Source organism: Triticum aestivum, chromosome 2A, assembly GCF_018294505.1.
Source record: "Triticum aestivum cultivar Chinese Spring chromosome 2A, IWGSC CS RefSeq v2.1, whole genome shotgun sequence".
Lineage (NCBI taxonomy): Eukaryota > Viridiplantae > Streptophyta > Magnoliopsida > Poales > Poaceae > Triticum > Triticum aestivum.
Genome location: NC_057797.1, coordinates 529,412,805 through 529,556,983, shown reverse-complemented (window position 1 = coordinate 529,556,983; position 144,179 = coordinate 529,412,805). Strand labels below are relative to the sequence as shown.

Below are 144,179 nucleotides of genomic sequence, written 5' to 3'. Positions count from 1 at the left end.
CTGAGTGGAGAGCGATCCTCCCACTCGGGGGCTTAGTTGCGAACCAGATTCACTTAAGTTACAAAACTACTCTGAGTGGAGAGCCATCCTCCCACTCGGGGGCTTAGCTATGAACCAGATTCGCCTAAGTTTCAAAAACTACTCTGAGTGGAGAGCAATCCTCCCATTCGGGGGCTTAGTTGTGATCTCGTACTCACCTAAGTTACAAAACTACTCCAAATGGAGAGCAATCCTCCCACTCAGGGGCTTAGCCACGATCCGCACTCGCCTGAGTTATAAAAACTACTCCGAGTGGAGAGCAATCCTCCCTCTCGGGGGCTTAGCCGTGAACCAGCTTCGCCAATGTTAAAAAATCCAAGCACATTAGAGACAAGAAAACTGCATTCGGATAAAACCACCAAGTTCGGATAAATCCATCAAGTTTCAAAACCACAAGCAAAAGTACTCGGGCATCAAGCCCGAAGGAGTTTAACGGTTACACAATCACTCGACATTCTGAGGCAAATGAATTCAAATCATCAAGTTTTTCATTCAGCAGGAGGAGGACTAGCTGGCTCGACGAAGGTGTCCAAGTCAATGTCGTCTGCAATGTGAGTGGCTGCGTCGATGAATGTCTCCATGAAAGATTGAAACTGAAGCTTCTTGGTGTTTGCCACCTGAAGAGCTTTTAGATTTTCTTCCTTGGTGTCCTTGCAATGAACACAAACGAGTGATAAAGCCATGTCGGTACCACAATGAGCAACTGATTTTTCCATGCTTGCACTCGGTCAGGGATTTCATTGAACCGAGTCATCAGTGACTCGAGGTCATTTTGAAGTACATTTTTTGGCCATAGCTCCTTGTCTATCCGCGACAGTGCAACCTTCATCCGCACAATATAGTCCAAGACACTAGCAGGGCAAGATTCCAGTCGCAGCACATTCATTGCAGCTTCATCTTTGACAGGAGAGTTGATGGGGTCCAATCCCGTTTCAATTCACCCGGTTTCCTCCTCGAAAATTTTGATAGAACTCTGCATGAGGAGGAAAGAAATGAATTAGCGACAACGTTGTGAAGAAGCTTGTTGGTTCAGTCGGATGAGGAAAAGTACATTCGAGCATGATGAACATCTTCTTCACGAGGTCACTGATACGTCTCCAACGTATCTATAATTTTTGATTGTTCCATGCTATTATATTATCAACCTTGGATGTTTTATATGCATTTATATGCTATTTTATATGATTTTGGGGACTAACCTATTAACCTAGAGCCCAGTGCCAGTTTCTGTTTTTTCCTTGTTTTGGAGTATCGCAGAAAAGGAAAATCAAACGGAGTCCAATTGACCTGAAACTTCATGGAACTTATTTTTGGACCAGAAGAAGCCCACGGAGTATCGGAGTTGGACCAGGAGAGTCCCGGGCTGCCCATGAGGGTTGGGGTGCGCCCACCCCCCTGGGCGCTCCCCCTGCCTCATGGAGAGCCCGGAGGTCCACCGACGTACTTCTTCCTCCCATATATACCCATATACCCTAAAAACTTCGGGAAGCACAATAGATCAGGAGTTCCGCCTCCAAAAGCCTCCGTAGCCACCAAAAACTAATCTAGACCCGTTCCGGCACCCTTTCGGAGGGGGAATACTTCTCCGGTGGCCATCTTCATCACCCTGGCGCTCTCCATGACAAGGAGGTAGAAGTTCTCCCTTGGGGCTGAGGGTATGTATTAGTAGCTATGTGTTTGATCTCTCTCTCTCTCGTGTTCTTGATTTGGCACGATCTTGATGTATCGCGAGCTTTGCTATTATAGTTGGATCTTATGTTTCTTATCCCCCTCTACTCTCTTGTAATGGATTAAGTTTCCCCTTCAAAGTTATCTTATCGGATTGAGTCTTTAAAGATTTGAGAACACTTGATGTATGTCTTGCCGTGCGTATCTGTGGTGACAATGGGATATCACTGTTGGGGAACGTTGCAGAAAACAAAATTTTTCCTACGGTTTCACCAAGATCCATCTAGGAGTTCATCTAGCAACGAGTGATTAGATGCATCTACGTACCTTGTAGATCGCGAGCGGAAGCGTTCAAAGAACGGGGATGAGGGAGTCGTACTCGATGTGATTCGAATCACCGAAGATCCTAGCACCGAACGGACGGCACCTCCGCGTTCAACACACATACGGTCAGTGTAACGTCTCCTTCTTCTTGATCCAGCAAAGGGAAGAAGAGGTTGAGGAAGATGGCACCAGCAGCAGCATGACGGCGTGGTGGTGATGGAGCTGCAGTACTCCGTCAGGGCTTCGCCAAGCGCTATGGAGGAGGAGGAGGTGTTGGAGAGGGAGAAGGAGGCAACCAAAGGGGTGGATCAAAAAGCCCTCCTTCCCCCTTTATATATAGGAGGGCCAAGGGGGGGGGGCTCCGGCCTAGGAGATCCAATCTCCTAGGGGGCGGCGGCCAAGGGAGGTTTCCCTCCCCCCCCCCCCAAGGCACCTAGGGGTGCCTTCCACTAGTGGGACTCCTCCCCTTTGGAAACCCTAGGCGCATGGGCCTATTGGGGCTGGTGCCCTTGGCCCATGTAGGCCAAGGTGCACCCCCTACAGTCCATGTGGCCCCCCGGGGCAGGTGGCCCCACCCGGTGGGCCCCCGGGACCCTTCCGGTGGTCCCGGTACAATACCGATAACCCCGAAACTTGTCCCGATGGCCGAAACAGCACTTCCTATATATAATTCTTTACCTCTGGACCATTCTGGAACTCCTAGTGACGTCCGGGATCTCATCCGGGACTCCAAACAACATTCGGGTTACTGCATATACATATCCCTACAACCCTAGGGTCACCAAACCTTAAGTGTGTAGACCCTACGGGTTCGGGAGATATGTAGACATGACCGAGACGACTCTCCGGTCAATAACCAACAGCGGGATCTGGATACCCATGTTGGCTCCCACATACTCCATGATGATCTCATCGGATGAACCACGATGTCAAGGATTCAAGCAACCCCGTATACAATTCCCTTTGTCAATCGATATGTTACTTGCCCGAGATTTGATCGTCGGTATCCCAATACCTCGTTCAATCTCGTTACCGGCAAGTCACTTTACTCGTACCGTAATGCATGATCCCGTGACCAGACACTTGGTCACTTTGAGCTCATAATGATGATGCATTACCGAGTTGGCCCAGTGATACCTCTCCGTCATACGGAGTGACAAATCCCAGTCTTGATCCGTGTCAACCCAACAGACACTTTCGGAGATACCCGTAGTATACCTTTATAGTCACCCAGTTATGTTGTGACGTTTGGCACACCTAAAGCACTCCTACGGTATCCGGGAGTTACACGATCTCATGGTCTAAGGAAAAGATACTTGACATTGGAAAACTCTAGCAAACGAACTATACGATCTTGTGCTATGTTTAGGATTGGGTCTTGTCCATCACATCATTCTCCTAATGATGTGATCCCGTCATCAATGACATCCAATGTCCATAGTCAGGAAACCATGACTATCTGTTGATCAACGAGCTAGTCAACTAGAGGCTTACTAGGGACATGTTGGTGTCTATTATTCACACATGTATTACGATTTCCAGATAACACAATTATAGCATGAATAAAGACAATTATCATGAACAAAGAAATATAATAATAATGCTTTTATTATTGCCTCTAGGGCATATTTCCAACAGTCTCCCACTTGCACTAGAGTCAATAATCTAGTTACATTGTGATGAATCGAACACCCATGGAATTCTGGTGTTGATCATGTTTTGCCCTAGGGAGAGGTTTAGTCAACGGATCTGCTACATTCAGGTCCGTATTCACTTTACAAATATCTATGTCTCCATCTTGAACATTTTCACGAATGGAGTTGAAGCGACGCTTGATGTGCCTTGTCTTCTTGTGAAACCTGGACTCCTTGGCAAGTGCAATAACTCCAGTGTTGTCACAAAAGAGTTTGATTGGCCCCGACGCATTGGGTATGACTCCTAGGTCGGTGATGAACTCCTTCACCCATATTGCTTCATGTGCTGCCTCCGAGGCTGCCATGTACTCCGCTTCACATGTAGATCCCGCCACGACGCTCTGCTTGCAACTGCACCAGCTTACTGCCCCACCATTCAAAATATACACGTATCCGGTTTGAGACTTAGAGTCATCCAGATCTGTGTCGAAGCTAGCATTGACGTAACCCCTTACGACGAGCTCTTCGTCACCTCCATAAACGAGAAACATTTCCTTAGTCCTTTTCAGGTACTTCAGGATATTCTTGACCGCTGTCCAGTGTTCCTTGCCGGGATTACTTTGGTACCTTCCTACCAAACTTACGGCAAGGTTTACATCAGGTCTGGTACACAGCATGGCATACATAATAGAACCTATGGCTGAGGCATAGGGGATGACACTCATCTCTTCTATATCTTCTGCCGTGGTCAGACATTGAGCTGAGCTCAATTTCATGCCTTGTAACACAGGCAAGAACCCCTTCTTAGATTGATCCATATTGAACTTCTTCAATATCTTATCAAGGTATGTGCTTTGTGAAAGACCTATGAGGCGTCTTGATCTATCTCTATAGATCTTGATGCCTAATATATAAGCAGCTTCACCAAGGTCCTTCATTGAAAAACTCTTATTCAAGTAGGCCTTGATGTTGTCCAAGAGTTCTATATCATTTCCCATCAAAAGTATGTCATCTACATATAATATGAGAAATGCTACAGAGCTCCCACTCACTTTCTTGTAAACGCAGGCTTCTCCATAAGTCTGCGTAAACCCAAACGCTTTGATCATCTCATCAAAGCGAATGTTCCAACTCCGAGATGCTTGCACCAGCCCATAAATCGAGCATTGGAGCTTGCACACCTTGTCAGCATTCTTAGGATTGACAAAACCTTCCGGCTGCATCATATACAATTCTTCCTTAAGGAAACCATTAAGGAATGCCGTTTTGACGTCCATTTGCCATACCTCATAATCGTAGAATGCGGCAATTGCTAACATGATTCGGACGGACTTTAGCTTCGCTACCGGTGAGAAAGTCTCATCGTAGTCAACCCCTTGAACTTGTCGATAACCCTTAGCGACAAGCCGAGCTTTATAGATGGTCACATTACCATCCGCGTCTGTCTTCTTCTTAAAGATCCATTTATTTTCTATGGCTCGCCGTTCAACGGGCAAGTCAGTCAAAGTCCATACTTCGTTTTCATACATGGATCCTATCTCGGATTTCATGGCTTCTAGCCATTTGTCAGAATCCGGGCCCGCCATCGCTTCTTCATAGTTCGAAGGTTCACCGTTGTCTAACAACATGATTTCCAAGACAGGGTTGCCGTACCACTCTGGTGCGGAACGTGTCCTTGTGGACCTTCGAATTTCAGTAGGAGCTTGATCAGAAGTATCTTGATCATCATCAATAACTTCCTCTCTAGTTGGTGCAGGCACCTCAAGAACATTTTCTTGAGTTGTGCCATTTTCCGGTTCAAGAGGTAACACTTCATCAAGTTCTACTTTCCTCCCACTTACTTCTTTCGAGAGAAACTCTTTCTATAGAAAGAATCCATTCTTGGCAACAAAAATCTTGCCTTCGGATCTGAGGTAGAAGGTATACCCAACAGTTTCTTTAGGGTATCCTATGAAGACGCATTTTTCCGACTTGGGTTCGAGCTTTTCAAGTTGAAGTTTCTTGACATAAGCATCGCATCCATAAACTTTTAGAAACGACAACTTAGGTTTCTTACCAAACCATAATTCAAACGGTGTCGTCTCAACGGATTTCGATGGAGCCCTATTTAAAGTGAATGCGGCAGTCTCTAAAGCATAGCCCCAAAAAGATAGCGGTAAATCGGTAAGAGACATCATAGATCGTACCATATCTAATAGAGTGCGATTATGATGTTCGGACACACCATTACGCTGAGGTGTTCCAGGCGGCGTGAGTTGTGAAACTATTCCACATTTTCTTAAGTGTGTGCCAAATTCGTGACTCAAGTATTCTCCTCCACGATCTGATCGTAGAAACTTGATTTTCCTGTCACGTTGATTCTCAACCTCACTCTGAAATTCCTTGAACTTTTCAAAGGTTTCAGACTTGTGTTTCATTAAGTAGATGTACCCATATCTACTCAAATCATCAGTGAGGGTGAGAACATAACGATAGCCACCACGAGCCTCAACACTCATTGGACCGCACACATCAGTATGTATGATTTCCAATAAGTTGGTTGCTCGCTCCATTGTTCCTGAGAACGGAGTCTTGGTCATCTTACCCATGAGGCATGGTTCGCACGTGTAAAATGATTCGTAATCAAGAGACTCTAAAAGTCCATCTGCATGGATCTTCTTCATGCGTTTGACACCTATGTGACCAAGGCGGCAGTGCCACAAGTATGTGGGACTATCTTTATCAACTTTACATCTTTTGGTACTCACATTATGAATATGTGTAGCATTACGCTCGAGATTCATTAAGAATAAACCATTCACCATAGGAGCATGACCATAAAACATATCTCTCATATAAATAGAACAACCATTATTCCCAGATTTAAATGAGTAGCCATCTTGAATTAAACGAGATCCCGATACAATGTTCATGCTCAAAGCTGGCACTAAATAGCAATTATTAAGGTTTAATACTAATCCCGAAGGTAAATGTAGAGGTAGCGAGCCGACGGCGATCACATCAACCTTGGAACCATTCCCGACGCGCATCGTCACCTCGTCCTTCGCCAGTCTCCGCTTATTCCGCAGCTCCTGCTTTGAGTTACAAATGCGAGCAACTGCACCGGTATCAAATACCCAGGAGCTACTACGCGTACTGGTAAGGTACACATCAATTACATGTATATCACATATACCTTTTGTTTTGCCGGCCTTCTTGTCCGCTAAGTATTTGGGGCAGTTCCGCTTCCAGTGACCACTTCCCTTGCAATAAAAGCACTCAGTCTCGGGCTTGGGTCCATTCTTTGGCTTCTTCCCAGTAGCTTGCTTGCCGGGCGCGGCAACTCCCTTGCTGTCCTTCTTGAAGTTCTTCTTCCCCTTGCCTTTCTTGAACTTAGTGGTTTTATTCACCATCAACACTTGATGTTCCTTTTTGACTTCTACCTCTGCTGATTTCAGCATTGCAAATACTTCAGGAATGGTCTTTTCCATCCCCTGCATATTGAAGTTCATCACAAAGCTCTTGTAGCTCGGTGGAAGCGACTGAAGGATTCTGTCAATGACCGCGTCATCCGGGAGATTAACTCCCAGCTAAGTCAAGCGGTTATGTAACCCAGACATAGTGAGTATGTGCTCACTGACAGAACTGTTTTCCTCCATCTTACAGCTGAAGAACTTGTCAGAGACCTCATATCTCTCGATTCGGGCATGAGCTTGAAAAACCATTTTCAGCTCTTCGAACATCTCATATGCTCCATGTCTCTCAAAACGCTTTTGGAGCCCCGGCTCTAAGCTGTAAAGCATGCCGCACTGAACGAGGGAGTAGTCATCAACACGTGTCTGCCAAGCTTTCATAACGTCTTGGTTCTGTGGGACGGGTGGATCACCTAGCGGTGCTTGTAGGACATAATCTTTCTTGGCAGCTATGAGAATGATCCTCAGGTTCCAGACCCAGTCCGTATAGTTGCTGCCATCGTCTTTCAGCTTGGTTTTCTCTAGGAACGCGTTGAAGTTGAGGACTACGTTGGCCATTTGATCTACAAGACATATTGCAAAGATTTTTAGACTAAGTTCATGATAATAAAGTTCATCTAATCAAATTAATCAATGAACTCCCACTTAGATAGACATCCCTCTGCTAGTCATCTAAGTATAACATGATCCGAGTCAACTAGGCCGTGTCCGATCATCACGTGAGACGGACTAGTCAACGTCGGTGAACATCTTCATGTTGATCGTATCTTCTATATGACTCATGCTCGACCTTTCGGTCTTCTGTGTTCCGAGGCCATGTCTATACACATCCTAGGCTCGTCAAGTCAACCTAAGTGTTTTGCATGTGTAAATCTGTCTTACACCCGTTGTATGTGAACGTAAGAATCAAACACCCGATCATCACGTGGTGCATTGAAACAACGAACTATCGCAACGGTGCACAGTTAGGGGGAACACTTTCTTGAAATTATTATGAGGGATCATCTTATTTACTACCGTCGTTCTAAGCAAACAAGATGCAAAAACATGATAAACATCACATGCAATCAAATAATAATAGTGACATGATATGGCCAATATCACATAGCTCCTTTGATCTCCATCTTGGGGCTCCATGATCATCCTGTCACCGGCATGACACCATGATCTCCATCATCATGATCTCCATCATCGTGTCTCCATGAAGTTGCTCGCCAACTATTACTTCTACTACTATGGCTAACGCGTTTAGCAATAAAGTAAAGTAATTTACATGGCGTTTCTCAATGACACGCGGGTCATACAAAAAATAAAGACAACTCCTATGGCTCCTGCCGGTTGTCATACTCATCGACATGCAAGTCGTGATTCCTATTACAATAGCATGAACATCTCATACATTACATATAGATCATTCATCATTCATCACAACTTTGGCCATATCATATCACAAAGCACTTGCTGCAAAAACAAGTTAGACGTCCTCTAATTGTTGTTGCAAGTTTTACGTGGCTGAAGTAGGGTTCTAGCAAGAACGTATTCTTACCTACGTGAAAACCACAACGTGATTTGTCAACTTCTATTTACCCTTCATAAGGACCCTTTTCATCGAATCCGCTCCAACTAAAGTGGGAGAGACAGACACCCGCCAGCCACCTTATGAAACTTGTGCATGTTAGTCAGTGGAACCGGTCTCGCGTAAGCGTACGTGTAAGGTTGGTCCGGGCCGCTTCATCCCACAATACCGTTGAAGCAAGAAAAGACTAGTAGTGGCAAGAAAGTTGACAATATCAACGCCCACAACAAATTGTGTTCTACTCGTGCAAGAGAACTACGCATAGACCTAGCTCATGATGCCACTGTTGGGTAACGTTGCAGGAAAAAAAATTCCTAGCAAACGAACTATACGATCTTGTGCTATGTTTAGGATTGGGTCTTGTCCATCACATCATTCTCCTAATGATGTGATCCCGTCATCAATGACATCCAATATCCATAGTCAGGAAACCATGACTATTTGTTGATCAACGAGCTAGTCAACTAGAGGCTTACTAGGGACATGTTGGTGTCTATTATTCACACATGTATTACGATTTCCAGATAACACAATTATAGCATGAATAAAGACAATTATCATGAACAAAGAAATATAATAATAATGCTTTTATTATTGCCTCTAGGGCATATTTCCAACAATCACGTGATTCACTTGATGTATGTTTTGGTGATCAACTTGCGAGTTCCGCCCATGAACCTATGCATAGGGGTTGGCACACGTTTTTGTCGTGATTCTCCGGTAGGAACTTTGGGGCACTCTTTGAGGTTCTATGTGTTGGTCTAATAGATGAATCTGAGATTGTGTGATGCATATCATATAATCATACCCGCGGATACTTGAGGTGACATAGGAGTATCTAGGTGACATTAGGGTTTTGGTTGATTTGTGTCTTAAGGTGTAATTCTAGTACGAACTCTAGGGTTGTTTGTCACTAATAACCCACAAGTATAGGGGATCGCAACAGCTTCCGAGGGTAGAGTATTCAACCCAAATTTATTGATTCGACACAAGGGGAGCCAAAGAATATTCTCAAGTATTAGCAGCTGAGTTGTCAATTCAACCACACCTGGAAACTTAGTATCTGTAGCAACGTGTTTAGTAGCAAAGTAATATGATAGTGGTGGTAGCGGCAACAAAAGTAAAGACAACAAAAGTAATGTTTTTGGTATTTTGTAGTGATTGTAACAGTAGCAGTGGGAAAGTAAATAAGCATAAACCAGTATATGGAAAACTCGTAGGCACCGGGTCAGTGATGGATAATTATGCCGGATGTGGTTCATCATGTAACAGTCATAACATAGGGTGACACGGAACTAGCTCCAATTCATCAATGTAATGTAGGCATGTATTCCGTATATAGTCATACGTGCTTCTGGAAAAGAACTTGCATGACATCTTTTGTCCTACCCTCCCGTGGCAGCGGGGTCCTATTGGAAACTAAGGGATATTAAGGCCTCCTTTTAATAGAGAACCGGAACAAAGCATTAGCACATGGTGAATACATGAACTCCTCAAACTATGGTCATCACCGGGAGTGGTCCCGGTTATTGTCACTTCGGGGTTGCCGGATCATAACACATAGTAGGTGACTATAGACTTGCAAGATAGGATCAAGAACTCACATATATTCATGAAAACATAATAGGTTCATATCTGAAATCATGGCACTCGGGCCCTGGTGACAAGCATTAAGCATAGCAAAGTCATAGCAACATCAATCTTAGAACATAATGGATACTAGGGATCAAACCCTAACAAAACTAACTCGATTACATGATAAATCTCATCCAACCCATCACCGTCCAGCAAGCCTACGATGGAATTACTCACGCACGACGGTGAGCATCATGAAATTGGTGATGGAGGATGGTTGATGATGACGACGACGACGAATCCCCCTCTCTGAAGCCTTGAACAGACTCCTAATCAGCCCTCCCGAGAGGTTTTAGGGCTTGGCGGCGGCTCCGTATTGTAAAACGCAATGATTTCTTCTCTCTGATTTTTTTCTCTCCGAAAGCAAATATATAGAGTTGGAGTTGGCGTCGGAGGGTTTCCAGGGGGGGGCCACAAGATAGGGGGCGTGCCCTAGGAGGGGCGCGCCCCCCACCCTTGTGAGAAGGGTGTGGGCCCCCTGGTCTTCATCTTTGGCGAGGATTTTTTATTGTTTTTTCTAAGATGTTCCGTGGAGTTTCAGGTCATTCCAAGAATATTTGTTTTCTGCTGAAAACAGCGTCAGTCTGGGTTAGTTCCATTCAAATCATACAAGTTAGAGTCCAAAACAAGGGCAAAAGTGTTTGGAAAAGTAGATACGACGGAGACGTATCAACTCCCCCAAGCTTAAACCCTTGCTTGTCCTCAAGCAATTCAGTTGAAAAACTGAAAGAAAGAAAGAAAAACTTTTACAAACTATGTTTGCTCTTGTTGTTGTAACTATGTCAAGCCAGCATTCAAGTTTTTAGCATAGATCATAACTAACCACATTTGCAATAATTCTCATGTCTCACAATTACTCATATCAATAGCATAATCAACTAGCAAGTCATAATAATAAATCTCGGATGACAACACTTTCTCAAAACAATCATAATATGATATAACAAGATGGTATCTCGCTAGCCCTTTCTGAGACCGCAAAACATAAATGCAGAGCACCCCTTAAAGATCAAGGACTGACTAGACATTGTAATTCATGGTAAAAGAGATCCAATCATAGTCATACCCAATATAAATTAACAGTGATGAATGCAAATGACGACTGTGCTCTCCAGCTAGTGCTTTTTAATAAGAGCGTGATGACTCAACATAAAAGTAAATGGATAGGCGCTTCGCAGAGGGAAGCAGGGATTTGTAGAGGTGTCAGAGCTCAGTTTTGAAATAAAGATAAATTGTATTTTGAGCGGTATACTTTCATTGTCAACGTAACAACTAAGAGATGGCGATATCTTCCATGCTAAACACATTATAGGTGGTTCCCAAACAGAATGGTAAAGTTTATACTCCCCCTCCACCAACAAGCATCAATCCATGGCTTGCTCGAAACAACAAGTGCCTCCAACATATATCAGGTCCCAGGGGGAGTTTTGTTTGCAGTTAATTTTGATTTAGTTTGCATAAAGCATGGGACTGGGCATCCCGGTGACCAGCCATTTTCTCGTGAGTGAGGAGCGGAGTCCACTCCTCTTGAGAATAACCCGCCTAACACGGAAGATAAGGACAGCCTTTGTTGATACATGAGCTATTCGAGCATACAAAACAGAATGTTTATTTGAAGGTTTAGAGTTTGGCACATACAAATTTACTTGGAATGGCAGGTAGATACCGCATATAGGAAGGTATGGTGGACTCATCTGGAATAACTTTGGGGTTTAAGGGATTGGATGCACAAGCAGTATTCCCGCTTAGTACAGGTGAAGGCTAGCAAAAGACTGGGAAGCGACCAACTAGAGAGCAACAACAGCCATGTACATGCATTAAAATTAATAAACATTGGATGCAAGCATGAGTAGGATATAATATCGTGAAGGCTATGTTGATTTTGTTTCAACTACATGCATGAACATCTGCCAAGTCAAGTCACTTAAATCATTCAAAGGAGTATACCACCCCATCATACCACATCATAATCATCTCAATAGCATGTTGGCACACAAGGTAAATCATTATAACTCATAGCTAATCAAGCATGGCACAAGCAACTATGATCTCTAATTGTCATTGCAAACATGTTTATTCATAATAAGGTGAATCAAGAACGAGGGACTCATCATATTTACAAAAACAAAAGAGGTCGAGTTCATACCAGCTTTTCTCATCTCAGTCAGTCCATCATATATCATCATAATTGCCTTTCACTTGCACGACCGAACGGTTGTGAATAATAATAAGAGTGCACGTGCATTGGACTAAGCTGGAATCTGCGAGCATTCAATAAATAGGAGAAGACAAGGCAATATGGGCTCTTGGTTAAATCAACAATAATGCATATAAGAGCCACTTCAACAATTTAATTATGGTATTCTCCTACTGACCCCCAAATAAAAGAAAAGAAATAAAACTATTTACACGGGAAAGCTCCCAACAATCAAAAGAAGAACGGGAAATATTTTTGGGTTTTCTTTTTAATTATTACTACTACAGCAGAAAAATAAACTACTACTAATTTTTTTGTTTTTTCTTAAGGTTTAACAGACACACAAGAAGAAAGCAGGAAAAAGAAAATAAACTAGCATGGATATTACGGTGAAAAAGTATGAGCACCGACATCTAGCAATGAGTGTGTGTGTGTGAGCATAAATGTAATGTCGGTGAGAAATACGTACTCCCCCAAGCTTAGGCTTTTGGCCTAAGTTGGTCTATGCCCACAGCTGGCCTGGCGGATATCCATAATAATAGTTGTTGGGGTCGTATTGTGATGAGAAAGGATAGTTGGGATCATACTGATGTGCAACGATTATCGCCTGCTGAGCTGCAGCGTGGAGTCGGGCTGCCTCTGCTCTCCTCTCGTACTCTTCTGCCTCCTCTCTGGTAATGACATATCTTCCTTTTGTCTGTGAATCAAAGAAGGCAGGAGCAGGGAGAGTAATACGGAAAACACGTCGTTTATCAAAAATTAAGCGATATAAGAGAGGTGATCCAGGCCTCTCGACAAACTGGTGTGAAGTCATAGAGTTATAATCTAAATATGCAGGAGGCAACTCCATATCACCCTCATGAATGTATATTTCAAGAAAATGAGCTAAGCGGGTTGCATAAATTCCTCCAAAGAAATCTCCATTATGTCTATTATGATGCAACCTACGAGCTACAATGGCTCCCATATGATAAGATTGGTCTCCTAACACAGCACTCCTAAGAATGCTAAGATCGGGGACACACATGTGACATGCTTCATCCTTAGCATTTATGCATCTACCGATGAAGAGAGCAAAATAATGTATAGCAGGAAAGTGAATGCTCCCTATGGTAGCCTGCGTTATGTCTCTGGATTCCCCCACAGTTATACTAGCAAGAAAGTTTCTAAATTCAGATTTAGGGGGATCCCTAATACTGCCCCATGATGGAAGTTTGCAAGCAGAAGTGAAATCCTCTAGGTCCATGGTATAAGATTGGTCATAAAGATCAAACATGACTGAAGGAGAATTACGCGAAGATGAATACTCAAACCTCCTCATAAATGAACTTGTGAGATCATGATACTGGGGGCATTTGTTAGCCTCAAAATCCTCAAGACCGGCATTGCGCAAATATGCTTTGAATTCTTCTTTAATTCCCGCACGGTCCATAAAATTTTCCGACAGCCATTCGCAAGGCCGTACTAGAGCGTCTCTTGGTGGATCCTCGTCAGCATCGCGCATAGCAATCCTGGGTCCTTGCTTCTTAGAGGAACCACCTTGGAACATCTTCCTAAACATATTGTTTTTCTCTGAAAAATTCTGAAATTTTTAGTAACTTCAAACAAAAGTGAACCAACTTCAATAATATTGATAGCAACTACTCCTACAAGTGCCTAGAGCCTGTATCAAGCATTAGAACTACTTAGAACCATACAAATTTGACATGCAAGCTCAAGAACATGGTCACCTATGCAGCACAAATTTGTAAAGAATAAAGCACTAGAACAAAAACTAATTGGACCAATGGAGGAGTCACATACCAAGGAACAATCTCCCCAAGCAGTTTTGCGAGAGGTGCTTTGAGCAAGGAGATAAAAAATCGCAGCAAAAGTGGCTGGAACTCGTGCTTGAGTTGGTTTTTCGGGTTTGTGTGAGATAGAGGAAGAAGATGGGTGCTGGGATAAGTGGAGGAGGGCCACCATGGGCCCATGAGGCAGGGGGCGCGCCCTATAGGGGGGCGCGCCCACCACCCTCGTGGCCAGGTGGCAGCTCCTCCTGCGGTAATTTTTGCATAGTAAATCCTCAAATATTCCCGAAAAAATCATATTAAATTGGTATGGCATTCTGAGGACTTTTATTTTCGGGATATTTTTATATTGCACCGATAAGTCAGGAAACAGACAAAAAAAATACTATTTTTACTTTATTTAATATAAATAACAGAAAGTATAGAGAGGGTATAGAAGGTTGTGCTTCTAGTTACATCCATCTCATGCTCATCAAAAAGAATCCACTAATAAGGTTGATCAAGTCTTGTTGACAAACTCATTCCGATAAACATGAAACCGGAGAAATTTCGAATAACACTAAGTTACCTCAATGGGGATATGCACATCCCCAATAATAATAATATCATATTTCTTTTTGACAGTTGGTAGAGGAAATTCAAAACCTCCAAATATAATCGATGGAATTTTTCCAATAGAGTTGATACTATGAACTTGAGGTTGTTTCCTTGCAAAGTGTACCGTATGCTCATTACCATTAACATGAAAAGTGACATTGCCTTTGTTGCAATCAATAACAGCCCCTGCAGTATTAAGAAAAGGTCTTCCAAGAATAATAGACATACTATCATCCTCGGCAATATCAAGAATAAAGAAGTCAGTTAAAATAGTAACGTTTGCAACCACAACAGGCACATCCTCACAAATACCGACAGGTATAGTAGTTGATTTATCAGCCTGTAACATCCCAAATTTTCAATTTGGAATGTTTTACAATTATTAGCTAAGCATCTATGCATTTTGTTTGATTTGAGTGACATTTGGAAATTTTTAGAGGCTTTTGAGTTTTGGTTGAATTTGGATTCAACTTGGCATTTGAAAATCTACCTCAATATCCCTGACAAATACTTGAGAAAAAGTATGAGAGGAGCTAACATGACACTCCAAAAATGTCAGAATAAAATATTGCCAAAAGGTTTGAATTCAAATTTGAATTTTATTTGGAGTTTGCAGAAAATGTTTTTTTAGTTTCTGTTTTGCCTCTAGAAAAATGTCCACGTTATAGGATTAATTCCCCTGAGAATTTTGATATATATATATGTCCTATATAAAAATAGTATAATTTTCTCTTAGTTTAGTTTCTTCTCTCTGTCCGATTCAAAAAAAATGGGGAAAGACCCACGCGCGAGCCAGGCCAACCGGCCCAGCCCACACTCGAGTCGCAGCCCACCAACGCCCAAGCTGGCCTACCTCAGCGCCCTACCGAACCCCCTCTCCCTCTCTCACCGACGCGCCGACCCCACCTCATCTCTTTCCCCCTCGCCGCGCTATGCCACGCCAGAGCGCGTTCAACGTCGCCGCCGCGTCCGAATTCAACAGGATCACGATCCCGAGTCGCCCCCTGCTCCAAGTTGATGCCCTATAAATAGCCCTACCCCTCCTCTTCCGAATCCCCCTAAAACCCTAGCCCAAAACACACCGCAGCTCACGCCCTCCTCCTTTGGATCTCGCCGTCGACCGTCGCAGTCCGCCATCTGTTCCGACTCCGGTGAGGATCCCGCAGCCCTCAAATCTTGTCAGCCGAAACCCCTCAATCGCGCGCACCTCCCTGACATCCTCTCTTCGTCCAGGGATCACCGGAGCCGCCGCCTTGAGCATCACCGCCCGTCGCCGAAGCTGCAGAGCACCGGGCTCTATTTTCGCCACGCCTCGACGTCCGCGCCGTCCCCGAGCTCCAACCACTCCACCACCGCCTCTGCCTCGCTCCGCCGCATCACCCTGACCTCGCCACCGCCGCCCCGGACCACCGTAACACCACCGCCACCAATGCCCGAGCCCTCCTCGCCGTCGACCGTCGCGGTAAGCCACCGGACCCCAACCCACCGTTCGATCGGCAACCTACGGTGTAGATTAGAGTTAGCGAATGGGTAGGGTTTTTTATTAGACCAGTTTTATTTCATGGTTTGTATCCGGTTTATTTACTAGGTTTAGTTAGACCAAACCGATCATTTTTTTTCCTGTTAGCCCATGGACACAGTGACCTATTGATCACCCGCTCGTTAGATAATTTTAGAGCGCTCACTGTTTCGGCCCGTTAGCACCCTAGTTGTTTTAGTTTTATTCTTTGTTTCTGTTTTTAAAACCGAATAGTTCTGTTCTTGTAAAATCTGTATCTTTTAGGATATTTATTATTTTTAGTTGATTCTTTTTTTGTTAGTTTACAAATTTCTTGTAGCTTCTGCAGAAATTAGATTCGGACATGTTTAAGTCTATAAAAATACTTTTATATTAGTTTTAGTCAGATTAGTAATTCTGCTATAAATTGAGCTAGGATTATTATTTTTAGGTGATTCTTTTTGCCACTGCTTAGTTTTGACCTAGCCTAGCAGTAAGAACTTGTTGGGTATTTGTAGAATTATATTAGAATTAGTTTTAGTCAAATCAAGCTTTTCTAGTTTTTTTTAGCTTGCTGCCACTTCCTGTTGTTCTAGTTATTATAGAATTTTAATTTACCCCTGCTATATTTTATTTTAGATTAGTTTCTGTAGTTACAGAGGGTGAACATTTATTTACAGCAAAATAAAAAGTTTTATTTTATTTTCTTATTAGTTTTGTTTTAGGCATAATAGGAGTTCTATAACAGATATTGATTTGATTCTTTTTGCACCTAGTTTGTATGTTGTTTTCCTTTATGTTAGTTAGCAAATTCATTGTTTTGGATCTGTTAAGAAAAGTGTTAGTAGGTTAAAACTATTTCTTTGTTGTTGCTTGATGTGATGGAAACCTTGATTTTGTTTTCCTCGAGTTTTCTTTGATTTTGGTTTGAGTGCTTGTGTGTTTTCCTTCAGCTTGCTGATATGTTATTAGTGAAATACTTATTTGTGCTATTGTTTGACTCGATAGAATTTCCGGAGTGCGAAGCTTGCTATCTCGAGTCACTAGCGTTTGAAGACCGTCAGCCAGGCAAGTCATTTGATCATGTTTTACAATACCTATGATTTTGTTGCATTAGAATTGTTCCTCCCCACCATGCATGCAGTAGGAGAATTTGAAGTTATGTCTTGAGTAGTATCATGAGGTAGGATGAACCCAACTCCCCTTGCTACTATTGCCCGGGACGATGTCGTTTACCTTGCTATGCTCGTAGACGGGGTTGGTTAAGAGATTCATAAGGGAGATGTGAGAGTCAAGATGATGACAACCCCATGACTTCATGATCAAGATGGACTTCTAATTCACTACTGGGTGGAGGACGGTTGACGGGCACCCTGGAGAAACCAGCGGATGGCCGGGATGCATGGAGAAGCGCCATGACATCTTGCGGAAAGCTTCACCCAGCCACGAAGAGACGGATGGATACCCCTTGACCGGAAGCTTACCTGTGCAGCCGCAAGCCATTATGGGCTCTGGCTGGGTTGACCTTAGGCGTGACTCTAGATGGACGGTGCCAGCAGATGTAGAAGAACGGTAGGACATGGATGGGTACCGGTAGTGCTCAGAGAAACTCTACGGAAGACCCTGTTTCGTTCATCCCGTCTTCAAACACCAGGCAGTGCGAGGACATAAAGGAGGGAATGATTCTTGCGGGTAAAGTGCACAAGACTCTGCAGAGTAACAACCTAATCGATTAGCCGTGTCCCCAGTTACGGACAAATGAGCCTCTGGAAACTGGAGTATTTCAGAAATCTCAACACTGAACTTAATAAATTAATTGAGGGGTTATTTAATAATTGGGAATGAGACATTGGTTGGCGGAACCATCTCAATAACAACCAACATTTTGAGTAATTGCAAGCAAGTCCTTTGTTGTAGGGAAAAACTGGCTTTTTCGCAAAAACATAAAACTTAGAGCCCCACAACCAAATTGCATATAGTGTTAGCTTATTATTGTTGTTTTCTCTATGACTTGCCGGCATATTCTAAATGCTGACCTACACGGCTGCAACATCTCATGTTGCAGAGGAGTTTTCCGACCAGGAGTGAGGCTACGATCTACGCTTGGCGATTGCCCTATGGAGTCGGATGGACTCGCTATTCGTCTACGCTTCCACAGCTTATTTAGTTTATTTCTCATGAGTTGGCCTTCGGCCGAATTTATTATGATGTAATAAAGACTCGATATGAGAATCGTGTAATAAATTCAGGTGTGATTGAACTTGAATCTTTTCATCAATGTATTGTGTGTGCCAGCATGACCTTGGGATGGTACAACTACACAGAGACTTGACCGATTTGGGGTCGGGTCGTTACAGAGATGGTATTCAGAGCACACGCTGACCGTAGGACGTAACCCCTGGAAAGCCATAGGAAGAAACTATTTTTTTATGTCCTTATCATTCTGTAATACCCCCCTGTTCATTTCTAACTTCTCTCCGATTTCAACATTCTAGATGGCCGTCAAGTTCATCCCAGTTCTGCTCCCGGAGTTTTGCCAGACAGATGAGACAATGCTTTTCGGCAGGAGGCTGGTCCAGATCACCAAGGAATTGAAGATTGCTCTACCGTCTATCACCGGGACCCCTATCATGGCATTTCCAGAAGATCATCGTTATAGGATTCAGGTGCACATACCAGGGAGGACTTTCGGAAGTCTCTCAGCGCCCGTTGACTTCAAGTTCACTGCTCCCACTTGGATACTCGGGAGAGACATAGCAGTTCATAGTGCACTTGGACACATCCAGGAGGAATGCAGGACCGAGCTTGTTGGATCAGACCACACCATGATTTCTCGCAGGACTGCAGATGGAGAGATTATCCGCACCATAGATGACGACTCCGTTCGCTCATATGTCCAAGACTTGGAGGCTCACATCAAGGCTCTAGAGATTCAGATGCGCAGGAGCTTGAAGACGGTCCAAAAGTTGCATCTTCGTGATATTGAACTGGAGGATGCAGCACGTGAAGCCCACTACGAGCATGAGGATGAAGTCAAGGATTTTATGGAAAGACTCGAGGACCGGAAGAAATATATTGCCACACTGGAGGAGAAGATGGATCTGGGAGAAGACTTTTTCCCGAGTGGAGATGATGGACCTCTCGTGAGCAATGACCAGGATTATGAAGAGAGCTCCACCGAAGGAAGCCGCAAGAGGAGGCGCCGCACCAGAGGACGCAGGGATAATTGATGAAGACATTTAGTCGACCGCCATGTTATTTTATTTTTGTCGATCAGTTAGGCCGTTATTTTTGATTAGTCATGAGATCTTGTATTCCGAGTTTGAACCTTGCTTGAGATGAATGAATAAATGATTGGTGTGATTGTGTTTGTGCATTCATTTGGGTAGTGCTATTTTCTCATTAGACCCTTGTTCTATTCTAATTTCTCATCCACTCCATAACACCAGATGCCTCTGAGACGTGACCCCGGTTTCACTTTCCTGCCGGAGCTCACCCAGCTGATTCAACAGCAGACTGCCTTAATGCAAATGCTCATCCAAAACCAAGGTAACAACAACAACAACAATCCACCGCCACCACCCCCTGTCGATAACCTGGCCTGGTTCCTAAGGCTGAATCTGCCGGTGTTCTCTAGTAGCACCGAGCCGATTGTAGCTGATGATTGGCTCCGCAAGATCGGAAGGGATCTAACAACTGCAGGATGCACAGATGCTGAGAAGGTGCGTTTTGCCGCACATCAACTGAATGGACCCGCAGCCTCTTGGTGGGAAAACTACACCGCTACTTACCCGGTCACCACCATGACATGGGATCAGTTCCAGCGGGCTTTCCGCACCGCGCATGTCTTAGCTGGAGCCATGAGTCTGAAGAAGCGTGGGTTCCGCAACTTACGCCAGGGGAACCGTACTGTGGGGCAGTATGTGGATGAGTTCAACAAATTATCTCTATATGCCCCAGATGATGTGGCCATAGATGTCGTAAAACAGGAGAAGTTTCTTGAGGGACTCAATGATGAGCTGGGAATGCAGCTAATGGTGGCTACCTTCAACAACTACCAGGAGCTGGTAGACAAGGCCACTATACTTGAAGGCAAGCAGCAGCAGATTGAAAGCCGCAAGCGGAAATATGGCTAGGGAAAGTACAACTCCAGAGCTCAGCAGAAGCCCCGCTATGCCCCATACTCGGGAGGACATAACCATCACACCCATGGAGGACACAATCATGGAGGACATAACCATGGAGGGAATGGGAACAATCGCAACCACGACAACAACCCCAAGTCAGGCAATGGAGGCAACGGCAACCAGCACCGTCCTACTCCGACTCAGAAGGATCTGAGTCATATCACATGTTTCAAGTGCCAGAAGACATGACACTACGCCACCGATTGTCTGGAGGCCAAGCAGAGGAATGGGAACGGCAACGGCAATGGAAGCTCAGCAAAGAAGCCCAACCCTTTTCCTCGTGCTCAGGTGAATCACATTGACGTGGAGGACGTCTATGATCAGCCAGACACTATGGTTGGTAAGTTTTTATTAAACTCACGTGCAGTATTGGTACTCTTTGATTCCGGTGCAACGCATTCATTCATATCAAGGGTAGTTATGGAAAAGTATGGGTTGCCCACTAGGACCCTTAGAACCCCGATCCAAGTCACTTCTCCAGGAGGAGAGATGATGGCAGGCTTAGGCTGTCATTCAACCCTCAGCATCGAAAATCATGATTTTCCCGTAGACCTCATAGTCTTAGAATCCCAGGGATTGGACGTGATTCTAGGCATGGACTGGTTGACGAAGTTTGAAGGGAACATCGACTGTGCCTGCAAGACGATTTTGCTCACCACCCCGGAGCAGAAAAGGATCAAGTATGTATCCAGACGCACACCGATAAAGAAGCAGGTGAATTTCCTCACGGGAGTGGTTCAGGAGGAAGTGCCTGTAGTACAAGATTTTCCGGATGTATTTCCGGAGGAATTACCAGGAATGCCACCGAATAGAGAAATAGAATTTTTGATCGAGTTATTACCTGGCACAGCCCCAATATCCAAGAGACCTTATCGGATGCCCCTGAATGATTTGGAAGAGATCAAGCAGCAGATCAAGGAATTATTGGAGAAAGGATATATTCGCCCAAGTTCATCACCTTGGGGAGCCCCAGTTCTTTTGGTAGAGAAGAAGGATGGAACCCTGAGAATGGTTGTAGATTATCGTTCATTAAACGACGTGACCATCAAGAATAAGTACCCTCTACCGATGATTAATGATTTATTTGATCAGCTAGTCGGAGCCAAAGTATTTTCCAAGATCGATCTTCGATCAGGGTATCATCAGCTAAAGATTCGTGAACAGGATATACCCAAAACAGCCTTCACCACCAGGTATGGTTTATATGAGTATATCATCATGTCATTCGGATTGACTAATGCCCTTGCGTATTTCATGAGCATGATGAACAAGGTATTTATGGAATATCTGGACAAGTTTGTCGTGGTGTTCATCGATGACATATTGGTTTTCTCCAAGAGCGAGGAAGAGCACAAGGAACATCTGCCTCTAGTCCTGGAGAAACTCCGAGAACATCAGTTATATGCCAAGTTCAGCAAATGTGAATTTTGGTTGAAGGAAGTCGGATTCCTCGGACATGTTATTTTAGGAGAAGGAATAGCGGTCGACCCCACCAAAGTTGAATCGGTCACCAACTGGCAATCCCCCATCTCAGTCAAGGAGATCCGCAGTTTTCTCGGACTCGCAGGATATTATCAGAGATTTATTGAGAATTTCTCCAAGATTGCTAAACCCATGACCGAGCTGTTGAAGAAGGAAACCAAGTACATTTGGAACGAGAATTGTGAAGCCAGTTTTCAGGAGTTGAAGAAACGTCTGGTTACAGCCCCAGTACTCATTTTGCCGGACATACACAAGGATTACCAGGTGTATTGTGACGCTTCTCGTCAAGGACTTGGAGGAGTGCTCATGCAGGAAGGAAAAGTTGTAGCTTATACCTCCAGATAGCTACGACCTCACGAGATGAATTATGCCACACACGATTTGGAGTTAGCAGCCGTAGTGCACGCACTCAAGACGTGGAGACATTTCCTTGTCGGAAATAGTTGTGATGTTTACACGGATCATAAGAGCTTGAAGTACATTTTCACGCAGAAGGAGTTGAACCTCAGACAAAGGAGATGGCTTGAATTGATCAAGGACTATGATATGAGATTGCATTATCACCTAGGGAAAGCAAATGTTGTAGCAGATGCCCTGAGCCGTAAAAGCCATGTGAACACCCTCATAGCTGGAGGATTACCTCAGAATTTAGCCGACGATCTCAGAGATCTCTGATTGGAGATAGTACCAAGAGGAGTTGTCGCCACCTTGGATATTCAGTCCACTCTGACCGAAAAGATCCGTGAAGCGCAGAAGACGGACAAGGAAATTGCAGAGATAAAGGAAAAGATGAGTAACGGAAAGGCTAAAGGTTTCCGTGAGGATGAACACGGAACTTTATGGTTTGAGGATCGTATCTATGTGCCTAATGACCCAGAGGTCAGGAAGTTAATTCTTCAGGAGGCCCATGACTCACCGTACTCGATTCACCCAGGCAACACCAAGATGTATCTGGACTTGAAGGAAAGTTTCTGGTGGACAGGTATGAAGAAGGATATTGCCGAGTACGTAGCAGTATGCGATGTTTGTCAGCGAGTAAAGGCGGAACATCAGAAGCCGGCAGGGTTACTTCAACCACTGCTGATTCCTGAGTGGAAATGGGAAAAACCTGGAATGGATTTTATCACAGGATTACCCAGGACCCGTTCAGGTCATGACTCTATCTGGGTAGTGGTTGATCGCTTGACAAAGGTAGCCCATTTCATTCCCGTGAAGACCACATATACCAGTGCTAAGTTAGCCAAGATATACATGACCAGGATCGTATGTCTGCATGGAGTTCCGAGGAGTATCGTGTCAGATAGAGGAACACGGTTCACCTCAAAGTTTTGGAATCAGTTGCATGAAACCTTCGGTACGAGGCTGGAGTTCAGTATAGATTTTCATCCGCAGACAGATGGACAGACCGAAAGAGTCAACCAGATTCTGGAGGACATGTTGAGAGCCTGTGCGCTAGACTACGGGTCTAGCTGGGATGACAATTTGCCATACGCAGAGTTCTCGTACAACAACAGCTATCAGACCAGTCTGAAGATGGCCCCTTTCGAAGCTCTATATGGAAGGAGGTGCAGAACCCCATTGTTGTGGGATGGTGTCGGAGACCGAAAACTTTTCGGTCCCGATCTTATCAGAGACTTCGAAGAGAAAGTCAAGCTAATTCGAGATAGACTCAAGATAGCCCAGTCGAGACAGAAAAATTATGCCGACAGTAAACGCAAGGAGATAACGTATGAAGTTGGAGACCGAGCATATCTTCATGTGTCCCCACTTCGTGGAATCAAGAGATTTGGGGTTAAAGGAAAATTAGCACCCAGGTTCATTGGCCCCTACAAAATCCTCGAACACAGAGGAGAAGTTGTGTATAAGCTGGAATTGCCAGAAGGATTGTCAGGAGTTCACGATGTCTTTCACGTATCCCAGCTGAAGAAATGCCATGCCGAGATGGCCGATATTCCTTTGAGAGACACAGTGCCCCTAGAGGCCATACAGCTGGATAGTGATCTGACTTATGAGGAGAAACCCGTCAGAATTCTTGAGCCTGCGAACAGAGTTACCCGCAGCAAGATCATCAAATTTTGCAAGGTTCTGTGGAGCCACCACTCTAAGGAGGAATCCACCTGGGAGCGAGAAGAAGATCTCCGCCGAGACCACCCACACCTATTTGCTAACCAACCTGAATCTCGAGGGCGAGATTCATCTTAAGGTGGGTAGGTTTGTAACATCCCAAATTTTCAATTTGGAACGTTTTACAATTATTAGCTAAGCATCTATGCATTTTGTTTGATTTGAGTGACATTTGGAAATTTTCAGAGGCTTTTGAGTTTTGGTTGAATTTGGATTCAACTTGGGATTTGAAAATGTACCTCAATATCCCTGACAAATACTTGAGAAAAAGTATGAGAGGAGCTAACATGACACTCCAAAAATGTCAGAAGAAAATATTGCCAAAAGGTTTGAATTCAAATTTGAATTTTATTTGGAGTTTGCAGAAAATATTTTTTTTAGTTTCTGTTTTGCCTCTAGAAAAAAGTCCACGTTATAGGATTAATTCCCCTGAGAATTTTGATATATATATATATATGTCCTATATAAAAATAGTATAATTTTCTCTTAGTTTAGTTTCTTCTCTCTGTCCTATTCAAAAAAAGGGGAAAGACCCAGGCGCGAGCCAGGCCAACCGGCCCAGCCCACACCCAGCCGCAGCCCACCAACGCCCGAGCCGGCCTACCTCAGTGCCCGACCAAACCCCCTCTCCCTCTCTCACCGACGAGCCGGCCCACCTCATCTCTTTCCCCCTCGCCACGCTATGCCGCGCCAGAGCGTGTTCGACGCCGCCACCGCGTCCGAATTCAATGGGATCACGATCGCGAGTCGCCCCCTACTCCAAGTTGATGCCCTATAAATAGCCCTACCCTCCTCTTCCGAATCCCCCTAAAACCCTAGCCCAAACCACACCGCAGCTCACGCCCTCCTCCTTTGGATCTCGCCGTCGACCTCCGCAGTCCGCCGTCTGTTCCGACTCCGGTGAGGATCCCCCTGCCCTCAAATCTTGTCAGCCAAAACCCCTTAACCGCGCGCACCTCCTTGACATCCTCTCTCTGTCCAAGGATCGCCGGAGCCGCCGCCTTGAGCATCACCGCCCGTCGCCGGAGCTGTAGAGCACCGGGCTCTGTTTTCACCACGCCTCGACGTCCGCGCCGTCCCCGAGCTCCAACCACTCCACCCCCGCCTCCGCCTCGCTCTGCCGCATCACCCCGACCTCGCCACCGCCGCCCTGGACCATCGGAACACCACCGCCACCAACGCCCGAGCCCTCCTCGCCGTCGACCGTCGCGGTAAGCCACCGGACCCCAACCCACCGTTCGATCGGCAACCTACGGTGTAGATTTGAGTTAGCGAATGGGTAGTTTTTTTATTAGACCGGTTTTATTTCACTGTTTGTTTCCGGTTTATTTACTAGGTTTAGTTAGACCAAACCAATCGGGTTTTTTTCTGTTAGCCCATGGACACAGTGACCTATTGATCGCCCGTGTTTTAGATAATTTTAGAGCGCTCACTGTTTCGGCCCGTTAGCACCCTAGTTGTTTTAGTTTTATTCTTTGTTTCTGTTTTTAAAACCGAATAGTTCTGTTCTTGTAAAATCTATATCTTTTAGGATATTTATTATTTTTAGTTGATTCTTTTATGTTAGTTTACAAATTTCTTGTAGCTTCTGTAGAAATTAGATTCGGCCATGTTTAAGTTTATAAAAATAGTTTTATATTAGTTTTAGTGGGATTAGTAATTCTGCTATAAATTGAGCTAGGATTATTATTTTTAGGTGATTCTTTTTGCCACTGCTTAGTTTTGACCTATCCTAGCAGTAGGAACTTGTTGGGTATTTGTAGAATTATATTAGAAGTAGTTTTAGTCAAATCAAGCTTTTCTAGTTTTTTTAGCTTGCTGCCACTTCCTGCTGTTCTAGTTATTATAGAATTTTAATTTACCCCTGCTATATTTTATTTTAGATTAGTTTCTGTAGTTACAGAGGGTGAACATTTATTTACAGCAAAATAAAAAGTTTTATTTTATTTTCTTATTAGTTTTGTTTTAGGCATAACAGGAGTTCTATAACAGATATTGATTTGATTCTTTTTGCACCTAGTGTGTATGCTGTTTTCCTTTATGTTAGTTAGCAAAACCCTTGTTTTGGATCTGTTAAGAAAAGTGTTAGTAGGTTAAAACTATTTCTTTGTTGTTGCTTGAAGTGATGAAAACCTTGATTTTGTTTTCCTCGAGTTTTCTTTGGTTTTGGTTTGAGTGCTTGTGTGTTTTCCTTTAGCTTGCTGTTATGTTATTTAGTGAATACTTATTTGTGCTATTGTTTGACTCGATAGAATTTCTGGAGTGCGAAGCTTGCTATCTCGAGTCACTAGCGTTTGAAGACCGTCAGCCAGGCAAGTCATTTGATCATGTTTTACAATACCTATGATTTTGTTGCATTAGAATTATTCCTCCCCACCATGCATGCAGTAGGAGAACTTTAAGTTATGTCTTGAGTAGTATCATGAGGTAGGATGAACCCAATTCCCCTTGCTACTATTGCCCAGAACGATGTAGTTTACCTTGCTATGCTCGTAGACGGGGTTGGTTGAGAGATTCATAAGGGAGATGTGAGAGTCAAGATGATGACAACCCCATGACTTCAAGCTCAAGATGGACTTCAAATTCACTACTGGGTGGAGGACGGTTGACGGGCACCCTGGAGAAACCAGCGGATGGCCGGGATGCATGGAGAAGCGCCATGACATCTTGCGGAAAGCTTCACCCAGCCACGAAGAGACGGATGGATACCCCTTGACCAGAAGCTTACCTGTGCAGCCGCAAGCCATTATGGGCTCTGGCTGGGTTGACCTTAGGCGTGACTCTGGATGGACGGTGCCAGCAGATGTAGAAGAACGGTAGGACATGGATGGGTACCGGCAGTGCTCAGAGAAACTCTACGGAAGACCCTGTTTCGTTCATCCCGTCTTCAAACACCAGGCAGTGCGAGGACATAAAGGAGGGAATGATTCTTGCGGGTAAAGTGCACAAGACTCTGCAGAGTAACAACCTAATCGATTAGCCGTGTCCCCGGTTACGGACAAATGAGCCTCTGGAAAGTGGAGTATTTCAGAAATCTCAACACCGAACATAATAAATTAATTGAGGGGTTATTTAATAATTGGGAATGAGACATTGGTTGGCGGAACCATCTCAATAACAACCAACATTTTGAAGTAATTGCAAGCAAGTCCTTGTTGTAGGGAAAAACTGGCTTTTTCGCAAAAACATAAAACTTAGAGCCCCACAACCAAATTGCATATAGTGTTAGCTTTATTATTGTTGTTTTCTCTATGACTTGCCGGCATATTCTAGATGTTGACCTACACGGCTGCAACGTCTCATGTTGTAGAGGAGTTTTCCGACCAGGAGTGAGGCTACGATCTATGCTTGGCGATTGCCCTATGGAGTCGGATGGACTCGCTATTCGTCTATGCTTCCGCAGCTTATTTAGTTTATTTCTCATGAGTTGGCCTTCGGCCGAATTTATTATGATGTAATAAAGACTCGATATGAGAATCGTGTAATAAATTCAGGTGTGATTGAACTTGAATCTTTTCATCAATGTACTGTGTGTGCCAGCATGACCTTGGGATGGTACAGCTACACAGAGACTTGACCGATTTTGGGTCGGGTCGTTACATCAGCCATTTGCAAAGATATTTCAGTAGGTGTCAGCTTATTCAAGTCAAGTCTACGATATAAAGAGAGAGGCATAACACTAACACCGGCTCCAAGATCACATAAAGCAGTTTTAATATAAATTCTTTTAATGGAGCAAGGTATAGTAGGTACTCCGGGGTCTCCAAGTTTCTTTGGTATTCCACCCTTAAAAGTATAATTAGCAAGCATGGTGGGAATTTCAACTTCCGGTATCTTTCTTTTATTAGTAATGATATCCTTCATATATTTAGCATAAGGATTTGTTTTAAGCACATCAGTTAATCTCATACGCAAAAAGATAGGCCTCATCATTTCAGCAAAGCGCTCAAAATCCTCATCATCCTTTTTCTTGGATGGTTTCGGAGGAAAAGGCATAGGTTTCTGAACCCAAGGTTCCCTTTCTTTACCATGTTTCCTAGCAACAAAGTCTCTTTTATCATAACGTTGATTCTTTGATTGTGGGTTATCAAGATCAACAACAGGTTCAATTTCTACATCATTGTCATTACTAGGTTGAGCATCATCATGAACATCATCATTAATATTTTTACCAGGTTCATGTTCATTATCAGATTGTGTTTCAGCATCAGACATGGAAATATCATTTGGATTATCAGGTGGTTCAGCAATAGGTTCACTAGAAGTTTGCACAGTTCTATCATTTTTCTTCTTCTTCTTTTTAGAAGAACTAGGAACATCAATATTATTTCTTTGAGAATCTTGCTCGATTCTCTTAGGGTGGCCTTCGGGATACAAAGGTTCCCGGGTCATTCTACCAGTTCTAGTAGCCACTCTAATAGCATAATCATTTTCCTTATTATTCATTTCATCAATCACTTCTTTTTGAGCCTTAAGTACTTGTTCTACTTGAGTGGTAACCATAGAATCATGTTTGCTAACAAGTTTAAGTTCACCTTTAATATTAGCCATATAATCACCCAAGCATCTAATCATATAAGAATTTTCTTTTAATTGTCTACCAAAATAAGCATTGAAGTCATCTTGCTTATACATAAAGTTATCAAACTCATCCAAGCATTGACTAGCAATTTTAGTGGGAGGGACTTCAGCTTTATCATATCTATAGAGAGAATTTACCTTTACTACCTGTGTCGGGATATCGGGATCAGGAGGTTCTTCAGTGAATAAATAATTGAGATCATATGTTTCTTCAACAGGCGGTATATTAAGACCATGTATTTCTTCAATAGGAGGTAAATTCTTAACGTCTTCAACTTTAATACCTTCTTCTTTCATAGATTTCTTTGCCTCTTGCATATCTTCGGGACTGAGAAATAAAACACCTCTCTTCTTCGGAGTTGGTTTAGGAATAGGCTCAGTAATTGGAGCAGGAGTTGGCTCAGGAGCTGGCTCAGGAGGTGGCCAATTATTTTCATTTGTCAACACATTATTCAATAGAATTTTAGCTTCATCGGTGTTCTTTCCCTAAAAAGAGAACCAGCACAACTATCTAGGTAATCTCTGGAAGCATCGGTTAGTCCATTATAAAAGATATCAAGTATTTCAGGTTTCTTAAGAGGATGATCAGGCAAAGCATTAAGTAACTTGAGAAGCCTCCCCCAAGCTTGTGGGAGACTCTCTTCTTTAATTTGCACGAGGTTGTATATTTCCCTCAAAGCAGCTTGTTTCTTATGAGCAGGGAAATATTTAGCAGAGAAGTAATAAATCATATCCTGGGGACTACGCACACAACCAGGATCAAGAGAATTAAACCATATCTTAGCATCACCCTTTAAATGAGAACGGGAATATTTTGAGTATATAAAAGTAACGCGATCTCTCATCATTAGTGAACAGGGCAGCTATATCATTTAACTTAGTAAGATGTGCCACAACAGTTTCAGATTCATAGCCATAAAACGGATCAGATTCAACTAAAGTAATTATATCAGGATCAACAGAGAATTCATAATCCTTATCAGGAACATAAATAGGTGAAGTAGCAAAAGCAGGGTCAGGTCTCATTTTATCTCTAAGTGATACTTTGTTCCATTTAATTAATAACCTCTTAAGCTCATATCTATCTTTGCAAGCAAAAATAGCGGCAGAAGATTCCATATCAAAAAGATAACCCTCAGGAATAACAGGCATATTTTCATCATCACTATCATCATCGTATTCAGATTCAATAATTTCTTTTTCTGTAGCCCTAGCAATTTGTTCATCAAGAAATTCACCAAGGGGCATAGTAGTATTAGGCATAGAAGCAGTTTCATCATAAGTATCATGCATAGCAGAAATGGCATCATCAATAACATGCGACATATCAAAACGAATAGCAGAAGCAGGTGTAGGTGTCGCTAACTTACTCATAACAGAAGGTGAATCAAGTGCAGAGCTAGATGGCAGTTCCTTACCTCCCCTCGTAGTTGAGGGATAGATCTTGATTTTTGGATCTCTCAAGTTCTTCATAGTGTCCAGCAGATATAAATCACAAGTGACTCAAAGAATAGAGCTATGCTCCCCGGCAACGGCACCAGAAATTAGTCTTGATAACCCACAAGTATAGGGGATCGCAACAGCTTTCGAGGGTAGAGTATTCAACCCAAATTTATTGATTCGACACAAGGGGAGCCAAAGAATATTCTCAAGTATTAGAAGCTGAGTTGTCAATTCAACCACACATGGAAACTTAGTATCTGCAGCAAAGTGTTTAGTAGCAAAGTAATATGATAGTGGTGGTAGCGGCAACAAAAGTAATGTTTTTGGTATTTTGTAGTGATTGTAACAGTAGCAGCGGGAAAGTAAATAAGCGTAAACCAGTATATGGAAAACTCGTAGGCACCGGATCAGTGATGGATAATTATGCCGGATGCGGTTCATCATGTAACAGTCATAACATAGGGTGACACAGAACTAGCTCCAATTCATCAATGTAATGTAGGCATGTATTCCGTATATAGTCATACATGCTTATGGAAAAGAACTTGCATGACATCTTTTGTCCTACCCTCCCGTGGCAGCGGGGTCCTATTGGAAACTAAGGGATATTAAGGCCTCCTTTTAATAGAGAACCGGAACAAAGCATTAGCACATGGTGAATACATGAACTCCTCAAACTATGGTCATCACCGGGAGTGGTCCCGATTATTGTCACTTCGGGGTTGCCGGATCATAACACATAGTAGGTGACTATAGACTTGCAAGATAGGATCAAGAACTCACATATATACATGAAAACATAATAGGTTCAGATCTAAAATCATGGCACTTGGGCCCTAGTGACAAGCATTAAGCATAGCAAAGTCATAGCAACATCAATCTCAGAACATAATGGATACTAGGGATCAAACCCTAACAAAACTAACTCGATTACATGATAAATCTCATCCAACCCATCACTGTCCAGCAAGCCTACGATGGAATTACTCATGCACGGCAGTGAGCATCATGAAATTGGTGATGGAGGATGGTTGATGATGACGACAGCGACGAATCCCCCTCTCCGGAGCTCCGAACGGACTCCAGATCAGCACTCCCGAGAGGTTTTAGGGCTTGGCGGCGGCTATGTATCGTAAAATGTGATGATTTCTTCTCTCTGATTTTTTCTCTCCGAAAGCAAATATATAGAGTTGGAGTTGGCGTCGGAGGGTTTCCAGGGGGGCCACGAGGTAGGGGGCGCGCCCCCCACCCTCATGAGAAGGGTGTGGGCCCACTGGTCTTCATCTTTGGCGAGGATTTTTTATTGTTTTTTCTAAGATGTTCCGTGGAGTTTCAGGTCATTCCGAGAATATTTGTTTTCTGCACATAAAACAACACCATGGTAATTCTGCTGAAAACAGCGTCAGTCCGGGTTAGTTCCATTCAAATCATACAAGTTAGAGTCCAAAACAAGGGCAGAAGTGTTTGGAAAAGTAGATACGACGGAGACATATCAGTCACACTTAAAGTAATAGCCCAACGGATTGATTGGAAAGAATAACTTTGAGCTGGTTTCGTACCCTACCATAATCTCTTCGTTTGTTCTCCGCTATTAGTGACTTTGGAGTGACTCTTTGTTGCATGTTGAGGGATAGTTATGTGATCCAATTATGTTATTATTATTGAGAGAACTTGCACTAGTGAAAGTATGAACCCTAGGCCTTGTTTCCTAGCATTACAATACTGTTTACGCTCACTTTTACCATTAGTTACCTTGCTGTTTTTATATTTTCATATTACAAAAACTATTATCTACTATCCATATTGCACTTGTATCACCATCTCTTCGCCGAACTAGTGCACCTATACAATTTACCATTGTATTGGGTGTGTTGGGGACACAAGAGACTCTTTGTTATTTGGTTGCAGGGTTGCTTGAGAGAGACCATCTTCATCCTACGCCTCCTATGGATTGATAAACCTTAGGTCATCCACTTGAGGGATATTTGCTATTGTCCTACAAACCTCTGTACTTGGAGGCCCAACAACGTCTACAAGCAGAAGGTTGTGTAGTAGACATCAAGCTCTTTTCTGGCGCCATTTCCGGGGAGGTTAGTGCTTGAAGGTACATCTTTAGATCTTGAAATCGAGTCTTTCAGTTTCTTGTTTTATCACTAGTTTAGTTTATAAAAGAAAATTACAAAAAATGGAATTAAGTTTGCCTCATACGCTTCATCTTTTTAATATCTTTCATGAGTATGATGGAAAGGAAAATTGTGCCAAAGTGTTAGAAGAAGAATGCATTAGAATGGTTGGCACTAAATATTTGAATGATGAGCATGATTGCAATGTTGTTAGTATGAATTCCTTGAATATCCATGGTGCTAATGATATGCAAAGCCACAAGCTTGGGGAAGCTATGTTTGATGAAGATGCTATTTTTTGTCCCCCAAGCTTTGATGAACAATTTTACTATGATGAAAGCATGCCTACTATATATGATGATTATTGTGATGACACGTATGCTTTAAAGAATAATGATAACAATGAAACTTGTCATCTTGATTTCAATTTTCAATCCCATGATAGTTACTTTGTTGAGTTTGCTCCCACTACTATTCATGAGAAGAAATTTGCTTATGTGGAGAGTAATAAAAATTCTAGGCTTGTAGATCATGAAAATAATGCTTTGTGTGATAGTTATATTGTTGAATTCATTCATGATGCTACTGAAAATTATTATGAGGGAGGAATATATGCTTGTAGGAATTGCAATAATATCAAGTTTCCTCTCTATGTGCTTAAAGTTTTAAAGCTATGCTTGTTTTGCCTTCCTATGCTAGTTGATTATTGTTCCCATAAGTTCTTTTCTGACAAAATCCCTATGCATAGGAAGTGGGTTAGACTTAAATGTGTTAGTCATATTCTTCATGATGCTCCGTTTATGTTTCAATCCTTATCTTTTATGTGAGCATCATTGAAATCATCATGCCTAGCTAGGGGCGTTAAACGATAGCGCTTATTCCTGTTTAGTAATAAATTAATCATCTAGCCTCTGTTATGATTGAGTTTATATGCTTTTAATTAGTGTTTGTGCCAAGTAGAACCTTTGGGAAGACTTGGGGAAAGTCTTGTTGATCATGCTGTAAAAAACAGAAACTTTAGCGCTCACGAGAATTGCTGCCATTTTTTATTGGAGAGTGATATTTAGTTAATTATTTTTGCAGATGATTAATATACAAATTCCTCACGTCCAGAAATTTATTTTAGAATTTTTTAGGTTCCAGAAGTTTGCGTTAATTACAGATTACTACAGAATGTTCTGTTTTTGACAGATTCTGTTTTTCGTGTGTTGTTTGCTTATTTTGATGAATCTATGGCTACTAAAATAGTTTATAAACCATAGAGAAGTTGGAATACAGTAGGTTTAACACCAATATAAATAAAGAATTAGTTCATTACAGTACCTTGAAGTGGTCTTTTGTTTTCTTTCGCTAATGGAGCTCACGAGATTTTCTACTTTAAGTTTTGTGTTGTGAAGTTTTCAAGTTTTGGGTACAGATTTGATGGATTATGGAACAAGGAGTGGCAAGAGCCGAAGCTTGGGGATGCCCAAGGCACCCCAAGGTAATATTCAAGGACAACCAAAAGCCTAAGCTTGGGGATGCCCCGGAAGGCATCCCCACTTTTGTCTTCGTTCATCGGTAACTTTACTTGGAGCTATATTTTTATTCGCCACATGATATGTGTTTTGCTTGGAGCGTCATGTTATTTTCTTTTGTTTTGCTTGCTGTTTGAATAAAATACCAAGATCTGAAATTATTAAATGTTAGAGAGTCTTCACATAGTTGCATAATTATTTGACTACTCATTGATCTTCACTTATATCTTCCGGAGTAGTTTGTCATTTGCTCTAGTGCTTCACTTATATCCTTTTAGAGCACGGTGGTGGTTTTATTTTATAGAAATTAATGAACTCTCATGCTTCACTTATATCATTTTGAGAGTCTTTAGAACAGCATGGTAGTTTGCTTTAGTTATGAAACTAGTCCTAATATGATGGGCATCCAAGAGGGATATAATAAAAACTTTCATATAAAGTGCATTGAATACTATGAGAAGTTTGATACTTGATGATTGTTTTGAGATATGGGGATGGTAATATTAGAGTCATGCTAGTGAGTAGTTGTGAATTTGAGAGATACTTGTGTTAAAGTTTGTGATTCCCATAGCATGCACGTATGGTGAACCGTTATGTGATGAAGTCGGAGCATGATTTATTTATTGATTGTCTTCCTTATGAGTGGCGGTCGGGGATGAGCGATGGTCTTTTCCGACCAATCTATCCCCCCTAGGAGCATGCACGTAGTACTTTGTTTCGATAACTAATAGATTTTTGCAATAAGTATGTGAGTTCTTTATGACTAATGTTGAGTCCATGGATTATACGCACTCTCACCCTTCCACCATTGCTAGCCTCTCTAGTACCGCGCAACTTTCGCTGGTACCATAAACCCACCATATAACTTCCTCAAAACAGCCACCATACCTACCTATCATGGCATTTCCATAGCCATTCCGAGATATATTGCCATGCAACTTTCCACCGTTCCGTTATTATGACACGTTTCATCATTGTCATATTGCTATGGATGATCATGTAGTTGACATTGTATTTGTGGCAAAGCTACCGTTCATAATTCTTTCATACATGTCACTCATTAGTCATTGCACATCCCAGTACACCGCCAGAGGCATTCATATAGAGTCATATTTTGTTCTAAGTATCGAGTTGTAATTCTTGAGTTGTAAGTAAATAAAAGTGTGATGATCATCATTATTAGAGCATTGTCCCAGTGAGGAAAGGATGATGGAGACTATGATTCCCCCACAAGTCGAGATGAGACTCCGGACGAAAAGAAAAGAAAAGAAAAGGAGGCCAAAGAAGCCCAAATAAAAAAATAAAAAAAGTGGCCATAAAAAGAGAAGGCCCAAATAAAAAAAATAAAAAATAAAAAATGAGAGAAAAAGAGAGAAGGGACAATGCTACTATCCTTTTACCACACTTGTGCTTCAAAGTAGCACCATAATCTTCATGATAGAGAGTCTCCTATGTTGTCACTTTCATATACTAGTGGGAATCTTTCATTATAGAACTTGGCTTGTATATTCCAATGATGGGCTTCCTCAAAATGCCCTAGGTCTTCGTGAGCAAGCGAGTTGGATGCACACCCACTAGTTTCTTTTGTTGAGCTTTCATACATTTATAGCTCTAGTGCATCCGTTGCATGGCAATCCCTACTCACTCACATTGATATCTATTGATGGGCATCTCCATACCCGTTGATACGCCTAGTTGATGTGAGACTATATTCTCCTTTTTGTCTTCTCCATAACCACCATTCTATTCCACCTATAGTGCTATGTCCATGGCTCAAGCTCATGTATTGCGTGAAGATTGAAAAAGTTTGAGAACATCAAAAGTATGAAACAATTGCTTGGCTTGTCAACGGGGTTGTGCATGATTTAAATACTTTGTGTGGTGAAGATGGAGCATAGCCAGACTATATGATTTTGTAGGGATAGCTTTCTTTGGCCATGTTATTTTGAGAAGACATGATTGCTTTGTTAGTATGCTTGAAGTGTTATTATTTTTATGTAAATATTAAACGTTTGTCTTGAATCTTATGGATATGAATATTCTTGCCACAATAAAGAGAACTACATGGATAAATATGTTAGGTAGCATTCCACATCAAAAATTCTGTTTTTATCATTTACCTACTCGAGGACGAGCAGGAACTAAGCTTGGGGATGCTGATACGTCTCCAATGTATCTATAATTTTTGATTGTTCCATGCTATTATATTATCAACCTTGGATGTTTTATATGCATTTATATGCTATTTTATATGATTTTTGGGACTAACCTGTTAACCTAGAGCCCAGTGCCAGTTTGTTTTTTCCTTGTTTTAGAGTATCGCAGAAAAGGAAAATCAAACGGAGTCCAATTGACCTGAAACTTCACGGAACTTATTTTGGACCAGAAGAAGCCCACAGAGTATCGGAGTTGGACCAGGAGAGTCCCAGGCTGCCCACGAGGGTGGGGGGCGCGCCCCCTGCCTCGTGGACAGCCCGGAGGTCCACCGACGTACTTCTTCCTCCCATATATACCCATATACACTAAAAACTTCGGGAAGCACAATAGATCGGGAGTTCCGTCGCCAGAAGCCTCCGTAGCCACCAAAAATCAATCTAGACCCGTTCCGGCACCCTTCCGGAGGGGGAATCCTTCTCCGGTGGCCATCTTCATCATCCTGGCGCTCTCCATGATGAGGAGGGAGTAGTTCTCCCTCGGGGCTGAGGGTATGTACAAGTAGCTATGTGTTTGATCTCTCTCTCGTGTTCTTGATTTGGCACAATCTTGATGTATCGCGAGCTTTGCTATTATAGTTGGATCTTATGTTTCTTCTCCCCCTCTACTCTCTTGTAATGGATTGAGTTTCCCCTTCGAAGTTATCTTATCGGATTGAGTCTTTAAAGATTTGAGAACACTTGATGTATGTCTTGCCGTGCGTATCTGTGGTGACAATGGGATATCACGTGATTCACTTGATGTATGTTTTGGTGATCAACTTGCGGGTTCCGCCCATGAACCTATGCATAGGGGTTGGCACACGTTTTCATCATGATTCTCCAGTAGGAACTTTGGGGCACTCTTTGAGGTTCTATGTGTTGGTTGAATAGATGAATCTGAGATTGTGTGATGCATATCATATAATTATACCCGCGGATACTTGAGCTGACATTGGAGTATCTAGGTGACATTAGGGTTTTGGTTGATTTGTGTCTTAAGGTGTTATTCTAGTACGAACTCTAGGGCTGTTTGTGACACTTATAGTAATAGCCCAATGGATTGATTGGAAAGAATAACTTTGAGGTGGTTTCGTACCCTACCATAATCTCTTCATTTGTTCTCCGCTATTAGTGACTTTGGAGTGACTCTTTGTTGCATGTTGAGGGATATTTATGTGATCCAATTATGTTATTATTGTTGAGAGAACTTGCACTAGTGAAAGTATGAACCCTAGGCCTTGTTTCCTAGCATTGCAATACCGTTTACGCTCACTTTTACCATTAGTTATCTTGCTGTTTTTATATTTTCAGATTACAAAAACTATTATCTACTATCCATATTGCACTTGTATCACCATCTCTTCGCCGAACTAGTGCACCTATACAATTTACCATTGTATTGGGTGTGTTGGGGACACAAGAGATTCTTTGTTATTTGGTTGCAGGGTTGCTTGAGAGAGACCATCTTCATCCTCCGCCTCCTACAGATTGATAAACCTTAGGTCATCCACTTGAGGGAAATTTGCTACTGTCCTACAAACCTCTGCACTTGGAGGCCCAACAACGTCTACAAGAAGAAGGTTGTGTAGTAGACATCAGTCACCCAAGTAAACCTCTAGCTCATCCCTATTCCGAGTGAGCGCATCCACCTTGTCAGCCAAGGCCACCTTCTCTTCCTTCAGTTGTGCAGCTTCTTTCTTTGCCTCATCGACAATAGTCTTCAGATTGGCATTTTCTTCCTCCAGCTTACTGACTGAGGCCAGCTTCCTCTCAGCCTATTCGGTCTTCTCATGTGCCACCTTCCGTGCCCCCACAAGATCAGTGTCCTTTTGCTCCAATGCCTGCTTCATTTTGTCTAAAGAAATAACATTCCTCAGTCAAGCTTGGAGTTGATGGTTTTCACTACGCACATCTATTCGAGTGGAGTCACTCACTCGTTTCAAAGGATGATGAAGAAGAAATATCAGAACATACAGTCGGCGAAGTTATTACCTCTTATGGCCGCCACCTCATCATGCGCAGTCTTCAGATTCTTCCTGGCAAGCTCCAAGTCAAGCGTGAGTTGGATCTTTTCCTTCTCTAGGGTAGCATACTGAGTACCAAGCTCACAAGATTTTTTGCAATCAACAAAAAGACAATTCAGTTGATGACTAGAAAGCTCCTTTACTTCTGAGTGAAGAAGAGACATATTAGATTGCTGGTGTTAAAGATGTTCTAAGAGCATCGCTGAATCAAACATTCAACAGCGGTCTCGGGGAATACACCCAGTGGGTGCACTCAGCATGCCCCCACTGGTTCGATTCCCCACTCCGTACGGCCTGTCCGGACCGAGTATAAAAAACCTTGTTCTTAGACCCCCCTCCTACTTCAAGCAGTCGACGACGGTCTCGGGGACTACACCCAGTGGGTGCACTCAGCATGCCCCCACTAGACTCGGAGCTCACTCGACACGGCCTGACCGACTCGAGCAACAGACAACAAACCAACATATTCTACAGACCCCCGCCGAATCAAACATTCTCGGGGACTACACCTAGTGGGTGCACTCAGCGTGCCCCCACTAGTTCCACTCTACATGACCTATTTGACTCGAGTGGAAAAACTACACAGAAGAAGAAACACCCAGTGGGTGTACAGACGCGAGGCACAGACCCATGATAGATGCACATTAAAGGTTCCAAAACGCTCATCCACGAACATCTTACGAATAATAAAGCAGCAGTTTTCAGGTAGCATATCCTAGCAAGAGCAAGGTTCAAGTTGAAGCAAAACTAATCAGAAATCAACTTACAATCCCACTTACTCGGACATTGGTCTGGAGGGCGGAGCTGGCATCATAAGCGGCCTTGTTGTTCTCAAACACCACTTTCAGTCGGCATCATCAGACCAGCTTGGATGATGGCTTCCTTGGCAGCTCCTGTTTGGTCTCGGGACGTGGTGCAGAGTAGCGAACTGAGATGATACCGTAGCCATCCTCATGGCCTTTTCACTCTATAGTTGTTGCACTTTTTTTATTAAATGAAATAGTTCGTTTTCTCGCTCTTAACTCGAAAGTACTAACTAAATAGGGGATGGAGTCGATGATGCAGCTGGAGGGATCAGAGTTTGGGGCTGCCCAGTCGGACCTAACGTCTGAACAGTCGACACTGGAGGCTAATCAGTCGGCAAAGGAACGGCAAAAGAAATAGTGGCTCGAGACGGGTCACCAAGCTCTTGAACAACAGGCTCGGACAATGGGCGAGGCGCTATACTGGAAGGTGCCCTCTTGCTCAAAGCTCTGCCCCTTCTCCCTACACTCCTCTGGGGCTCATCCTCGTTGTCGTCGTCTGGAAGCTGGATAACATTTGTTGGCGCTGCAAACACTCGACAGTGATATTTCAGTCAGCTGCCAAAACAGTTGACAGAGTGTAAACACGGCTGCAATATCATACTTGCTCGAGAGGTGGCCATGTCCGCGATCTCCCCATCGGCCCACTCCTCGTCGGTATCCATGGACGTTGCAGAAGTAGCAGCCCTGGAGACCCAAAAATCTCACTTGGTCAGATAAATAAAGAAGTTCACAATGACAATGAAAGATAAGGAAAAGAAACACTTACATCGAAGCAACGAGCACAACCACCTTGATCCTGGCCAGGGCCTTCCGAGGCTTGGGCGGAGCGGCTTTGGCCTGCTTCGCGGCCTTCTCCGTTGGCTCTGGGGTTGTCGTCCGAGTGCGCTTCAGAATCTTTGCACTCGACGCAACTGCGTTGCCATGGACACCCGCAGGGTCTTGTGACTGCTTGGAGAGTCGCTCAGAGCAGGGCTGTTAATCGACTTCCTCACTGCTGTCAGAGTCTTCACTGTCATCCTCGTTGTCATCTGCATATTCAATATCAGTGCTCCCACCTTCACTCTCTACTCCTCCTTGGTGTTGCTCTCCGTTCGGCATTGAGTACATATTGGTGAAAACCTACAAGACACAAGTTTCAGGTATTAGCCGGATTCCAAGATTGCTGCACATTGAACAAGATGTAAACACTCGACAAAACACGCTCGACCTCTCCTGGAGCATTCTAGGCGTCGAATGGCAAGATCCTCTTGGCTCCGCGAGGGTTGTCCTTGTTACCCGTGATGCTCCGAAGCCACTGAGCCACCGTTTCCTTGTTGACCTCCTACGGATGGGTCCGAGTGGTGTCTTCTGGGCCCGAGTACATCTACATGGGGTGGTCACGAGCTTGCAAGGGTTGGATGCGCCGGCTGAGGAACACCTCAAGCAGATCCATGCCTGTCACTCCACCCTGGACCAAAGCAACGACCGCGTCGACCAAAATTGCTACCTCACCCTTCTCCTCGGCAGAAACAATCAATGAAGGAGGATTGTGGAGTCTCTCCAGAGTGAAAGAAGGAAGACCAGTCGACTGACCATGAGACGGGATATCTTTGTAGTAGTACCAAATCGACTGCCGCCCTCTGACTGATTCAGGAAAGGTCATGGGAGGAAAGGTGCTCCTACCTCTCATCTGGATCCCTAACCCCCCCCCCCCCCACACACACATCTAGATCACATGCGTCCTCTCATCAGTCGGATGAGCTTTCTTCATCGTCTGAGATCGGCAAGTGAAGATGTGCTTAAACAAACTCCAGTGTGGATGACACCCCAGGAAGTTTTCGCACATTGAAACGAAGGCGACAAGATAAGAGATGGTGTGGGAGGGAAATGATGGATCTGGGCGCCGAAGAAGTTCACGAAAGCTCAGAAAAATGGGTGAGGAGGCAGAGAGAAACCTCGATCGACTTGTGTCATGAGAAGAACGCGCTCGCCCTCGCGTGGCTCGGGCTCGGTCTCCCCCTCGATCTGGAAGCCTCCAAGATCCCTCCGCAATCAGGCCATCGGCGGCGAGATTCCCCAAGTCTTCCTCCGTGATGATGGAGGGGATCCAATCCCCCTAGATCCAACCGGGCAGAAGGGCGGACCACGATGTCGACCCCTTGTCCGCTTTATTGCCCTTTGTCATGGCCTTCTTCACGCGCTCCAGAGCCACGGTGTTGTCCTTCACCATGGTTGCGGAGCTTGAGAGGAATGGGTGGAAGAGTGAGGCGCTGGGGGAGACGAGGCGGAGAAGCAGAGAGAAAGGGGGATGAATGAAGAGCACAGTACCACGCATCGGCAGCCGCGCCTTTTATGGCCTCACTTTCGAGTGACTGGCCTGTGGGCCCGTGCAATCCTGGCGCATCCCGTAACAGACACTGGCTCAATACGTGGCGAAAAAGGGGCGCAAGGATCAAGGAGTCCATATCTACCTGCCCCGCTTACCGCGCCGCGTCCCGTCCCGCGCGCTTCTCCAAATTTCAAATCCCATTAGATCCGAAAACCGCAGAGCAGTCGATCGCACCAGATATATGCAAATCCAGTCTGCTAGAAGACATACATAGCATAATTCACTCGGCAACTCAAGAAGCCAGAATCAATCAAGGCGACTTACGAAGGGTTAAAGCACCAGTATGCTTTACAGACCCTGAGGAAATGCCTCCAAAGCATAGAATTAGGTCGGGATCAATTTCAACCCTTCTTCACTCGATCCTCAATCCATTCGGAGGCTAATGACGATGACATGTACCTAGGGTAGGGTCTTAGGCCTGACTTAGACACCCTACCCAAGGACGCTACCCTAGAGTCCAAGGCCTACAAGGTCCAACAGAAGATACCGACTGAAATCCTCATGAAGTGCAATCCACTTGACAGAAGATTCCACTCGGATATCCCAATTCCACTCGACCATGATTAAACTGCTCGACCATACAAGACCTCACTCGGAGTACAGAAGGCCTAGAGTCACCCCAGGAGGATAACGGTCAGGCATTCACTCCGACGTCATAAAGACCATTTATTGCAGGCGTTACCAGTAACATTCAAGACATAACTCTCATTGAACCCCTGTGTAACTAAGGGCTATGTGAGGCCAGGCCTACTCTATATAAGCCACCCCTCTCCTCTGGCACAAGGGTTCGCACCCCTGTAACTATCACATACTTCAATCGAAAAGCCTCCACGGCACCGAGGCGTAGGGCTGTTACCTCCTCCGAGAGGGGTCTAAACTCGTAAACCCGTGCATACAATCTCACCATAGCTAGGGCTCTGCCCTCTCCTATGTACCCCCTACTCTTACTGTTAGACTCATTCCCATGACACTATGCAACCCAAGCATGATATTAACGAATCTCTAAAAGCCATTAGAATTTCTATTGATGAGTGTAAAGAAAGAACCGCTAGGATGCGTGCTAAGCGAGATTGGTTTGTAAAAGCGTGCTCTTCAATTTCTTGCGAGAATAATGATGAGGATCTTATACTGATTGGTATGACTCTTATTGAATCTTTGTTTTCTAATATAAATCTTGATAAAGATGGGACTCGAGATGAGTCAACTTTAGCTAGAAGGCGTCCCAATGATTCAGAGTTTATAGATCTTAATGCAAAAATTGATAAAAGTGGGATTGGAGAGGTCAAAACTTTAAGTAGCGATGAACCCGCTCTTTTGGATTTCAAGGACTTTCATTATGATAATTGTTCTTTGATAGATTGTGCTTCCTTGTTGTAATCCATGTTGAATTGTCCTCATGCTTATAATAAAAATAAAGCTTTTACTAAACATATCGTTGATGCTATGATGAAATCTTTTGAAGAAAACTTGAGTTGGAAGTTTCAATCCCTAGAAAGCTTTATGATGAGTGGGAACCTACTATTAAGATTAAAATTAAAGATTATGAGTGCCATGCTTTGTGTGATTTCGGTGCTAGCGTTTCCACGATTCCAAAACTTTATGTGATGTGCTAGGTTTCTGTGAATTTGATGGTTGTTCTTTAAATTTGCATCTAGCGGATTCCACTATTAAGAAACTTATGGGAAGAATTAATGATGTTCTTATTGTTGCAAATCCTACATGTCCTACTATTCTTGGTAGACCTTTCCTTAGAATGATTGGTGTAATTATTGATATGAAAGAAGGAAACATTAGATTTCAATTTCCGTAATGCCGACACTAACCTCCAAAATCCTCATTTGAATTGTATACCACCGATAGGCGAAAACAATGGTTATTACGACACCAGGTGAAATAGCTGCTTATTCTTCTCTTCCTCCCCTTGACCTATTAAAGCCCTAAGAAGCAGAACGCGCCATCACCTACAGCCCTTTCCTCTGCCGGGGACTTTCACAAAATGAAAACGGGTGGCATCATCGTATGCTCGAGATTAGTTGCCCTGGTGTATATCCCGGAGTACTCCTATGGCCGATCTGTCACCCATACATGAAGGCCTTGGCCCCGTCCCGTGTGGAGAATGCCCTCCCTTACGGCATGGCTTGGTCTATTATTTCCTTAATTATATGAGACCAAAAAGAAGAAATGACACGAGGGTTCTATATATAGATAGAGAAAGAAAGAAAGAAGAAAATTATGATGTGGGAAAGAAGGGCATGGAACACTTTCCAAGAAAGAAAATTAAGTTGCCATATGAATCTATAATAAGGGCTACTTATGGATTGCATGCCAAAGATGACAATAACTAGATCTATGTTTTATGCCTAGCTAGGGGCGTTAAACAATAGCGCTTGTTGGGAGGCAACCCAATTTTATTTTTAAGTTTTTTGTTTTTGGTTCTGTTTTTTAATAAATACACATTATTACCTCGGCAGTAATTGTGTTTGGTATTTTAATTAGTGTTTGAGATAAGTAAGACCTTTGGGATGGCTTACGGTGATAGTTGATTTGATCTTGCTGAAAAACAAAAACTTTTGCGCTCAGTAAAACATTTTTGAAAAATCACAGAAGCGTGATAAAATCCTGAATTTTTTAAACGAGATTGGTATACAAATCGCCCAGGTTGTCCTAATTTTTCAGATTTTTTTAGTTACAAAGTATACGAAGTTTACAGATTGCTACAGACTATTCTGTTTTTGGTAGATTCTGTTTTCTATGTGTTGTTTGCTTATTTTGATGAATCTATGGGTAGCATCGGGGGGTATGAACCATGGAAAAGTTGGAATACAGTAGATATTACACCAATATAAATAAAGAATGAGTTGACAACAGTACCAAAAGGTGATGATTTATTTTCTTATACTAACGGATCTCATGAATTCTTTGCTGAGTTTTGTGTTGTGAAGTTTTCAAGTTTTGGGTAGAGATTTGATGGACTATGGAATAAGGAGTGGCAAGAGCCTAAGCTCAGGGAGGCCCAAAGGCACCCCAATGTAATATTCAAGGACAACCAAGCATCTAAGTTTGGGGATGCCCCGGATGGCATCTCCTCTATCGTCTTCAATCCATTGGTAAATTTACTTGAGGCTATATTTTTATTCACCACATGATATGTGTTTTGCTTGGAGCATCTTGTATGATATGAGTCTTTGCTTTTTAGTTTGCCACAATTGTCCTTGCTGTAGACACCTTTTGAGAGGAACACACATGAATCGTGAATTTATTAGAATACTCTATGTGCTTCACTTATATCTTTTGAGCTAGGCAATATGCTCTAGTGCTTCACTTATATCTTTTTAGAGCACGACAATGGCTTTATTTTATATAAATTGTTGAACTCTCATGTTTCACTTATATTATTTTGAGAGTCTCTAAACAACATGGTAATTTGCTTAGATTATGAATTTAGTCCTAATATGATGGGCATCCAAGAGGGATATAATAAAAACTTTCATATAAAGAGCGTTGAGTACTATGAGAAGTTTGATTCCTTGCATTTGTTTTGAGATATAAAGATGGTGATATTAGAGTCACGTTAGTGAGTAATTGTGGATTGGTAGAAATACATGTGTTAAAGTTTGTGATTCCTGTAGCATGCACGTATGGTGAACCGTTATGTGATAAAGTCGGAGCATGATTTATTTATTGATTGTCTTCCTTATGAGTGGCGGTCTGGGACGAGCGATGACTTTTTTCTACCAATCTATCCCCCTAGGAGCATGCGTGTAGTACTTTGTTTCGATAGCTAATAGACTTTTGAACTAAGTGTGTGAGTTATTTATGATTAATGTTGAGTCCATGGATTGTACGCACTCTCACCCTTCCACCATTGCTAGCCTCTCTAGTACCGCGCAATTTTCTCCGGTGCATTAAACCCACCATATACCTTCCTCAAATCAGCCACCATACCTACCTATTATGACATTTCCATAGCCATTCCGAGATATATTGCCATGCAACTTCCACCGTTCCGTTCATTATGACACACACCATCATTGTCATATTGCTTTGCATGATCATGTAGTTGACATAGTATTTGTGGCAAGGCCACCATTCATATTTTTATACATGTCACTCGTGATCATTGCACATCCCGGTACACCGCTGGAGGCATTCAAATGGAGTCATATTTTGTTCTATAATCGAGTTGTAAGTAAATAAAAGTGCCGGCAAATCATCATTGCCGGCAAATCGACACAAGGCTTTCGCTTGAAGCATCCCGTCCCCGTCATCTCCGATGAAGCTGGCCAATGTGCCCAGCAGCCCCAGACCTCCCCGCCCTCCTACCAGTCCACGGTGAGCGTCCCCACTAGGACTAGCATGAGGCTCCGTTGACACAGAAGCTCACCTCGAGCACCTGCACAACCGGAGTCAGGTCGTTGTCGGCTGCCACCTGCAATCAAGCCCTTGCCACCAACCACACCCCACCACCATCGTAGTCAAACTCTGTCGACGGCATCCACCGCCGACCCCCTGGTCATGGCCATGAACGCCGGTTGGCCGGGTGAGTTCAGAATAAGCAGATCTTGGCGCCAAGGAGCATTCCAGACCGGCTAGACTGCAACCCCGCACGACCACGCAGCCCGTGCGCGCACACCACGCCGCCCAACACCTCTGCCCTTCGCCACCTGCAGGCCGGCGCCGCGCCTGACCGGCTCGCTGGATCCAGATCCAGGTCACCAGGTCCACCGGCCGCCACGCCGCCGCTGCACAGCCGCCCGCCACCGCCTCGCATCCACCACCTTGAGGCAGCCCGCGCTGGATGAGACCGCCGCCGCCCGCGGCCAGATGCGCCGCCGGCAGAGGGCCTCGCGTCGCCGAGCCCTGTTACCTAGATTGAGAGAGACGCCCCGCCGCCGCCGTCGCTGGGTCCAGCGCGAGCTTTGCGGGCGGAAGCCTCTGGCGGCGGCGAGACGGGAAGGGGCGAGGGGGAGGGGTGGTGGTGGCGGCGATACGTGACATATTAGTCTAACACTTTGCATATAAACCAAGTGTATTCGTTATCTCCATAATCTTACTGATAATTCCATCGCTATATCAAAAGCACGGAGTTGTTATTAATAATTTGGAGATAAAAAAAGGCACCTGTGTATTGATAAATGCATTTAATATGATGATTGCTAATTCCTCAATTATGTGTTATTTATGTTTTTTCAGATGCTGGCCCGAGTGCTCCTGCTGACCACTTGAGGCTGGTATTCTACAGAATGGGCCTTGATGACAAGGTATGTAAATAATGATCTGTGTTACCTGTTTGCCCTTGCTGTTTCGGCTGGCGTTGTTGAGCTGTGTGTACCCTGTATCTGCAGGAAATCGTTGCTTTGTCTGGGGCACATACACTTGGAAGGTCTAGGCCTGAACGGAGTGGCTGGGGGAAACCTGAAACAAAATATACTGTATGCTGTTCTTAACTTTTCTGTGTATGTATATGCTACCTTGGATGTTGTAATTCCCAGGTTAACGATTGCATAGCATGTTGCAGTATCATTTTGACCACCGCTGGAAATTTGCATACTTAAAATTGCACTTAAAATCTCTCTGGGAACTAGCAGTGCTTATTTTCAAGATTTGTACACTTTACATAATGTTCCTTAGCCTTTGTTTACATCTGATAGTGTCAGTTGAGATATGCAAAAAAATTGTGCACACAGTCCTTATAGTACCCGCTTCAAAACATTAATGTTGTGTGCACTTGCTCCATGTAGATGTACAAGTGAATTGCCTGTGTGAGTAATGTTCTTCCATTATTTGCTTCGACAGAAAAATGGTCCTGGTGCACCTGGTGGACAATCATGGACAGCTGAGTGGCTGAAGTTTGATAACAGTTACTTCAAGGTAAGTGCCCCGTTCAATACTTTACATGCCTGGACAATTCATCCGATTTTGTTAGATCTGAGCTGGTAGCGATACTTTAGGAGATAAAAGAGAAAGGAGATCAGGATCTTCTTGTGCTGCCTACAGATGCTGCATTATTTGAGGACCCAACATTCAAGGTGAGTCTGATGCTCAAACTGTATGTTCTCGGCATCCTATGAGAGCGAAGTAATTCCTGAACTGACTGCATGAGAATCCACAACGCTTTCAGGTCTATGCAGAGAAATATGCAGCAGACGAAGAAGCATTCTTTAAAGACTATGCGGAGGCTCATGCTAAACTGAGCAGCCTGGGTGCAAAGTTTGATCCTGCCGAGGTCAGTGTCAGCATCTCGTTCACAGCTTACCAAAGTGTGGGCCGCCCTTCAGTTTATTCTACAAACCATTACACACGCGTTGCTCTGCTCTCTGCTGATTTGATCCAACCTTATCGTCCTTGTGTTTCAAGCTGATCTATGTGGCTGTCCTGCAGGGATTCTCATTGGATGATTAGCGCCACGCGTGAGCCAGAGAACCCTTGAAGCAGCCAAACACACTTCTAAAAGGTACATCACACCCCATCCCACTCCCCAGTTTGTTGATTCATGGCACAGCCCTTTCACCCACTTGATCCCATCGATAAAACAAAGGGCTCACTTTGTTGTGATCCCTCGCAGGACCAGGCCACGGCACAACTTAATCACCATTGTTCCTCTCCAGCTTGGTGTCACTATACTACAGGACGAGGCATTTTCCCAACTTATTATCATACAGTACAAGATAGAGATTTTCCTTCCCAACTTGGTCAAATTGTTAGATTTGGTGGTTGAGGTCGCGAGTGCAAAAATAATACAGGCGTGCCAAACAAATCTGAGCCATTCGTTCATGTGAATCTGCTCCGATGAGATATTCGTTTCATTCCAAAAATTTATCACATGATGTTTTGCCTGCCTGCACTGTGCTGTCATTTTTCTATTAGTCATGTGGCTCATCGAGCACGGTGGGGTGGTGGTGCAGTAAACATCAGATCTGCAATACTGCAATACATAAACCCCTGGACCCTACCGCCTCTGAGGAGCTGCCTCCCGGCGTAAACCGGGAGTGATTTCCATTTGGCGAGCTCCTCCGTGTTTGTCTCCACGGGCAGGCTTGTCATCGGGGTTGTGCATGATTTAATACTTTGTGTGATGAAGATGGAGCATAGCCAGACTATATGATTTTGTAGGGATAACTTTCTATGGCCATGTTATTTTGAGAAGACACAATTGCTTTATTAGTATGCTTGAAGTATTATTGTTTTTATGTCAATATTAAACTTTTGTTTTGAATCTTATAGATCTGAATATTCATGCCACAATAAAGAAAATTACGTGGATAAATATGTTAGGTAGCATTCCATATCAAAAATTCTATTTTTATCATTTACTTACTCGAGGACGAGCAGGAATTAAGCTTGGGGATGCTTGATACATCTTCAACGTATCTATAATTTTTTTAATGTTTCATGCTATTATATTATCTATCTTGGATGTTTTATATGCATTAATATGTTATTTTATATTATTTTTGGGACTAACTTATGAACCTAGAGCCTAGTGCCATTTTCTGTTTTTTCTTATTATTTTTGAGTTTTACAGAAAAGGAATATCAAGAGGAGTCCAGACGAAATAAAACTTTCGCGATGATTTTTCTTGGACCAGAAGACACCCGTAGTACTTAGAGATGTAGTTATAGGAGTCCCGAGGCGACCACAAGCCTCAAGGGCGCATCCTGAGCGCTTGTGGGCCCCTCGGAGCTCCTCCAACCCTAATCTTTGGCCTATAAATTCCCAAATATTCCCAAACGACCAAAAGCGTCCACCAAAACACTTTTCCGCCACCCCAACCTTCTGTACCCGTGAGATCCCATGTTGGGACCTTTTTCGGCACCCTTCCGGAGGGGGATTCGATCACGAAGGGCTTCTACATCAACTCTATTGCCCTTCTGATTAAGCGTGAGTAGTTTATCACAAACCTACGGGTCCATAGGTAGTAGCTAGATGGCTTCTTCTCTCTCTTTGATCTTCAATACAATTTTCTCCTCGATGTTCTTGGAGATCTTTGCGGTGTGTTTGTCGAGATCCGATGAATTTTGGATTTATGATCAGATTATCTATGAATATCGTTTGAGTCTTCTTTGAATTCTTATATGCATGATTTGATATCTTTGTATTTCTCTTCTAATTATCTGTTTGGTTTGGCCAACTAGATTGGTTCTTCTTGCAATGGGAGAGGTGCTTAGTTTTGGGTTCAATCTTGCGGTGTCCTCACCTAGTGACAAAGTAGGGGTAGCGAGGCACGTATTGTATTGTTGTCATCAAGGGTAAAAAGATGGGGTTTTCATCATATTGCTTGAGTTTATCCCTCCACACCATGTCATCTTACTTAAGACGTTACTCTGTTCTTTTGAACTTAATACTCTATATGAATGTTGGATAGCGATCGATGTGTGGAGTAATAGTAGTAGATGCAGGCAGGAGTCGGTCTACTTGACACGGACGTGATGCCTATATTCATAAACATTGCCTTGGATATCGTCATAACTTTGCGCTTTTCTATCAATTGCTTGACGATAATTTTTTCATCCACCGTATGTTTTCTTTCAAGAGAGAAGCCTCTAGTGAAACCTATGGCCCCCAGGTCTATTTTACATCATATATTTTCAGATCTATAAACCAAATAACCTAAAAATACCTTGCTACAATTTATTTGTTTTACGTTTTAGTAATCTTTTATATCTATCTCTATCAGATCTCATCCTTGCAAGTAATTGTGAAGGGATTGACAACCCCTTTATCACGTTGGGTGCGAGTGTTAGATTGTTTGTGCAGGTGCATAGATTGGAGACTTGTGTGTACCTCGTACTGGATTGATACCTTGGTTCTCAAACTGAGGGAAATACTTATCTCTACTTTACTGTATTACCCTTTCCTCTTCAAGGGGAAAACCAACGCAGGCTCCAGAAGTAGCAGTATTTTTGGTTTTTATAATATGACTAAAGTAGACCCGTGGGACATAGTTTTCACTAGAGGTTTCTCTCTCGAAACAATAGCATACGATGGGTAAACAAATTACTGTTGAGCAATTGATAGAAAAAGTGCATAGTTATGACGTATTCATGACAATGATCATGTATATAGGGGCATCATGTTCGTGACAAGTAGACCGACTCCTCCCTGCATCTACTACTATTACTCCACCAATCGACCGCTATCCAACATGCACATGTGGTATTAAGTTCATGACAAACAGAGTAATGCCTTAAGCAAGATGACATGATGTAGGCAAAGTAAACTCAAGCAAAATGATTAAACCCCGTCGTTTTACTCTTAATAGCAGCAATACAATGTGTGAGGACACCGCAAGATTGAACCCATTACAAAGCACCTCTCCACTAAAGATAATCAATCTAGTTGGTCAAACCAAACAGATAGATCGAAGAGAAATACATAGCTATAACAATCATGCTTAATAAAGTTCGGAAAAGATTTAATTACTTTCAGTGAATAATCTGATCATAAACCACGATTCATCGGATCCCAACAAACACATCGCAAAATAAGATTACATCGGATAGAACTCCAAGAAGATCGAGGAGAACATTGTATTGAAGATCAAAGAGAGAGAAAAAAAGTCATCTAGCTACTAGTTATGGACCCGTAGGTCTGTGATAAACTACTCAGGCATCACCGGAAAGTAGCAGGTATGATGTAGAAGTAGAAGCCCTCCATGATCGATTCCCCCTCCGGGAGAGTACCGAAAAACGCCTCCAAATGGGATCGCCGAAGAACGGAAGCTTGCAGCAGCGGAAAACGTGTTTCGGGTGGCTCTCTGTTAGTTTGGGAATATTTGTAAATTTATTGAGGCAGAATGATGTCATGCGGAGCTACCTGGGGCCCACGAGCTCAGCAGGCACGCCTACCCCCCCCCTCCCTAAGACGTGTCCTGTGAGCTCGCGGCTCTCCCATAGGTCTTCTAGCCTCCTCCCGAACCTACTAGGGTCCCTTCTGATTCAGACAAAAACACCGTGAAGTTTCATCGTGTTTAGACTTCATCTGGTATTGATTTTCTAAAAAGCCAAAAACAAGCAAAAAAATACGAGCTGTCACTGGCCACTAGGTTAATAGGTTAACATATACAATATTGACATTAATTAATGTGCAAAAAGAAAATTACAATTCTACTATCTTTGGTACGGATTTATTAGGCCTGCCAACCAATAAAACATCAAAATCAAGACGCAATTGATGAGAATATTAGAACGTAGCAACAGCCAACCGGAGCCCTTCAATTATGGTAAAAGATCACCTCATATTGTACTAGTCGTAAAATTCAAGGCAATTATTCCCTTGATTTTCTCCTTCTTATCTATTGGGTGCATGATATCCAATAAGGACGAGATAACTGCGCATGCTCTAGCGTTGGTTGGCATGAATTACTACTAGAGTTTTTTCTTTTGAAACTCATTAATTGTGAGAGTTAATTAAGAAAATTACTACCTTCGTCCTGGTTTATTGGTCCCCACGATAACATATGCCAAATTTTGACCATAAATTTAACTAATAAAATATTCATGCATTTGACAAAAAATTATATCATTGAAAACTATGTTCAAATACGAATCCAACGATATAATTTTTGTTGACATGCACTAACATTTTGTTAGTTAAATATTTAGTCAAAATTTAGAAAAAATCATAAAAGGAACCAATAAACCAGGACTGAAGTAACTCCAAGAATGATGCATGCACCTTTTATTGTTTACGTGAACTAGGACCAAACGCCAAGACCTATGGCGTCTCACCCAAACGCCAGAATTTATGGTGTTTCGACTTTGTAGTGTCGGTGCCATGTGGGCAAGTGTGGCCAGTGCGAAACGCCGAGGACCCTGGCGTTTCCCGTGCGAATCAGACGTCAAGGATGTTGGCGTGACAAAAAAAATCAGAAACGAAATTCTTTCCAAAACGAGATCAATTCGTGATTTAGTTCGCTAAAAAGGTCACAAATTTCGTCCTCATGAGTCCACTCTGACCAACCAACCTCTTCCCCGACCCCGAGCCCGCGACACCAACTGCAAGAGCCGAGGAAAACCCCCTCAAAACCCAGGAGCCGTGCTGAGCTGGCCCTCCCTCTCAAAGCAGTCAACCACCCGCAGCTCCTCCCTCACTCCAAAGGCCCACGGCCTACGGTCTACTCTCACCAACCCACCAGCATGGCCGAGCGTCTCGCCGCAGCCGCCACCCTCCGCGCCGACGCTCCGTCCGGCCCCTCGCCGGCCGGCCGCCGCGCCAGGCCATCCAGCTCTGCCTTCTTCCCCTCCTCGTCCTCCCCGGCTCTCCGCCTCGTCAGCCTCCGCGCCGCGTCCTCTCGGCCCTCCCAGGTCGGTGTCGATTAGGTTCGGGCGGCCCAGGGTTTGGACCCAAATGTTCTTGTTGCTGACTTGTGTTTGGTTATGTGCGTGATCGCAGAAGGCCAAGTCGGCGGGGAGGGGGCGATCGGTGAGGTGCATGGCGGCGGCGTCGGACGCGGCACAGCTGAAGGCCGCGCGCGAGGACATCAGGGAGCTGCTCAACACAACCCACTGCCACCCCATCCTGGTATGGTACCTCATAGCGACACGGCGATGGCGCGCTTTTAGGCTACTACTAGGAAATTTATGCCTTGCAACAGCGTCGTCAATTAGGACAGTAAGGTGAATTCGATCCTTAGAGCAGTGCTGGGATTTTAACATCATAAAGTGCTTAGACAGTTTGCCTCTCAAAAAGGCTTGCCAACATATATTTCCACTGGTCAAACCGCAACAACTTTTCTGAATTAGACTCTGTGTCAAGTGATTTTCTTGTGTTATTTGTGCCAGGCTCTAGCGTCCATTGGCCCATCGAGTTCCATTTCTTCACTGTGGAGCTTAATATGCTTCCTTTTTTATGTATGGAGCTTAGCCCTACTATACTGAAAAGGTTATGGTTACACATGAGACATTTGTTGTAATTTAATAGAATGAAGTGTGAAGAGATTTGACCAATCAGGATATGAGAAGATTTCAGTTACTTAGCCATCAAACGTGCAGAGTATTTAAAGGGCATTGTCTGATATGAACCTTATGTAAAAGGGTGCACCCAGTGCTGAAAGCTCCCACACAAGGTGGGGTCTGGGGAAGGGAATTTCTAGACAGCCTCACCCTTGCACAATAACCCTTCTGTTATGAACGTTATGTCATAGTAACAAATGTTGCATCGACATTACACAAATGAAGGGCATTATCAACTGCACTCTTTATGCAGACCTCTCTTTTAATTTGTTATATACCGCATTTTCTTGTATTTTACCTTTGTATGGTCATAGGAAGTTTATCCTTGTCAGTAACAATCTTTGATATTTTCTTCCCAGTTGGCAGTCATAAAAGCTTAAGGCATAGATAGGGATGCCATCTGTCCAAATAAGCACTGTCCACTGGAACTTTTCAAAACGAAAAATCATAGAAGTGAAACTTTCCATTTTGATGCAACTACTTAGTGCAATGCAGCGGTACAGGGCCATTTTTGCTTTGGTTTTACCATTCTAATAATCTTTGGTTTTACCACCTCGTTCTGTTCCAAGATTATTAATTGTTATTTGTTTGCTGCATCAAGGTTCGTTTGGGTTGGCATGATTCTGGCACATATGACAAAAATATTAAGGACTGGCCAGAACGAGGTGGAGCTAATGGAAGTTTAAGATTTGATGTTGAACTAAAGCATGGAGCCAATGCCGGTACAGTTACCTGGATTTTCACCAGTACATTTCTTTGCTCCTCCTATGTCAACAGCTAGTAACTGAAAGTCCTGATCGGGTATCCTTAAAGGTTTGGTAAATGCTCTAAAGCTTGTGCAACCGATCAAGGACAAATACCCCAGTATAACTTATGCGGATTTATTCCAGTTGGCAAGTGCTACAGCAATTGAGGTCTGACCTTTCCCTCACTATATCTGTCTAGGTTAGAATTAATATATCAATACTGTATTCAAACCTAATTTCCTTACATTTCTCAATCTGGTACCAGGAAGCTGGTGGCCCAAAGATTCCAATGAAATATGGACGGGTTGATGTCACAGGACCTGAGCAGTGTCCACCTGAAGGGAAGCTTCCTGGTTAGAAATTTTGTTCACTGCACATTCCAGCTCGTTGTGTTCTGTATATCCTTCTCTCTCTCTCATCTTTGAGTTTGTAAATATGTTTCAAAGATGCGAAACATCCCCCGACTGCTTTGTGGAAGCGTTTAGGAAGGTTTGCCACACTTGTGCTTTTCCATTGCATGTTAATATATAGACAAATATTACAATCCTAACCATAAATGGGAGAGATCACAATAATAACGATTCTCCTCAATTTAGGGGATTAGGAGATATGTCACGATACGTGACATATTAGTCTAACACTCCCCCACAGTCACAACGGGAGGAGAGCGGACGTTGAGACTGGACCGAAAATCCAGAAACAACGGCGACGGTAATCCCTTCGTCAAGATGTCGGCGAACAGGCGAGACGAGGGGACATGTAGCACGCAGACTTGACCCATGGCGACACGATCGCGAACGAAGTGGAGGTTGGTCTCGATGTGTTTGGTGCACTGATGCTGAACAGGGTTCATGGACATGTAGACGGCGCTGGCGTTGTCGCAGAACACAACTATAGCAGGAGGGGACGGCGCTGAACAGGGTTCATGGACATGTAGATGGCGCTGAAGCTAGTGGAGAAGTTGCCGAATCCAACTAGCCTCAGCGACGGCGTTGGCCATGTTGGGGAACGTAGTAATTTCAAAAAATTTCCTACGCACACGCAGGATCATGGTGATGCATAGCAACGAGAGGGGAGAGTGTTGTCTACGTACCCTCGTAGACCGTTCGCGGAAGCGTTATATCAACGCGGTTGATGTAGTCGTACGTCTTCAAGATCCGACCGATCCAAGTACCGAAAGCACGGCACCTTCGAGTTCTGCACACGTTCGGCTCGGTGACGTCCTCGCCTTCTCGATCCAGCAAGAGGGGCGAAGTAGTAGATAAGTTCCGGCAGCACGACGACGTGGTGACGGTGTTGGTGAAGAACAATCTTCGCAGGGCTTCGCCTAAGCACTACGAAAACTATGACGGAGGATAAACTAGAGGGGACGGGGTTGCCGGCACACGGCTTGGTGTTTCTTGATGTGTCTTGGGTGCTAGCCCCCCTCTATTTATATGTTGAACCTTGGGGTCGAAACTTGGAGTAAAAGCCTCCACAAGGTCGGTTTCACCCGAAAGGCAAGAGTCCTTCTCGGACTCCAGGGCCAGACGCCAGGGTTCCCGGCGTCTGGACCCAGACGCCAGGGACCCTGGCGTCTGGCCCCTGGACTCCGCAAAACTTCCTTTTACGCTTTCCAAAAACCTTGTGGGCTTTCCCCTTTGGCCCAAATAAAGTGTTCTCGTACCCAAACATTTCGGGAAACATCCGGAACCCCTTCTGGTGAATTCCGGAACCCTTTCGGTGACCAAACACTATTATCCCATATATCAAACTTTATCTCCGGACCATTCCGGAGTTCCTCGTTATGTCCGTGATCTCATCCCGGACTCCGAACAACATTCGGTCACCAACATACATAACTCATATAGTACTATATCGCCAACGAACGTTAAGCGTGCGGACCCTACGGGTTCGAGAACTATGTAGACATGACCGAGACACCTCTCTGGTCAATAACCAATAGCGGGACCTGGATGCCCATATTGGCTCCTACATATTCTACGAAGATCTTTATCGGTCAGACCGCATAACAACATACGTTGTTTCCTTTGTCATCGGTATGTTACTTGCCCGAGATTCGATCGTCGGTATCTCAATACCTAGTTCAATCTCGTTACTAGCAAGTCTCTTTACTCGTTCCGTAATACATCATCCCGCAACTAACTTATTAGTTGCAATGCTTGCAAGGCTTATAGTGATGTGCATTACCGAGTGGGCCCAGAGATACCTCTCCGACAATCGGAGTGACAAATCCTAATCTCGAAATACGCCAACCCAACAAGTACCTTCGGAGACACCTGTAGAGCACCTTTATAATCACCCAGTTACGTTGTGACGTTTGGTGGCACACAAAGTGTTCCTCCGGTAAACGGGAGTTGCATAATCTCAATCATAAGAACATGTATAAGCCATGAAGAAAGCAATAGCAACAAACTAAACGATCAAGTGCTAAGCTAACGGAATGGGTCAAGTCAATCACATCATTCTCCTAATGATGTGATCCCGTTAATCAAATGATAACTCATGTCAATGGCTAGGAAACATAACCATCTTTGATCAACGAGCTAGTCAAGTAGAGGCATACTAGTGACACTCTGTTTGTCTATGTATTCACACAAGTATTATGTTTCTGGTTAATACAATTCTAGCATGAATAATAAACATTTATCATGATATAAGGAAATAAATAATAACTTTATTATTGCCTCTAGGGCATATTTCCTTCAGGCCACAGCGCGGTACTCGGCTTCGGCGCTAGAGCAAGAGACCGTGTGTTGCCGCTTGGACGACCAAGAAATGAGGTTGTCACCGAGGTAGACGCAGAAGCCTAACGTAGAGCATCGAGTGTCGGGGCAACCAGCCTAGTCGGCGTCAGTGTAGGTGACCATGGAGTCCGGTGAAGATGAGTAGAGCTGGAGTCCATGAGAGCATGCCCTTGACGGAGCGCAAGATGCGCTTGATGGCCGCAAGGTGCTGCTCACGAGGGTCGTGCATGCGAAGACATGCCTGTTGAACGGCATACGCGATGTCGAGTCGCGTGAAGGTGAGGTACTGCAGAACCTCGACGAGACTCCAGTACTTAGTGGGATCGACCACGGGAGGGCCGGCGGTGGCAGCGAACTTTGGCGACGTGTTGACCGGTGTTGTGGCGGACTTGCAAGCAGTCATGCCGGGCCTGTCTAGAATTTCCCCGGCGTACTTGGCTTGCGAGAGGTGCATGTCGAAGGAGTCGCGGGTGACCGCGATCCCGAGGAAGTAGTGGAGAGTGCCCATGTCGGTCATGGCAAACTTGGAGCAGAGAGAGGTCGTGATCCTGTCGAGGAGGCGGTGAGGACGATGTCGTCCACGTAGAGAAGGAGGAAGGTCGTGCTTTCCGCACACTGGAGGACGAACGATGAGGTATTTGAGCGTGAACACGTGAAGCCAATCGAGGTGATGAAGGTCGCGAAGCGCTGGTACCACGCATGAGGAGCCTGCTTGAGACCGTAGAGCGAATGGTTCAGCCGACAGACATGCTCGGGGTGAGTAGAGTCGAGGAAGCCGGTGGGTTGACGACAGTAGATGACCTCAGCAAGTGAGTCGTGGAGGAAGGCGTTCTTAACGTCGAGCTGTCGGTCTCCTAATTGAGAGAGAGCACGATGGAGAGTATGATGCGCACCGTGGCCGGTTTAACAACCGAACTGAAAGTCTCGTCGAAGTCCATGCCTTGCTCTTGAGAAAAACCGCGAAGCACTCAATGTGCTTTGTAGCGGTCGAGGGAGCCGTCGGGCTTGAGCTTGTGGCGAAACACCCACTTGCTGGAGAAGATATTGGCGTTCTGAGGCGGTGGCACAAGATTCCAAGTGTTGTTGCTGAGGAGTGTGCGGTATTCCGCGGTCATTGCATCAAGCCAGTTGGGATCCTTGAGAGCAGGACGGGCAGAGGTAGGAACCGGTGAGTACCTTATGGATGTCGGAGGTGCTGCGCGTGCGATGAATAGGCGCTGGAGGGGCGTGCGACGAGGGTGGGGTGCGCGGTGATGGGGGTGCAGGTGTGGTGACCCGGGGAGGGCGGACGACAATGTGCAAGGTGTTGTCGCCGTCGAGGAAATCATATGTGGTAGCAATGGGAGGCTGTGGGGAGGCAAAGGGAAAAGTCATCTCATTGAAAACAACGTGGCGAGAGATGATGATGCGATGGGTGGTGAGATCCATGCTCTGATACCATGAAAGCGTTTTGGAAGGTTTGCCACACTTGGGGTTTTTCCATTGCATGTTAATATACAGACAAATATTACAATCCTAACCATAAATGGGAGATCACAATAATATCGATTCTCCTCAATTTAGGGGATTAGGAGATATGTCATAATACGTGATATATATATATATATATAAATATATTTACGGTGCTACGGCGGGCTTACGCCGGCCTGAACCATTTTCATTATATATAAGAGAACGATACAAGACATTAGGTACAACAGAAAGCAACCAACACACACAAGAAGGCACAAGAAAGAACAGAAGAATAACCAGAAAAGAGCTACGACAAGCAGCCAACACCAATAACTTAGCACCCAACACCACTAGTTGGACCGAGAAGAGCGGAAGCAAGCTTTGTTGAACCAATCAAAAGGAGATCCGTCACCAAGAAGACGTAGAGAAGAAGTTGCCGGCTGCCCTGCGATCACTCTGCACCTTGAAGAGCTAGGAAGTCGCAACCACCGTTGAAGGGCATCCCACTGCCTAGCCACGTCGCGGCAAAGAGAGCCACAGAACGTGCCGAAGGGCAATGTTCCACCGAGACAGGCCCTGCACCTCCTCTAGGCCACACCACGGCCACCATCAAAAATAAAGAGAACCAAAGCACTATGCCAGGCTGTTACACAAATCCCGGGTCCACTATCACCATTGTTTCCGACCCACATGCGTCAACCAGGCCCAACCGGAGAGCAACACCGACTTATGAAAGGCCTTGAGCCCTCTCCCCCCAAAAGACTAGCCTGTTAGGAGGGGACACCCCCACCCTTATAAGTCGTGTTATGTCTGTCGTGGTTCTAAGTCTGACAGTAAGAGAGGGGTAGGAGAACGGAGCATGATCTATCGAGATGCATATGGGTGACACGGTGGTTTTAGCGAGTTCGGGCCTCTCACGGTGGAGATAACAACCCTACGTCTCGTGCTCCGAAGAGGCTTTGTTTTATCTGAGTATATATCCGGAGATTACAATATGTGTGTGAGAGAGAGGAACGGATCCCCATGCCTGAGCTAAGTCCTGAGACTAATGGTGAAAAGAGAGAGAGGTGGAAGAAAAAGCCCCCCCAAGTCTAGTGGTGGGGGGTGGCTTATATAGAGTGCGCCACCCCCTCACCTCCTATGTTACAAAGTGGGGTATGAATGCCATAATGCCAGCCCGCTATTAAGCCCTCACTATTAGAAAGATGCCGACTGCCTTGCTGCCTGCTGGTCTTCGTATATCCGAGTGAGTCGTACGGTTGAGTGGTGAACCGTCATCCGAGTGGATGGTATGTTACTTGGTCGAGTGGATAGTATGCTGCTTGTCCGAGTGGATAGTGTGTCTGTATGAAATTGACCTGGACCGACATGTTGTGTGGACCCCATGCTTCATGATATTTCGACCCTTCGTGGGCCTACCTGTTATGCATATCCCCAACATTAGCCCCCGAATCGATTGCGATTTTGCAGAACGAGTTGGTGTAAGACACAGTTTGGTCCGAGTGATTACAGAAATACTCGGTACATGTCGCCGCGCTTTCAGACAACCAAGGTTTGAACAAAATCTCAATGGATTCCGGCACCATGCTTCCCGACTAATCGAGGTAAGTGTCTGTGAGGAGCAACTTGGTGACATTCGTTCATCTCTCGGGAGAGTTTTAACTCGTGATCTAAGTATGGGCGTGTCATTAAATCCGTGCAACCAGATTGACACATGGACTGCTCTTTTAGAGAGATGCCATTCTTATCCCGGAGGAATGCCAATACGAGTCGGTTTCAGATCCACACTTGTGAGTTTCACACTTTGAGTCCTAGAAGAAGGCTCAAAACAGGTCCATGGAGGAGCGTTAAACTCGCCTTATAGAATATTTTTTGGAGTGATTTGGAGCTGGGCCTACATCGAGTAACTGATTACTCGGAATTTCTTCACGCCTGGAACGTGTCTTTTTTGTTGTTTGGCCGTCACTCGGGTTGGGCGGACCGTTCCGAGTGGATACCATTCCAGTGGGGGCACGCTGAGTGCACCCACTGGGTGTAGTCCCCGAGACTGCCGTCGACTGCGGGCAGTCGGCGGGAGTCTTAGAGCCTGTCTTTTTGTTGTTGTTCATCACTCGGACTGGTCAGGCCGTACCGAGTGGAGATTACTCCAGTGGGGGCACGCTGAGTGCACCCACTGGGTGTAGTCCCGAGACCGCCGTCGACTGCGGGCAGTCGGCGGGGGTATGAGAGAACTAAAACTCTTCTTAGCTGGTACTGATCGAACTTGTTCTTCTCTGACTCGGAGGTCGAGTAATACTGGAGATGGGTTTGCATCGAGCAAAATGTTTCTTTCTGAGTTCTCTTCCAGTGGGGGCACGCTGAGTGCACCCACTGGGTGTAGTCCCCGAGCCTCTGTCGGACTAGATGAGTCTGGCAGAGGGTTTAAGTCTCTCGGTAAACCTCCAGGCAGTTGGCACAGCAAATATCTTTGTCTGGAATTGAATCAATCGGATGGATGCGTAACGAGGTGGTTGTACGAACGATGTTCGACGAGTAAGGTAGCCTGTACGATTCAGTGATGGTGCTTCATTTTTACCCTTTTGCATGAAAGGGGTATTTATCCAAGTGGACGTGCTTCACTTATAGATCTTCGGTGAACCGAGCATGTATGGTCAGAAGAATATTCCTGATGTGATCAACAGGTTGACCAAATGGGCGTAACCTCTGAGGGTGACATGGCCAACTGCCGTGCGTAGCCCCCGAGTGATGCTCGAAGGAGGTAAACTTGCTACAGAGTGTGATATGAGGTTTGACCATATGAGTAACTTAGTCGTTCCCGTGTTGGGGGTGTAGAGGTAAAGGCATGTCCAACTGATGGTGACGCGCGAGGCAGCAGAGGTGCGATGGTGTGTACGACCGAGTGACGATGCACGGAGCGGTCGAGTGGTGAAGACGCGCGCAACCGAGTGGCGACGCGTGGGGCGGCCGAATGGTGATGACGTGTGAAGTGGTCGAATGTAGGACTACATATCTAGCCAAGTGAAGATGCACGGGGCAGCCGAGTGGTGAAGACGTGCACAACCGAGTGGCGGCGCGCGAAGCGGCTAAGGCAAAGTCGTGTGTCACCGGACGGTGAAAATGGTCCTCGGAGGACTTAGTCGAATGCTTTCGAAGCTTATGTAGTGACGAGTTTGGTGTGGTTGCGACGCAACAAGACCGGCGTGACAACTGAGTCTGAGTAGGAAAGAAGATGGTGTGCAGAGCATCTGGGTGATTATAAAACTTGTCCAAGTGGCGGATCGAATGCACTTGTTGAAGTGAAGGATCTGACTGGTGATGAAGTACTCGACCACTCAGGCGAGTGTCATTTCAAATGAGGTGCAGCCCCCGAGTGCGGCGTAGCCCCCGAGCATACTACAGGCTTCGACAACGGACATGCCGGAATATGAGAAATATAGTCTTGAATGGATGATTTGCAATTCATCGAGTCAGATTTGGGTAAAGATAAGGAGAAGCTTCCGAGTGATGCTCGAAAGAGGCAAACTCGCAAAAGAGTGAAGTGTGAAGTTTAATTATGAAAGGGACTTATCTGTCTCATGCCCGACGAGGTCTATATCATTGATACAATGAAGAGAATTTCATAGAGGGGTTGGTCGGACGTGTTTGAAGTCAACAGAGGGACAAGGTCAGTGTTGTGGTGCGCTAGGATCAGTATGGTGACCGAGTCCGAGCAGCGATGAAGTTGGCGCGTAAGGCTGTCGAGTGATCGCGTAACTTGTGTAAAAAATGGCACAAGTCAACACAATAATTTCTTGAGGAAATTTGATGTGTGCTGAAATGATTTGTGTGAATAACACCCATAGACACCCGCTGGGAGTGCAAGGGGCTTGTCGGTTAACCAGCAAGAGTCTGAAAGACCGAAGGATCCGTTCGAACTTGTCGAAGCGGCGGATCCGACTGAACTCATTGGGATACTAGCTCAAATAAAACGGAAGTGTAGTGTTTTGATTGAGTTGCAGCCCAGGAGGACCGATGCAAACTCGAAATGAAGAACGATACCTGGTGTTCGTAAATGATGTATGCGAAAAAATGGAAGTTGGACTTGGGAGTCACATAACCAGTACTAAGCAAGTATGTGAAAATAAGCAACCGAGCGTAGAGGTACACTTGGTGGCGTGGCCTCCGAGTGAACGTGATGTGTGAATTATGGAATACTCGGGAAGACGAAAATAACAGAATGTAAAGTGACTTAGCTGTCTGAAGGCGCGCGGGGCGGCCGAGTGGTGATGAGGTGACCAACCGAGTGGCGATGCACGGGACGGCCGAGTGGTGACGAGGTGACCAACCTTAGTGGCGACGCGCGGGGCGGCCGAGTGGTGATGAGGTGACCAACCGAGTGGCGACGCACGGGACGGCCGAGTGGTTATGAGGCGACCAACCTGAGTGGCGACGCGCGGGGCGGCCGAGTGGTTATGAGGTGACCAACCTGTGGCGACGCACGGGGCGGCCGAGTGGTTATGAGGTGACCAACCTTAGTGGCGACGCGCGGGGCGGCCGAGTGGTGATGAGGTGACCAACCGAGTGGCGACGCACGGGACGGTCGAGTGGTTATGAGGCGACCAACCTGAGTGGCGACGCGCGGGGCGGCCGAGTGGTTATGAGGTGACCAACCTGTGGCGACGCACGGGGCGGCCGAGTGGTTATGAGGTGACCAACCTGGTGGCGACGCACGGGGCGGCCGAGTGGTTATGAGGTGACCAACCTGCGGCGACGCGCGGGGCGGCCGAGTGGTGATGAGGTGACCATCCGAGTGGCGACGCACGGGGCGGCCGAGTGGTTATGAGGTGACCAACCTGTGGCGACGCACGGGGCGGCCGAGTGGTTATGAGGTGACCAACCTGTGGCGACGCACGGGGCGGCCGAGTGGTGATGAGGTGACCAACCTGTGGCGACGCGCGGGGCGGCCGAGTGGTGATTAGGTGACCAACCGAGTGGCGACGCACGGGGCGGCCGAGTGGTTATGAGGGACCAACCTGTGGCGACGCACGGGGCGGCCGAGTGGTTATGAGGTGACCAACCTGTGGCGACGCACGGGCGGCCGAGTGGTTATGAGGTGACCAACCTGGTGGCGACGCACGGGGCGTCCGAATGGTTATGAGGTGACCAACCTGCGGCGACGCGCGGGGCGGCCGAGTGGTGATGAGGTGACCAACCGAGTGGCGACGCACGGGGCGGCCGAGTGGTTATGAGGTGACCAACCTGTGGCGACGCACGGGGCGGCCGAGTGGTTATGAGGTGACCAACCTGTGGCGATGCGCGGGGCGGCCGAGTGGTGATGAGGTGACCATCCGAGTGGCGACGCACGGGGCGGCCGAGTGGTTATGAGGTGACCAACCTGTGGCGACGCGCGGGGCGGCCGAGTGGTGATGAGGTGACCATCCGAGTGGTGATGAGGTGACCATCGAGTGGCGACGCACGGGGCGGCCGAGTGGTTATGAGGTGACCAACTGTGGCGACGCACGGGGCGGCCGAGTGGTTATGAGGTGACCAACCTGGTGACGACGCACGGGGCGGCCGAGTGGTTATGAGGTGACCAACCTGTGGCGACGCGCGGGGCGGCCGAGTGGTGATGAGGTGACCAACCGAGTGGCGACGCACGGGGCGGCCGAGTGGTTATGAGGTGACCAACCTGTGGCGACGCACGGGCGGCCGAGTGGTTATGAGGTGACCAACCTGTGGCGACGCACGGGGCGGCCGAGTGGTTATGAGGTGACCAACCTGGTGGGCGACGCACGGGGCGTCCGAGTGGTTATGAGGTGACGCAAACCCTGCGGCGACGCGCGGGGGCGGCCGAGTGGTGATGAGGTGACCAACCGAGTGGCGACACACGGGCGGCGAGTGGTTATGAGGTGACCAACCTGTGGCGACGCACGGGGCGGCCGAGTGGTTATGAGGTGACCAACCTGTGGCGACGCGCGGGGCGGCCGAGTGGTGATGAGGTGACCATCCGAGTGGCGACGCACGGGGCGGCCGAGTGGTTATGAGGTGACCACCTGTGGCGACGCGCGGGCGGCCGAGTGGTGATGAGGTGACCATCCGAGTGGTGATGAGGTGACCATCCGAGTGGCGACGCACGGGCGGCCGAGTGGTTATGAGGTGACCAACCTGTGGCGACGCACGGGGCGGCCGAGTGGTTATGAGGTGACCAACCTGGTGACGACGCACGGGGCCGGCCGAGTGGTTATGAGGTGACCAACCTGTGGCGACGCGCGGGGCGGCCGAGTGGTGATGAGGTGACCAACCGAGTGGCGACGCACGGGCGGCCGAGTGGTTATGAGGTGACCAACCTGTATCGTGTTTTTAAACTTAGGCGAGTAATGGACTGCGGCTAAGCCCCCGAGTGGGAGGGTTGCTCTCCACTCGGTAGGATTTTTTTTTTCGAAACTTAGGTGAGTACTGGACTGCAGCTAAGCCCCCGAGTGGGAGGGTTGCTCTCCACTCGGTAGGATTTTTTTTTCGAAACTTAGGTGAGTACTGGACTGCAGCTAAGCCCCCGAGTGGGAGGGTTGCTCTCCACTCGGTAGGGTTTTTTGAAACTTAGGCGAGTACTGGACTGCAGCTAAGCCCCCGAGTGGGAGGGTTGCTCTCCACTCGGTAGGATTTTTTGAAACTTAGGCGAGTACTGCACTGCAGCTAAGCCCCCGAGTGGGAGGTTTGCTCTCCACTCGGTAGGATTTTTTTTCGAAACTTAGGCGAGTACTGGACTGCAGCTAAGCCCCCGAGTGGGAGGGTTGCTCTCCACTCGGTAGGATTTTTTGAAACTTAGGCGAGTACTGGACTGCAGCTAAGCCCCCGAGTGGGAGGGTTGCTCTCCACTCGGTAGGATTTTTTGAAACTTAGGCGAGTACTGGACTGCAGCTAAGCCCCCGAGTGGGAGGTTTGCTCTCCACTCGGTAGGATTTTTTTGAAACTTAGGCGAGTACTGGACTGCAGCTAAGCCCCCGAGTGGGAGGTTTGCTCTCCACTCGGTAGGATTTTTTTGAAACTTAGGCGAGTACTGGACTGCAGCTAAGCCCCCGAGTGGGAGGTTTGCTCTCCACTCGGTAGGATTTTTTTTTAAACTTAGGCGAGACGGATTTGCAACTAAGTCACCCACTGAGGGATTGAGAGCATATAAAAAGAATAACAATCATTTATGAGATTGTAAAAACTGTGTCGCGGGGTTACCGAGTGGTGATGAGGTGACCAACCGATTGACGAGGCCCGGAGCGGTCGAGTGGTGATGAGGTGACCAACCGATGCGAGGCGTCCGAGTGACGTAGACGCGTCCGCAGAGTGGCGACGCGCGGAGCGTCCGGATGATGTAGACGTGTGCCGCGGAGTGACGATGCGCGGGGCATCCTGGTGAAGTAGAGGCGCGTGCTGCAGTGGCGACGAGCGAGGCGTCCGAGTGACGTAGACGCGTCCCGCAGAGTGGCGACGCGCGGAGCGTCCGGATGATGTAGACGCGTGGCCCGGAGTGACGATGCGCGGGGCGTCCTGGTGAAGTAGAGGCGCGTGCTGCAGTGGCGACGAGCGAGGCGTCCGAGTGACGTAGACGCGTCCCGCAGAGTGGCGACGCGCGGAGCGTTCGGATGATGTAGACGCATGCCGCGGAGTGACGATGCGCGGGGCGTCCTGGTGAAGTAGAGGCGCGTGCTGCAGTGGCGACGAGCGAGGCGTCCGAGTGACGTAGACGCGTCCCGCAGAGTGGCGACGCGCGGAGCGTCCGGATGATGTAGACGCGTGGCCCGGAGTGACGATGCGCGGGGCGTCCTAGTGAAGTAGAGGCGCGTGCCGCGCAGTGGCGACGAGCGAGGCATCCGAGTGACGTAGACGCGTCCCGCAGAGTGGCGACGCGCGGAGCGTCCGGATGATGTAGACGCATGCCGCGGAGTGACGATGCGCGGGGCGTCCTGGTGAAGTAGAGGCGCGTCACCGTTCGAGAGCCGAGCTGTTCTTGGAACAAAGGTGATGCGGACCGGCCGCCGTAACTGCCGCTGTTGTTGTCGATGATGTTCTGGATGTTAGCCGACCAAGTAGTACCAGGCGAACCGGCCGAGTGAACCCATGGGCTTCACAGTCGAGTGAGTGCAGTCCGAGTGGACTCCTCATCCGAGTGCACCCGCTGGTCCGAGGAAATCACAACTGTGCTGCTATCTGGTCGGTGTGGAGCTGGCTGGGCAGGCCGACGCGGCGTGCTGGGCTTGGAGGCCTCGGTGAGGTTCAGCATGGATGTGCCCACAAGCACTATCCCATTTGATGGAGGCGGGCGGCTTGATCGCTTGCAGGCAGACTGGATCCACGTCTAGTGCCGAATTAATCTGCATGCAAGTGGTTTAACGCTAATTAAGTGAGAGTCAAAGCCATTCGTGCATGCAATGGACGTTTCCCACGGCCATTTATCTCCTGCATGCATGAGATAAATGGGATGGAATTAAGATTAGAAGGAAAGTGGAAGGCAGGGTGCAGAGCTCCGTGATCAGCCATGGCGACGGCAGTTTTTGGCGCGGATCCATCGCAAGGTGAGGCGGCTGAGATGAATCCGAGTGCGAGGCTGCGCGCGGGCGGAGACCCGGTGGCTCCCGTCATGTTGTGATCAGAGACGTGGGCAGCCTCGACATTGGTGCTGCGTCCGGTCCGTGCACCCACCGCCGCGGTTGTCGCCGCGTGGTTGACGAGGGACACCGCAGAACGGCGATGCGCGGGCCGCTGAGTGATGAAGACGCGTCCAGCTGAGCAACGGTGCACGGGCAGCTGAGCGATGAAGACGCGTCCAGCGACGACGCATAGGCGGCCGAGTGAACTAGGGTCCATGGCCTAGTGAACTTGAGTCTGCATCCGATTGGATTCATCCGTGTGAACTCTGGACGAATCGGGTTCGCAGCTGTCTGAGAGGAAGATTCATCGGGTGACCCTGCAAGTTACTAGCAAGCACGGCCAGGAAATTCAAGGTCTGATGGTCAGTCATACATGCATGCATGCACGAATTAACTAGGGTCCGTGGCCTAGCAATCAGATAAGTGGCGTTAGTAATCCATCAATTGGCCGCTTAATGAGGCAGCCAATTAATTTGACGTTGGAGATCACCACGCCCTTCCGTTGCCTGTACACCGCATTAACCTGCATGCAGGTAATCAAGGAGGAGATGGCCCACTCACCTTGCATGGTTAAAGGAGAAAGGAAAACCATGACCAGCAAACGGCGATGGAGCGAAGAACCGCGCACCCGGAGGAGCGACGGGCGGACCCGCGCGCGTGCCACAGCCACCACGCTGGAGAAGCTGACGAGGGAGGATGAGCAGCTGGCCGCAGTCCAGTCGCGGGTCGACGCAGCCATGGGCGAGGCTGACGCGAGCGCTGGTGATCGTACTTCACTGCTCGGGGAGCCGGAGCCGTGCGCCGGTCTGAGTCGTGCTTCGACACCCGCGGAATTTGGCGGATTGCCGGCAGCAGCGCCTTGTCGCCCAAGGAACTGGGTCGACCGCCGACGGTCGTGCTCAGCCGGTCGGGGAACCAGGCCGAGCTTTAGCGGCTGTGCGTGTGCGGGCACTCGGCGATGGCGTCGCAGATGAGTTCGCAGATGATGATGGGCGGACGACGACGCTTTATCGTCCAGGAGCCGAGCCACCAATCGAAACAAAAGGAGGCGTCCTTTTGTATAAGCTCGTGTGCATACATAAGAAGAATAAACCATTGTTAGATCATTGTAATGTTTGATTGTAAAGAGGATAAGTTTGAGATGAGCAACTCCCTGATCCTTTTGTATGATTAGGAGTATTTTATCCTCCTGTAAATGGAGTGATGTCCGGAACATCCTGGATCAAACCCTCCATTGAGGATTGTTGATCGACGGACGAAGATCGAAGAAATAAAACCATTTGCATCATGGCTCGATAGACGCCATGCCCCACGGTGGGCGCCAACTGTCGTGGTTCTAAGTCTGACAGTAAGAGAGGGGTAGGAGAACGGAGCATGATCTATCGAGATGCATATGGGTGACACGGTGGTTTTAGCGAGTTCGGGCCTCTCACGGTGGAGATAACAACCCTACGTCTCGTGCTCCGGAGAGGCTTTGTTTTATCTGAGTATATATCCGGAGATTACAATATGTGTGTGAGAGAGAGGAACGGATCCCCATGCCTGAGCTAAGTCCTGAGACTAATGGTGAAAAGAGAGAGAGGTGGAAGAAAGAGCCCCCCCCCCCAAGTCTAGTGGTGGGGGGTGGCTTATATAGAGTGCGCCACCCCCTCACCTCCTATGTTACAAAGTGGGGTATGAATGCCATAATGCCAGCCCGCTATTAAGCCCTCACTATTAGAAAGATGCCGACTGCCTTGCTGCCTGCTGGTCTTCGTATATCCGAGTGAGTCGTACGGTCGAGTGGTGAACCGTCATCCGAGTGGATGGTATGTTGCTTGGTCGAGTGGATAGTATGCTGCTTGTCCGAGTGGATAGTGTGTCTGTATGAAATTGACCTGGACCGACATGTTGTGTGGACCCCATGCTTCATGATATTTCGACCCTTCGTGGGCCTACCTGTTATGTATATCCCCAACAATGTCTCTTGTAAATAGCATGACAAGATAACCATAGCATCAGCAAGAAGACATGTTCATGAAGCTAACCATGGCAATAGCAAGTTCATAGCATACATGGATCACTAGCAACAACCATGGCAAAATTGATTAACATGTAAACAATCTGCCAGGAACATTTTATAGCAAAAGTAGAGCAAGATTAAGACATGCTAGGGCACTCCATAAATGCAAACAGGGGCATGGATGGATAGAGCATAACCATATGTCCAAAACATCCTTACTGAAGCAACTCAAAACAAGCATGTATCTCACTGTAGCATCCTGTTTACATGGTATCAAAATAACAACAGGCACAAGACTTAGCAAAACCCTAAGTCCCTGAAATCAGCAATATCACGAAGGCTACTTTGCATGCTTGTGCTAGTCACCACATAGATCACAAAATACATGGTAAGCACCCCTGTAAAGATAGCATGACATAGATCAAAACACATGTAGAGTTCATCCTCTTATGATGCACACATCAAATGTGGCAAAAATGACAAATCATCATAATCTGATAAGTAGCAGCAGTAAACATTTTATAGCACTCTTGCATCAACTATTAGGGCATCAAGATGAACTCAAACAAGCATACCACAATGGAATGAAATGAAGAGCATCTCACAATGAACATTTTGATATATAATATGCATGAAATGGAGCTATGGTCACCGAGATTTGACATGATGAACAGGGGCATAAAATATATGGATTCGGGGACTTAAGAGAAAAATCAACCTCCGAGAAAGTCAACGCGGGACGGAGAGATCCCGGGACGGAGTGGATCGGGACGGATCTGGGGCGTTTGGACGGATGAACCGGTGGATCTCATCCACCCGGGGTGGATCTGCCCGGAGAGAGCTCCGGCGGGCTCCGAGCGGATTCCGACGACGCGGGAACTCCGGCGAACAGTGGCGGAGCTCGAGGCGCGGCGCGGCAGGCGGGGTCTGGCGGGGCCGGGCGGCGGAGGAAGCGGCGGGCGGTGGCCGGAGTGGCGGTGGAGCGCTCCGGCGATGGTGGCGGAGTCCGGCGGCGGTGGCGAGGCTCGTCGGCGGGAGGAGCAAGGCGGCGCTTGGGCGGCGTGAGGATGCGGGCGGCGCGGGATCCGGGCCCAGCGGGCCGGATCTGGGCCGCGGCGGGCCGGTGCGGCGGGGGTGCCGACTGGGACAGGTGGCGGCCGCGGGTTGGAGGAGAGCGGCGGCGGGGCTGAGGTGGCGGCCTCTCATTGGCCGGAGCGACGTGGCGGCGGCGGTGGACGCGTCCGACGGCGGATGGATATGTCCGGTGGCGCGGGGAGGAGTGGATCTAGGGTTAGACCGCGAATTTTGGAGAGGGGCACATATTTATAGGTAGAGGGAGTTTGGAGTGTCCAAATAGAGTGTAGTTTTCGCCCACACGATCGTGATCCGACGACGGAGGACATGGAAGTGGTTTGGATGGGTTATTGAGCCGTTTTGGAGGGGTGTTGGGCTGCAACACAGGAGGCCTTCCCGGTTACCCGGTTAACCGTTGGAGTATCAAACGGACTCCAAATTGCATGAAATTTGACAGGCGGTCTACTGGTGGTGTACCAAGGCCACTTGACAAATCTCGGTCCATTCCAAGAACGTTTAACACCCGCTCACGAAAGAGACAAAAAGGGGACGCCAGTGCATGTAGGAGTGTCGGATTGCGAAACGGACAACGGGGAAAAGGTTCGGATGCATGAGACGAACATGAATGCAAATGCGATGCACATGATGACATGATATGAAATGCATGACATGAACAAAATGCAAAACGAAAGACAAAAACTCAACCATGAAGGGAATCTCCTATCGCATCTCCGGAAAAGGCAAGAGTCGGAGTTACAAATATGGAAAGTTGTATCCGGGGCGTTACAACACTCCACCACTACGAGAGGATCTCGTCCCGAGATCTAGGATGGCACCAGAGGGAAATGGAAGAGGAAGAGAAGAGGTGAAACTAAGTTGCTTCTTTGACAAATGAGTGAAACCACAAAACCTTAAGAGGTTAAACCATTTCGAGAAAATAATACACGGAGATGGACGAAGTTGAAAACACTCCGTTAGGAAAGAGGAACAAGGAAGAACAAATTCGGGCAGCACTCCGGTTGAAAAGTGATACGAAACTTGATAAGATGAAAAGAACTTGAGCAGAGGACGTAACACTCCTGTTAAGTGGATAAGCATGAAAAGAACACGATTTTCATACTTCGAGATGATGAGTGAAGAGAGCAACATGACGAAGCCTCCGGAAGAAAGAATAGAAGATAGATCATTGGAATGAAAGAATGGAGAAGAAAATGCCAACTTCTGCCACAAATGAGCTTGGAAAGCACCCTTAGGAGAAGTGTCGAACGGAGTTGTTGGAAAACCAACAACGAAAAGAGTAAGCTTGTAGTGGGCTTATGGGAAACTTCTCAAAATTGAGGCGAAATTCTGCCACTACGGAAACAATAGATTGGATTGATATCAACAAGGAGACGAGAAACTTATCTCACCGGGAGGATAAATGAAGAACTTGGGTCATTTATAAGCACCATAAATAGCAACAATCCTTCGGGAAAGCTTTAGGTGAAATATAACCCAGTATAACTCCAATGAAGAGATTGATGGATTGAAAAGATGTCTTGAGCGAAGAGAAAATGATGGATTTAGATATGTCACTCTTGAAAACTTGTGAATCATGAAACATGAAGGGAAATTTCTAAGAATGACATAACACCACTGCGAAAGATAAGGTAGAAAGAATTGCACTTCGGATGCAAGATGAAGAATGCTTGAACTCCTCAAAACAAGGCATGTGTTGAACACCATGTTTAATTGAGAGTACAGCTTGGCGGATCATAACTTCAAGAGAAAACTTAAAGAACGAATGAAGAATGAAAGAAATCCTTGATGAGCCACCATGTTGAGCCTCTATGAAGAATTCCGGAAGAAACCTTGCAATGATTAGATGAAGCTTTGAAATGATATAACCGAGAAAACTTGGAACTCAAGAAAAGAAAGATGAATAATTGAAATCAACAATTTTGATGAACCTCCGGAATAAGGAATTAATCATTTGGGTGAAACAAGAATAAGAATTATGTTATGCTCATCCTTCACCAATATAAATTGATGACAAGCAACGGATTTGGCATACTACTTATTCTCGTAGAAAGGTTTAAGAGAGATATAGCGTAAACTCAATGGATCACCGGTAGGAGACAACGAATGAATTGATATGATAACGAAGGAAGAAGAATCTTTGAACAAACCACCGTAAGAATTGGAAATGAACGAAGTAAAGGGATGAATCACGGGTAAGAATTAGGGTGTGTTTGGTTTCGGAACCAAATGGAATGTCATGGAACCGTTCCATTCCTAAGGAACGGAATGATTCCATCTCGGTGTTTAGCTAGAAGAGAATGAGATTGGATGGAATGGTTCCCAGGGACAGAACACCAATGAATCTGAAGTCTGAACCAACAACCGCGCAGTTTATCTGAACTTGCTGCTGCCTACAACGCCAACACCATCCTTGAGCAAGCAGCCAAGCACCGACCGCCAAAGCACGGTAACCATGCTAGCTGAAGAGGAGGACGTCGGGAGGCTGGAGCTCGCCTCGGGCTTCCTCCCACCCCCATCCATCCTGTCCCTCACGCCGACGCTGGGCGGATCCTGCGTCCTTGTACGCCGCCACGCCGGCCCGCTGGATGCGACGCCCCCCGCAGCTAGCGGTTCCTGAGTCTTGACGCCGCACGACCGTAGCTCCTAGCGGCGCGTGCTCAAGCGCGGCGTCCGGCTGGATGCGACGCTCCCGACGCCGCACCACCGCGACTCCCGGTGACGCGTGCTCAAACGACAGCCAGCTGGATGCGGCGCTCCCGACGCCGCACGACCGCGTCTCCCGGCGACGCGTGCTCAAGCGCGATGGCCGGCTGGATGGGACGCGCCCGGCAGCTCGTGCTGGATGCCCCGTGGTTATTGGTGGCTGCGGCTCCTTGCTGTTGTAGCGGGGGAGGAAGGAGGTCGTGGGAGTAGGCGGTTCCGCGTGGTCCGCTCGATTTCGAGGTACCGCTTGGAACGGCATAAACAGCGAATATGCCATTCCCTGGAATCGAGTGGTTCTGGTTCCTTTGACAATCCAAACGCAGGAATGGGGTCTGGGAACGGAACCGACCCGTGCCATTCCACTCGGTGACAGAAACCAAACACACCCTTAGAGAACGAATGAAGATACTTGAGGGAATTTGATTCAAGAGAACAAAGAGATCACGAGCTGATAATAGAATATTTGAATGATGCGCCGGAAGAATTCCAGAACTAGAGCTGAAAGCTGAGAATGAATAAATCTTCTGAAATGATGGCATCAAGCTTGAACTTTGCATCTTTGGAAGAACGGGTAAGAATTTAAGAGGAACTCTTCTTCGGTCTTCAAATGTTAAGAATGATGATGAGAAACACCACCATGAATTGTTTAGACACTCCGGGAGAATCAAAAGCGAAGAGGTTGAGCCAACGACGAAAAGAATTTGAAAGATCTTGGAGAAAGACATATGACATGATAATTCATTCTTATGTCAACTTTGAAAGAATTTGAGGATAACTCCGAGAAAAATTAGAAGAGTCAGGTAAGATTCTGGAAAAAGACTTGTGGGTTAGGGCCCACTCAAAATAAACACCGTTGAAGAGATTGCTTGAAAAGAAAGATTGCACCGGTTGAATTAAATGGCTTGAATAAGATAACAACCTCGAAAAAGCTTGAACGGATTGATAGTGGAGACACAAATCTTCTGAGATATCTTCCGCACTCCGGAACAATTGAATAGCGAGAGGTGAAAAAAAATAAGAGTCTTCGGTAAGGACTTCCAACATGGAAAGCATGTGAACCAATGAAAAAAAATATGACCAACACCGAAAGCTTGGCTTGAATCCACCGGAGAAGAAAAGAACGAAGAATGATAAACTAGAAGCTCCGTTAGTATCTTCCTGAGAATCACCGGATAAGAACATTGACGGAAAGGAATGAAGAGACTTCACATCCATAAAAGAGATACTTGATTAAGAAATCTGAGTCCTTGAAGAAAAAGGGTGGGAGGGCGGGAAAACAAAGGCAACTTGGGGATAGGTGAAACGAACAATGTTGGGAAAACTGAGAGGTGATCTAGCGAATGGGAAAATGATAGGATCATCTTGAAGAGAATCACACCGATTGGAAAGAATTGACATGACAATCTCGATGATCACGAAGGATTAGCATCCATATAGAAATATGAGAACACCGCTTAGGAAAGGTATGGAATCAACACTTGACATTGAAGCAACTCGAATACCACAACTCAAAACATAACAAAGGATATATCTCCCACGTGTCGGGGCACGACTTAGAGGCATAGCCGCATGGTAGGCATGTCGCAAGAGGGGTAATCTTTACACATCCCATGTACTGAATAAGAAAGGGATAAAGAGTTGGCTTACAATCGCCACTTCACACAAATACTAGTTAAACATACATCATCCAGAATACAATCAAGGTCCGACTACTCGAATAGCCCACAACCAATGTGGGACTAAACCCAACAATCTCCCCCTCACACATCGGTCACCCATGGGCCCGCTAACACCAGCGTTTCCAGCCCACCAACCATGACCGACCACCCGTGAGTTCACCGAGATTTATTCCGGGTACCTGGGCTTTGATACCAATTGTTACGCAATCCCGGGTCCACTATCACCATTGTTTCCGACCCACATGCGTCAACCAGGCCCAACCGAAGAGCAACACCGACTTATGAAAGGCCTTGGGCCCTCCCCCCCCCCCCAAGACTAGCCTGTTAGGAGGGGACACCCCCGGCCTTATAAGTCGTGTTATGTCTCTCCCCACAACCGATGTGGGACTAAACCCAACAATCTGACGCCCTTGTAAAAAAAGGGAAAGCGTCTGGACTCATGGATGCGCATGCTGTCCATCCTCGGCAAGTCAGAAGCAGAAGGCAAATCAATTTGCACCAGGAGTTCTCGGCGGCGCCGCGGCGGATAGCGCAAGCGGCAGGTCTGATCGGATTGGTTCCGATCGAAAACAGGAGCGGCATGCGTGACGTGGAGACCAAGGCGAGCGATGCAGTTACCAGTCGGTGCAGGCAAGGCCATGTAGCAGCGCAACATGATTCTTGGCCCAGGCGGGCTCGACCCATGAGGGAGTGACGGCGGACCAGGGTCGCAAGTCCCAGGAGCCAGCTCGGGCGCAATACGCGGCGAGGTCCTAGTTCGGCTGGCTCGCGTGTGCATGGTGGAGTTGTGTGCAGCAGATTGACACGAGTTTTTGTTGGAAAAAAACGTCAGATAATGCAGGCCATCGTATCAATTGGATGTGTCGGAGAAAACAAAGAAAAAAGGACGGGAGTATAGACCCAGGCGTCATGTGATGATGGAGTTGGTACATGTCTCTTTGGTAAGTGTACGCATGTTGGATATCTATAAGGCTCTATCTTTTGGCTCTTTGTTTTGGGCATGGATTGTGTACGTGATGGCAGCAGGATTATGACGTGGAGCCACAAATTCACAAGTGATCGATGGAGTTGGCAGGTTATGCTATATATTCAACTATTGCACCAGAGATATACAGGAATAATATATATGTTGGAGAACTAGGTATACTTGATGGGGTAGCAGGAAGCTAAGTTGATCAAGATGAAGTGCATGCGGTCAGAGAAGGCGACGTGCGTATAAGGCTTGGAGGAGTCTGGAGTGCGTTGTGGCAGCATCATGCATACACAGGGCGTCAAGGCAATACATAGATGTGCGGGCGGACACGACGCGGGGTGGAGCATGGTTGCAGTCGAGTAATTTCAGCTGGGTCGGACTGGACTGTCTGACGGATCGACGGGGACGTCGGTTAAAAAAAGAAGACGGCATTGGAATCAACGACGACGACATAGGTGCGTGATGCTGATAGTGACCAGCTTCTGTGGCGTGGAAACACGTGGTGCAGGCCTGAGGGCTTTTGCAGCTTTAACAAGACTATGGCGCGGGGTTGATTCAAGGCAGTGTACACATGAGAGTTTGAAGTCGACAGGGCGCGGGGTAGCACGGCCAGCTACATGGAGTCATGTTGAAGGTGGAGCTGGAGTCTAGCAGAAGACTTCACTCTGAGCTGATGGAGGGGCTACGGCATAAGTTAACGGAGAGTCGAAGCCTATTTCAGCGGGATAGCGAGAGACACGTGGTTTCAGACTGGGTACCAGTGGTTTGAAGGAGACGTGATACTCGGCATCGGTCGGTGATGATCGGTGGTTCTCTGCAGTAGGGGTTTGAGTGGTGTGGGTTCGCGACCTTGGGAGACTCGACCAGGATAGCAGAGACGCGGTGATAGCGGCGAGGCGTGCGGTAAGCACGGGACACAGCGACAGGCCAGGGCACTGGTGGTCAGACATGTGGTCAGACAAAGTGTGCAAGGGTGCTGAAGCAGTGTTGACGAGTACCAGATTCAAGTTGGTGACTGGGTCTATCGGTGCCGGTTGATGGAAAGAGTTGACCATGAAGAATCTGAGAAAGTGGCGGAAAGTCTTAATTGTCAAAAGCTGAGAGAGTACATGGCCGTATATTCTGTTGTGCTCGGTGCACATGGCAAAGTGCGGATGACAAGACAGAAGGAGGCGGAGTGCTATAGCTGTGGGACATGCCAGAGACTATCCGGAAGAACGGTGAGACAACTGCGAATTTGACTCAGGGTGACACAGGGCGACGGTGAAATTCCTTCAAGTTTCAGACAGATGGTCAAGAAAGAGCGGTGATGTTGAGTTCAGGTAACTCTTATATGTGGCGTCCAATATGTGAGTTGTTCGTTTTCACGCAGACAGTGATCGGTGTGTGATGGTGTTGAGCGGATCTTCCGAAAGTTGGGAGCACAAAGTAGAGTAATGAGGAACTTAATTTAGCTCGAGTGTTGACTGTGAAGAAGACGAGAAGGAAATACAGTTGCAGGCAGAGTCATGTGGAGTCTGGGAGTAGCGGTGGTGCTCATGGCGTATCTCAAGTCTAATGTACATGGAGGTTCGACACATGGATGAATTCAAGGTGGTGAAGAATATTCGCCAAGGTGGAGTTTGTTAGAGTTGTGTCGAATATTATTGTACAAGGTAGGTTACAGTTGGACTTGGTTTCGGACTGTGTGTAGACATGGTAGGAGTTGTGTCCTAATAGGACACTTGTATCCTAGCCCTCTCATATATATCGGGGGTAGACACGCGATATAATCTATGCCAACATAATAGCACAGGCACGCGGGGGTGCTGACGGCGTGTGCCAGTGCCCGGGCGGCCAGAGTGCGGTATTGTGATGGTGTCATGGGGAGGAGCGCCCGTAGTCATGCCTCGGGGACGTGGCCATATCGGTGAACCTCGTTAACAAATCTCGGTGTCGTGCTTGTGTGATTGCTTGGTCCTCGGTAGATCTCGACGAAACGTCTTGGATTTATTAACAAAGCCTCAGACGCTGTCGAAGGGCACCGAACACCAAGACCTCATCGTCGCCACGAGCCCCCAAGAGATAGGTCAACCATCAACACCGAGGTGACCAAGGGATTAGTCGCCGCCACAGATCACTTCCACCGCCACCACCCAGCACACCAACAACCCAACAAACACTCCAATCCAGACATCAAGCTGCCAACCACGGATCCGTGGCCCCCAAAAACAACGCCCCCAACAGGGAGAAACGACATCGAGACACCGTCGTCGTCCAATCCAGAGATGGATCTGAGGCTTTCGCCTGGGGCACACGATTAAGAGGGTAACAGTAGCTTCCCGATGACGCCTTCAAGAAGGGAAACGGCGTCCAAAGGCGTCGCCATCATCATTGCCGGCAAATCGACACAAGGCTTTCGCTTGAAGCATCCCGTCCCCGTCATCTCCGATGAAGCTGGCCAATGTGCCCAGCAGCCCGAGACCTCCCCGCCCTCCTACCAGTCCACGGTGAGCGTCCCCACTAGGACTAGCATGAGGCTCCGTTGACACAGAAGCTCACCTCGAGCACCTGCACAACCGGAGTCAGGTCGTTGTCGGCTGCCACCTGCAATCAAGCCCTTGCCACCAACCACACCCCACCACCATCGTAGTCAAACTCTGTCGACGGCATCCACCGCCGACCCCCTGGTCATGGCCATGAACGCCGGTTGGCCGGGTGAGTTCAGAATAAGCAGATCTTGGCGCCAAGGAGCATTCCAGACCGGCTAGACTGCAACCCCGCACGACCACGCAGCCCGTGCGCGCACACCACGCCGCCCAACACCTCTGCCCTTCGCCACCTGCAGGCCGGCGCCGCGCCTGACCGGCTCGCTGGATCCAGATCCAGGTCACCAGGTCCACCGGCCGCCACGCCGCCGCTGCACAGCCGCCCGCCACCGCCTCGCATCCACCACCTTGAGGCAGCCCGCGCTGGATGAGACCGCCGCCGCCCGCGGCCAGATGCGCCGCCGGCAGAGGGCCTCGCGTCGCCGAGCCCTGTTACCTAGATTGAGAGAGACGCCCCGCCGCCGCCGTCGCTGGGTCCAGCGCGAGCTTTGCGGGCGGAAGCCTCTGGCGGCGGCGAGACGGGAAGGGGCGAGGGGGAGGGGTGGTGGTGGCGGCGATATGTGACATATTAGTCTAACACTTTGCATATAAACCAAGTGTATTCGTTATCTCCATAATCTTACTGATAATTCCATCGCTATATCAAAAGCACGGAGTTGTTATTAATAATTTGGAGATAAAAAAAGGCACCTGTGTATTGATAAATGCATTTAATATGATGATTGCTAATTCCTCAATTATGTGTTATTTATGTTTTTTCAGATGCTGGCCCGAGTGCTCCTGCTGACCACTTGAGGCTGGTATTCTACAGAATGGGCCTTGATGACAAGGTATGTAAATAATGATCTGTGTTACCTGTTTGCCCTTGCTGTTTCGGCTGGCGTTGTTGAGCTGTGTGTACCCTGTATCTGCAGGAAATCGTTGCTTTGTCTGGGGCACATACACTTGGAAGGTCTAGGCCTGAACGGAGTGGCTGGGGGAAACCTGAAACAAAATATACTGTATGCTGTTCTTAACTTTTCTGTGTATGTATATGCTACCTTGGATGTTGTAATTCCCAGGTTAACGATTGCATAGCATGTTGCAGTATCATTTTGACCACCGCTGGAAATTTGCATACTTAAAATTGCACTTAAAATCTCTCTGGGAACTAGCAGTGCTTATTTTCAAGATTTGTACACTTTACATAATGTTCCTTAGCCTTTGTTTACATCTGATAGTGTCAGTTGAGATATGCAAAAAAATTGTGCACACAGTCCTTATAGTACCCGCTTCAAAACATTAATGTTGTGTGCACTTGCTCCATGTAGATGTACAAGTGAATTGCCTGTGTGAGTAATGTTCTTCCATTATTTGCTTCGACAGAAAAATGGTCCTGGTGCACCTGGTGGACAATCATGGACAGCTGAGTGGCTGAAGTTTGATAACAGTTACTTCAAGGTAAGTGCCCCGTTCAATACTTTACATGCCTGGACAATTCATCCGATTTTGTTAGATCTGAGCTGGTAGCGATACTTTAGGAGATAAAAGAGAAAGGAGATCAGGATCTTCTTGTGCTGCCTACAGATGCTGCATTATTTGAGGACCCAACATTCAAGGTGAGTCTGATGCTCAAACTGTATGTTCTCGGCATCCTATGAGAGCGAAGTAATTCCTGAACTGACTGCATGAGAATCCACAACGCTTTCAGGTCTATGCAGAGAAATATGCAGCAGACGAAGAAGCATTCTTTAAAGACTATGCGGAGGCTCATGCTAAACTGAGCAGCCTGGGTGCAAAGTTTGATCCTGCCGAGGTCAGTGTCAGCATCTCGTTCACAGCTTACCAAAGTGTGGGCCGCCCTTCAGTTTATTCTACAAACCATTACACACGCGTTGCTCTGCTCTCTGCTGATTTGATCCAACCTTATCGTCCTTGTGTTTCAAGCTGATCTATGTGGCTGTCCTGCAGGGATTCTCATTGGATGATTAGCGCCACGCGTGAGCCAGAGAACCCTTGAAGCAGCCAAACACACTTCTAAAAGGTACATCACACCCCATCCCACTCCCCAGTTTGTTGATTCATGGCACAGCCCTTTCACCCACTTGATCCCATCGATAAAACAAAGGGCTCACTTTGTTGTGATCCCTCGCAGGACCAGGCCACGGCACAACTTAATCACCATTGTTCCTCTCCAGCTTGGTGTCACTATACTACAGGACGAGGCATTTTCCCAACTTATTATCATACAGTACAAGATAGAGATTTTCCTTCCCAACTTGGTCAAATTGTTAGATTTGGTGGTTGAGGTCGCGAGTGCAAAAATAATACAGGCGTGCCAAACAAATCTGAGCCATTCGTTCATGTGAATCTGCTCCGATGAGATATTCGTTTCATTCCAAAAATTTATCACATGATGTTTTGCCTGCCTGCACTGTGCTGTCATTTTTCTATTAGTCATGTGGCTCATCGAGCACGGTGGGGTGGTGGTGCAGTAAACATCAGATCTGCAATACTGCAATACATAAACCCCTGGACCCTACCGCCTCTGAGGAGCTGCCTCCCGGCGTAAACCGGGAGTGATTTCCATTTGGCGAGCTCCTCCGTGTTTGTCTCCACGGGCAGGCTTGTCATCGGGGTTGTGCATGATTTAATACTTTGTGTGATGAAGATGGAGCATAGCCAGACTATATGATTTTGTAGGGATAACTTTCTATGGCCATGTTATTTTGAGAAGACACAATTGCTTTATTAGTATGCTTGAAGTATTATTGTTTTTATGTCAATATTAAACTTTTGTTTTGAATCTTATAGATCTGAATATTCATGCCACAATAAAGAAAATTACGTGGATAAATATGTTAGGTAGCATTCCATATCAAAAATTCTATTTTTATCATTTACTTACTCGAGGACGAGCAGGAATTAAGCTTGGGGATGCTTGATACATCTTCAACGTATCTATAATTTTTTTTAATGTTCCATGCTATTATATTATCTATCTTGGATGTTTTATATGCATTAATATGTTATTTTATATTATTTTTGGGACTAACTTATGAACCTAGAGCCTAGTGCCATTTTCTGTTTTTTCTTATTATTTTTGAGTTTTACAGAAAAGGAATATCAAGAGGAGTCCAGACGAAATAAAACTTTCGCGATGATTTTTCTTGGACCAGTAGACACCCGTAGTACTTAGAGATGTAGTTATAGGAGTCCCGAGGCGACCACAAGCCTCAAGGGCGCATCCTGAGCGCTTGTGGGCCCCTCGGAGCTCCTCCAACCCTAATCTTTGGCCTATAAATTCCCAAATATTCCCAAACGACCAAAAGCGTCCACCAAAACACTTTTCCGCCACCCCAACCTTCTGTACCCGTGAGATCCCATGTTGGGACCTTTTTCGGCACCCTTCCGGAGGGGGATTCGATCACGAAGGGCTTCTACATCAACTCTATTGCCCTTCTGATTAAGCGTGAGTAGTTTATCACAAACCTACGGGTCCATAGGTAGTAGCTAGATGGCTTCTTCTCTCTCTTTGATCTTCAATACAATTTTCTCCTCGATGTTCTTGGAGATCTTTGCGGTGTGTTTGTCGAGATCCGATGAATTTTGGATTTATGATCAGATTATCTATGAATATCGTTTGAGTCTTCTTTGAATTCTTATATGCATGATTTGATATCTTTGTATTTCTCTTCTAATTATCTGTTTGGTTTGGCCAACTAGATTGGTTCTTCTTGCAATGGGAGAGGTGCTTAGTTTTGGGTTCAATCTTGCGGTGTCCTCACCTAGTGACAAAGTAGGGGTAGCGAGGCACGTATTGTATTGTTGTCATCAAGGGTAAAAAGATGGGGTTTTCATCATATTGCTTGAGTTTATCCCTCCACACCATGTCATCTTACTTAAGACGTTACTCTGTTCTTTTGAACTTAATACTCTATATGAATGTTGGATAGCGATCGATGTGTGGAGTAATAGTAGTAGATGCAGGCAGGAGTCGGTCTACTTGACACGGACGTGATGCCTATATTCATAAACATTGCCTTGGATATCGTCATAACTTTGCGCTTTTCTATCAATTGCTTGACGATAATTTTTTCATCCACCGTATGTTTTCTTTCAAGAGAGAAGCCTCTAGTGAAACCTATGGCCCCCAGGTCTATTTTACATCATATATTTTCAGATCTATAAACCAAATAACCTAAAAATACCTTGCTACAATTTATTTGTTTTACGTTTTAGTAATCTTTTATATCTATCTCTATCAGATCTCATCCTTGCAAGTAATTGTGAAGGGATTGACAACCCCTTTATCACGTTGGGTGCGAGTGTTAGATTGTTTGTGCAGGTGCATAGATTGGAGACTTGTGTGTACCTCGTACTGGATTGATACCTTGGTTCTCAAACTGAGGGAAATACTTATCTCTACTTTACTGTATTACCCTTTCCTCTTCAAGGGGAAAACCAACGCAGGCTCCAGAAGTAGCAGTATTTTTGGTTTTTATAATATGACTAAAGTAGACCCGTGGGACATAGTTTTCACTAGAGGTTTCTCTCTCGAAACAATAGCATACGATGGGTAAACAAATTACTGTTGAGCAATTGATAGAAAAAGTGCATAGTTATGACGTATTCATGACAATGATCATGTATATAGGGGCATCATGTTCGTGACAAGTAGACCGACTCCTCCCTGCATCTACTACTATTACTCCACCAATCGACCGCTATCCAACATGCACATGTGGTATTAAGTTCATGACAAACAGAGTAATGCCTTAAGCAAGATGACATGATGTAGGCAAAGTAAACTCAAGCAAAATGATTAAACCCCGTCGTTTTACTCTTAATAGCAGCAATACAATGTGTGAGGACACCGCAAGATTGAACCCATTACAAAGCACCTCTCCACTAAAGATAATCAATCTAGTTGGTCAAACCAAACAGATAGATCGAAGAGAAATACATAGCTATAACAATCATGCTTAATAAAGTTCGGAAAAGATTTAATTACTTTCAGTGAATAATCTGATCATAAACCACGATTCATCGGATCCCAACAAACACATCGCAAAATAAGATTACATCGGATAGAACTCCAAGAAGATCGAGGAGAACATTGTATTGAAGATCAAAGAGAGAGAAAAAAAGTCATCTAGCTACTAGTTATGGACCCGTAGGTCTGTGATAAACTACTCAGGCATCATCGGAAAGTAGCAGGTATGATGTAGAAGTAGAAGCCCTCCATGATCGATTCCCCCTCCGGGAGAGTACCGAAAAACGCCTCCAAATGGGATCGCCGAAGAACGGAAGCTTGCAGCAGCGGAAAACGTGTTTCGGGTGGCTCTCTGTTAGTTTGGGAATATTTGTAAATTTATTGAGGCAGAATGATGTCATGCGGAGCTACCTGGGGCCCACGAGCTCAGCAGGCACGCCTACCCCCCCCCCCCTCCCTAAGACGTGTCCTGTGAGCTCGCGGCTCTCCCATAGGTCTTCTAGCCTCCTCCCGAACCTACTAGGGTCCCTTCTGATTCAGACAAAAACACCGTGAAGTTTCATCGTGTTTAGACTTCATCTGGTATTGATTTTCTAAAAAGCCAAAAACAAGCAAAAAAATACGAGCTGTCACTGGCCACTAGGTTAATAGGTTAACATATACAATATTGACATTAATTAATGTGCAAAAAGAAAATTACAATTCTACTATCTTTGGTACGGATTTATTAGGCCTGCCAACCAATAAAACATCAAAATCAAGACGCAATTGATGAGAATATTAGAACGTAGCAACAGCCAACCGGAGCCCTTCAATTATGGTAAAAGATCACCTCATATTGTACTAGTCGTAAAATTCAAGGCAATTATTCCCTTGATTTTCTCCTTCTTATCTATTGGGTGCATGATATCCAATAAGGACGAGATAACTGCGCATGCTCTAGCGTTGGTTGGCATGAATTACTACTAGAGTTTTTTCTTTTGAAACTCATTAATTGTGAGAGTTAATTAAGAAAATTACTACCTTCGTCCTGGTTTATTGGTCCCCACGATAACATATGCCAAATTTTGACCATAAATTTAACTAATAAAATATTCATGCATTTGACAAAAAATTATATCATTGAAAACTATGTTCAAATACGAATCCAACGATATAATTTTTGTTGACATGCACTAACATTTTGTTAGTTAAATATTTAGTCAAAATTTAGAAAAAATCATAAAAGGAACCAATAAACCAGGACTGAAGTAACTCCAAGAATGATGCATGCACCTTTTATTGTTTACGTGAACTAGGACCAAACGCCAAGACCTATGGCGTCTCACCCAAACGCCAGAATTTATGGTGTTTCGACTTTGTAGTGTCGGTGCCATGTGGGCAAGTGTGGCCAGTGCGAAACGCCGAGGACCCTGGCGTTTCCCGTGCGAATCAGACGTCAAGGATGTTGGCGTGACAAAAAAAATCAGAAACGAAATTCTTTCCAAAACGAGATCAATTCGTGATTTAGTTCGCTAAAAAGGTCACAAATTTCGTCCTCATGAGTCCACTCTGACCAACCAACCTCTTCCCCGACCCCGAGCCCGCGACACCAACTGCAAGAGCCGAGGAAAACCCCCTCAAAACCCAGGAGCCGTGCTGAGCTGGCCCTCCCTCTCAAAGCAGTCAACCACCCGCAGCTCCTCCCTCACTCCAAAGGCCCACGGCCTACGGTCTACTCTCACCAACCCACCAGCATGGCCGAGCGTCTCGCCGCAGCCGCCACCCTCCGCGCCGACGCTCCGTCCGGCCCCTCGCCGGCCGGCCGCCGCGCCAGGCCATCCAGCTCTGCCTTCTTCCCCTCCTCGTCCTCCCCGGCTCTCCGCCTCGTCAGCCTCCGCGCCGCGTCCTCTCGGCCCTCCCAGGTCGGTGTCGATTAGGTTCGGGCGGCCCAGGGTTTGGACCCAAATGTTCTTGTTGCTGACTTGTGTTTGGTTATGTGCGTGATCGCAGAAGGCCAAGTCGGCGGGGAGGGGGCGATCGGTGAGGTGCATGGCGGCGGCGTCGGACGCGGCACAGCTGAAGGCCGCGCGCGAGGACATCAGGGAGCTGCTCAACACAACCCACTGCCACCCCATCCTGGTATGGTACCTCATAGCGACACGGCGATGGCGCGCTTTTAGGCTACTACTAGGAAATTTATGCCTTGCAACAGCGTCGTCAATTAGGACAGTAAGGTGAATTCGATCCTTAGAGCAGTGCTGGGATTTTAACATCATAAAGTGCTTAGACAGTTTGCCTCTCAAAAAGGCTTGCCAACATATATTTCCACTGGTCAAACCGCAACAACTTTTCTGAATTAGACTCTGTGTCAAGTGATTTTCTTGTGTTATTTGTGCCAGGCTCTAGCGTCCATTGGCCCATCGAGTTCCATTTCTTCACTGTGGAGCTTAATATGCTTCCTTTTTTTATGTATGGAGCTTAGCCCTACTATACTGAAAAGGTTATGGTTACACATGAGACATTTGTTGTAATTTAATAGAATGAAGTGTGAAGAGATTTGACCAATCAGGATATGAGAAGATTTCAGTTACTTAGCCATCAAACGTGCAGAGTATTTAAAGGGCATTGTCTGATATGAACCTTATGTAAAAGGGTGCACCCAGTGCTGAAAGCTCCCACACAAGGTGGGGTCTGGGGAAGGGAATTTCTAGACAGCCTCACCCTTGCACAATAACCCTTCTGTTATGAACGTTATGTCATAGTAACAAATGTTGCATCGACATTACACAAATGAAGGGCATTATCAACTGCACTCTTTATGCAGACCTCTCTTTTAATTTGTTATATACCGCATTTTCTTGTATTTTACCTTTGTATGGTCATAGGAAGTTTATCCTTGTCAGTAACAATCTTTGATATTTTCTTCCCAGTTGGCAGTCATAAAAGCTTAAGGCATAGATAGGGATGCCATCTGTCCAAATAAGCACTGTCCACTGGAACTTTTCAAAACGAAAAATCATAGAAGTGAAACTTTCCATTTTGATGCAACTACTTAGTGCAATGCAGCGGTACAGGGCCATTTTTGCTTTGGTTTTACCATTCTAATAATCTTTGGTTTTACCACCTCGTTCTGTTCCAAGATTATTAATTGTTATTTGTTTGCTGCATCAAGGTTCGTTTGGGTTGGCATGATTCTGGCACATATGACAAAAATATTAAGGACTGGCCAGAACGAGGTGGAGCTAATGGAAGTTTAAGATTTGATGTTGAACTAAAGCATGGAGCCAATGCCGGTACAGTTACCTGGATTTTCACCAGTACATTTCTTTGCTCCTCCTATGTCAACAGCTAGTAACTGAAAGTCCTGATCGGGTATCCTTAAAGGTTTGGTAAATGCTCTAAAGCTTGTGCAACCGATCAAGGACAAATACCCCAGTATAACTTATGCGGATTTATTCCAGTTGGCAAGTGCTACAGCAATTGAGGTCTGACCTTTCCCTCACTATATCTGTCTAGGTTAGAATTAATATATCAATACTGTATTCAAACCTAATTTCCTTACATTTCTCAATCTGGTACCAGGAAGCTGGTGGCCCAAAGATTCCAATGAAATATGGACGGGTTGATGTCACAGGACCTGAGCAGTGTCCACCTGAAGGGAAGCTTCCTGGTTAGAAATTTTGTTCACTGCACATTCCAGCTCGTTGTGTTCTGTATATCCTTCTCTCTCTCTCATCTTTGAGTTTGTAAATATGTTTCAAAGATGCGAAACATCCCCCGACTGCTTTGTGGAAGCGTTTAGGAAGGTTTGCCACACTTGTGCTTTTCCATTGCATGTTAATATATAGACAAATATTACAATCCTAACCATAAATGGGAGAGATCACAATAATAACGATTCTCCTCAATTTAGGGGATTAGGAGATATGTCACGATACGTGACATATTAGTCTAACACTCCCCCACAGTCACAACGGGAGGAGAGCGGACGTTGAGACTGGACCGAAAATCCAGAAACAACGGCGACGGTAATCCCTTCGTCAAGATGTCGGCGAACAGGCGAGACGAGGGGACATGTAGCACGCAGACTTGACCCATGGCGACACGATCGCGAACGAAGTGGAGGTTGGTCTCGATGTGTTTGGTGCACTGATGCTGAACAGGGTTCATGGACATGTAGACGGCGCTGGCGTTGTCGCAGAACACAACTATAGCAGGAGGGGACGGCGCTGAACAGGGTTCATGGACATGTAGATGGCGCTGAAGCTAGTGGAGAAGTTGCCGAATCCAACTAGCCTCAGCGACGGCGTTGGCCATGTTGGGGAACGTAGTAATTTCAAAAAATTTCCTACGCACACGCAGGATCATGGTGATGCATAGCAACGAGAGGGGAGAGTGTTGTCTACGTACCCTCGTAGACCGTTCGCGGAAGCGTTATATCAACGCGGTTGATGTAGTCGTACGTCTTCAAGATCCGACCGATCCAAGTACCGAAAGCACGGCACCTTCGAGTTCTGCACACGTTCGGCTCGGTGACGTCCTCGCCTTCTCGATCCAGCAAGAGGGGCGAAGTAGTAGATAAGTTCCGGCAGCACGACGACGTGGTGACGGTGTTGGTGAAGAACAATCTTCGCAGGGCTTCGCCTAAGCACTACGAAAACTATGACGGAGGATAAACTAGAGGGGACGGGGTTGCCGGCACACGGCTTGGTGTTTCTTGATGTGTCTTGGGTGCTAGCCCCCCTCTATTTATATGTTGAACCTTGGGGTCGAAACTTGGAGTAAAAGCCTCCACAAGGTCGGTTTCACCCGAAAGGCAAGAGTCCTTCTCGGACTCCAGGGCCAGACGCCAGGGACCCTGGCGTCTGGCCCCTGGACTCCGCAAAACTTCCTTTTACGCTTTCCAAAAACCTTGTGGGCTTTCCCCTTTGGCCCAAATAAAGTGTTCTCGTACCCAAACATTTTGGGAAACATCCGGAACCCCTTCTGGTGAATTCCGGAACCCTTTCGGTGACCAAACACTATTATCCCATATATCAAACTTTATCTCCGGACCATTCCGGAGTTCCTCGTTATGTCCGTGATCTCATCCCGGACTCCGAACAACATTCGGTCACCAACATACATAACTCATATAGTACTATATCGCCAACGAACGTTAAGCGTGCGGACCTTACGGGTTCGAGAACTATGTAGACATGACCGAGACACCTCTCTGGTCAATAACCAATAGCGGGACCTGGATGCCCATATTGGCTCCTACATATTCTACGAAGATCTTTATCGGTCAGACCGCATAACAACATACGTTGTTTCCTTTGTCATCGGTATGTTACTTGCCCGAGATTCGATCGTCGGTATCTCAATACCTAGTTCAATCTCGTTACTAGCAAGTCTCTTTACTCGTTCCGTAATACATCATCCCGCAACTAACTTATTAGTTGCAATGCTTGCAAGGCTTATAGTGATGTGCATTACCGAGTGGGCCCAGAGATACCTCTCCGACAATCGGAGTGACAAATCCTAATCTCGAAATACGCCAACCCAACAAGTACCTTCGGAGACACCTGTAGAGCACCTTTATAATCACCCAGTTACGTTGTGACGTTTGGTGGCACACAAAGTGTTCCTCCGGTAAACGGGAGTTGCATAATCTCAATCATAAGAACATGTATAAGCCATGAAGAAAGCAATAGCAACAAACTAAACGATCAAGTGCTAAGCTAACGGAATGGGTCAAGTCAATCACATCATTCTCCTAATGATGTGATCCCGTTAATCAAATGACAACTCATGTCAATGGCTAGGAAACATAACCATCTTTGATCAACGAGCTAGTCAAGTAGAGGCATACTAGTGACACTCTGTTTGTCTATGTATTCACACAAGTATTATGTTTCTGGTTAATACAATTCTAGCATGAATAATAAACATTTATCATGATATAAGGAAATAAATAATAACTTTATTATTGCCTCTAGGGCATATTTCCTTCAGGCCACAGCGCGGTACTCGGCTTCGGCGCTAGAGCAAGAGACCGTGTGTTGCCACTTGGACGACCAAGAAATGAGGTTGTCACCGAGGTAGACGCAGAAGCCTAACGTAGAGCATCGAGTGTCGGGGCAACCAGCCTAGTCGGCGTCAGTGTAGGTGACCATGGAGTCCGGTGAAGATGAGTAGAGCTGGAGTCCATGAGAGCATGCCCTTGACGGAGCGCAAGATGCGCTTGATGGCCGCAAGGTACTGCTCACGAGGGTCGTGCATGCGAAGACATGCCTGTTGAACGGCATACGCGATGTCGAGTCGCGTGAAGGTGAGGTACTGCAGAACCTCGACGAGACTCCAGTACTTAGTGGGATCGACCACGGGAGGGCCGGCGGTGGCAGCGAACTTTGGCGACGTGTTGACCGGTGTTGTGGCGGACTTGCAAGCAGTCATGCCGGGCCTGTCTAGAATTTCCCCGGCGTACTTGGCTTGCGAGAGGTGCATGTCGAAGGAGTCGCGGGTGACCGCGATCCCGAGGAAGTAGTGGAGAGTGCCCATGTCGGTCATGGCAAACTTGGAGCAGAGAGAGGTCGTGATCCTGTCGAGGAGGCGGTGAGGACGATGTCGTCCACGTAGAGAAGGAGGAAGGTCGTGCTTTCCGCACACTGGAGGACGAACGATGAGGTATTTGAGCGTGAACACGTGAAGCCAATCGAGGTGATGAAGGTCGCGAAGCGCTGGTACCACGCATGAGGAGCCTGCTTGAGACCGTAGAGCGAATGGTTCAGCCGACAGACATGCTCGGGGTGAGTAGAGTCGAGGAAGCCGGTGGGTTGACGACAGTAGATGACCTCAGCAAGTGAGTCGTGGAGGAAGGCGTTCTTAACGTCGAGCTGTCGGTCTCCTAATTGAGAGAGAGCACGATGGAGAGTATGATGCGCACCGTGGCCGGTTTAACAACCGAACTGAAAGTCTCGTCGAAGTCCATGCCTTGCTCTTGAGAAAAACCGCGAAGCACTCAATGTGCTTTGTAGCGGTCGAGGGAGCCGTCGGGCTTGAGCTTGTGGCGAAACACCCACTTGCTGGAGAAGATATTGGCGTTCTGAGGCGGTGGCACAAGATTCCAAGTGTTGTTGCTGAGGAGTGTGCGGTATTCCGCGGTCATTGCATCAAGCCAGTTGGGATCCTTGAGAGCAGGACGGGCAGAGGTAGGAACCGGTGAGTACCTTATGGATGTCGGAGGTGCTGCGCGTGCGATGAATAGGCACTGGAGGGGCGTGCGACGAGGGTGGGGTGCGCGGTGATGGGGGTGCAGGTGTGGTGACCCGGGGAGGGCGGACGACAATGTGCAAGGTGTTGTCGCCGTCGAGGAAATCATATGTGGTAGCAATGGGAGGCTGTGGGGAGGCAAAGGGAAAAGTCATCTCATTGAAAACAACGTGGCGAGAGATGATGATGCGATGGGTGGTGAGATCCATGCTCTGATACCATGAAAGCGTTTTGGAAGGTTTGCCACACTTGGGGTTTTTCCATTGCATGTTAATATACAGACAAATATTACAATCCTAACCATAAATGGGAGATCACAATAATATCGATTCTCCTCAATTTAGGGGATTAGGAGATATGTCATAATACGTGATATATATATATATATAAATATATTTACGGTGCTACGGCGGGCTTACGCCGGCCTGAACCATTTTCATTATATATAAGAGAACGATACAAGACATTAGGTACAACAGAAAGCAACCAACACACACAAGAAGGCACAAGAAAGAACAGAAGAATAACCAGAAAAGAGCTACGACAAGCAGCCAACACCAATAACTTAGCACCCAACACCACTAGTTGGACCGAGAAGAGCGGAAGCAAGCTTTGTTGAACCAATCAAAAGGAGATCCGTCACCAAGAAGACGTAGAGAAGAAGTTGCCGGCTGCCCTGCGATCACTCTGCACCTTGAAGAGCTAGGAAGTCGCAACCACCGTTGAAGGGCATCCCACTGCCTAGCCACGTCGCGGCAAAGAGAGCCACAGAACGTGCCGAAGGGCAATGTTCCACCGAGACAGGCCCTGCACCTCCTCTAGGCCACACCACGGCCACCATCAAAAATAAAGAGAACCAAAGCACTATGCCAGGCTGTTACACAAATCCCGGGTCCACTATCACCATTGTTTCCGACCCACATGCGTCAACCAGGCCCAACCGGAGAGCAACACCGACTTATGAAAGGCCTTGAGCCCTCTCCCCCCAAAAGACTAGCCTGTTAGGAGGGGACACCCCCACCCTTATAAGTCGTGTTATGTCTGTCGTGGTTCTAAGTCTGACAGTAAGAGAGGGGTAGGAGAACGGAGCATGATCTATCGAGATGCATATGGGTGACACGGTGGTTTTAGCGAGTTCGGGCCTCTCACGGTGGAGATAACAACCCTACGTCTCGTGCTCCGAAGAGGCTTTGTTTTATCTGAGTATATATCCGGAGATTACAATATGTGTGTGAGAGAGAGGAACGGATCCCCATGCCTGAGCTAAGTCCTGAGACTAATGGTGAAAAGAGAGAGAGGTGGAAGAAAAAGCCCCCCCAAGTCTAGTGGTGGGGGGTGGCTTATATAGAGTGCGCCACCCCCTCACCTCCTATGTTACAAAGTGGGGTATGAATGCCATAATGCCAGCCCGCTATTAAGCCCTCACTATTAGAAAGATGCCGACTGCCTTGCTGCCTGCTGGTCTTCGTATATCCGAGTGAGTCGTACGGTTGAGTGGTGAACCGTCATCCGAGTGGATGGTATGTTACTTGGTCGAGTGGATAGTATGCTGCTTGTCCGAGTGGATAGTGTGTCTGTATGAAATTGACCTGGACCGACATGTTGTGTGGACCCCATGCTTCATGATATTTCGACCCTTCGTGGGCCTACCTGTTATGCATATCCCCAACATTAGCCCCCGAATCGATTGCGATTTTGCAGAACGAGTTGGTGTAAGACACAGTTTGGTCCGAGTGATTACAGAAATACTCGGTACATGTCGCCGCGCTTTCAGACAACCAAGGTTTGAACAAAATCTCAATGGATTCCGGCACCATGCTTCCCGACTAATCGAGGTAAGTGTCTGTGAGGAGCAACTTGGTGACATTCGTTCATCTCTCGGGAGAGTTTTAACTCGTGATCTAAGTATGGGCGTGTCATTAAATCCGTGCAACCAGATTGACACATGGACTGCTCTTTTAGAGAGATGCCATTCTTATCCCGGAGGAATGCCAATACGAGTCGGTTTCAGATCCACACTTGTGAGTTTCACCCTTTGAGTCCTAGAAGAAGGCTCAAAACAGGTCCATGGAGGAGCGTTAAACTCGCCTTATAGAATATTTTTTTGGAGTGATTTGGAGCTGGGCCTACATCGAGTAACTGATTACTCGGAATTTCTTCACGCCTGGAACGTGTCTTTTTTGTTGTTTGGCTGTCACTCGGGTTGGGCGGACTGTTCCGAGTGGATACCATTCCAGTGGGGGCACGCTGAGTGCACCCACTGGGTGTAGTCCCCGAGACTGCCGTCGACTGCGGGCAGTCGGCGGGAGTCTTAGAGCCTGTCTTTTTGTTGTTGTTCATCACTCGGACTGGTTAGGCCGTACCGAGTGGAGATTACTCCAGTGGGGGCACGCTGAGTGCACCCACTGGGTGTAGTTCCCGAGACCGCCGTCGACTGCGGGCAGTCGGCGGGGGTATGAGAGAACTAAAACTCTTCTTAGCTGGTACTGATCGAACTTGTTCTTCTCTGACTCGGAGGTCGAGTAATACTGGAGATGGGTTTGCATCGAGCAAAATGTTTCTTTTTGAGTTCTCTTCCAGTGGGGGCACGCTGAGTGCACCCACTGGGTGTAGTCCCCGAGCCTCTGTCGGACTAGATGAGTCTGGCAGAGGGTTTAAGTCTCTCGGTAAACCTCCAGGCAGTTGGCACAGCAAATATCTTTGTCTGGAATTGAATCAATCGGATGGATGCGTAACGAGGTGGTTGTACGAACGATGTTCGACGAGTAAGGTAGCATGTACGATTCAGTGATGGTGCTTCATTTTTACCCTTTTGCATGAAAGGGGTATTTATCCAAGTGAACGTGCTTCACTTATAGATCTTCGGCGAACCGAGCATGTATGGTCAGAAGAATATTCCTGATGTGATCAACAGGTTGACCAAATGGGCGTAACCTCTGAGGGTGACATGGCCAACTGCCGTGCGTAGCCCCCGAGTGATGCTCGAAGGAGGTAAACTTGCTACAGAGTGTGATATGAGGTTTGACCATATGAGTAACTTAGCCGTTCCCGTGTTGGGGGTGTAGAGGTAAAGACATGTCCAACTGATGGTGACGCGCGAGGCGGCAGAAGGGCGATGATGTGTATAACCGAGTGACGATGCACGGAGCGGTCGAGTGGTGAAGACGCGCGCAACCGGGTGGCGACGCGTGGGGCGGCCGAATGGTGATGACGTGTGAAGTGGTCGAATGTAGGACTACATATCTAGCCAAGTGAAGATGCACGGGGCAGCCGAGTGGTGAAGACGTGCACAACCGAGTGGCGGCGCACGAAGCGGCTAAGGCGAAGTCGTGTGTCACCGGACGGTGAAAATGGTCCTCGGAGGACTTAGTCGAATGCTTTCGAAGCTTATGTAGTGACGAGTTTGGTGTGGTTGCGACGCAACAAGACCGTCGTGACAACTGAGTCTGAGTAGGAAAGAAGATGGTGTGTAGAGCATCTGGGTGATTATAAAACTTGTCCAAGTGGCGGATCGAATGCACTTGTTGAAGTGAAGGATCTGACTGGTGATGAAGTACTCGACCACTCAGGCGAGTGTCATTTAAAATGAGGTGCAGCCTCCGAGTGCGGCGTAGCCCCCGAGCATACTACAGGCTTCGACAACGGACATGCCGGAATATGAGAAATATAGTCTTGAATGGATGATTTGCAATTCATCGAGTCGGATTTGGGTAAAGATAAGGAGAAGCTTCCGAGTGATGCTCGAAAGAGGCAAACTCGCAAAAGAGTGAAGTGTGAAGTTTAATTATGAAAGGGACTTATCTGTCTCATGCCCGACGAGGTCTATATCATTGATACAATGAAGAGAATTTCATAGAGGGGTTGGTCGGACGTGTTTGAAGTCAACAGAGGGACAAGGTCAGTGTTGTGGTGCGCTAGGATCAGTATGGTGACCGAGTCCGAGCAGCGATGAAGTTGGCGCGTAAGGCTGTCGAGTGATCGCGTAACTTGTGTAAAAAATGGCACAAGTCAACACAATAATTTCTTGAGGAAATTTGATGTGTGCTGAAATGATTTGTGTGAATAACACCCATAGACACCCGCTGGGAGTGCAAGGGGCTTGCCGGTTAACCAGCAAGAGTCTGAAAGACCGAAGGATCCGTTCGAACTTGTCGAAGCGGCGGATCCGACTGAACTCATTGGGATACTAGCTCAAATAAAACGGAAGTGTAGTGTTTTGATTGAGTTGCAGCCCAGGAGGACCGATGCAAACTCGAAATGAAGAACGATACCTGGTGTTCGTAAATGATGTATGCGAAAAAATGGAAGTTGGACTTGGGAGTCACATAACCAGTACTAAGCAAGTATGTGAAAATAAGCAACCGAGCGTAGAGGTACACTTGGTGGCGTGGCCTCCGAGTGAACGTGATGTGTGAATTATGGAATACTCGGGAAGACGAAAATAACAGAATGTAAAGTGACTTAGCTGTCTGAAGGCGCGCGGGGCGGCCGAGTGGTGATGAGGTGACCAACCGAGTGGCGATGCACGGGACGGCCGAGTGGTGATGAGGTGACCAACCTTAGTGGCGACGCGCGGGGCGGCCGAGTGGTGATGAGGTGACCAACCGAGTGGCGACGCACGGGACGGCCGAGTGGTTATGAGGCGACCAACCTGAGTGGCGACGCGCGGGGCGGCCGAGTGGTTATGAGGTGACCAACCTGTGGCGACGCACGGGGCGGCCGAGTGGTTATGAGGTGACCAACCTTAGTGGCGACGCGCGGGGCGGCCGAGTGGTGATGAGGTGACCAACCGAGTGGCGACGCACGGGACGGACGAGTAGTTATGAGGCGACCAACCTGAGTGGCGACGCGCGGAGCGGCCGAGTGGTTATGAGGTGACCAACCTGTGGCGACGCACGGGGCGGCCGAGTGGTTATGAGGTGACCAACCTGGTGGCGACGCACGGGGCGGCCGAGTGGTTATGAGGTGACCAACCTGCGGCGACGCGCGGGGCGGCCGAGTGGTGATGAGGTGACCATCCGAGTGGCGACGCACGGGGCGGCCGAGTGGTTATGAGGTGACCAACCTGTGGCGACGCACGTGGCGGCCGAGTGGTTATGAGGTGACCAACCTGTGGCGACGCACGGGGCGGCCGAGTGGTGATGAGGTGACCAACCTGTGGCGACGCGCGGGGCGGCCGAGTGGTGATGAGGTGACCAACCGAGTGGCGACGCACGGGGCGGCCGAGTGGTTATGAGGTGACCAACCTGTGGCGACGCACGGGGCGGCCGAGTGGTTATGAGGTGACCAACCTGTGGCGACGCACGGGGCGGCCGAGTGGTTATGAGGTGACCAACCTGGTGGCGACGCACGGGGCGTCCGAGTGGTTATGAGGTGACCAACCTGCGGCGACGCGCGGGGCGGCCGAGTGGTGATGAGGTGACCAACCGAGTGGCGACGCACGGGGCGGCCGAGTGGTTATGAGGTGACCAACCTGTGGCGACGCGCGGGGCGGCCGAGTGGTGATGAGGTGACCATCCGAGTGGCGACGCACGGGGCGGCCGAGTGGTTATGAGGTGACCAACCTGTGGCGACGCGCGAGGCGGCCGAGTGGTGATGAGGTGACCATCCGAGTGGTGATGAGGTGACCATCCGAGTGGCGACGCACGGGGCGGCCGAGTGGTTATGAGGTGACCAACCTGTGGCGACGCACGGGGCGGCCGAGTGGTTATGAGGTGACCAACCTGGTGACGACGCACGGGGCGGCCGAGTGGTTATGAGGTGACCAACCTGTGGCGACGCGCGGGGCGGCCGAGTGGTGATGAGGTGACCAACCGAGTGGCGACGCACGGGGCGGCCGAGTGGTTATGAGGTGACCAACCTGTATCGTGTTTTTAAACTTAGGCGAGTAATGGACTGCGGCTAAGCCCCCGAGTGGGAGGGTTGCTCTCCACTCGGTAGGATTTTTTTTTTCGAAACTTAGGTGAGTACTGGACTGCAGCTAAGCCCCCGAGTGGGAGGGTTGCTCTCCACTCGGTAGGATTTTTTGAAACTTAGGCGAGTACTGGACTGCAGCTAAGCCCCCGAGTGGGAGGGTTGCTCTCCACTCGGTAGGATTTTTTGAAACTTAGGCGAGTACTGCACTGCAGCTAAGCCCCCGAGTGGGAGGTTTGCTCTCCACTCGGTAGGATTTTTTTTCGAAACTTAGGCGAGTACTGGACTGCAGCTAAGCCCCCGAGTGGGAGGGTTGCTCTCCACTCGGTAGGATTTTTTGAAACTTAGGCGAGTACTGGACTGCAGCTAAGCCCCCGAGTGGGAGGGTTGCTCTCCACTCGGTAGGATTTTTTGAAACTTAGGCGAGTACTGGACTGCAGCTAAGCCCCCGAGTGGGAGGTTTGCTCTCCACTCGGTAGGATTTTTTTGAAACTTAGGCGAGTACTGGACTGCAGCTAAGCCCCCGAATGGGAGGTTTGCTCTCCACTCGGTAGGATTTTTTTGAAACTTAGGCGAGTACTGGACTGCAGCTAAGCCCCCGAGTGGGAGGTTTGCTCTCCACTCGGTAGGATTTTTTTTTAAACTTAGGCGAGACGGATTCGCAACTAAGTCACCCACTGAGGGATTGAGAGCATATAAAAAGAATAACAATCATTTATGAGATTGTAAAAACTGTGTCGCGGGGTTACCGAGTGGTGATGAGGTGACCAACCGATTGACGAGGCCCGGAGCGGTCGAGTGGTGATGAGGTGACCAACCGATGCGAGGCGTCCGAGTGACGTAGACGCGTCCGCAGAGTGGCGACGCGCGGAGCGTCCGGATGATGTAGACGTGTGCCGCGGAGTGACGATGCGCGGGGCATCCTGGTGAAGTAGAGGCGCGTGCTGCAGTGGCGACGAGCGAGGCGTCCGAGTGACGTAGACGCGTCCCGCAGAGTGGCGACGCGCGGAGCGTCCGGATGATGTAGACGCGTGGCCCGGAGTGACGATGCGCGGGGCGTCCTGGTGAAGTAGAGGCGCGTGCTGCAGTGGCGACGAGCGAGGCGTCCGAGTGACGTAGACGCGTCCCGCAGAGTGGCGACGCGCGGAGCGTCCGGATGATGTAGACGCATGCCGCGGAGTGACGATGCGCGGGGCGTCCTGGTGAAGTAGAGGCGCATGCTGCAGTGGCGACGAGCGAGGCGTCCGAGTGACGTAGACGCGTCCCGCAGAGTGGCGACGCGCGGAGCGTCCGGATGATGTAGACGCGTGGCCCGGAGTGACGATGCGCGGGGCGTCCTGGTGAAGTAGAGGCGCGTGCCGCGCAGTGGCGACGAGCGAGGCATCCGAGTGACGTAGACGCGTCCCGCAGAGTGGCGACGCGCGGAGCGTCCGGATGATGTAGACGCATGCCGCGGAGTGACGATGCGCGGGGCGTCCTGGTGAAGTAGAGGCGCGTCACCGTTCGAGAGCCGAGCCGTTCTTGGAACAAAGGTGATGCGGACCGGCCGCCGTAACTGCCGCTGTTGTTGTCGATGATGTTCTGGATGTTAGCCGACCAAGTAGTACCAGGCGAACCGGCCGGGTGAACCCATGGGCTTCACAGTCGAGTGAGTGCAGTCCGACTGTGCTCAGCCGGTCGGGGAACTATCACCATTGTTTCCGACCCACATGCGTCAACCAGGCCCAACCGAAGAGCAACACCGACTTATGAAAGGCCTTGGCCCCCCCCCCCCCCCCAAGACTAGCCTGTTAGGAGGGGACACCCCCGGCCTTATAAGTCGTGTTATGTCTCTCCCCACAACCGATGTGGGACTAAACCCAACAATCTGACGCCCTTGTAAAAAAAGGGAAAGCGTCTGGACTCATGGATGCGCATGCTGTCCATCCTCGGCAAGTCAGAAGCAGAAGGCAAATCAATTTGCACCAGGAGTTCTCGGCGGCGCCGCGGCGGATAGCGCAAGCGGCAGGTCTGATCGGATTGGTTCCGATCGAAAACAGGAGCGGCATGCGTGACGTGGAGACCAAGGCGAGCGATGCAGTTACCAGTCGGTGCAGGCAAGGCCATGTAGCAGCGCAACATGATTCTTGGCCCAGGCGGGCTCGACCCATGAGGGAGTGACGGCGGACCAGGGTCGCAAGTCCCAGGAGCCAGCTCGGGCGCAATACGCGGCGAGGTCCTAGTTCGGCTGGCTCGCGTGTGCATGGTGGAGTTGTGTGCAGCAGATTGACACGAGTTTTTGTTGGAAAAAAACGTCAGATAATGCAGGCCATCGTATCAATTGGATGTGTCGGAGAAAACAAAGAAAAAGGACGGGAGTATAGACCCAGGCGTCATGTGATGATGGAGTTGGTACATGTCTCTTTGGTAAGTGTACGCATGTTGGATATCTATAAGGCTCTATCTTTTGGCTCTTTGTTTTGGGCATGGATTGTGTACGTGATGGCAGCAGGATTATGACGTGGAGCCACAAATTCACAAGTGATCGATGGAGTTGGCAGGTTATGCTATATATTCAACTGTTGCACCAGAGATATACAGGAATAATATATATGTTGGAGAACTAGGTATACTTGATGGGGTAGCAGGAAGCTAAGTTGATCAAGATGAAGTGCATGCGGTCAGAGAAGGCGACGTGCGTATAAGGCTTGGAGGAGTCTGGAGTGCGTTGTGGCAGCATCATGCATACACAGGGCGTCAAGGCAATACATAGATGTGCGGGCGGACACGACGCGGGGTGGAGCATGGTTGCAGTCGAGTAATTTCAGCTGGGTCGGACTGGACTGTCTGACGGATCGACGGGGACGTCGGTTAAAAAAAGAAGACGGCATTGGAATCAACGACGACGACATAGGTGCGTGATGCTGATAGTGACCAGCTTCTGTGGCGTGGAAACACGTGGTGCAGGCCTGAGGGCTTGTGCAGCTTCAACAAGACTATGGCGCGGGGTTGATTCAAGGCAGTGTACACATGAGAGTTTGAAGTCGACAGGGCGCGGGGTAGCACGGCCAGCTACATGGAGTCATGTTGAAGGTGGAGCTGGAGTCTAGCAGAAGACTTCACTCTGAGCTGATGGAGGGGCTACGGCATAAGTTAACGGAGAGTCGAAGCCTATTTCAGCGGGATAGCGAGAGACACGTGGTTTCAGACTGGGTACCAGTGGTTTGAAGGAGACGTGATACTCGGCATCGGTCGGTGATGATCGGTGGTTCTCTGCAGTAGGGGTTTGAGTGGTGTGGGTTCGCGACCTTGGGAGACTCGACCAGGATAGCAGAGACGCGGTGATAGCGGCGAGGCGTGCGGTAAGCACGGGACACAGCGGCAGGCCAGGGCACTGGTGGTCAGACATGTGGTCAGACAAAGTGTGCAAGGGTGCTGAAGCAGTGTTGACGAGTACCAGATTCAAGTTGGTGACTGGGTCTATCGGTGCCGGTTGATGGAAAGAGTTGACCATGAAGAATCTGAGAAAGTGGCGGAAAGTCTTAATTGTCAAAAGCTGAGAGAGTACATGGCCGTATATTCTGTTGTGCTCGGTGCACATGGCAAAGTGCGGATGACAAGACAGAAGGAGGCGGAGTGCTATAGCTGTGGGACATGCCAGAGACTATCCGGAAGAACGGTGAGACAACTGCGAATTTGACTCAGGGTGACACAGGGCGACGGTGAAATTCCTTCAAGTTTCAGACAGATGGTCAAGAAAGAGCGGTGATGTTGAGTTCAGGTAACTCTTATATGTGGCGTCCAATATGTGAGTTGTTCGTTTTCACGCAGACAGTGATCGGTGTGTGATGGTGTTGAGCGGATCTTCCGAAAGTTGGGAGCACAAAGTAGAGTAATGAGGAACTTAATTTAGCTCGAGTGTTGACTGTGAAGAAGACGAGAAGGAAATACAGTTGCAGGCAGAGTCATGTGGAGTCTGGGAGTAGCGGTGGTGCTCATGGCGTATCTCAAGTCTAATGTACATGGAGGTTCGACACATGGATGAATTCAAGGTGGTGAAGAATATTCGCCAAGGTGGAGTTTGTTAGAGTTGTGTCGAATATTATTGTACAAGGTAGGTTACAGTTGGACTTGGTTTCGGACTGTGTGTAGACATGGTAGGAGTTGTGTCCTAATAGGACACTTGTATCCTAGCCCTCTCATATATATCGGGGGTAGACACGCGATATAATCTATGCCAACATAATAGCACAGGCACGCGGGGGTGCTGACGGCGTGTGCCAGTGCCCGGGCGGCCAGAGTGCGGTATTGTGATGGTGTCATGGGGAGGAGCGCCCGTAGTCATGCCTCGGGGACGTGGCCATATCGGTGAACCTCGTTAACAAATCTCGGTGTCGTGCTTGTGTGATTGCTTGGTCCTCGGTAGATCTCGACGAAACGTCTTGGATTTATTAACAAAGCCTCAGACGCTGTCGAAGGGCACCGAACACCAAGACCTCATCGTCGCCACGAGCCCCCAAGAGATAGGTCAACCATCAACACCGAGGTGACCAAGGGATTAGTCGCCGCCACAGATCACTTCCACCGCCACCACCCAGCACACCAACAACCCAACAAACACTCCAATCCAGACATCAAGCTGCCAACCACGGATCCGTGGCCCCCAAAAACAACGCCCCCAACAGGGAGAAACGACATCGAGACACCGTCGTCGTCCAATCCAGAGATGGATCTGAGGCTTTCGCCTGGGGCACACGATTAAGAGGGTAACAGTAGCTTCCCGATGACGCCTTCAAGAAGGGAAACGGCGTCCAAAGGCGTCGCCATCATCATTGCCGGCAAATCGACACAAGGCTTTCGCTTGAAGCATCCCGTCCCCGTCATCTCCGATGAAGCTGGCCAATGTGCCCAGCAGCCCGAGACCTCCCCGCCCTCCTACCAGTCCACGGTGAGCGTCCCCACTAGGACTAGCATGAGGCTCCGTTGACACAGAAGCTCACCTCGAGCACCTGCACAACCGGAGTCAGGTCGTTGTCGGCTGCCACCTGCAATCAAGCCCTTGCCACCAACCACACCCCACCACCATCGTAGTCAAACTCTGTCGACGGCATCCACCGCCGACCCCCTGGTCATGGCCATGAACGCCGGTTGGCCGGGTGAGTTCAGAATAAGCAGATCTTGGCGCCAAGGAGCATTCCAGACCGGCTAGACTGCAACCCCGCACGACCACGCAGCCCGTGCGCGCACACCACGCCGCCCAACACCTCTGCCCTTCGCCACCTGCAGGCCGGCGCCGCGCCTGACCGGCTCGCTGGATCCAGATCCAGGTCACCAGGTCCACCGGCCGCCACGCCGCCGCTGCACAGCCGCCCGCCACCGCCTCGCATCCACCACCTTGAGGCAGCCCGCGCTGGATGAGACCGCCGCCGCCCGCGGCCAGATGCGCCGCCGGCAGAGGGCCTCGCGTCGCCGAGCCCTGTTACCTAGATTGAGAGAGACGCCCCGCCGCCGCCGTCGCTGGGTCCAGCGCGAGCTTTGCGGGCGGAAGCCTCTGGCGGCGGCGAGACGGGAAGGGGCGAGGGGGAGGGGTGGTGGTGGCGGCGATACGTGACATATTAGTCTAACACTTTGCATATAAACCAAGTGTATTCGTTATCTCCATAATCTTACTGATAATTCCATCGCTATATCAAAAGCACGGAGTTGTTATTAATAATTTGGAGATAAAAAAAGGCACCTGTGTATTGATAAATGCATTTAATATGATGATTGCTAATTCCTCAATTATGTGTTATTTATGTTTTTTCAGATGCTGGCCCGAGTGCTCCTGCTGACCACTTGAGGCTGGTATTCTACAGAATGGGCCTTGATGACAAGGTATGTAAATAATGATCTGTGTTACCTGTTTGCCCTTGCTGTTTCGGCTGGCGTTGTTGAGCTGTGTGTACCCTGTATCTGCAGGAAATCGTTGCTTTGTCTGGGGCACATACACTTGGAAGGTCTAGGCCTGAACGGAGTGGCTGGGGGAAACCTGAAACAAAATATACTGTATGCTGTTCTTAACTTTTCTGTGTATGTATATGCTACCTTGGATGTTGTAATTCCCAGGTTAACGATTGCATAGCATGTTGCAGTATCATTTTGACCACCGCTGGAAATTTGCATACTTAAAATTGCACTTAAAATCTCTCTGGGAACTAGCAGTGCTTATTTTCAAGATTTGTACACTTTACATAATGTTCCTTAGCCTTTGTTTACATCTGATAGTGTCAGTTGAGATATGCAAAAAAATTGTGCACACAGTCCTTATAGTACCCGCTTCAAAACATTAATGTTGTGTGCACTTGCTCCATGTAGATGTACAAGTGAATTGCCTGTGTGAGTAATGTTCTTCCATTATTTGCTTCGACAGAAAAATGGTCCTGGTGCACCTGGTGGACAATCATGGACAGCTGAGTGGCTGAAGTTTGATAACAGTTACTTCAAGGTAAGTGCCCCGTTCAATACTTTACATGCCTGGACAATTCATCCGATTTTGTTAGATCTGAGCTGGTAGCGATACTTTAGGAGATAAAAGAGAAAGGAGATCAGGATCTTCTTGTGCTGCCTACAGATGCTGCATTATTTGAGGACCCAACATTCAAGGTGAGTCTGATGCTCAAACTGTATGTTCTCGGCATCCTATGAGAGCGAAGTAATTCCTGAACTGACTGCATGAGAATCCACAACGCTTTCAGGTCTATGCAGAGAAATATGCAGCAGACGAAGAAGCATTCTTTAAAGACTATGCGGAGGCTCATGCTAAACTGAGCAGCCTGGGTGCAAAGTTTGATCCTGCCGAGGTCAGTGTCAGCATCTCGTTCACAGCTTACCAAAGTGTGGGCCGCCCTTCAGTTTATTCTACAAACCATTACACACGCGTTGCTCTGCTCTCTGCTGATTTGATCCAACCTTATCGTCCTTGTGTTTCAAGCTGATCTATGTGGCTGTCCTGCAGGGATTCTCATTGGATGATTAGCGCCACGCGTGAGCCAGAGAACCCTTGAAGCAGCCAAACACACTTCTAAAAGGTACATCACACCCCATCCCACTCCCCAGTTTGTTGATTCATGGCACAGCCCTTTCACCCACTTGATCCCATCGATAAAACAAAGGGCTCACTTTGTTGTGATCCCTCGCAGGACCAGGCCACGGCACAACTTAATCACCATTGTTCCTCTCCAGCTTGGTGTCACTATACTACAGGACGAGGCATTTTCCCAACTTATTATCATACAGTACAAGATAGAGATTTTCCTTCCCAACTTGGTCAAATTGTTAGATTTGGTGGTTGAGGTCGCGAGTGCAAATATAATACAGGCGTGCCAAACAAATCTGAGCCATTCGTTCATGTGAATCTGCTCCGATGAGATATTCGTTTCATTCCAAAAATTTATCACATGATGTTTTGCCTGCCTGCACTGTGCTGTCATTTTTCTATTAGTCATGTGGCTCATCGAGCACGGTGGGGTGGTGGTGCAGTAAACATCAGATCTGCAATACTGCAATACATAAACCCCTGGACCCTACCGCCTCTGAGGAGCTGCCTCCCGGCGTAAACCGGGAGTGATTTCCATTTGGCGAGCTCCTCCGTGTTTGTCTCCACGGGCAGGCAGAATCTTTGGAGCAGTGATCCATGGACGGCCTGCCGGCATACCTGGACCCGGTCTACGGTCCGTGCGTGCGTACCTACCAGTGGCTTGCACTAGATTGGACCGATCCGTTGGTGGTGGGTGGGCGTCCACCATTCATTCAAAGGAACAGCGCCGGTTAATAAGACATCATCAGGGCAGCAGTGCTGTGAATGAATGAATTAAGAAGGGCGTATGTGCTGTGGTGGTGGCGATGGTCCGCGACGACGGGCGCGGCATTAACTCGGATCGGCCTCACGTGCTCGCCACGTGCCGGTAGTGGTAGGCTCTGTGGCGCAAGCGGAACAACGGGCCAAAGCCCAAAACTACAAACCCCAAGGAGTGCGCACTCCGCAGGTCCGCGTCCGCTCACTTTCCCGGTGGCTGTAATCGCGCTTACCGCTCCCTCCCGCCCAAATCACCCAACCGTTTTTTGTTTACCCCTTTTGGCACCACTGGAAATGAGAAATAGGCATGACTTGTCTTGAGGTTCCTTATGCTATGTGAGAGCTACAATCACTACAAAATTTGCCCATTCCCGTGGCAAACAGCGTATAAGAACGCATGACCTAAAAACGTTTAGTGCTTGCGGTTGTGGATGGCGAGTTGTAGATTTTGGCACCATTTTTTTAGATTATGCATGCGATTGTGGGCCTCAACCGTGAACATGCCACTGCGAAAAGAAGAAGCTGCATACGATGAACCGCGGGCTTCAAGACGGTGTCTACATGAAGGTTACGACACCGAAGTGTCGCCACCGCCCGACCCAAGGATCAGAGTTTTCCCTGAAGCAACACAACGGGCAGTGAGAGTCGTGGCGATGCCTTCAGGGAAGGAACGAGCTTCACCGCCATTGGTTCGTCCGAAGATAGAACATGTTTTCACCCCATCTAATATTCACCGTCACCGAACATCACACCCTGACTACCACGCCGCCCACGCGGCCATGGCCACCAGGCAGCATCAAGCCACGGGCTTTGCCCAGGAGCACCGTGACACCACCACCAGGGCCGCCACCCTGGCATCCAGGACCTTGACGCCACCTCACTGCCACCCACCGCTACCCCAACCAAAGAGACAAGTGGAAAGAAACCGCCTTTCGCACCCCTGAGCTGTCCCCAGCGTCGAGACCCAATAGGCCGGCCAAAACTGGCCACCATCGATCCGTCCTGTCGCTGGGCGCGAGACGAGCTCGGTCCTGCCGCCGGGCGCGAGACGAGTCAGTTCTTGCTGCCGGGCGCGAGACGAGTCAGGTCTTGCTGCCGGGCGTGGGACGAGTCTGGTCCTGCTGCCGGGCGCGAGACGAGCTCGGTCCTGCTGCCGGACGCGAGACGAGCTCGGTCCTGTCGTCGGGCGCGAGACGAGTCAGGTCCTGCTGCCGGGCGCGAGACGAGTCTGGTCCTGCTGCCGGGCGCGAGACGAGCTCGGTCCTGCTGCCAGGCGCGAGATGAGCTCGGTCCTGCTGCCAGGCGCGAGACGAGCGATGGGCCGCAGCTGGGAGAGGGCCGACCCCCCGATGAGGGTAGCGCCCGAACGACGGGGAGAGGAATCAAAGGTCGACAAGGGTGCTCACCGACAGGCAGACGCCGAAGAAGTCCAGCCGCCGCTGTGAAACGACCCAGACCACCGCCATGGGCCACCACCACGCCGTGGCAGCCCACATCCATGTCGGGACCCCGAGGGGCCGCCCCGAGCCAGCGCCACCACCCTCGCCGCCAACGGCCGCCGCACGCAAGGTTGGCCGAAGCCCATACCGCCGCCAGCGCCACCACCAGCACGAACGACCACCACCACCGCGCCGCCGTCACCACCTGCCACTGTAGGGCGGCCGCCCACGGCCCACGCTGTCACAGGGCCGAGCAAGCAAGCTCGCGCCCACTCGCCCGCCTGGACACGCACTAACCACCGTCGCCGCCACGCCTCCAGCTCCGCCCGACGCCGGCCATGGCGGAGCCAGACACCCGTGACCCAAGCAGCACGCTGCCCCCGCCGAGCGTCGGGCCACCGGAGCCAAATCCGCCAGATCTGGACGGGACCGTCGCGTGCGTCACTGCCGGAAAAGCCACGCCGCAGCCGCCGTACGTCGTAAGGGCCCCAAGCGGCTGCTCCACCACCGCCACCCAGCACGCCCGCCGCCGCGCCGCTGGGCCCCGCACAGCCCAGCGCCGTCTCGTGCCGCGCCGGGCGCCAACGCGAGGAGAGGGAAAAGATCCCCGCCGCCACCAACGCCGGCAGGACTTTGCCCGGCGGCGCCATGTGGTGGCGGCAGGGGAAGAGTTCGACGAGGGAGGACGAGAGACGGCGCGCTAGGGTTTCCTCGAGAACGCTTGCGGGAGCAGTTCGGCGGGACAACATGGAGTATAGTATAGTGTACAAACTGATCTCAACTCGCCTCGCCTTCCCACAAGCAACAATGCAGACGTCCCCTTTATGCTAGCGTGTCTATGCTTCTTCACACCCATCATCCCCACGCCCTTCTTCTAACCCGTACCCAACCTCTCTCATCGTGGGGGCGGGGTAAAACCCTGCTATCGAACAAGGTTCATATGTAAAGGGAAGGGAAATAGAAGAGGACATTTTTTTGGGGAGGGGGGGGGGTGACTATGTTGAGCTAGTCTTACCAATTTCATGGGTTTTGTAAAACTTAACGTTGATGCATTATTCAATATCAAGACTTTTTAAGGGGTTCGACTGATGTGCAGTATTGAGAAGCGAGAAAGATAATTTTCGGGGTAAATAGGAGAATAGATGTGTGCATGAATGTCCTGTCAACTGAAGCATTCGCACCGGGATTCAGGTTATCCCTCGTGTAAAGGGCAAACTATAATTGTCTTGTTATCAACTTATATATTTTGGAGGGTGTGTCTAGGACACATTTAGATATGCTTTAGTTATTGCACATAGTGAGTGAATTTTGGGACGGAGGGAGTAGCATTTATTATTAAGTCACGTTTTAGTATTAGATACATCCGTATCTAGACAAATCTAAGACAAGAATTTTAAGACGGAGGGAGTAGCATTTATTGTGATATGATACTCAATCCTTTATTTCTTCATTTAATTTTATGCTACCTTATCAAAATTATCTAATTGACATGCATGATACTTCCTCTATAAACTAATATAAGAGCATTTAGATCACTACTTATTCTAAACGCTCTTATATTAGTTTATGGAGAAAGTACTAGTTATGATACTTTCATTACGACCAGCCACCTTGATTGTAATGGGAGTATCATAACTAGACTGGCTAGATTTTTCTACAACTTATGATTGGTTTGAGGAGCCTTAATAAGGTCCACAAGAGAAAGAAAACAGTATAAATTGTGTGATCCAGATAATAGCCGCCGGTAAGCACACCATCGGTGGTCTAACCCCAAAGCCCCTAGAAAATTTCGGAGCTTTAGACCAAAGTGCCAAAAAGGCGGCACGACCAAATCGACAAACGAGGCCACGGCGACCAAGCTGGCAAAGCTCCCCTGAGGAAGACGGCGACGACACACCAAAGCAGAGCCCACGAGCCTCCCCTCCATCCCCACGAGCTCGCGCTCGTGCTCGCCTGCTCTCCACCAAAACCCTAAGCCCCCACCCTGCCCCCCCGCTCCAACCTGAGCTCCGCGACAATGTCGTCGTCGTCGAGATCGACGCGCTCCAGCATCTCCCCATTCCGATCCCGCCGCTCCCCCGCGGTGGCGGCGCCCGCGGCGCCCCCACCGACGAGGACCTCGTCGGGAGGCCGCGCGTCCACCCCGGCCTCCTCCGTGCGTCCCGCCACCCCGTCGTCTTCCTCCGGTGGCCGCCCCACCACTCCCTCCGCCGCCTTCGCGCGCCCCGCCACCCCTACCTCCGCGCGGCCCACCACGCCTTCCTCTACCGCCTCCGCGCGGCCAACCACGCCCTCCTCGGTTTCCTCGCGAGCGACCGGGAGGGCGCCGTCCGGCGCGGCGGTGGACGCGTCCAATGCCAAAGAGAACATCATGGTCACCGTCCGCTTCCGCCCCCTCAGGTGAGCTGCTGATTTGCTAGCTTTCTGCTACTGAGGACGTGAGGTTCTGGGTTTTGTGCTTATGTGTTTCAAAATTGTTTGTATTTGTTGGTGTGTAGTCCTAGAGAGATCAACAAGGGGGACGAGGTGGCTTGGTATGCTGATGGTGACAACATGGTGCGTAATGAGTACAACCCGAGTATCGCCTATGCTTTTGGTGAGTGATTTTCAGCCCATTTCAGTTAATATTACACACTGTGTTACAATGTAGATTGTGTAACCGGTGATGTTAAGGAAATGTCCTCACATGAAACAGAAGGGGTTACCATATTCGGAGTTTTCTTTGTGAAATGAGGGTAAAATTGTTTGATGACTAAATGCTCTGTTGGGCCATCGAGGTGTAAATTTAATGGATATGCCACTTTTGTGGTGAGATTGTTGATATATTCTACTAATAGACCGTTGAAGTCAGTTCCAGCTCTATAGGATGTCTCACCTTTGTCAAGCTTGCTTTATATCATGCAAGCTCAAGATTGTGATGAGAATGTGTGCTTGTTAGTGAAGTAGCAAACACATGGTAAAGATTAATTTGCTATTGTTTTGAATCTGAGGTTCTGTTACACCAAAAGGACAGTTTAACATTTTTCTGAGAGGTAGTACAAGGCAGACGCACACCACTCGTACACATCACACACACACACACACACACACACACACACACACACACACATCCACATGCCGGTCTGCTATCCGCACCAGGAAATTTATCAGATGCCACATAGCCTCCAGACCGCAGGTAGGCATTATCGCACTAAATGTGCATGTGTGAAAGTACCTGGAAAATGCGCGATGCCTAGTTCTTGACCCAAGGGCCGAAACAGCTGGGTTGCCTGCACAACTCCAGAGCTAGCCATCCGAGCAAGGCTCGTCTCGTAGGGTTATGCTTGGTTGGTGGTTGGTGCCAAAACATGCCGTACCAAAATTTTGGCTCTTATTTGGTTGGTTGCCTATGAAATCTTACCAACTCTTCTCGCATTCTCTTCACAAATCTTGCCAATCTTTTGGCCAACAAAGGGTCAAGGAATCTCTAGCCAATATTTTGGCTTGCCAATGGGTGGCAAATTTTGGTAGGGCATACTATGGCATGAACCAAGCACACCCGTAAAAACAAAGCTAATATCAGTGATCATAACTTCATACTTTACAATTTGTAACATCTGCCAGGTCTGCGTAGTTTGCTGAAACCTACATCTTCTTTGTTTCCATTTGTTCAATTTTGCAGATAAAGTTTTTGGTCCAGCTACTACAACTCGCCGCGTATATGATGTTGCTGCTCAGCATGTTGTAAGTGGTGCCATGGAAGGAATCAATGGTATATTTCTACTCTTATTGTTTCTAATTTCTAGAGTGAATTATGTTCAATACTAAATGTAAATTTAGTGGACCAGGAACCACCATTATACCCCTATTAATATCTTTAGTAGGATAAATATTTGGTAGTAAGGTAGATTTGGGCAACATACAATAAAAAATCTGCCACAGGGATGCATACTGGATGGATCTGCATTACTTTTCATAATGCCTTTGAGGGAACCTCCATACCATGTTTATATCCACCTTTGCAGTGCCAACCTAAAAAGCACGGACACGGGGACGGAAAGATGGGGATACACATACGGGGATACGGGATATGGCATTTTTCAAAAACAGCCATTCGGGGACACGGCGAGTATATATAAAATAAAATAAAATATGCCGTATAATATACAATTAAGACAGAAAATTAATGAGAAAGAGATCATAATAGAGGATAGTGCCCCATTTGGTGTCTCTTTTATCAAGTGATGATTGATTGATCCTCATCCCCCCCATGTCATGTTGTCATTGCAAGCTGCATCTATCTTGCAAAACACATCGAACACAGATAATACAGAAGATTAGAAGACAAGACATAATTGGAAGACATAGCAAGCATGAGAAGCAGCAGCACCACCAGCATAAGCGGCAGCACAAGCAAGCAGCAAGCCAGCAAGCAACATCTAGCAGCACAAGCAAATCTGAAGGATAAAAGAGGAAGAGGTTGAGGAAAGAGGAGAGGTGAAAGGCTGCTGGGTTACCTGCGAGGCTGGGAGGGAGCACCTCGTCCTTGAGACGAGAGCGTGCGGGAGTTCCTGCAAATAGGTTAGGTATACTGGGTCGGGCCGAGGCTGTTTTGGGCCAGGCCGTGTCCCAAACGTATCCTGCACGTCTCCCAGCATATCCCTGTGTTTTTTTCTTTTTTCAAAATCGAAATTCGGGGGATACTGCAAAGTTCGCGTATCCCGCCGTATCCCCGTATCCTGCCGTATCAGAATGGCAGTTCGCACTTCCAGCCGTGTCCATGCTTTGTAGGTGCCAACTTTGTTGTCATCAGACATATCTGGTCTCGGGTCTCACATGCTTCTTTGTTACAACCGATATTACATAATTGTCAGAATCTTGGATTTCCAGTGGTACCTCTACTCTCTTTTCCCTTGAAAAAGAAGCCAACCGTTCCTCTACCTTTAATTAGGACGTACTCACTTAAATAATTGGTCATTGCTAGTCTTGCCTTCTTTCTCTTGTATATAGTGTTGTACTTTTACCTTCTGAGATTTGTTCAATTACCAAAACATTGCTCTGTTTCTTTCAGGAACTGTTTTTGCATATGGTGTCACTAGTAGCGGGAAAACTCATACAATGCATGTAAGTTTGTGCCTCCTCTAATTGTTATGTGTGTGCATTTGTTATCTTAATTTTTCTAACACGTCTGGCGGTGTGCTTCTACGTACATGTTTCTTCAGCAGAAGACATAGCTTTACGGTTTAACATATATAGCTATTGTCCTCTTTTCTCTCGTATGAGTAATGCCTACCACAGTTTACTTGACCTACACACATAAGCATGTGGAATTTGTTTTTATCAGCAGCAATGCTGAATTCTTTTTCACGGTACACTTGGATTACCTTTATTGCAGGGAGAGCAAAAATCGCCTGGAATTATCCCATTGGCAGTGAAGGATGTGTTCAGCATTATTCAAGATGTAATTTATTTATATGTTTCTGTCTGTAAACTGTAAAAAAGATCGGGCTCGCATGACATCATTATTTATTTTCTTGACCTCAGACACCTGGACGAGAGTTTCTTCTGCGAGTGTCATATCTCGAAATTTACAATGAGGTGACATATCTTTCAAGCAATGCATTTGTTTGCTGCTGATTTGCAACATAAAGATGAATTATCCACTATGCATTGGAGCTTTAAATACATAGATTTGCCACCTCATAGGAACCAGTTTGTTTCTTATCTGTATATGGCAAGATATAAGACCAGGAGTCCCATGCCATGCGCTCCTGATTATGATAAACCTGATGCAGTAAGGCTTACTTAGAAAACTAGCTTAAAATGGTGGCAAAATAGTAAACTGGAGTAAACTTTTTCCAAAATCACTCATTAATATGTTTATTAGTTGTTCATGCTTTTGATTTTGTCATTTGCAGGTTATAAATGATTTACTTGATCCGACAGGACAGAATCTAAGAATTCGAGAAGATGCACAGGTACCTGGTCATTGGATAATGTCCAGTAATACTATACAGCACGACAATCTAAACTAGATGGAATCTTATATTCGTTTCTCAATATGAATTGTTGCATACTTATCACTTATGATTCTTATTTCACATTGTGTGTTGATCTATTTGTTCCCTTTTCTCATTTCTCTCTGACGAGTCTCCTGTTAATAAATGTTGATCTATGCTAGATTATACTTCCTTATTAGCCACTAATAATTGTACCCTCTTTCTTTCTATTCATTTAGGGAACCTATGTGGAAGGGATTAAAGAAGAGGTCGTTTTATCACCTGCACACGCACTCTCTCTGATAGCATCTGGAGAAGGTATTTGTTTTATCTAGATAACATCCACTCCTTTTCCCAGATTATCACCAATCGTATCCAAGGAAGATTTCCTCTGTTCGATGGAGATTGCTTCATCTCCATGTTTGTCTTTGTGATTTCTTGTGCTAAAATTTAAACCTACAGTATAAGTGGCTTTGCTGGTGAATCCGTGTACTATGTGTGTATCTCCGTCTTTGACCTTCTGTAACTTCTGTGTGTGGGTGCATGCGATGCTTTGGCAATTCATTATTTTTATTTACACCTTGAAATTGAATTACATTAACCTTGCACTGAATTACTGATGCCGTTTCGTCTGGCAGAGCACAGACATGTTGGATCCAACAACTTCAATCTTGTCAGTAGTCGGAGCCATACTATCTTCACATTGGTATTCTTTCTCATCCCTCCCACCTCTCTCTCTCTCCCTGTGTGTGTGTGTGTGTGTGTGTGTGTGTGTGTCTGTCTCTATCTCTCTCATGCACACATCTGTTGGCTGACACTCTGACAGTGTTTGCATCCAGTGTACTGCCAAATATTTAGTGCTTGCTGAGTCTGCAAAATTATGTTAACTGTTCCATGTTCACTGAATCATAAACTCTGCTGTTTCTTCCATTGGGAAGTTGTTTGATGTAACCAGTTAATATAGTTTCAGCTCAGGTAGAATTGTTAAACTTACAGTGTTACATACCTGCAGACCATTGAGAGCAGCCCCTCTGGTGAAACTGAAGAGGAAGAAGTCAGATTGTGCCAATTGGTAATTCCTCTCCTCGAGTATGCTTATAGTTTTCATACCATTTCAAGCACCTTACTGATTATCATCTTGGTAGAATTTATTTCTACATGCTCTTATTGTTTTAATCCTTATAATTTTGTCAGAACTTAATTGATCTGGCTGGCTCTGAAAGTTCCAAGACCGAAACAACTGGATTACGTCGTAAAGAAGGTTCATACATAAACAAAAGCCTGCTCACTCTTGGAACTGTAAGTATCCTGCAACCTGCGCTGCTGCTGATTTGTATTCCTTTGTGATATTATTGACAAATATATACAATATTAACTCTGTAACACATTTCATCGAGTTGTCCCATATATGCTAGGATTAACTTGCTGTAGTTGCTCATAGCTGATCGCTACAACCTGGATCACATGACGCTTAACCTCAAATATAAATGACTAGTTGGAAGGGGTACTAGGGAAATGATCACATTTTATTCGCTTATTTAGTTCTTCTCATGGTGTGCCAAATCTGCTAGGTTTAACTTGTGGTAGTTGCTTGTAGCACTAATAAGACAATTTTTACATGCATGTCTCCATAGCTGATGCTAACCTGGATCCTCATGATGCTTAACCCCAAATATAAATTACTAGTATGAAGGGATACTAGGGAAACGATCACATTTTTGTACGTTTATTTAGTTCTTCCCATGGTAAATTGTCGATGACATTTTCTCGCAGGTTATTGCTAAACTTACAGATGGTAAGGCCACCCATATTCCCTATAGAGATTCAAAGCTCACACGCTTACTTCAGTACTCTCTGAGTGGGCATGGGCGCATTTCTGTGAGTGTTTCTTTGTACAGTACACTTGTGCTTTCTATCTTAAGAAGATCCTTTATTTATTTACTTATTTTTCGCCTTGGCCTTGGGAACCTTTCCATGTATAATATGTGGACTCATAAGTGCAAGTAACTTATGTTGATATATTCTCACCCTTATCTTCGTCACAGCTTATTTGCACAGTTACCCCTGCTTCCAGCAACACCGAAGAAACACATAATACATTAAAATTTGCCCACAGGAGCAAGCATGTCGAGTTGAAAGCTTCTCAAAATAAGGTAAGAATCAATCAGTCTTGAATCCATATTGTAAGGAAGATGCTTGTTACTGATGATAAATTTTCTTTACAGATAATTGATGAGAAGTCCTTGATAAAGAAGTATCAAAAGGAGATAACATGCTTGAAAGAAGAGCTGCAACAACTGAGACGTGGAATGATGGGAAATGGGTACATTCTTCCCACGGATCAGGAGGATCTTGTTAATCTAAAACTTCAGGTATTTTTTAACATGTTTTCAGCACCTAATAAGGTACTTAACTATTGTCCATTTGTTCTGTTTCCCTTCTTAACACGAATAAAATCGTCACTGCAAGACTAACTTTTCTTCCACTAAGTGTGCCTGTACTCCATGCATATTGAGATACTTTTCTTCCAGATGGCATAACTGTAGATTAAACCCAACCTGTTCCTTCTGAACATGATTACTTGGGCCATATTTTTATCCGTGATGATTAATTTATTACTGATATTCTCTTTGTGTGATAGCTTGAGGCTGGCCAAGTCAAACTCCAGTCAAGGTTAGAACAGGAAGAGGAAGCAAAAGCAGCATTGATGGGTAGAATTCAGAGATTAACAAAACTGATACTGGTATCAACCAAAAGTTCAATATCCTCAAAAGTTTCAGGACAGGCTAGCCTCCGCCGACGGCATTCATTTGGGGAAGATGAGGTTTCTAAGCTCAAGCTCTCTTTCTTCTTTGTTTGGTTTGCAGCTTCTACTTTTCGGCTGTGCCTTGTTCATGTGAAACCTTTGTAATTTTTATGTAACCTACTTGTTGATAGGGTTCTTCAATACTGTTTTATATTAAGGAGTTCTTTTTCTAAAAGTTTTTCACTTCTACGGATGTGGGTACACCCTACTAATCCCATTTTGTACGAGAGCCTAGTGCATTGGATCCCGGCAATATGCAATCAAAACATACTCTTCTGGGCAGTATATCTAACTGAATGACTAAGTAGCTATATGTAGCTGAAATGCTCAAGTAAAAATCGAATGGGCAGCCCCCAGTGCATGTAGCTCCCGCTTGCGCAGGGTCTGGGGAAGGGTCGCTCTGCATTACAATTTTCAACAGCATATTATGGTTGTATTTTTTAGAATAAAACACTGTTTCTTGTAGTTAAAAATGCATTATTTTTCCTGATGATTTACCCTGTTTCGTGCATTGGAGTATGCCTATTGTTCTTATTCGGTTTCTTTTTGCAGCTTGCTTATTTACCTGATCGTAAGCGGGAGTACTCCATAGAGGATGATGATATTAGCCTTGATTCAGAGTTTTCGATTGAAGCAAAACTTGATTCTAACAATTCTGATGAGCCTGCTAGATTTGATAGAAGGAATCGCAAACGTGGAATGCTTGGTTGGTTCAAACTAAAGGTGATTTCGTGCTATGGATTATGTAGTTTGTGTTTCTCAGTTTCTATGTTAAATTTTGTATTGGCACCACCGATTTTTATTTTTTTGTTCTCTCCTGGTAAAGGGTTGCATGCTTACAGTAGGCAATTTAGCTTTCCTGGTCATTCAAAAAGGATATAATTTAAGGAACACATCAGGTGGTTTTACTGGAGTCTTGTAGTTCATTTTATTCTAAATGTGCTCTCCTCCAATTGCATTTACTTTTTTTTTCTTCTAAATATCTCTTGCAAGATAGGAATGCAGTACAATAGTTTCAGTTCAAATAAAGAAGGAATGCAGTACAGCTAGGAGTTGCTTGCTTAAAGGCTTCTATACATTGGTAGTAAAGTATGTTAAGCTTCATGCACCAGCCAACGCAACCAAAAGTCTGAACTGATGGAAAGGGCTAGGAAATCCACATACACATTTCAACAACCCCCCTCATGTGTGACGCGGGAACTCAACACATGAATAGACTCAGAGGTATGGCTCAAGAGGCCTACACGTGGACACAGAGGGGGGGGGGGGGGGGGGGCAAGAACAATTTCTTGGATAAATCACGAAAGGCGGGACTTGAACTCAAGACCTTAGGCTCTGATACCATGTTAAGCTACATGCACTAGCCAACGCAATTAAAAGTATGAACTGATGCAAAGGGCTAGGCAATCCACATATACACTTCCAACAAAGTACTTGGGTTTGGTGGTTGAGATCATAAATATCAGCTCCATCTTCTACCTGATTTTTAAGACGTGTAGTTCCACTTATGCGCCCCTCTTTTTTATGTACACACGGAACACTCAGGTCTCGTCTGTCACCATTTGTTTGATGCTCTCTAATTGTTCAGCTATCTTCGTTGGTGTTTCATATAGCTTTGTGAGTTATTTTGTTTTTGTAGCTTGTAGTAGCTTAGTTGTACAAGCTATTTGAGTTAGTAATATAAGTTATCTGAATTACCCATTGATATATGTTACTTATGCAGAAGTCAGAGCAATTATCTGGGCTATCACCTAGTGCCGATAGTGATAGCACTGCTAGCGGCTCGCCTTCCTTCTCCAGATCATCACAACAAAAGCACCTATTGCTTGACCTGAAAGATGGTCGAAGGAAATCTGTGACTAGGAAAGCAGACGATTCAGCACTCGGTGATTCTTTTCTGGAGAGGACTCAAGCTGGTGATTTGTTTAGTGCCGCACCCATAGTACGGCACCCTCTGCCGGTGAGTCTGTTTTCCAACTTTTTACATTTTCACCTGTTGCTCTCATTCTACCATGACGCACACCCTTCTCTTGGTTGGCACAAACTATGCTGTGAAATATGCTGGAAACCTTCCATGTTAATTAATAACAAAACCTTCTAGTTCTGGATTGCTGCTTGCTGAAGAACAGTGGCTTGCGGAGAGCATTCACACAGAGATGGTTGTTACATATATAGGGTAATGTGATTCCAGATTAAAGCTGTTGACAAGTGGACTCAGCTATAACAGATTTTAGTTACAAAAAGTGTACTTTTGGCCCTGAACTGCGAGGGTCGTCTGTGGCCTATGTTCTTGCCTGGCTACCTCTTCTGGCTAGAAGCAGCACACATCCCATGGCTTATCTAATATGGCAGATTGACTCATATTGTCTTTTGTTTTATCGTGTGTTTGCTATATTCAGTGGTTTGGACTCGAACTGAATCAACTGACACATTACATGTATAGAGTGGAACAACTATTGTGGATCAAATAGATCTTCTCCAAGAGCAGGTCAAGATGCTGGCTGGGGAAGTCGCATTTTCTACAAGCTCACTCAAAAGGTTATTAGAGCAAGCAGCCAACAGCCCTGATGATTCACAAATTCAGGTAAATATATCTATAATCCTTTCTGAGCTAGCTGGGCATATTTATGTGATATCTTCTTTAGCTCAGCTATTTATTTAAAAGATATACTTATCTGAGCATTCCCATTCCTCTTCTTCCGCAGGACCAAATTGAGAGATTGAAAAATGAAATCAGTGAAAAGAAATCACATATACATGTGTTAGAACAGCGCATAATGCAATCACTGGAAACTACTGATGACCCAGCTATTAGGACTGAAATGACCCAGGTAATAGTTTTCAAGTGATGCTAAACTGGAAAGTTTGAATTTGTCTTATGTTGCCTTACATGCAAATTTCTACAAATTTTCATTTGAGCATTCTTCTTTTGTTTTCGTTAATTAGGTCTACCTTAACTTTCTTGGTCGCGTTACTTATTTGGTCAATGAGTCATATGCTATAGTGTTTTGGATTCCTATGTTAATGATTGAAATGTTTTGTGTAATGTGATTTTTTCAGACCTTTTCAAGGTTGAGCACACAATTGAGTGAGATGACATGTGAACTGGAGGTTTGTTCAATGCCACTTTGTCAGCTAATCTTTGTTTCTTTGGTTGATATTTATCCTATACTAATTACCGTTTCGGATGTGTTGTCTCTGCAGATCATGTCTGCAGATAATAAAATTCTTCAAGATCAGCTACAAACAAAGGTGAGAAAGGGCGGGAGAACAGTTATTTTTCATCTCCAACATATCAGTCTAATGTTCTTGTTCAAATAGGTATCAGAAAATGCAGAACTCCAAGAAACAGTTGCACAATTGAAGCGACAAATCAGTAATTTGTTGAAGGCCTCTAAGAGTGAGAATAATGTGGCCGGTATGCAGTTTAGTGAACCATCAACGTCAAGAAGTTATCCTAAGGATCAGGCAGATGAATTCTCAAGTCATGAGAACATTCCCTCTAGAACAGCGGAAGAAAATAAGGAGTCGCCATTAAAATCTCAAGTGCTCATGCAGGTAAGCATCACATCCCCCTAAATTTATCTGCGTCCAGTTAGTCTGTCACTTGAAACCTAAAGACCAGCGCTGCAGGCTGCAGAAATTGAGAATTTGAAGCAAGACAAGCTGAGGCTGACGGAAGAGAAAGATGGGCTAGAAATTCAGAGTCAAAAGCTGGCTGAAGAATCATACTATGCTAAAGAATTGGCATCTGCCGCTGCAGTCGAACTAAAAAATTTGGCAGAAGAAGTCACCAGGCTTTCTTACGAAAATGCAAAGCTGGCTGCAGACTTTACTGCAGCCAAAGAGCTTACTGCATCAGTCACAAGGGGCAATGACACAAAACGCCGTGATCAAGATAATGGAATTTTGGTTGAGGAGATGCAGAAAGAGTTGGTTGCTAGTTGCCAGCGAGAGGCTGCCTTAGAAGACACATTATCGCAAAAGGCCCGAAGGGAAAATGAGCTTCTGAAGATAATTGATGATGCAAAGTGCCATGAGCATGATTTGGAAAATGAACTGGAAAACATGTGGGCCCTTGTTTCAAAGATAAAGAAAGAAAGCTCTCAGGATGATTTGTTTGAATTTAAATCAAAGCAAAATGGCTTTCATTCATCGAAGACTGATACTGGTAGAATCCTAAGCGATATGGAAGCTTCAGATAATTGGAAATGGGATGGCATCAGTACTTTGGAAGAAGCCAAAGCTGCATACAATTTTGAAAGAAGCCGCTGCAAAGAGTTGGAAAACGCAATGTCTAGATTGAAGGTGATCCTATTATATTTTTACCGTTGTAACAAGTGTCCTCTCTGAAAGCTGGATACATCTGATCTATATTTTATGCACAGTATTTCTTTCTGCTAGAAGCTTACCTTGCACCACATAACACAGTATACAGAGATGACTCGTGTGATGTCCTTCTATTCTTCTGATGCACGTATTGGACCTTTTCAGGGTGAAGATATCAGAGGCTTGGAGGTTAAAGTCCTTGAGGAGCTACAAAATTTTCATGTGGAAGCATTGTCGAGGATTTGCCAAGAAAAGGTACGTTATCTCATTTCTACTTAATTTTCTGAACTTTCTGCTAGCTGCTACACAGTCTTGCACTTAAGCACATCTGAGAGGGAAGGCTTCATTTCATACCTGTAGATTTTGGGTGCTTGTAAGTACCTATCTCCACGCTACTTACCGCTTGTAGTTTACAGATGGCAAAGCAGGTGCTATAGCAGGCCTCCTTGTTCAAGCTGAGAGTCTTGCGGCCATATCTCATGTTCGTCGGCTGCTGTTTATTCACACGGTATATTGCTGCTACAGTCGAAGCATGTGAATTCTATTGCATTAAGACTTACAAGACCAGATCAGGGCACTTCGAACAGCCATCCTTCGCCTGTGTTATCAAGCAAAAGGGGAGGCAAAATATAGTTCAGTTGGCCCGATGTTAACCTGCCGGGTGCTTACTCACCTGTACAGTTTACTCCACTAGAAAGATCTAACTGTAGATTGTATTTACTCGTACTACGTCCTAGCAAGAAGACGCCAAAGGCGTAGCTAATCCGCGCTTTTGCCTCCAGAGTCAGAGATGTAATCCCGACTTCTTGAGTTGAAACTTGAACAGGTGGAACTGTTTGTTTAGCGTGTTTGTATGTGTTTAGGCGGATATATGTAGTCCTGACGTACTTGTTCCCTGAAGCAAAACTGCAGCCTTGGCACATTATTTTCATTTTCATGCGTGATCGCCGTATGCTTGGGGCTGTACTTAATGCTGGATTGACTTCAGCGATCAGTAGCGGCACGGATTTCCGGCTGATTAAAGCGTCGCTACGGTTCGGGTTGTGCAAGCTAGGGTTTCACGTTTGCGCGCGGCCGAGATCTGGGTTGGTGTTTGTTGTCGTACGGTGCCGCGAGACATTCTTTTTCCACGGCTGATCCAGGAGACCAGTACGTGTGTGTGTGCCCGCCGCCCAGGTCCTTCGGTCCGTGTTCCGTTGCTGTACGGCGGCACCGTCGGCAAGGAAATGGATTTGTGTGTTGGTGTCACGGCAGCAGCTATCGTGGACAAGCATGCCTTCGATTCGCATGTCCATTGTTGATCTCTGGTCGAGGTGATCAAGCCAGGGGGGCGCAGTGACGAAGTGTAATGCTTGCTCTCGAGTTGGACTCTGGATTGCTGAAAAAAATAGTTTACCTCACCATGGAGCTGCCGCTCCACCCACATATATTGTTCATTTCCACCTCGAGGTAGGAGCCATGACAGACACAGTGCCGCGAAGTACTGTTTACCTACTGCAGAACACTGCAGATTGTTTCTTCTGTCTGGCATAGATCACACAACAATACGTTTGAACGTGGATGGCATCCAGCAGTGGTTTCATGGGGCGTTGGACATACAGAAGGTGGATTACTCGGCGTACGCAGCGGTGATAGAGGACACCAAATATCAGCTTAAGTTGTGGTTTTCTAAGTTTGTTATTTTGGTGTGTAGGCGTTCTGCCAATTATGTTGCACATAAACTTGCCAATATTGGGTGGATTACTTGACCTCCACTATGAGGAGTGGAGGTCTGATGTACCAGCCCTGGTGGCTGCTTGTGTTCAGGGTGATTTACCTAAACACCGTAAGTTATAAAGCTTTGCTTTGCTTTAAAAAAAGTCTCTTCGTTAGAAACTCCGTTGCCATTTAAAAAAAAGATGTTTCCAGCGAATTCTTGTTACCTTGTTATATCAAATTCTCTGTGTCACCAAGTTGCAACAAAAACCACTCGTCCAAACACCAATGCTAGAGATATGACAAGCAAAAGAAAACAAGGAAGATCAAATCACACAAAGGACATAAGATTTTATTGTGGAAAAACCCCTCCAATGAGAAGGATAAAAAACCATGATCACCAGTCAGCGAAACTTCACGGGAAGGTAACCGAGCGCTTTTGCTCCCTGGCAACGACGCTGGGAAGCTTGATAACCTGCAAGGACACATGGCTATTGCAATTCGCGGTAAGTAGAGCATCTTGATCCCACAAGGAGCGGTGGTGCATAGGTAACTGTCAATCCCGCAGCTACACCGTCACTTACGTGGCTACATTCACACCCAGATTGTTATCTGAAAATAGTCTATTCGTCAGTTGCTAGCGAAAACGATAATAAGGGTGGTTTTAACTAAACAACTACACGAAGGTAAAAACATAAATAAAACACCGGGTAAAATAAAAGGGGGCGGTGCTTGAGTAATAAGGGCGTTCTCAAGGTATCCGGAATCATCACTACACGTTCGTTCTACGAATACTAAGCCACTTTACATGTTTCTTTTTGTGGCCGGAGCCGGTACAAATACGTGCATACACGCGGCAGCACCGTATCACATACGCCACCACCGTTCTTCCTCACTCCGGATATCAAACGGTGATTAAGGGGAAACAGGTCCCCGTTGGCGCAGCCAAAGTGGTCTTCGTTTTACCCCCTGCTGCAACGATCCGCTACGAAGGGAGATGGGGCCTGTCACGTCACCCACCTCCGCAACCACACGGTACGCCAACAGTAATAACCTTCCGTCCAAAATTGGCATACATTGGATGGTCGACTTCACCCAACGTCAAGAAGGCTACTAACATAAACATGTACAGAGGATACCATATCGCGCAAGATAATAGGTACCAGCACAAACTAGAGTTCATCTTATTCCCCCAAGAACTAATAAATTACTCAAACATGGTGATGGAGTACATACAGATGAGGGACAAGTTACAATCCAACATGGAGTTGGAGATGGAGAGAGGCATGGCAGCGGTGATGAAGAGGGCGCCGACCCTTTGGCCGGCGCCAGACGTGGGAGGCGCCTCCTCCCTTCTCCCTTCCTTGTCTTGGCCCTTCTCTATGGTGGGTGTAACACCCTCGATGCGACTATAGCTCCCACGTGTCGAGGCACGACTTAGAGACATAATCGCATTGAATGCATATGCCGCAAGTTAGGCAATCTTCACAACATCCCATGTAATATGATAATAAAAGGGGAGATAACATAGTTGGCTTACACTCGCCATGTCAATCAAGTACATAAATAACATTACATCATCCAAACACTCATGGCCCGACTACGGCGCCAAAATAAAAGATAACCCAACAAGCGACACGGTCCCAATCACCCCAACTGGGCACCACTACTGATCATCGGGAAAGGAAACATAGTAACATTGAGAGTCCTCGTCGAACTCCCACTTGAGCTCATACGCGTCTCCTGGAGCGGAATCATCAGGCCCTGCATCTGGTGTAATAGTAATCTGTGTGCCAGAGGGACTCAGCAATCTCGCACCCTCGCGATCAAGACTATTTAAGCTTATAGGTATGGCAAGGTAAATATAAGTGGAGCTGCAGCAAGCGACTAGCAAGTATGGTGGCTACTTATTCGCTAAAGAGAGCGAGAAGAGGAGGCAAAGCGCATGCGAGAAACTAGAGAGCAACCTGCGCAAACATTACTCCAACACCGTGTCCACTTCCCGGACTCCGCCGAGAAGAGGCCATCACGGTAACACACTCAGTTGATTCATTTTAATTAAGTTAAGGTTCAAGTTATCTACAACCGGATATTAACAAATTCCCATCTGCCCATAACCGCGGGCCCGGCTTTCAAAAGTTCAATCCCTGCAGGGGAGTCCCAACTTAGCCCATGACAAGCTCTCACGGTCAACGAAGGAGTAGATCTCCTCCCAAGATGTTCCGATCAGACTCGGTATCTCGGTAATTCAAGACACTTTGACAGGTTAAAACAAGACCAGCAACACCGCCCGAATGTGCCGACAAATCCCGATAGGAGCTGCACATATCTCTTTCTCAGGGCACACTCAGATTGTCTTAGGTACGGGTAGGCCAGCCCAGAGTTGCCCCTGGTGGCCACCGGCAGCTGACGGGTTTGGACCAACACTCAGAGGAGCACTGGCCCGGGGGGGGGGGGTTAAAATAATGATGACCCTTGAGCCTGCAGAACACAAGGGAAAGAAAATGCTAGGTGGCAAATGGTAAAACCAAGGTTGGGCATTGCTGGAAAAGCTTTAATCAAGGCGAACTATCAAGGGGTTCCCATTATAACCCAACCGCGTAAGGAACGCAAAATCCGGAAACATAACACCGATATGACGGAAACTAGGGCGGCAAGAGTGGAACAAAACACTAGGCGAGAGGCCGAGCCTTCCACCCTTTACCAAGTATATAGATGCATTAGATAACATGGCAATATATTGATATCCCAACAAGTAAATAAAGGGTCCAACAAGGAACGGCCTCCAATCTTCACCTGCAACTAGCAACGCTATAAGAGGGGCTGAGCAAAGCGGTAACATAGCCAATCAACGGTTTGCTAGGACAATGGTGGGTTAGAAGGTTTGACATGGCAATTTGGGAGGCTTGAAAGCAAGTGGTAGGCATCGTAACAATGGCATAGCAAAAGAGCGAGCAAACTAGCATAGCAAAGATAGTAGTGATTTCGAGGGTATGATCATCTTGCCTGCACAGTTGTCAGAGTTGACTGGATCCTCGAAAGCAAACTCAACGGGCTCCTCGTTAGCGAACTCGTCTCCCGGCTCTATCCAAACAAGACAAGCAACAAGGACACAATCAACCACGTGCAAACTCAAACAACACAATGCAAAAATGATATGCTATGCGGGATGCGATGCGGGATGCAAAATGCAAGATATGACAGGGAATGCATGAACCTGGCCTCAACTTGGAAATCCAAGTGTGCCACTGGAAATATGAGACGAAATCACTTGAAAACGATATAAAGAACGCCGGAATCGGAGTTACGGTTTGGAAATGGCAAGCGATTCAAAAATGACACCGGTCTGCGATTTACAGCAAGTAGGCATCTAAATGCAACGAAATGAACATGCTACAACACCCAAACATGACAACAAAATACATGGCAGGGATGCACATAAGATGCTTAACAAAAATCTAGCACTGAGCTACGGCCAATTCATCCATTAACAGGTTCAAACAAGCATGTCAAAAATGCATATGGCGAACATATCTCAGACTTAGTGAAATTAACACTTGTCTGGAATTTCAGATCAGGTAGCCCTCTTCGGAGCAACAAAACTACATGCTACAGGATCTGAACATGGCAAAGTAAAGCATGGAATGGAGCTACTGAAAGAGCTTAACAAAAGTCCCTTAGTGACCTTGAGCCAAAAGGGATCAGAAAATACAATTGCAAGCATGTGAACATAGCAAAAACATAATCAGTTTTCAGACTTAGTGAAAAACTGACACATGCTGAAATATAACTCAAGTAGGCATGTTCACGAGCTCAATACACTCACTACGGTGCAAGTCATGGCAAGACAAGCATACATCCATCAAGAAGGCACAAAATTCAAGCTAGACATGGCAAGAACAATAGCATAGCATGCACGGATCAACTACAACATCACCAGCAAAATTGCAAACAAGTTGACAATCTGCCCAGATTCACAAAGTAGCAAAAGTAGAACTCGATTGACTCAAGCTAGGGTGCTCTATAATTGCAAACAAAGACATGGATGGATAGAGCACTATAATATTAAAAAAACTCCCTTACTGATCATCCTCAAAAGAGGCACGTATCACTAGGAAACAACATGAACATATGGCATCATGAGATAAACAGCTCCAGGACTTAGTGAAAAACTAAGTCCCTGAAAACAGAATTAGCAGGTGCACCACTTTGCAAGCTTGCACAAGTCACCACACACATCACAAAAATACATGGGTTGCACCTCTGGAAAGATGACAAAACCCTTAGCAAAACATATGTAGAACTCACGGGCATATCATGCACACAATAATCATGGCAAAAATGGCAAAAACCTAAACGGAGTAGTAGATCTGACAATTATCTCAAGTAGCCCTCTTCTAATAGCATTTCGTGCGTCAAGATGAACTCAAATGAAAATGATGCAATGGAATGAAATGGTGTACTCTCTGAGATGAACATTTTGATATGCTATATGCATGAATCGGAGCTATGAATGCAAAGTTATGGAGCTGTGAACATGGTAACATGGGTCTACGATTTTTGGACTTAGAGAAAAAAATCAACCTCTAGGGTTACTGTTCACGCCAGATCTAGATCGGGGCACGGAAATCGAGGAACGACGGCCGGAGTTACTGTTCACGCCGGAGCTCGACGGAGAGGGAGAAGACGGCCGGGGCGGCGAGGGTGGCCACGGGGGCAGCGCTCGGCGTGGAGGGAGTCGGCGGCCGCGGCGGCCTGGGACGGCGCCGGCGAGGGGCTGCCGGAGCAGGGCGGCTCCGGTGGCGAGGAAGAGGCGGCGGGGTCGGCGGGGTCTGGCCAGCGTCGCGGTGGCACGCGGCGGCTCCGGTCGTCGGGCGATAGGAGGCGGCGGCGGCGGAGCGAACGAGGCGGCGGGGGCCGGGCGCGGCAAGGCGGCGGCGGCTGAGGGCCGCGGGGGCCCTCCCTGGGCCTCCCGGGCCGCGCGGTGGGAGGCGGCGGCGAGGCCATGTGGCAGCGCGCGACTGGTGCGGGGGCGGCGACGCGGAGTGTCCGGCGCGGGCGGACAATGTCCGGCGCGTCAGAGGGGATTTTTAGGGTTTCGGGGGGGGGGGGGGAGAAAGATCCGGATTTGGAGGGGGTGTTTAAATAGGCATAAAGGGAGCTAGGAGAGTCCAAATGAGGTGCGGTTTTCGGCCACGCGATCGTGATCGAACGCTCTAGATGATGGAGCAGAGTTAGGTGGGTTTTGGGACAAATTGGAGGGGTGTTGGGCTGCAACACACACGAGGCCTTTTCGGTCCCTCGGTTAACCGTTGGAGTATCAAACGAAGTCCAAATGATACGAAACTTGACAGGCGGTCTACCGGTAGTAAACCAAGGCCGCTTGGCAAGTCTCGGTCCAATCTGGAATTGTTTAATCCCCACACACGAAAGAAAGCTAGAAATGACCACCGGAGGAGAACGAAGCGCCGGAATGCAAAACGAACAACGAGGAAAATGCTCGAATGCATGAGACAAAAACGTATGCAGATGCAATGCACATGATGACATGATATGAGATGCATGACAATGAGAACAACACACGGAGACAAAACCCGAACCCGAGAAAATAAAATAACTTAACGCCGGAGACGGCAAGAGTTGGAGTACAAATTGGGAAAGTTACATCCGGGGTGTTACATGGGTTTTCTACAATGGAGGAGTGGCGGCAGGAGATGAAACTTGTGGAGGATGTAGATGGTTGAGGCGGCGGCTAGGGTTGGAGGACTTCATATAGGAGTCCTCCTCGGGTCTCCTCTGTTGATCTAGTATCCTCCCTTTCATCCAAGGGCTCAAGGGGAGCCAAATCCACGCCCAATACAAGCCTTGGTCATCAAGAATCCCGTAGGGAAAAACAAGGACGAAATCGGAGCTCAATCGGCATAGGTATTGCTGATTTTCGGAGCTGTCAGGACGTCATACGACCGCCCATACCAGCAGCTCCGCTCGTATGGAAGGCCGTCTTTCTCCCTGGACTTCGGGAGCTATTTCGTAGTATGGTCGCCATTTCTTTAGACAAACTCTGAATGACATTCTGGGGCTCGTTGGATTGCTAGCGAAAAGCTCGGTGTGTTAGAGGCCTTGGATCTTCATTTTGGACACTTTGATAAATGTCAAATCATCAAACTCTCCAAAGGGCCTTGATCCGGTGCCTGAAACTTCTCCGTTTGACCCCCAACTTGGTTGTCCCAAGTCCATGAACATGTCAACACACCTACAAAGACCACAAAACAAGGAAAACTAATAAAAACAAAAATTGTGCAACGAACTTTGTCAAACAAGTAAATACCAAGAACTATGCATTGGAGACATGAATAAGTGCTAGATGGATATGATATGAGGGACTTTGGCACTAGAATATACTCTAAAAGATATGCATAAAATCAACTGTAAGTGCATCTAGTGCCACCCCTAGTTGGTTTTGGAGTATTGACGACAAACTTGGTTGAGGGACTAATGTGTTTGTGAGAATTGCAGGATAACACAGGTAGTAGTGCCTTATTGATTCGGTTTACCTATCAGAGATGTCCCCTAAAAATATGTGAAGACATTGAAGACAATTGTGGTTCGTGAAGATTATGACATGTGAAGACATTCACTTGAAGAATGTGGAGTGCGAAGACATAGTTGTTTCATAGTTTCCTTTCTTCTTTATTGAGTCATAGGAACCACCGTATTGTTAAGTGGGGTCCAAGTGAATAAAGTCAGAGTGACTGATGTGATGCTCAACCAAAATCCTATGTCTTCGAGCGAAGACAATGAGAGCAAATCTTACCCAGAGTTGGATGAGTCAGCTTTGCTTGTAGCCCAAGTCAAGCTGCAGCGTGTGTTTGAAATCCGATCGTTGGACACGTGTCGGTTCCTTAGCGACCCAGGGTCATTTCGGACATATCAGGTCGGGTTGCCTCCTGGCTATAAATAGCACACTCCCTACACCATAAATTGGTGACTGCTCAGAGTTAGTGCATGACTTTTGTCGTTTGAGAGCAACCCACCTTCAAAGCCTTTGAGAGAGATCCTTGCGAGGACAAGGCCCAAAACACACAGAGCCAAAGAGTGTTAGGCATCACTGAAGTCTTTCTGTCCGCGTGACCTGAAGACTTGTTACACTTGAGGACTGTGAACCCTCCAACCGGTTAGGCGTCACGTTCTGAGCATCCAAGAGCCATTGTGGATCGTCGGTGAACGAAGTCTGTGAAGGTTCGGAAGTCTACCTTGAAGACTTACCAGAGTGATTGGGGAAGGACCGGGTGTCCTTAGCTCAAGGGGAATAAGGTGAAGACGCGGTCTTCTGAATTCAATCCTAGCCTCCCTAACCAGACGTACAGTTGTCATAACAACTAGAACTGGTCTACCGAATCCTTGTCTTCACCAAGCAACTAGTTCTATGTCCCTCTTCCCTTTACTTTACTGTTTGTCTTCATGAAGTCATTGCTTTCTTGTTTGATCTGTCTGACTTCACTGAGTGAAGACTATTTCCTGTTTGGCTTCATACTGTCTTCCATCCTGATCCATACTACCTAGCTGCTGATAGTCTTCATGCTTTCATTACATTGCTTACTTGACTATGGCTTGTCTAGTGTAGTCTATCTTCCGCTGCATATCAATAGGTTCATTTCTACTGTTTGTCTTCAAAGACCTCGTGTTTTGAAGACTTTCATAAAAATCGCCTATTCACCCCCCTCTAGTCGATAACTAGCACCTTTAATTGGTATCAGAGCAAGGTGCTCCCTTGTTCTGTGTGATTCGGTTTAACCACCCGGAGGGGAGAGTGTGTCCACGTACCCTCGTAGACCGAAAGCGGAAGCGTTAGGTTAACGCGGTTGATGCAGTCGAACGTCTTCACGATCCAACCAATCAAGTATCGAACGTACGACACCTCCGAGTCCTGCACACGTTCAGCTATCAATCCCTCGAACTCTTGATCCAGTAGAGGGTCGAGGGAGATTTTCGTCAGCATGACAGCATGGTGACGGTGATGGTGATGTGATCCGCATAGGGCTTCGCCTAAGCACTACGACGCTATGACCGAAGGAGTAAATTGTGGAGGGGGGGCACCACACACGGCTAAGAGAACAACTGTTGTGTATTGGGGTGCCCCCTGCCCTCGTATATAAAGGAGGAGGGGAGGAGGCAGCCGGCCCTAGGGGGCGCGCCATGGGGGGAAACCGAATAGGACTCCAAGTCCTATTCGAACCCCTTCCTTTCTTATGGAGGGGGAAAGGGGAAGGGAGAGGGAAGAGGAGAAGGAAAGGGGGGCGCGCCCCCTCCCCTAGTCCAATCCGGACTCCCCATGGGAGGGGGCACCGCCACCCCTCTCTCCCGTGGCCCATGTAGGCCCATAACTTTCCCCCGGGGGGGGGGGGTCCCGGTAACCCCTCAGTACTCCGAAAAATACCCGAACCATTTCGAAACCATTCTGGTGTCCGAATACCATCATCCAATATATCAATCTTTACCTCTCGACCATTTCGAGACTCCTCGTCATGTCCGTGATCTCATCCGGGACTCCGAACAATCTTTGGTCACCAAAACACATAACTCATAATACAATTCGTCATGGAACGTTAAGCGTGCGGACCCTACAGATTCGAGAACTATGTAGACATGACCGAGACACATCTCCGGTCAATAACCAATAGTGGAACCTAGATGCTCATATTGGTTCCTACATATTCTACAAAGATCTTTATCGGTCAAACCGTAATGAGAATATACGTAATTCCCTTTGTCATCGGTATGTTACTTGCCCGATATTTGACCGTCAGTATCCTTATACCTAGTTCAATCTCATTACTGGCAAATCTCTTTACTCGTTCCGTAATGCATCATCCCGCAACTAACTCATTAGTTACATTTCTTGCAAGGCTTATCGTGATGTGCATTACCGAGAGGGCCCAGAGATACGTCTCCGATACTCGGAGTGTCAAATCCTAATCTCGATCTATGCCAACCCAACAAACACCTTCGGAGACACCTGTAGACCATCTTTATAATCACCCAGTTACGTTGTGACGTTTGATAGCACACAAGGTGTTCCTCCGGTATTCGGGAGTTGCATAATCTCATAGTCAAAGGAATATGTATAAGTCATGAAGAAAGCAATAGCAATAAAACTTAACAATCATTATGCTAAGCTAATGGATGGGTCTTGTCCATCACATCATTCTCCTAATGATGTGATCCCATTCATCAAATGACAACACATGTCTATGGTCAGGAAACTTAACCATCTTTGATTAACGAGCTAGTCAAGTAGAGGCATACTAGGGACACTTTGTTTTGTCTATGTATTCACACATGTACTAAGTTTTCGGTTAATACAATTCTAGCATGAATAATAAACATTTATCACGATATAAGGAAATATAAATAACAACTTTATTATTGCCTCTAAGGCATATTTCCTTCAAACCTAGCTACAAGACACTTGCTAAAATTGCAACTGAACAACAAACTACTATGGAACATATTCAAAAGTTGCTAGACAAAAGCGATGACCTGTTGGACACGGAAATGAATCGAACTCAGTCCTTAATTGAAGACATAGAAAATCTTCACGTTAAGTACGAAGAACTTGAAAGTCGTCATGAAACTCTCTTAGCTACTCATGAAAAACTTTCCTATGATTATCTTCAAAGGAAGCAATAACTTGAGAATTTGAGAGCATCTCATGAAGATCTTCAAAAAGAGAACGATTCACTTCGTGCTCAACAGATTAGTTCTGCTTAGGGAGGCTTTGAGCCACCATGTTTAAAATGTCTTGAGCGTGATGATGTTGTCTCTGCTGCTGAATGTTCTACTGCTGCTACTATTGCAATATCATCAACTGCTGATGTGGTTTCAAACCCCTCTTCTGAGGATACCACTACTGTCAGGGGGGGGGGGGGTGAACCCCGGGCAGGCAATGGAACCTGGATACTTTTCAAAAACATCGGGGCCAGCAACGCCCCTCAATCTGGCTCGCGCTTGGCCGGGTTGCTCAACCCGGCCAAGCCCCTCGACCCGGTCGAACTCCTCAACCCGGCCCCTGCGGCCGGCACGAGACGGTCGAACCCGGCATTTCAAGACTTCTCCAACAAGCCAGCTCCCCCTTTGGCGTGTTCCTCAACCCGGCCACGAATCCGCTCCCGTCCCATCCCAGCCGTACGATGGGACGAGTCTCCATTCAAGGATGAACAAGACAACAGTGCCCCGCCCACGCCTCTGGTCAGCCGAGGCATGGCAACAATGCCCCACCTACCTGCTGACCAGGGCTAGCATGGCTACAGTGCACCCGTCGTCACTGATGATGCTAGCAAGCGGCGACCTGACGGTGCGTCACTGTAGCAGACTCAACCCGGCCACTCCGTGACGATCGACAAGATAGCAAACAGTGCCCCTAGGCCCGCGGGGCCCATGCTCGGAGAACCCGACGAACCCTGACACCCGGTGGGTCCCAGCGCCGACTTCCCGGACAATGACAACCCGGCCCCACGACCTTGTAACATTACCATTGTACCCCTGGGGGGTTGACCTATAAAACCCCCCCAGGAGCCCTCATGCATACGGGCGATCACATAACGAGACATAGGATCAGACTAGCCACACACTAGGAGAGGGGGCAGCCTAAGCCTTGGCCTGCCATCCTTCTTCCTCCATACAGCTCTAGGAGCAACTCTATACTATTACAAACCAACTACACTCGGTAGGGCTAGGGGTGTTGTCTCTCCGGAGAGCCCCGAACCTGGGTATGTCTTGCGTCCCACGCTCGCTCATGCCGACCTCGTCTCCGGAGCCCACCGGTGCCCTCGAGCCTCCTCCTCCTCTCTTTAGCCATCCCTTGGCATCTGTCGTGCGTCCACCACGACAGTTGGTGCCCACCGTGGGGCAGCTCGATGTCCCGGCCGGAGACATGTTCCGGACGGGGCTCCTCTCTGACTCCGACGAGCCCATCATGCTAGCGGACGACGTCATCGATGCGCTCGCCGCCTCCTTCGCCGCGCTGCGCATCTCCGATGCGCTCGCGGCCGACGAGTACCCCAGCGAGGTACTGGACATCTCTGGCTCCCCCATCTCCCTCGGCGACGGCGCTCCTGTCGGTGCAATGGACCTCTACGTAGAGGTATTCATCACCGACACCGGCACGTCTTCATCCAGCGTGACAAGGAAGGCTGCCGAAGCTAAGGCCGCAGCGGAATGCGCCAACCTGCCGAACCCGCTGCGTGCCACGATGCAGAGCCTTCGCGTCCCCATCACCACTGACGTCGACGCCTCCAACATCGCCGGGGCCCGGACTCGGCTCGAGGAAGACCGCCAGCGCCTGCTGGACCTGACCGAGACGCTCGCTGCCACGCAGCTCTCGCTGCCACGCAGCTTCGCCTCGACTCTGCTCAGCTAGAGCACAATGCCGCCTACGGCTTCACGCCTGCCGTGGTCGACCCAAGCCGGGTTGTCGACGTGCGAGCCTGGGGCGGCGCAATCGGCCGTGCCTTCGGTGGGATCCCTCCCGTCTATGAGACTCCCGTGAAGAACATGCGCGCCGCTCCGGCGGCCGCAGTCGGCCAAGATCAGCTCGCCGGCGAGGAGCTGCAGGACCGCCTGGAGTGGGTGAATGACCTCCTCGACGCGGCCAACGTGCATCAGGACCGCCTCAACCAACTCGCCAAGCCGACGGGATCCGGCTCCATCCACACCAATGGTCCCGAGGACCAAAAGAACACGGCGTCTTCGCCACCCGGCAAAGCGCACTCCGGCCGCACCCGGACCCGGCGTAACCCTGCCCCGACGACTGTCGGCGGCTTGGGCGACGAGTCGGCCCCGGAAGACCGGCGCTGGCGTGATCCTCCCCTGCAACCTGGCCGACGTCTGGCTTCGGTCAACCCGCCCCCCGTGGCGCGGTCGCCAGCCGACTGGGCCCGCGCGCCATTGAGGACACCGATGCTCACCACTGCCACGACCAACTCGCCCTCTTCCTGGAGCTGGAAGAAAACAACGCCGTCGGGCCGGCGTGCTTCAGCCCACGCATCCAGGATGAGCCCTTCCATAAAGGGTTCACGCTCCCCCGCGACACCCCAAGTACAACGGCACCGTCAAGCCAGAGGACTGGCTCATCGACTACACCACCGCCATCGGCATTGCAAGCCTGCCAGCGGGCAGCATCAACGCGTGGGTCGACTTCGAGCAAGCCTTCGTACACAACTTCACTGGGACCTACAAGCGACCCGGCCTCCCTAGCCAGCTCGCCATGTGCGTTCAGGGTCCGACGGAGACCGGCCGCGAGTACCTCACACGCTGGAGCGAGCTCTGGAATAGCTGCGAGGGCGTCCACGAAGTCCAGGCCATCCAGTACTTCGTCAACGGGTGCCGGGATGACACCCTCCTCAAGCATAAGCTCTTGCACTCCGAGCCGGCCACCATGGCCATGCTCATGGTGACGGCAGATAAATACGCCAACACCGACTCCGCCATGAAGATCCAGGTGGCGCTGGACGAAGTCGGCAAGGCAAAGCCGGTTCCCCCTCCCAAGCCGGCCGACGAAAGCAGCCGGCAGCAGCACAACCAGCAGAACAACAAGTGCAAGGCCGACCAGCGGGCTCAGCGCTACGACAACCGACTCGTCGCGGCCGCCGAACAGGCACCCGTGGCCGAGCCGGCTGCCAAACGCCGGCAAACCGGCAAGACGGCGTGGCAACCCGCCATGAGTTTGATGGAGATGCTCGACGCTCCCTGCAAGCATCATAGCGGTGCAAGGCCGTCCACACACACGCTTCGGCAGTGCGCCATCACCAAGCGCATCATGCGGGGTGACATCGCGCCTCCTCCGACCCCGACTCCAAGAGCGGGGCAGCCTCCTCCGCCTCCTTCCCTGCCTCCGGCTGGTGGCGCGATGCGCGATGGCGTCTACCCCGACCAGAACATGATCTACGTAGTCTTCACCAGCCTCGGTGACGACAAGCATAGCGAACGCCTGCTTCAGCAGGAGGTGAACACCGTCATCTCGGCCAAGCCGGAATACATGCATTGGTCGAAGCGCCCGGTCACCTAGACCCGGGAAGACCACTCGGCCATCATGCCGAACCAGGGTGGCTATGCCCTCGTCCTCAACCCCACCATCGTCGCGCCCCGGCGCACGTGCAAGTTCTCCCGGGTCCTCATCGATGGCGGCAGCAACATCAACATCCTCTACTGCGACACCACGACCAAGCTCGGTCTCGAAGCCAAAGACCTGGAGCCAACCCGGATGATCTTCCACGACATCGTTCCCGGCCTCTCTCGGTCCCCTATTGGCCGGATCCGGCTCGGCGTCCTCTTCGGCAACAGTGGCCACTTCCGACGCTAGCTGCTCTGGTTCGAGGTGGTGGATCTGCCCAGCGCGTACCATGCGCTGCTGGGCCAGCCCGCACTCGCCATGTTCATGGCGGTCCCCCACTACACTTATCTGAAGATGAAGCCGTCGGGTCTGAAAGGCCTCATCACCATCACCGGTGATTACCGCAAATCCCTCGAGTGTGCTTGAGACAAGGCCAAACTAGCGGAGTCGCTGGTCATCGCCGAGGAGCGGCGCCAGCTCGACCGGATCGTTGCTCTGGCCAGCGAGATGCCGAGCGTGCCAGTTTCGGCCGAGGAGCTGGCCGACGAGGCCTCGTTCAAGCCCTCCAAGGAGACCAAGAAAGTGAAGCTGAACCCGAAAGACCCCAACTGCAGCAAGTACGTTATCATGGGCACCCGCCTCGACATCAAATAGGAAGGCGAGCTCGTTGATCTCCTCCGTGAGAATCGGGATATCTTCGCATGGACCCTAAAGGACATGCCGGGTATCCCGAGGAAGTAGGCCGAGCACAAACTCCACATCCGCAAGGACGCCAAGCCTGTCGCCAACCCCTACAATGTTTCTCAGAGGAGAAGAGAAGAACCATTGGTGAAGAGATCGCCAAGCTTTTGGCGGCCGGCTTCATCATGGACGTGTTCCACCCCGAGTGGCTGGCCAACCTAGTCCTTGTCCTGAAGAAAAACAATACCCGGTGCATGTTTTATCGACTACACCAGCCTGAACAAGTCCTGCCCCAAGGATCCATTCGACCTCCTGTGGATCGATCAAGTCATCGACTCCACTGTCGGATGTGAGTGATACGTCTCTATCGTATCTAGTTTTCCAAACACTCTTGCCCTTGTTTTGGACTCTAACTTGCATGATTTTAATGGAACTAACCCGGACTGACGCTACTTTCAGCAAAATTTCCATGGTGTTATTTTTGTTCAGAAATAAAAGGTCTCGGAATGACATGAAAATCAATGGAGATTATTTTTGGAATATGTAAAAAATACTGGTGAAAAGATCCACGTCCGGGGGCCCACACCCTGTCCACGAGGGTGGGGGCGCGCCTACCCCCTGGGCGCGCCCCCTACCTCGTGGGCCCCCTGACGCTCCACCGACCTCAACTCCAACTCCATATATTCACTTTTGGGGAGAAAAAAAATCAGAGAGAATGATTCATCACATTTTATGATACGGAGCCGCCGCCAAGCCCTAACTCTCTCGGGAGGGCTGATCTGGAGTCCGTTTGGGGCTTCGAAGAGGGGAATCCGTCGCCATCGTCGTCATCAACCTTCCTCCATCACCAATTTCATGATGTTCACCGCCGTGCGTGAGTAATTCCATTGTAGGCTTGCTGGACGGTGATGGGTTGGATGAGATTTATGATGTAATCGAGTTAGTTTTGTTAGGGTTTGATCCCTAGTATCCACTATGTTCTGAGATTGATGTTGCTATGACTTTTCTATGCTTAATGCTTGTCACTAGGGCCCGAGTGCCATGATTTCAGATCTGAACCTATTATGTTTTCATGAATATATGTGAGTTCGTGATCCTATCTTGCAAGTCTATAGTCACCTATTATGTGTTATGATCCGTTAACCCCGAGGTGACAATAATCGGGATACTTACCGGTGATGACCGTAGTTTGAGGAGTTCATGTATTCACTATGTGTTAATGCTTTGGTCCGGTACTCTATTAAAAGGAGGCCTTAATATCCCTTAGTTTCCAATAGGACCCCGCTGCCACGGGAGGGTAGGACAAAATATGGCATGCAAGTTTTTTCCATAAGCACGTATGAATATATTCGAAATACATGCCTACATTACATTGATGAACTAGAGCTAGTTCTGTGTCACCCTAGGTTATAACTGTTGCATGATTGATCGCATCCGACATAATTCTCCATCACTGATCCAATGCCTACGAGCTTTTCATATATTGTTCTTCGCTTATTTACTTTTTCGTTGCTACTGTTACAATCACTATAAAACCAAAAATATTACTTTTGCTACCGTTACCACTACTATCATATTACTTTGCTACTAAACACTTTGCTGCAGATATTAAGTTTACAGGTGTGGTTGAATTGACAACTCAGCTGCTAATACTTGAGAATATTCTTTGGCTCCCCTTGTGTCGAATCAATAAATTTGGGTTGGATACTCTACCCTCGGAAACTGTTGCGATCCCCTATACTTGTGGGTTATCAAGACTATTTTCTGGCGCCGTTGCCGGGGAGCATAGCTCTATTCTTTGAGTCAGTTGGGATTTATATCTGCTTATCACTATGAAGAACTTGAAAGATCAAAGAACCAAGATTTTCCCCTCAACTACGAGGGGAGGTAAGGAACTGCCATCTAGCTCTGCACTTGATTCACCTTCTATTTTGAGTAAACCTGCGACACCTACACCTGCTATTCATTTTGATATGTCGCATGTTATTGATGATGCCACTTCTGCTTTGCATGATACTTATGACAAAACTACTTCTATGCTTGATAATACTGTGCCACTAGGTGAATTTCTTGATGAGCAACTTGCTAGGGCTAGAGAGAATGAAACTATTGAAACTGATAATATTTATGAAAGTGATGATGAAGATTCTCCCCTAGAAATGAATTGCCTGTTGTGCCTGAGGGTTATGTTATGGATGAAGAAACTACTAGAGAATTCTTAGCTTGCAATGATAGAGCTGATCTTAAGAAATTATTAGCTAAGCTTAAAGAAAAGTCTTTGAATGCTAGAATGAAATATGACCCTGCTTTTGCTACTTCACCTATCTTTATTTCTGATAAGGATTTTGATTTTTTCTGTCGATCCTAAGTTAATTACTTTGGTTGAATCTGATCCTTTCTATGGCTATGAATCTGAAACTGTTGTGGCACATCTTACTAAATTAAATGATATAGCCACCCTGTTTACTAATGATGAGAAAACTCGCTATTACTTTATCCTTAAGTTGTTTCCGTTCTCATTAAAGGGTGATGCTAAAACATGGTTTAATTCTCTTGATCCTGGTTGTGTGCGTAGCCCCGAGGATATGATTTATTACTCTCTGCTAAATATTCCTCCGCTCATAAGAAACAAGCTGCCTTAAGGGAAATATATAATTTTGTGCAAATTGAAGAAGAGAGTCTCCCACAAGCTTGGGGAGGCTTCTCCGATTACTTAATGCTTTGCCTGATCATCCTCTCAAGGAAAATGAAATACTTGATATCTTTTATAATGGACTAACCGATGCTTCCAGAGACTACCTGGATAGTTGTGCTGGTTGTGTTTTGAGGGAAAGAACTGTTAATCAAGCTGAATTGCTATTGAATAATATGTTGACTAATGAAAATAATTGGACACTTCCTGAACCAACTCCTAAGCCAACTCCGAAGAAAAGGGGTATTCTATTTCTCAGTCCTGAAGATATGCAAGAGGCAAAGAAATCTATGAAAGAAAAATGTATTAAAGGTGAAGATGTTAAGAATTTATCACCTATTGAAGAATTACATGGTCTTGATAACCCGACACAGGTAGTAAAGGTAAATTCTCTCTATAGATTCGATAAATGCGAAATCCCATTTACTAAGTTTGCTAGCCAATGCTTGGATGAGTTTGGTGACTTTATGGTTAAGCAAGAAAACTTCAATGCTTATGTTGGTAGACAATTGAAACACAATGCTGATAGGCTTGAACACTTGAGTGATTATATGTGTAGAGTTAAAGGTGAACTTAAACTTATTAGTAAACATGCTTCTATGGTTACCACTCAAGTAGAACAAGTACTTAAAGCTCAGAATGATTTGCTCAATGAATTAAATAATAAGAAAAATGATAGTGCTGTTAGAGTTATGACTAGAGGGGGTAAAATAACTCAGGAACCTTTGTATCCTGAGGTCCACCCTAAGAGAATTGAGCAAGATTCTCAGAGAACTAATGTAGATGCACCCAGTCCTTCTAAAAGGAAGAAAAAGAAAAATGATAGGATGTTGCACACTTCTAGTGAACCTGTTGTTAACACACCTGAGAATCCCAATGATATTTCTATTTCTGATGCTGAAACACAATCTAGTAATGAACATGAACCTAGTGATAATGTTAATGATGATGCTCATGTTTATGCTCAACCTAGCAATGACAATGCTGTAGAGATTGAACCTGCTGTTGATCTTGATAACCCACAATCATAGAATCAACGTTATGATAAGAGAGACTTTGTTGCTAGGAAACACGGTAAAGAAAAAGAACCATGGGTTCAGAAACCCATGCCTTTTCCTCCTAAACCATCCAAGAAAAAGGATGATGAGGATTTTGAGCGCTTTGCTGAAATGATTAGACCTATCTTTTTGCGTATGCGTTTGACTGATATGCTTAAAATGAACCCTTATGCTAAATACATGAAAGATATTTTTACAAATAAAAGAAAGATACCGGAGGATGAAATTTCCACCATGCTTGCTAATTACACTTTTAAGGGTGGAATACCAAAGAAACTTGGAGATCCAGGGGTACCAACTATACCATGCTCCATTAAAAGAAACCATGTTAAAACTGCTTTGTGTGATCTTGGAGCTGGTGTTAGTGTTATGCCTCTCTCTTTATATCGTAGACTTGCTTTGAATAAGTTGACACCTACTAAAATATCTTTGCAAATGGCCGATAAATCAACTGCTATACCTGTCGGTATTTGTGAGGATGTGCCTGTTGTGGTTGCAAACATTACTATTTTAACGGACTTTGTTATTCTTGATATTCCCAAGGACGATAGTATGTCGATTATTCTTGGAAGACCCATCTTGAATACTGCAGGGTCTGTTATTGATTGCAACAAAGGCAATGTCACTTTTCATGTTAATGGTAATGAGCATACGGTACACTTCCTGAGAAAACAACCTCAAGTCCATAGTATCATTTCCATTGGAAAAATTTAAACAATCACTATTGGAGTTTTTAATTTCCTCTTCCTACTATCAAGAAGAAATATGATATTCTTATTGTTGGGGACATGCATATCCCCGTTGAGGTAACCTAGTGTTATTCGAAAATTCTCCGGTTTCATGTTATTCGAAATGAGTTCTGTTAACAAGACCTGATCAACCTTGTTAGTGGATTCCTTTTGATGAGCATGAGATGGATGAATTTAGAAAACACAACTCTCTGTACCCTCTTTTTACTTTCTGTTATTTATATTAAATAAAGCAAAAAATAGTATTTTCTCTCAGTTTTCTGAATTATCCATGCAATAAAAATACCCCAAAAATAAAAGTTCTCCAAATGCCTAAAAATGAAATATGATTTTTTCTAAAATATTTAAGGATTTTAGGCACTGAGAACACAGCAGGGGGAGCAGCCATGTGCCCACGAGGGTGGAGGGCGCGCCCCCTGCCTCGTGGACCCCATGTGGGTATCCTCCACTTATCCTTGCACTCACACACTTCGTCTTGCTCCAAAAAATTCATCCACCAGCTCAAACCCGAGTTCTAGCTCATCTTGCTGCCATTTTCGATCTCCTTGCTCAAAGCTTCATTCACAAAACTGCTTTGGGGGATTGTTCTTTGGTATGTGACTCCAATGGTTCAATTAGTTTTTGTTCTAGTGCTTTATTTATTGCAAATTTTTGCTGCTTAGGTGTAACAGCCCGGATATGATTTTCCTAATATGTAATCCAACTCTTGCCGTTTCCGGCGTTAAGTTATTTTATTTTCTCGGGTTCTGGTTTTTGTCTCCGTGTGTTGTTGTCGTTGTCATGCATCTCATATCATGTCATCATGTGCATTGCATTTGCATACGTGTTCATCTCATGCATTCGAGCATTTTCCCCGTTGCCCGTTTTGCATTCCGGCGCTCCGTTCTCCTCCGGTGGCCATTTCTACCTTTCTTTCGTGTGTGGGGATTAAACATTTCCAGATTGGACCGAGACTTTCCAAGCGGCCTTGGTTTACTACCGGTAGACCGCCTGTCAAGTTTCGTACCATTTGGACTTCGTTTGATGCTCCAACGGTTAACCGAGGGACCGAGAAGGCCTCGTGTGTGTTGCAGCCCAACACCCCTCCATTTTGGTCCAAAACCCACCAAAACATTCTCCATCATCTAGAGCATTCCATCACGATCGTGTGGCCGAAAACCGCACCTCATTTGGACTCTCCTAGCTCCCTCTATGCCTATATAAAGACCCCCCGAAATTTCTCCTTCCCCTTCCTCCCGAAACCCTAGATCCACTTCGTCCGCCGCCGCCGGACATCTTCGCCACCGACGGACACGTCCGGATCCGCCGGCCCGCGCCACTCCGCGCGCGCCACGTGGCCATCGCCGCCTCCCTCCGCCGCCGGCCCGGGGAGCCCGGATCGGGCCCCCGCGAGCCCGAAGCTGCCGCCGCCTAGCTCCTTGCCCGCGCCGCCCTTCGTCCGCCGCCCCGGCCAGTGCCGCCCGCACCGCTCGACCTTCCTCGCCGGCCGCCGCGCTACCCTGCCGCCGCAGCGAGCTCGCCGGCAACCTCGCCGCGCCGCCCGCGCCGGCGACCTTCCTCTCCGCCGCCCAACGACCGCCGGCGCCGCCTCCGTTCATCTCCGGCAAGTCCCTCTCCGGTGCAGAACCCACCTCACTCCGGCCGCCCCGACAACTCGATTCCGGCGATCCTCGGGAACTGTGCTGCTACAGTACCCTCAGATCCAGATCTGGATCTCGGGTTGACTTTTATCCCTAACCCTAATTATTTTGCTATGTTCGTCATGTCGTAACTCCACATCCGTAGCTCCATTTTGGGCATATAGCATATCAAAATGTTCGTCTCAGAGAGCACATCATTTCATCTCATTGCATCATTTTCATTTTAGTTCATCTTCATGCCCGAAATGCTGTTGGAAGAATGCTATTTGAGATAACTGTCAGATCTGCTGCTCCAATTAGCTATTTGTCATTTTTGCCATGATTAATGTGTGCATGATATGCCCCTGAGCTCTATATGAGTTTTGTTACATGTTTTGCCATCTATCTAGAGGTGCAACCCATGTATTTTTGTGATGTGTGTGGTGACTAGCACAAGCTTGCAAAGTGGTGCATTCGTTAATGCTGATTTCAGGGACTTAGCATTTCCACTAAGTCCTTGATCTGTTTATCTCAATATGCCATATGTCCATGTTGTTGACTAGTGATCCGTGCCTCTTTTGAGGATGACCAGTAAGGATGTTTTGTTAATCTTGTAGTGCTCTTTCCATCCATGTCTTTGTTTGCAATTATGGAGCACCCTAGCTTGAGTCAATTGAGCTCTACTTTTGTCATTTCGTGAATCTGGGCAGATTGTCTACTTGTTAGCGGTTTTGCCGAGGATGTTGTAGTTGATCCGTGCATGCTATGCTATTGTTCTTGCCATGTCTAGCTTGTATTTTGTATATTCTTGATGGGTGTATAATTAGATTGTTATGACTTGCTCCGTAGTGAGTGCATCGAGCTCGTAAACATGCCTACTTGATATCTGTTTCAGCGTGCTCCAGTTTTCACTAAGTCTGTGATCTGATTATGTTTTTGCCATGTTCACATGCTTGCAAATGTATTTTCTGATCCCTTTTGGCTCAAGGTCACTAAGGGACTTTTGTGCTCCTTGATTAGCTCCATGCCATGCTTTACTTTGCCATGTTAAGGTCCTGTAGCATATAGTTTTCATGCTCCAAAGTGTGCTACCTGATCTGAGATTTCAGACAAGTGTTAATTTCACTAAGTCTGAAATCTGTTTACCAAATGCATTTTTGCCATGCTTGTTTGAACCTGTTAATGGATGAATTGGCCGTAGCTCAGTGTTCCTCTTTTGTTAAGCATCATGAATGGATACCTGCCATGTATTTTGATGCCATGGTTGGGTGCTGTAGCATGTTCATCTTGTTGCATTTAGATGGCTACTTGCTGTAAATCGCAGAACGTGGTCATATTTGAATTGCTTGCCATTTCCAAACCGTAACTCCGATTCCGGCGTTCTTTATATTGTTTTCAAGCGATTTCATCTCACCTTTCCAGTGGCACACTTGGATTTCCAAGTTGAGGCCAGGTTCATTCATTCCTTGTCAAATCTTGCATATGCATCACATATTGCATCCCGCATAGCATACCATCTTTGCATCATGTTGTTTGAGTTTGCACGTGGTTGATTGTGTCCTTGTTGCTTGTTTGTCTTGTTTGGGTAGAGCCGGGAGACGAGTTCGCTAACGAGGAGCCCGTTGAGTTTGCTTTCGAGGATCCAGTCAACTCTGACAACTTTGCAGGCAAGATGATCATACCCTCGAAATCACTACTATCTTTGCTTTGCTAGATGCTCGCTCTTTTGCTATGCCTATGCTGCGATGCCTACCACTTGCTTATCATGCCTCCCAAATTGCCATGTCAAACCTCTAACCCACCATGTCCTAGCAAACCGTTGATTGGCTATGTTACCGTTTTGCTCAGCCCCTCTTATAGCGTTGCTAGTTGCAGGTGAAGATTGGAGCCCGTTCCTTGTTGGAACATTATTTACTTGTTGGGATATCATTATATTATCTGTTATCTTAATGCATCTATATACTTGGTAAAGGGTGGAAGGCTTGGCCTCTCGCCTAGTGTTTTGTTCCACTCTTGCCGCCTTAGTTTCCGTCATATCGGTGTTATGTTCCCGGATTTTTGCGTTCCTTACGCGGTTGGGTGATAATGGGAACCCCTTGATAGTTCGCCTTGATTAAAGCCTTTCTAGCAATGCCCAACCTTGGTTTTACCATTTGCCACCTAGACTTTTCCCTTGGGTTTCGCGGACTCAAGGGTCATCTTTATTTTAAACCCCCGGGCCAGTGCTTCTCTAAGTGTTGGTCCAACCTAGAGCACCGTGCGGGGCCGTCCCTTGGCAACTTGGGTTACATTGGCTTCCGTACGCTTAGCTTATCCGGTGTGCCCTGAGAACGAGATATGTGCAGCTCCTATCGGGATTTGTCGGCACAGCAGGTGGTGTTGCTGGATTGATTTTAACTTGTCGAAGTGTCTCGTAGAACCGGATACCGAGTCTGATCGGAATGTCTTGGGAGAAGGTCTATTCCTTCGTTGACCGTGAGAGCTTGTCATGGGCTAAGTTGGGACTCCCCTGCAGGGATTGAACTTTTGAAATCTGTGCCCGCAGTTATGGGCAGATGGGAATTTGTTAATGTATGATTGTAGATAACTTGAACCTTAACTTAATTAAAATGAATCAACTGTGTGAGTTACCATGATGGTCTCTTCTCGGCGGAGTCCGGGAAGCGAACACGGTGTTGGAGTAATGCTTGCCGCAGGTTGTTCTCTAGTTACTCGTTTGCGCTTTGCCCTCTTTTCTCGCTCTCTTTTGCGAATAGGTTAGCCACCATATATGCTAGTCGCTTGCTGCAGCTCCACATATTTACCTTGCCTTACCTATAAGCTTAAATAGTCTTAATCACGAGGGTGCGAGATTGCTGAGTCCCTGTGGCTCACAGATTACTTCCAAACCAGATGCAGGGCCTGACGATTCTGTTCCAGATGATGCGCATGAGCTTAAGTGGGAGTTCGATGAAGCTTCCCGCCATTACTATGTGTCTTTCCTTGATGATCAGTAGTGGTGCCCAGTTGGGGTGATCGGGACCGTGTCGCATGTTGGGTTTATCTTTTATTTTGGCGCCATAGTCGGGCCATGAGTGTTTGAATGTTGTAATGCTATTTATGTACTTTGATTGACGTGGCGAGTGTAAGCCAACTATGTATCTCCCCTTTTATTATCTATATTACATGGGATGTTGTGAAGATTGCCTAACTTGCGACATTGCTTTCAATGCGGTTATGTCTCTAAGTCGTGCCTCGACACGTGGGAGCTATAGCCGCATCAAGAGCGTTACAAGTTGGTATCAGAGCCTTCCCCGACCTTAGGAGCCCCATTGCTTGATCGTTTTTAGCAGCCGTTGTTGAGTCTAGAAAAATGTTTTGAGTCATTTAGGAATTATATATCGGAGAGTTTAGGAATTCTTTTTACTCCCTAGTCTCCTCATCGCTCTGGTAAGGCATCCTGACGTAGAGTTTTGACTCTTCTCTTCTCAAATTTCACTAAATTTTTTTTAGGATCACGAGGGTATCTTGGAATCGTTCCGATGGTTTTGTGACGAGAACATTGTTCTTGGTGCCTCCTGTCTTTAGGGGTTGTGGAAGTGTCCCGGGGAGTAGAGCTCCGAGGTGTTGTCGTCACAATTTTATCGTTGCAGTTCTGGAATACCTGAGTTTAGTACACCGACATCGAAAATCTCTTTTATGCAGTTTGTTGGTGAGATAACCTCGACGCCACCCAGTACTGGGGCGGGAGTTCGGGAGTATCGCCATAACTTGTATAACGGATGCTTTCCGAAGGTTGAGGTAGATGGTTTCCGAAGTTTTTCTCGGTTATGTGTTGAAGGATGGATACAGCTGGATGTAGGATTTGCTAGATTTGGGTGAGATATTATGCTTCCCCTATATCCCCAACACCTGATTGCATAACCGGAAAGGTTCGGGAGTTTCATAGGTGGGAATTCTTGTAGCTCTAGTTCTTCTTCCACGGATATTTGGTTTGAGATTGGGATTTCTTACCGAGTATTCGTTCTTGATCTGTACCTTGTTGATTTATTCCTCTACCTAAATTCTAAGTGGCTTCTCAATTTATGGATATGTGATCATTTCAAGTGGAATACATTCGTTCATTTTGTTTGGATGTGAAGACTATATGTTGCAATTTCAACCCGTTTGATTCAGCTTCATTTTATCTGTCAATGTGCTAACGGTTGTCACCCTCTTCAGGATGGCTCCCGCTAAGAGCACCAATCAGAATCAGAATCAAGATCCGCCACCACCTCCACCTCCTC

The 144,179-nt window shown here is 47.1% G+C and overlaps 4 protein-coding genes across 6 annotated transcripts; all 4 read left to right on the top strand.

Moving 5' to 3' along the window:
* Positions 1-46,272: 46,272 nt before the first annotated feature.
* On the top strand, positions 46,273-48,100 carry LOC123189251 (probable L-ascorbate peroxidase 7, chloroplastic). The gene is made up of 7 exons (XM_044601628.1): positions 46,273-46,521; positions 46,606-46,692; positions 47,057-47,131; positions 47,212-47,289; positions 47,382-47,486; positions 47,642-47,714; positions 47,826-48,100. The coding sequence occupies exons 1-6, from the start codon at positions 46,504-46,506 to the stop codon at positions 47,660-47,662; spliced, it is 384 nt and encodes a 127-aa protein (XP_044457563.1). The 5' UTR covers positions 46,273-46,503; the 3' UTR covers positions 47,663-47,714; positions 47,826-48,100.
* Positions 48,101-52,258: 4,158 nt separating this feature from the next.
* Positions 52,259-80,226, top strand: LOC123189250 (probable L-ascorbate peroxidase 7, chloroplastic). The gene is made up of 12 exons (XM_044601626.1): positions 52,259-52,566; positions 52,655-52,783; positions 53,816-53,936; positions 54,028-54,128; positions 54,226-54,313; positions 78,580-78,647; positions 78,732-78,818; positions 79,183-79,257; positions 79,338-79,415; positions 79,508-79,612; positions 79,768-79,840; positions 79,952-80,226. Exons 1-11 carry the CDS (start codon positions 52,399-52,401, stop codon positions 79,786-79,788), a joined length of 1,041 nt encoding a protein of 346 aa, XP_044457561.1. The 5' UTR covers positions 52,259-52,398; the 3' UTR covers positions 79,789-79,840; positions 79,952-80,226.
* Positions 80,227-84,388: 4,162 nt separating this feature from the next.
* Positions 84,389-103,376, top strand: LOC123189249 (probable L-ascorbate peroxidase 7, chloroplastic). The gene is made up of 12 exons (XM_044601625.1): positions 84,389-84,696; positions 84,785-84,913; positions 85,947-86,067; positions 86,159-86,259; positions 86,357-86,444; positions 101,730-101,797; positions 101,882-101,968; positions 102,333-102,407; positions 102,488-102,565; positions 102,658-102,762; positions 102,918-102,990; positions 103,102-103,376. The coding sequence occupies exons 1-11, from the start codon at positions 84,529-84,531 to the stop codon at positions 102,936-102,938; spliced, it is 1,041 nt and encodes a 346-aa protein (XP_044457560.1). The 5' UTR covers positions 84,389-84,528; the 3' UTR covers positions 102,939-102,990; positions 103,102-103,376.
* Positions 103,377-107,006: 3,630 nt separating this feature from the next.
* Positions 107,007-119,240, top strand: LOC123189247 (kinesin-like protein KIN-7E, chloroplastic). 3 transcript variants are annotated; one of them, XM_044601623.1, is made up of 25 exons: positions 107,007-107,596; positions 107,695-107,792; positions 108,858-108,947; positions 110,247-110,299; positions 110,571-110,636; positions 110,720-110,773; positions 111,094-111,153; positions 111,414-111,492; positions 111,813-111,880; positions 112,187-112,246; positions 112,369-112,473; positions 112,948-113,052; positions 113,220-113,327; positions 113,400-113,546; positions 113,816-113,998; positions 114,533-114,703; positions 115,707-115,940; positions 116,424-116,564; positions 116,686-116,811; positions 117,041-117,091; positions 117,185-117,232; positions 117,302-117,538; positions 117,614-118,288; positions 118,475-118,564; positions 118,726-119,240. In XM_044601623.1, exons 1-25 carry the CDS (start codon positions 107,214-107,216, stop codon positions 118,744-118,746), a joined length of 3,453 nt encoding a protein of 1,150 aa, XP_044457558.1. In that variant the 5' UTR covers positions 107,007-107,213; the 3' UTR covers positions 118,747-119,240. The 3 variants fall into 3 exon arrangements, with proteins under 3 accessions (XP_044457558.1, XP_044457559.1, XP_044457557.1); XM_044601624.1 differs by having other exon boundaries at positions 115,704-115,940; positions 117,407-117,538; XM_044601622.1 differs by having other exon boundaries at positions 107,008-107,596; positions 115,704-115,940.
* The last annotated feature ends 24,939 nt before the right edge of the window (positions 119,241-144,179 follow it).

Coding starts and splice junctions, on each gene's coding strand:
- LOC123189251 (XM_044601628.1), top strand. Junction 47,132..47,211: donor TTGATAACAGTTACTTCAAG/GTAAGTGCCCCG, acceptor GCGATACTTTAG/GAGATAAAAGAGAAAGGAGA. Junction 47,290..47,381: donor TTGAGGACCCAACATTCAAG/GTGAGTCTGATG, acceptor CAACGCTTTCAG/GTCTATGCAGAGAAATATGC.
- LOC123189250 (XM_044601626.1), top strand. CDS start 52,399: ATGGCCGAGCGTCTCGCCGCAGCCGCCACCCTCCGCGCCGACGCTCCG. Junction 53,937..54,027: donor AAAGCATGGAGCCAATGCCG/GTACAGTTACCT, acceptor GTATCCTTAAAG/GTTTGGTAAATGCTCTAAAG. Junction 54,314..78,579: donor ACCTGAAGGGAAGCTTCCTG/GTTAGAAATTTT, acceptor ATGTTTTTTCAG/ATGCTGGCCCGAGTGCTCCT.
- LOC123189249 (XM_044601625.1), top strand. CDS start 84,529: ATGGCCGAGCGTCTCGCCGCAGCCGCCACCCTCCGCGCCGACGCTCCG. Junction 86,260..86,356: donor CAAGTGCTACAGCAATTGAG/GTCTGACCTTTC, acceptor ATCTGGTACCAG/GAAGCTGGTGGCCCAAAGAT. Junction 101,969..102,332: donor AACCTGAAACAAAATATACT/GTATGCTGTTCT, acceptor TTGCTTCGACAG/AAAAATGGTCCTGGTGCACC.
- LOC123189247 (XM_044601622.1), top strand. CDS start 107,214: ATGTCGTCGTCGTCGAGATCGACGCGCTCCAGCATCTCCCCATTCCGA. Junction 111,154..111,413: donor GAATTCGAGAAGATGCACAG/GTACCTGGTCAT, acceptor CTATTCATTTAG/GGAACCTATGTGGAAGGGAT. Junction 112,474..112,947: donor GCCTGCTCACTCTTGGAACT/GTAAGTATCCTG, acceptor ATTTTCTCGCAG/GTTATTGCTAAACTTACAGA.